The following is a 144,179-nucleotide window of genomic DNA, read 5'->3' as shown; positions in this document are numbered from 1 at the left end:
TCTCTCATGTTGACCTTGGGAGCAAAAGCTGTTCTGGCCTCTAGCTGAGGCAAGGAAGAAGCTGGTGCTCAAAGCAGTGTTACAGAGCTGTATCACCACACCATTATATGGTCCTCAAAACACACCTGCTTGTTAGTGGTGAGGCCCCAGCAACTGCCAGAACCGTATCAGGAAAAATATTGAGAGGTTGTCAATTTCAGGAGTTGACTGGGATTGCTAAATCTGTTGTTTTTAATAGGACTGTTTGTTTATCAGAGCCTTGGCACTTGGGTAAATCCTGTATTTTCTTCCATTTTCAATCTCACGTTAATCAGGTCTCTCCATAAACTTAGCATCACTTGACACTGAGAATGAAAGAAGGTAATTACAGGCAAAAATTGCTAAGAGGTGGTAAATTATGTCTCCTGATTTTACTTTTATACACTGATCCGAGCCTCCTTCACTCCTCCATGTTACCTCTTCTCTGCTGTCACTGTTTTATTTGTTTAGCCTCCAGATTAACCTTCTTGAAAACTTGGGTTTCTTGTGTTGTACATAAAGCTGTAGCAACGCATTTATATAATCTGTCAGTTGAAACAAGGACTGAAAATAGAGACAGTCACACAATGTATTAGTCATCCATAAACAAAAAAATTACACAGCTTTGCACCTAGGGATGGCATAGTATGAGAAGAATTCCCTGGTCTATGGAGGGTTCTGGTGTAGCAGTTTTCCAGTTGCACTTCCCTTGTGGAAAAAGCACTGAGCACAGGTGGGAAGGAGAGCTGCAGAAGCACAGTGGACTCTGTGCTGCCAGGATGGCTGTGCTGGGGCACACAGCAGCTACCTTCCCAGCATCAGCTTGTGCAGTAGACGGTGTCTTTATCCCAACTACATAAATAAACAGGAGACAAAATTACAGCTGTCACAGTTGACACACATTCTACTGTAATCTGACTTTCAAACTATTGTAGGCAGTTTATTTTTCTTCTACGACAGTGCTTCTAAGTCATACAGATTTTACAGATAGATTTTAAGCCATAAAGAATGAAGCAATCTGTACTAGGGTAACTGGAACTATTTAATTTGCCAAGTTTATCAAAAGCCTTTGGTCTGCATAGTTCTGGTAATATTTAGCGAAAGTTAGGAATCTGAGAGGGAGTGGATCTGAATTAGTTTTCTGGTGGTGCATGTGTCTGTTAACTGGAATATTACAGAGACCTTTGCTTGTATTAATTAAATTGTCAGATGAAAACAGGTTAGTTCTGATTCAAATGTATTACTGCTGCAAATTGCATCAGAAGGTGCTGGTGGGGAGCCTTTTGTGGGTCATAAATAAAATGGAAGAACAAGACAAACAACTTCCTGAGACCCTCTCCAAAAAAAAACCCACAACAAACCAGGGCTTATGGGAGAAGGTCAGTTAGAGCCTTAAGTTCATATATTGAAGTTCTTAGGTACCTGAAGTGGAACATTGTTTAAGTTCTTGATTGTAAAGCCAATTTTCTGTTCCAAAATTTCTTGCTCTTCTTATATACAGTTGTCCTGGGTTCAGCAGTGGCAGTCATTTTTCTCCTTCATGGTAGCTGGTGCAGTGCTGTGTTTTGACTTCCAGCCTGGGAACAGTGCTGGTGATACCGATGTTTTTGGTTATTGCTAAGTGATGTTTACTCTGACCAAGGACTTTGTGAGCCTCATGCTCTGCCAGGGAGGAGGGGAAGCCGGGAGGAAGCAGAGAGAGGACACCTGACCCAGACTAGCCAAAGAGGTATTCCATACCACAGCACGTCATGCCCGGGGTAGGGGGTAACTGGGAGTTACCTGGAAGGACACGGGATCTTCTGGGTCAGACTCATTTCTTGGCCAGTGGTATTGTATTCTCTTCCCTTGTAATTTTCTCTTATCATTGTTGTTGATGGTGGTAGCGGTGGTGATTTGTGTTGTACATTGGTTGCTGGACTGTTCTTGTCTCAACCCATAGGAGTTGCACTCTTTCAATTCTCCTCCCCATCCCTCCAGGAGTGGGGAAGGGGAGAGCCCCGGGGGGGGGCCTCGATTGCTCTCAGCCCGGCACCACTCACTGGGAGTGAGTGAACAAGCTGTCTGGCTGGGTTTAAACCACAACAACAGTATATATACAGTATTTATACAGTATATAATAAAGTAGCTGCATTTTGAGCCTCATTTCTAGGGAGTGAGTTAGTTGGTGGACCAGAAATCAGCATTTACACAAATCTGGTAATCATGGTCTGATTGCATCAAAGATGGGTAAAAAGCAGTCCTAACCACCGCTGTCTATGGCGGCTGATTCCAAAGGTCTGCTTTGTCAGGGCTGAATTAAAATCAGGCCAAATACGACTTGTGTGCATATGTGTACACACACAAAAAAAATGTCAAAGAAATCTCAAAGACCTCCAAGATTTTCCCAGGTGGCCAGAAGAGGAATATTCCTTAGCAATGTGAATTGTTAATTTTTTTGGCTAAAAAAATATACTGTTTTGGCTAAAAGTGTATCCTACTTGCAGAAGAGGAGCAGGAAAGATCCAAAATATCACCATCACACTGCAAAAACAGGGAATTTGCTTAATGACATTTCCAAAATATGGAGTAGTTCTCATTTTGTAGAGAAAGGCAAGAAAAATCTCAGGAAAAAAAAAATTCTGACAGAGAGAACTGAAGAACAGGAGTGGAATTAATGTGGCCAGACACAGCTGACTTCAGCCTCTGAGGTAAATTTACTTTCTGACTGAGATGTATATTTTTAGCACTTAGCATTGCAACACCAAACCTGTAAAGTGCATCTTATTGAATGATGAACAGACCAAATGGTAGGTGCATTTCTTAATAATCTGAAAGTAAGCATTAAAAATTGGATAACAAAGTGATTGGTAGAATATGGTGAATATTATGGTGATTGGTAGAATATGGTAGAACATTATGGTGAGCACTTGCCGTATAACCAGGGCCAGGTCTGGGAATTCTGCCCTGGCTGCCCCGGCGGTGGCCAGAGTAGGCACCCAGACAGAGAGGGGAGGCTGCAGTGCAGAGTTCAGAGTGTAGAGAGTGCCTGCACTGGTCTGGTGAGGGGAGGGTGCCCAATGGACAGGGCTGCACTCGGTGCTCCCTGGTGGAGGTCCTCCTGCAGCAGGGGCTGAGCTGCGGGATGCTGTTAATAGACTGCGAGATGTCAGGGAAGCTGAGAGGAAGCAGGAATGCTTGCTCCTGGCCCGAACTGTGCAGGGGCCTCAAGCTTCCCCTCTAGCTTGTGGAGGAAAGAAGGAGGCCGTTAAGTCAGGAAGCTGGGAAACATCAACACCAAAAAAAAAAAACAAGAAGAAAAGGAGGAAGAGGACAATTAAAAGCAAGGTGCCTCCTCCTAAATCTGTTGTCCCCACCCAGAACCGCTTTGTATTTCTGCAGGGGGCTAATGAGGAAACCCACTCACACTATGAACAACCAGCTGATGCACTGCTAAAGATCTCTACTGGTGCTGCTAGGAAAAAGTGGCAGGTCGTAGTAGTAGGGCACTCTACTTTGAAAGGCACAAAAGCACTCATCTGTTGGCTGACCCAGTCTCAAGGGAGGTGTGTTGCCTACCTGGGGCGTGGATCAGGGATGTTGCAGAGGCTGCCTGCTCTAGTAAGGCCCACGGACTATTACCCACTCCTGGTGATACATGTGGGTGCTAGGGATATAGATAGCAGTAGCCTGGAGAACATAAAGAAGGACTACAGAGCCCTGGGGGAGGTGGTTAGGGGCTCTGGAGCTCAAATTGTCTTTTCGTCAATTCTCCAGGATACAGGGGAGGACCCTAAAAAGGCTAGGAGGATTGGCCAGGTTAATAAATGGTTAGAACGGTGGTGTCATAGTCAGAGGTTTGGGTGTCTTGAACACGGGACCCAAGTTTGTAGGCCAGGTCTAGTGGGGGCTGGTGGAGCTGTCTGAGCAGTTTTAGTAGGAGGCTTGCCAGACTGGTCAAGGATGCCTTAAACTAGATGTGTTGGGGGAGGGGGGCATCATTCCATCCCAACACACCCAGTCAGTTGCCAGCACCTATAATAAATGCTTGGAGCAATGTAGAGATGATCCAGCCAATGAGCCGGCTTCATTTGGAGCTCAGCTCAGTTGCCTCTATACAAACGCCCGTGGCATGGGGAACAAACAAGAGGAATTAGAGATGTGTGCACGTCTACGGGGGTATGATATAATAGGCATCACAGAAACATGGTGGGATGGCTCCTATGACTGGAGTGGTGGAATGGAAGGTTACAGGCTCTTTAGGAAAGACAGGCCTGGCAGGCGGGGAGGGGGAGTTGCCCTTTATGTTAGGGATAGGCTGGAAAGTATGGAACTCTGTCTGGGGACAGGTGAGCAGTCTACAGAGAATTTGCGGGTCAGGGTTAAAGGAAGAACAGCGACGGCAGACATTACTGTGGGGATCTGTTACAGACCGCCGGATCAAGAGGAATCTGTGGATGAAGCACTCTACAGGCAAATAGGAACAGCCTCATGCTCGCAGGCCCTTGTTCTCATGGGGGACTTCAACCACCCTGACATCTGTTGGAAGGACGGTATAGCCCGGCACAAGCAATCCAGGAGGTTCCTCGATTGTGTGGAAGACAACTTCCTTCTGCAAGTAATAGAGGAGCCGACAAGGAGAGGTGCCATGCTTGACCTTGTGCTCACCAACAGGGAAGGGCTTGCTGGAAATGTGACACTCCAGGGCAGCCTTGGTTGCAGCGATCATGAGATGGTTGAGTTCAAGATCCTTAGGACAGTGAGAAGAGCGTGCAGCAAGCTCACTGCCCGGTACTTCAAGAGAGCAGACTTTGGTCTCTTCGGGAACCTGCTTAGTAAGGTTCCATGGGATATAGCCCTAGAAGGCAGGGGGCCCAAGACTGTTGGTTGGTATTCAAGGATCACCTGGTACAAGCTCAGGAGTGTTGCATCCCAACTAGAAGGAAGTGCAGCAGGAGGGCCAGGAGACCTCCTTGGATGGATAAGGAGCTGCTGAGGAAAATTCAAAGGAAAAAAGAGGCTTATAATAAGTGGAAGCAAGGACAGGCGGCCTGGGAAGAGTACAGGGATGTTGTCTGGGAAGCTAGGGACCAGGTTAGGAAAGTGTCGTGGTTTAAAACCAGGCAGAGGGCTCGTTCACTCATTCCCCCCTATTCTTGCCCTCCCCCTACTCCCGGAGGGACAGAGAGGAGAATCAAAAAGAATGCAACTCCCACGGGTTGAGATAAGAACAGTTTAGTAACTAAGGTATAACACAAATCACTGCTGCTACCACCAGTGATAATAATGATAAAGGAAATAACAAGGGAAGAGAATACAACACCTCACCACCAGCCGACTGATAACTCTCCCCCCCGAGCCCGACCAAGCACCGACTGATACCTCCTCCAACCCTGCAGTCTCCCAGCCCTTCCGGGTAACTCTCAGTTACCTCCTGGGCATGACGTGCTGTGGTATGGAATACCTCTTTGGTCAGTTTGGGTCAGGTGTCCTGTCTCTGCTTCCTCCTGGCTTCCCCTCCTCCCTGGCAGAGCATGAGGCTCACAAAGTCCTTAGCCAGACCAAAACATCACTGTTATCAGATCTGTTCCCAGGCCGAAAGTCAAAACACTGCACTGCACCAGCTACCAAGGAGGAAAAACATGACTGCTACTGCTGAACCCAGGACAGAAAGCTAAGGCCCAGTTAGAATAAACTTGGCTAGGGATGTTAAGGATAACAGGAACGGATTCTATAGGTACATAGCAAATAAAAAACAGACTAGGGACAGCACAGACCCCCTCAGGAGAACTGGCTACCCTGGATTTGGAGAAGGCTGAGGTTCTGAATGGCTTCTTAACTGGCAAAGGCTCTGACCACACCACCCAGGTCTTGGAAGGTAGATGCAGGGAACTGTGAGAATGAAGACCTTGGGCCCGCTGTAGGAGAGGATCTGGTTCAAGACCATCTTAAAAACCTGAACATGCACAAGTCCATGGGACCTTATGAGATCCATCTGCGGGTTCTGTAGGAGCTGGTAAAAGAAGTTGCTAAGCCACTGTCCATCATATTTAAAAAATCATGGCAGTCAGGTGAAGTTCCCAACAACTGCAAAAAAAAACCATTTTCAAGACGAGGAACGTGGATGACCCAGGGAATTACAGCCCAGTCAGTCTCACCTCTGTGCCTGGCAAAATCTTGGAGCAGATTCTCCTGGATGGCATCCTAGGCACATGAAAATCAACAAGGTGCTTGGTGACAGCCAGCATGGCTTCACTAAGGGGAAATCCTGCCTGCCCAATTTGGTGGCCTTCTATGATGGGGCTACAGAACTGGACAGGGGTAGAGCAGTTGATGTCATCTACCTGGACTTGTGCAAAGCATTCGACACTGTCCCACATGACATCCTTGTCTCTAAATTGGAGAGACATCAATTTGATGGATGGACCACTGGGTGGATAAAGAACTGGCTGGATGGCTGTACACAAAGAGTTGTCAATGGCTCGATGTCCAGCTGGAGACCAGTAATGAGTGGCGTCCCTCAGGGATCAGTGTTGGGACCGGTCTTGTTCAACATCTTCATCGCTGACAGGAACAGTGGGATTGAGCGCGCCCTCAGCAAGTTTGCCGATGACACCAAGCTGTGTGGTTCAGTTGATATGCTGGAGGGAAGGAATGCCATCCAGAGGGACCTCGACACACTTGTGAGGTGGGCTGATGCCAACCTCATGAAGTTTAACCATGCCATGTGCAAGGTCCTACACCTGGGTCAGAGCAATCCCAGGCACAGCTACAGCTTGGGCAGAGAAGAGATTCAGAGCAGCCCTGCAGAGAAGGACTTGGGGGTGTTGGTCAATGAGAAAATGAACATGAGCCAGCTTCAGTCTGCTCTTGCAGCCCAGAAAGCCAGCTGTATCCTGGGCTGCATCAAAAGGAGTGTGACCAGCAGGTCGAAGGAGGTGATCCTGCCCCTCTACTCTGCTCTTGTGAGACCTCACCTGGAGTATTGTGTGCAGTTCTGGTGTCCTCAACATAAAAAGGACATGGAACTGTTGGAACAAGTCCAGAGAAGGGCCACAAGGATCATCAGGGGACTGGAGCACCTCCCGTATGAAGATAGGCTGAGGAAGTTGGGGCTGTTCAGCCTGGAGAAGAGAAGGCTGCGTGGAGACCTCATAGCAGCCTTCCAGTATCTGAAGGGGGCCTATAGGGATGCTGTGGAGGGACTCTTCATTAGAGACTGTAGTGACAGGACAAGAGGTAACAGGTTCAAACTTAAACAGGGGAAGTTTAGTTTGGATATAAGAAGGAAATTCTTTCCTGTTAGGGTGGTGAGGCACTGGAATGGGTTGCCCAGCGAGGTTGTGAATGCTCCATCCCTGGCAGTGTTCAAGACCAGGTTGGATGAGGCCCTGGGTGAGATGGTTTAGTGTGAGGTGTCCCTGCCCATGATGATCTTAAGGTCCTTTCCAAGCTTAACTGTTCTATGATTCTATGATAATACTGAATAACAGGATGAGCAGGGTATCGGAGTTGTCTGAGGTACTTACTAATCTGATTCTTTTTAAGAATGCATCTTTAGTAACAGGGATTGCCAGTTACATGGACAGAAATGGGTGCTTTGCCTATTGCTGAATATGACAGCTGTTTAAGATAAGACAGGACAATTTCATGTCCAACTCCAAGTATGTATTCAGCATTGGGAAAAAAAAACACAAACAGCCACAGATGGCTAAAAGAGGCATAATAAATAGGATCAATTGGGTGATACTGTTTTGTATACCTTCGGTAAGTTGGTATTGGGGAAGATCTGAGCATGATTTAAAATCAAGAGAAAAGCTAAAAAAGTAGCAGCTAGGAAACAGCAGTGTGGTAAGAATTCCCAAACTGGTGCAAGGGCTAGAGATAATGCCTTCTGTAGAGAGGTTTAAGGAGCTCAGTCTTTTTAATTTATCAGGAGGAGGCTCGAGGGGTGACTTGATTACACATATAAATACTTTAATGGGTTCTAATGGGCTCTTGAATCTAGTGGAGGAAGGCATGAGGAGGATCATCAGACATAAGCTGCAGCCAAACCAGTACAAATAGTAAGGTAGGGATGTTTAACAGTAACAGTGCTTTACACTGGAACAAGATATCAAAGAAAATGATACATTCTGTTGAAATATCCCGTTCCTTACTGACTGCTTTTAAATATAGTGTGCTTTAGTCTGACAAAAAGTCACAGGATTCAGTTCTGGAGCCTTTAATAAGCATGTCTGGCTACAAGCTCTGCTTGTTTCTCTTCCATCCTTTCACCTTTATAGAATAGATACACTTGTGTATTGAGTAAAGAACACTAAAACTTCACTATTTGGGTATATTGATGGTCTCTAGCACATTCAGGTACTGTATAAATTGTACTGGCTGGAACATGATTTTATTTTCTTGAAAAACAGAAAAGTTGTAAAATTTGAAACATTTCTGAAGCTTCCTTTAACTATGCTTTTGATAAATTCCTTCTCCTTTTCCTCAGAGCTCTGGTAAAAATGGGGTGTCTTCTGAGAACATAGTCTTTTTTAAAAAGTATTTTCAGAGCAAAGATACTGAAGAGGATTTTGAATGATGTATTGGGGAATCTCAGATAGCTCCTGATGCACAGGTACCATATGGCAAAAGCTATTTGTGGTATATTAATTCTCACATTTCAATTTTGGGATTTGTGTCTTCTTGAAAGGTGCTACATTTTCAACCCCAAAGCCAGCTTACCAAATTCATGTGTGCTTTTGTAGAGCAGCTGCACTGAGTTAGCAATACTGTAGGCTTTCCAGTGTTTCAGTCCTGACCACAATAAACCATCCATTGCAGTGAGACTGCTTTTTGTAGTTCTTGAACTGTTCTCTGTCTACCACAGAAACTGGCAAGGCAGGCAATAATTCATGCTAATTGTGATAAATGTCTGTGTCAATATTTTAAAATAAGTGGTCTTAACCAATGTCCTATATCCTACATAAACCACACATGGTGAATGGAGATTGGGAGCTATACCTTGCTGCAGGCTGGGAGCTCTCTGCTGGTGTTTGCTGGCTCTTCCCTTCCCTGGCTTTGCTTATCTCAGAAACATTACAGCTCTGCAGTGTGTAGGCTTCACAGCACAGTAAATGCTAACTTTTGTTATGTACATTGTGAAATGAGAACGCCTGCCACTATGAACAGTGAACATTATGAACTATGAACTGAAAAATTATTCATCTGAACCAGTAATACTGAGTTAAAAGGTTCCATCTTATTGTCCTGAATTAGCTCACTACAAAATATGTTTGCTAAAGCACACATGTAAATATGGGGAGAGTCAGTCCACAAACTGAAGTCAATCCCAAAGTGAATTTTGGTTTTGTTCAGCCATTCATCTCACCGAAATTTGAAGCCAAAAACTGCCCCTAGATGTGAGCATGCAAACACTGTTCCTGGGTAAATAAGTGTGCAGAGATGAATGTGCCTAAAGGATGAGACATATTTCTTGAGTAGGCTTGGAGTACACTCCTAAAATTTGTTAGTGTTTCATTGCAAGGTTCATTTTGATACAGGTTACCCTGCTTGCAAAGAACAGTACTGAATTTGCTAAGAGTGATTGGGTATTTAAATAAATGAGAATGAATGTACAACTTTATGAAGTTCAACATCATGCAGAATCTTCCTGCTAATAAAATTAATGGAGAGTTGTTAACTTGTGCACAAAAATATATGTTAAAGCAATTATAGGAAATGTATAGTAAATGTTTACAGAGGTTGCAGGAAAAATCTGATGATAATTTCTTGCTCTGCAGAACAGAGATTCATGGTAAAACTGTGTAGCAAAGTGATCTATTTAATCTGATTTAAGAGTACTTTTCTTCTTTAAGAAAAGCAGTCAGACAAACTATAAATATGATTAAAATCAAAATAAATGCCAAAAGGGCAAATATTTTTATGGGCTTCAGCTGTGAAGAGACCAAAACAAACACAATCCAAGAGCCAGAAATCTCTGACTGTATTTAGAACAATAGTTTTAAACAAAATAATCTGATCACTTTATTGTATAAAAGCCCACAGGGTGTATCAGTGCCAACATTTTATGCTTGAAGAGATAGCACGCTTTCAAAGTACTAAATAGTAGAGAGTTTTTCCAAAACATCCTAATAGTGGAAATGAGGACACAGAAGTATCCCTTTGCAGGCAGAGGAACTCAGCAGTATTTATGATGAATTGACCACAGCTGAACTCCAGAAATCGAGCTGCTGTAGCTGTGTTAGTGAATGCAGAAAATGGCTGGCTATGTGCATTAAGCACCTCTTGCATGCAATTGAGTCTTTAGATGAAAGATTTTGAGGATGAGGTAGAGTTTTTTAGGTTTTTTCCATGCACAGTCCTTGGAACACAACTGTGGAGGAAGATGGCATACTATGCAGATAAGTAACTGAGGTGCAACAGAAGTACAAATACTCAAAACAAGAAAGCAGGAAAAACAATTTTGTCAGTAAAGTAGCTAAACATTGCTTTGAACCTAATTGAACCTAAAAAGCTTTTTGAACACCTTTTGACCTATGTTGACTGTTGATTCTTCCATTTTAATCCCCTAAGTTTTTATAGTTAGAATGAGCAAAATACATCATGATAGAGCTACATTTTCAGGTTAGGCTGGTTAGGTAGGGGCTGTCAGTTCCAGGAATCCCTCCCCAGCACGTAAGCCAAAGCTCCTGCCTTGTGAAAGGCACTACAGAGACGTTGGGCTCGTTCGCCCTTACCTGCTGCCCTGACAGCTGCCCCCTGACTCCACAGCTGCCAATTAGCAGCTCCAGATGAGCTCCCTCAGCTTTACACACCTTTCTGATACCTGTTTGTTCTCTTTAAACACTGTGGCATTTCTTTCCTGGGTAATTTCTCAAGGGCTTTGCTATCCTTACTGTTAGAAACATTTTAAGTTTTTCATTTGTAAAGTAATTCCATGATTCTATGATTTGTAAAGTGGTGGGGGATGATAGTGAGTAAAGTAGCTTCTGATATAATTATGCTCTTAGTGTATTTGCAGCTAGTTTGATATGTGAACACAGAATATCATTCTTCAACAGTCTCAGGCCAGCAAAAAAAAGCAGCTTCAGAACAGAAATAAAGCCTATCCTTGGATCACGTTTCTTGTCCTGTCTGAACATTTACAAATCAAAATTCATGTGCTCCTGATGCACAGACACATAATAAGCCACAAAGAGTAACATGCAGGAGTTTTGTTACTATCAGAGAAAAGAAAAAAAAGCCACAATGCCCTCAGTGGTTTTGGACTTCTTTCTTAGTTCTGCCTCACGATAAAGGCCTCATACATTAAAACTGACACATGTTCTGAGATATCTTTCCATCCACAGTTTTCTGCTTGTGGATTATGGCAGCATTTTCAGGCTGAACAGGGATTTCTTGCCAGAAAAGCAGCCAAAGGTAGGCTTAAGCTTTCATGGCTTGTCTGTTCCTATTTTCCACCAGTTGCTTGACACTGAAATAAAAGTACTGACCACCCATCTTGAATATTTCTAGGGCTGGTGTGCCTTTAAAAAATAACACTAAGAGCACTTTAGGTAAACCACAGCATTCAGTAACTGCTGGGTTTTTTTTTCCAACCACAATGTATAAAGCATTTTGACCTCACAATATTGTCTACCAGCATCTGGCTTCATCACTCAAATTATTTCATATTATGTTGGGGAAAAAAAAAGAGGTCATAAACAGACATTTTAAGCACAGGGCTTAAGAGGCCTGGAGTGCCCTAGAGGTAACCTCAGCTCTAAATAATTTCTTTGGGTCTGCTCAAGCTCAGCAGGTTGTAAAGCTTCTTTGGTAGCTTATGCACAACATGGTGCCCCAGGATATACCATTCCATGCAGTACAATAAACCAAGAGCAGGGAGAGGTGCTTCAGAAAAGTCTTACGGTTAGCTGGGTTTCAATGTAGCTTTGAGTAGATGGATTATGTAGCACCAAGGACATCATTGCCTGCCTGGTGGTGAGGATTTATGCACTTTCCTCCCCTTCTCTCTTCCTGAGTGTCTCTAGGAGCTACAGAGCAAGGGGGCTAACATCTGCGCGCACATGCTTTATTCCCCAAGCAGTAAGGTGTGTTCACAAGAAAGTGTTGAGGGTTTATACGTAAAATATCCTGGCAAGTAAAGTGTAAGGTGGTGAGGTTGCTTGGGTGCTCTCTGAGACACCAGTGTGAGTGCTGGGGACAGAGCTGGCAGTGAGAGTGCTGGGAGGACTCCCTACAAGGCTCTTTGTCTTCTGGAGTGGTGTGCCTGTGTGCTGTGAGCTCTCCTGTCCCACCACAAAGAAGGAATTCCAGGCAGAATGGTTAGCTATTGATGTGGTATGACATTAAAGCCTGTATATATTGGTAGCTGAACGGTCCTGTTAACACTGCAGAGCATGTTAAATATCTTTCAAACCCTTCCTGATAAGATATGCTATATAAATGTAGTAGACTGGTGTGGAAAAATTGTTACGTGCTTACTGCATAGGGGCAATTCTTCTTCCTTAGTAAGGTCTCTGGCTCCAGTAGGAGGAGGGTATTTCCTTGTGGTATATAGTGCTCGTGGAATAACACTGCTAAGACCTGCTCTTTTTTTGAAAAAGAATAGTATGTTTTACCTTTGTTCAGTTGTTCTGAGAATCCTTTTGCTTGAATTTAGCAAGGAACAGTAACTGAAACCTCCCAAGTACTGCTGCCTTCATACTAATTTTTGTCCTGGACGTGGACTTGGACATGGCTGCTCCATTCAAACTTGTGCACTGTGACTGTCCTTACACAGCATCTACCAGCTTTTATTTCCCCTTTCTTAGCTATGCGTTTTGTGTATCCTTTTGTCTCTATCCTGTCACAACAACAACACAGAGCTGAGGTCAGATTTTACATCTGAATGCTTTCCTCAAACAACTGGGTACTGTTTTCCCTCCTAATTCCATGAATTGGTACAATAAACTTTATCAAGCACTATATAATGACTCCTTTTAAAATAGCAAAATGTTTTTTCTGGCTCTTGTTTGTGTTACTCCTGGTGACTCGAAGGTCTGTAAAGTCACTTTCCCTGCCAGCCTCACTCTCAGTGGGATGCTTTAGCAGCTTGCAGTTTGGATGCATGCGAACAGACATGTGCTGTTTTCCAAGGCAAGCACCCATTTGTTAGCTTGAGCTGCTCACGCTCTCTTCTCCACGGGAGCTCTTCCCCACTGAACTTTTGAACCACCGGAGCAAATCGAATCGTGTAGCACTACAAAATGGAAAATAGCATTTGGGCTGCATGAAAGAAGTGTTCCGGCTTCAGCGCAATTGCCTGGGGAAGCAAAGACAACAGAGAAACACATTGTTCTAGATAGCTAAAGAACAAGAGCCTGTTTAACAAGTTTTGTCTCTCAACTTTGTACTATCTTTTTTGTGTGATCTCTTAGGCAAGACTGCATATGTAAGATGATAAATTTTTGCAATATTTTTCCTGTTTGACTGTGATTGCTGAAAACTGCAGTACCTGCTAATGGAACTTCCAGGATTGGTGGGATAGTGGGAATTAGTGCTAGGAATAATAGCCCTGAATTTATAAAGGCTATATATACTTTCAGTCTTAGGACAAAGGAATGTACCAGTTCTTACAAATGGAACTCCTCTAAACCTCTCCACTTCCCAGGCTCCCTACGCATCACCTCCTCCAAGGTAACATATGTGCTCTGCCCTGCAAGCCAAGTAGCTCCTCTAGATGCCTCAGGCCATATGTGGGGACATGGCCAGTAGCCACAGAGGGGAGAGGGGGAACTCGGAGCATAAGGCCTGGCACACAGGGCATCCATGGGCTCCCAGGGTAGCTCCTCTCCTCTCCTAGTAGTCCAAGCAGCGGATGTGGCTGAGCAGAAGACAGGAGCAGTTGCAGTCAGTCAGCAAGTCTGGCACTAGTGCTGGCCAGAAGTAGTAAGGAAGGGTTCGTATGACCACGCTTCAGTTGTGACAGGATGAGTGCAGTGAAAAATGGAGTCAGGCAAAATAAAGAAATGGTTTCTTTTTAAGCCTGCAAATAATAATTGAAGAGATTGATTGACCTATTATTATTGAAACAGCATCTTAAAATCATTGCCATGAAACTAGCTACGCTTTGGTGTAGGTTTCAGATCTACCACTTCTAAAATGAGTTTAGAATGACCACACCTGCTCTCAGGAATGCTGTGTAACTGGAGTCAAAGTTCAAAAAGAAATTCTAACCAGAGGCATTTCCACAGCCAAGCAGAATTGTGTGTTAAAGAACACTTCTTAGTTGATCCTCAGTTGATTTCTTTTGCAGTAACACATTAGCTCAAATCTTGTTGCATTTCAAGTCTGTCTTCTTCAGAATAATGTCCTCTAAGCTTGAAAGGACAGCAGTGATTTGAGTGGTCTCATTTGAAATGCCTTCATCTTTCACGCAAAGATGCTTACAAGCTTACACAACAGCAAGGAGTCATTCACATAGGATCATGGTTTTGCTCACATAGCAAAAGTAAAACTGGTATTTTCTGCGCCCAACTCCAAGATTGCTAATATGCAAGACACATGTAATGGATGTGCTTTATGCCCTGGAAAAAATGAATTATTAGTGGGTGATAATACCTCCACAGTGGACAATTGTAGAGTAATTCATAAGTATTAACTCATTTTTCTTATTCCTTTTCCTTGTTTCCAACTGGAAATAAATCTGAACATTATTTCTGTACTCCTTCACCTGGGAGTAGGAAAGGTCAAAGGTGCTAAAAGCCCCCCATACATTAGATCCACTGCAGATGTATGCTTACTCTTTATCCTTAGTACTGTGTTTATTAATCCTGTTAAGGATGACATATGATTTATACAAGCTTTAACAAGTGAGCATCAATCTATCTTCTTGACTGAGAGCATGATTCAGCAAGTCCTTTTTCCATTTGCCTGACTGTGAGAATGTGCTAATCTCACAGAAATTAGATGCCATTCATCGCTGAAATGAGGTATTGGGGCTGGGTCAAACCCATAAAATCAAGCAAAGTTGATTTTAAATAAAATCAGCAGCTTTCACTGCAACCAGGATTTGTGGCTTTATAAATTTCGGCTATCTAGCTGTCTAGGTAGGAGCTGGTCTTTGGAGAGGATCCCAAGATAAGGATGGGGTAGAGTGAGGTGCCTGTCCTACTGTATTAACTGTAGAGTTGTTTAATCTGTAATGTACTGGCATGTCTAAACATGGCCAGTGAGGTGAATTTTAGCTTTTACTTTTATGTTATTTTAAATATCTAGAAATAGCACATCATGTTTAAGTCCAGCAAGTAACCATTTTATAAAACCCTTGAAAGCAAGGACGTGCAGATTCAATATCTTTGCGGGCACTAACTTATTTCGCTGTGTTCAAATAGAGATCTCTACCGACCACAAACTTAAAGACAACATAAATGTGTTGTATGCCAATATATTTGTTTTATTATCTTCCTCGTATTACTCTGGTTTTGTGCTGGATGCCATTTGGATTTACAGGTCTACTGTGCATTATAGCAGATTGACTGCAGACAAAACAGAAAATACGTGTGCTAAAATTTGATACACAAATCAATAACTCGTGCCTCTTTAAATATAATGAAAGCAAAGGTTCATCATTGATCTACATCAACTCTGATGAGAGTTGCACGGTATTCTCTCTTGAAAAAAAAAAGGGCAGAATAGCTGATGATGAGTGAATTGTAGGCATCCAAAATTACATAGCTAGCACTCACTGCAGTCAGGCAGAGGAATCAAAACAAGTAGGGAGTCAAAGGACTTTACTAGCTTCTATAAAATGGTGTCTGAAAGCTGGGTTTACAGTGTATTTTCCATAGCTTAAGTGTCAATTGCAATTTTCATTGGTGAGGAAAAAAGGAAAAACATAGAAGGGAATCCCATCTCTGAGCTGAAGAAATGTTGGCATACTTTGCAGTTTAAGGTTTTGATTTTAAGGAAATTTGCTAAGTACATGATAACAGGGCATATGCTGCCAACATATTCTGAGGAGAAGTAGAATCCTTTCCCAGGTACCATTCATCTTCACTTTTCTATGACACTTAATATTTAAAATAAGGCACCTAAATGCTTTGCACTTACATGCTCTAATTTGCTGAAATGTGCTGCTCTTTTTGACCATACCTGTGCTCAGCAGCCTTCATTCAGCCTTCCATGTGCAAGAGAGACAGCGTAGGTAAGGCAGCCTCCTCCAGCTCAGAAGTTTGTCAAGTGCCAGGATATCCAGAAAGCAGAAAGTCCAAAATCCTCTTTGGTTTCCTTCTAAGCTTGTTAATTCATACTTCATTTTTATTTATGACTTTGGCTTGAACATGATATATATCCAGATTTTCTGGGTTGGGAACACTTTATCATCAAAACCTGCTATTGGCATGACATTATTTTGCCCTTGACTGTAGGTTTGTATTTGACTGTCTTCCCAGGGTTTGGGCAAGGTGGTGTTTGGGGGGTTACAAGGAGGAGAGTGGAACAGGAAAAAGTCAGTTGTCAGACTTGTAGGGCACATAATGTACCAGCCTGTGAAAAGGGTCTGTGGAGCTGGGTTTGCAGGGCAAAGTACAAGCCCTCCCTGTGGGCTCAGAGTGCATGTTTACTGGGAAAATTATGCACTTTTCTCTATCCCAAACAGTCTGCAAACGCCTACATGCATTTTTGCCTCAAAAATGGCTATATTGTATTTGAGACAAGGATAGGAAAAACTTTCAAAAAACAAACAAAAACTTGGTGAGAAAAATGGACAAGACAGTTGTTGAGCAGCATTTTTCTTTTCATTTGCTCTTTCCTCTCACTTTATAAATATTCTGATGTAGAAGGTACAACATTATATGTAGCCCTATAAGGTAGATTCCAGGGGCATCCCATCAACTATTTTACCATTGCATGTTGTTGTGATTACCAGTGTTCCACAGAAATGGAAGACTGTGCCTCTTCCCCCACACCAAACTTCTCCAAATTTAAGACCTTACAAGACAACACTGAACCACTATGTAAGGATGAGACTTGTGAGTAGAAGTACCTGACCCTGAAGAAGTGTTGTTTTCCTCTCGCACTGGATAAATTGCTACAATAAACTTGGCCTCTTCCTTCTTCACCTGTGTGTTTTTGCTCAGGACTTGATCTCACCCCTTCTCTTACTGTAAATTTAGAGAGACAAATAAATAGCTATCATGGGTAGTATCATCACTGCTAAGGCTGTGCCAACAGTCTTACACTCTCTCTCAGCCCTGGTCTGTCAGATAAATTCTTATTCTGTTAGTCATTAGGCAGTATCATAGCTCAGCACAAAGTAAGTGCTGCTTTGGGTTATCTGTGGCGTCACCAGTGCACTAGAAGCTCTAATTTCATGTTACATGTTATCAAAGGATAGAATATAATGCTTTACACACAAGCTTTTCACAAGTTAAATCTCTACATTCTTCAAAAGGCTTATTTCCATGCCAGGCCCCAGCAAAACTGCTTTTCTGAAACAGTGCAAGACTACTGATAAGCATTCGCAAGAATGAAAGCATACGTTGGTATATTTTATTGGAGTACTTGGAGCTTGAAGTGGAGGAGCACGATGAAAGTGGGATGCCAGTGGCTAATGCTCCTGACTGGCATTTTTGGAGAAAACCACTTTGGGATTTTAAATGGGGTGTGCAGGTAGCTCTCTTCTGAGCTGAGGAATGCTGTGCTGTTCATTCACCACATCTTCAGTTATTTCTCATAATCCTCTACCAAATGTGGAAAAATCAGTTAATAAAAGTTGTACTTTGGAAACAGTACATCTTCTTTCACTTATCAGAGGTATGCCATACCTCCAAAAGTACTAGAAAATCTGTGCTTTTTTAATGTCACCCATTCTTTGTGTTTATTATTAATTTATTTTTTTTTTACACTGATTAAGTAGTACTGGCTGCCCACAAAAGATTAAGAATCCATATGGATCACTTATCCAAGCTCAAACCTTGTATACAATTAAAATCCTCCTGCAATTTTAGCTACACTTTGAAACTCAGATAGGTTAAAAGAAAAGCTCCTTAAGGAGATTGCAACTAGTTAGATATTTTATTGTATATAATTGTACATACAAGCTAACAGGCAGATATGCATAATATGATAGTGTAGTTTGCTTTATCAGCATCGTAGGTGGATTTAGACAAGTCCCCAGCTCCAAACTAGCAAAAAACAATGCAGATTCTATCTCTCCATTTCAGATAAGATCTGTATTTTGGCCCTGCTCTTGAAAAATCACAGACACTCAGCGTTAGTTTAAACTCATGTACAAAGGCTATGTTTCATGTCTAATAGCCTTCAGAACAGTACATCAGGGTTAAGAGGTCAAATGCTACTGAAACCCAATAGGAACTGAGCAGCTAGCTCTTTCAGACCCCTTGGAAAATCCCTGTCCAGTTGTGGAGGAACAAGACAGCTGCAGAACAGATTAAACACTTGGAACAACTCTGAATGTGAATTATTTTTAAGGCACTTCCTGTCCCAACTCTTCCCTTCTCATTCAGCACTAAATGCATCCTCAGCTCTGTGGAGCAAGATATTGTGCTTTAAAAGCCATCACATTTTAATGTATAGAAATGTTTTTATTTTCTTTTCCTTAATGGCCCAGGATTGAAACTAAGTTCTTTTGGGTTCTGAGGCAGGGTTAGTTTTCAAGAAGAGGTCTGTATTCCAATGTAGACAGCGAACTGGAAACACCAGCTGTCTGAGCCTGCTCAACAGTATAAAACTTCAGAAAAAGTCCTGAGACAGAATGGTTACTGGCCAGAAAGTAGAAAAGGGAATTAAAGGTGTATAGTAGGTACATTTATAAAATAGCTCTGTGGTTTATCACATAGTTGTACAGTTTATCACAGTAATATCATTTCCAGGCATTCCTGGATGTATGTAAAACATGCGTGCCTAGTCCTGACTTTTTTTGTGGGAAACAGCAACATTTGTAGAAGTCAGAGATCAAAACTGAATGTTATTTCCAAAATACCAGTGATACACAGAGTGCTGTCATGGAAACCTTCCTTACAGAGCCCTTAGCATAACTGGCAACCGTTCCACACTATGCTGCAGAAGTACTCGTGTCCCCACACCAGACTACATAGTCTATAAATTGTAGTCACAATAAAAATACAGATTTTAGTTGCATGATACTGCTTTTCACGGGCAAATGGTGAAGCCTGGTTTCCATGCCTGGATATCTATTTATACATTAAAAAGCTGTGTGGGACCTCACTTGGAGTATTGTGTACAGTTCTGGTGTCCTCAAAATAAAAAAGACATGGAGCTGTTGGAACAAATCTAGAGGAGGGTCACAGGGACTGGAGCACCTCCTGTATGAAGATAGGCTGAGAAAGTTGGGGCTGTTCAGCCTGGAGAAGAGAAGGCTGCGTGGAGACCTCAGAGCAGCCTTCCAGTATCAAGCCTATGAGGATGCTGGGGAGGGACTCTTCATTAGTGACTGTAGTGATAGGACAAGGGGTAACGGGTTAAAACTTAAACAGGGGAAGTTTAGACTGGATATAAGGAGGAAATTCTTTACTGTAAAGGTGGTTAGGCACTGGAATGGGTTGCCCAGGGAGGTTGTGAATGCTCCATCCCTGTAGGTGTTCAAGGCTGGATTGGACAGAGCCTTAAGAAACATGGTTTAGTGGGAGGTGTCCCTGTCCATGGCAGGGGGGTTGGGACTAGATGATCTTAAGATCCTTTCCAACCCTAACTATTCTATGATTCTATGATCAGATGGACTTTGTTTCCTTAAAAAAGAATTTCTTATTTCCTCTGAAACCCATGTTAATATTAAAAGCTACTGTAGTTTAATGAACACTCCTTAGCTTCCTTCTCACTTGGTATACAACTCTTCCTTCATCATGTCCCATCAAAATCAAAATTTCATTGATTTCACATACTAACAGGTGGTTTTGTTTATCCTTCACAAAATTCATGTGGTTATTACTTGTATTTACTGAAGTAATTTTTCCTTTTCCAGACCATAAATAGAAACACCGTATCAAATTTCCACACAATAAGACAAGAGAGCTTCTTTTATTTATCAAGTACAAGCATATACAAAGATATAACAGTGATATTTAAACTGTGGGAAGCAGAAGTAGCAGAGATTTTTGTATTTATGAGTTTAAGATTTGCAATTAGATAGCAGAAGGGTTTATAATGTGTCAGATCCAAGCCACATGCCTCAGAGAATATCCAAATTCTCTAATGAGAGACCACAAATCTATCCAGATAGATAAGTTATGAGAATGCAGGTATCAGCTTCCTTTGGACTTAGTATCATAGAATCATAGAATTGTTAGGGTTGGAAAGGACCTTAAGATCATCTAGTTCCAACCCCCCTGCCATAGGCAGGGACACCTTACGCTAAATCATATCACCCAAGGCTCTGTCCAACCTGGCCTTGAACACTGCCAGGGATGGAGCGTTCACAACCTCCCTGGGCAACCCATTTCAGTGCCTCACCACCCTAACAGGAAAGAATTCCCTTCTTATATCCAACCTAAACTTCCCCTGTTTAAGTTTGAACCTGTTACCTCTTGTCCTGTCACTGCAGTCTCTAATGAAGAGTCCCTCCACAGCATCCCTATAGGCCCCCTTCAGATACTGTAAGGCTGCTCTGAGGTCTCCACGCAGCCTTCTCTTCTCCAGGCTGAACAGCCCCAACTTCCTCACCCTGTCTTCATATGGGAGGTGCTCCAGTCCCCTGATCATCCTCGTGGCCCTTCTCTGGACTTGTTCCAACACTTCCAGGTCCTTTTTATGTTGAGGACACCAGAACTGCACACAATACTCCAGGTGAGGTCTCACGAGAGCAGAGTAGAGGGGCAGGATCACCTCCTTCGACCTGCTGGTCACACTCCTTTTGATGCAGCCCAGGATACAGTTGGCTTTCTGGGCTGCAAGAGCACACTGAAGCTGGCTCATGTTCATTTTCTCATCAGCCAACACCCCCAAGTCCTTCTCCGCAGGGCTGCTTTGAATCTCTTCTCTGCCCAACCTGTAGCTGTGCCTGGGATTGCTCCAACCCAGGTGTGGGACCTTGCAGTTGTCATGGTTAAACTTCATGAGGTTGGCATCAGCCCACTTCACAAGCGTGTCAAGGTCCCTCTGGATGGCATTCCTTCCCTCCAACCTATCAACTGAACCACACAGCTTGGTGTCATTGGCAAACTTGCTGAGGGTGCACTCAATCCCACTGTTCCTGTCAGCTATGAAGATGTTGAACAAGACCGGTCCCAACACCGATCCCTGAGGGACACCACTTGTTACTGGTCTCCAGCTGGACATTGAGCCATTGACCACAACTCTTTGCATTCAGCCAGCCAGCCAGTTCTTTATCCACCAAGTGGTCCATCCATCAAATTGATGTCTCTCCAATTTAGAGACAAGGATGTCGTGTGGGACAGTGACGAATGCTTTGCACAAGTCCAGGTAGATGACGTCAACTGCTCTACCCCTGTCCATCAGTTCTGTAGCCCCATATAGAAGGCCACCAAATTGGGCAGGCAGGATTTCCCCTTAGTGAAGCCATGCTGGCTGTCACCAAGCACCTTGTTGATTTTCATGTGCCTTAGCATGCCATCTAGCAGAATCTGCTCCAAGATTTTGCCAGGCACAGAGGTGAGACTGACTGGTCTGTAATTTCCCGGGTCATCCATTTTCCCCTTCTTAAAAATGGGGGTTATATTTCCCTTTTTCCAGTCGTCATATTTAAGTGAAAGGGGCAATACATTCAGGCATGTGTCACAGTATGGTTTTGGTTGTATCTTCCATTTTCAGGTGGAATAGAAAGGCTGAATCAGGAGTTATCAAAAACATGACAAAAGAAAAATAGAAATATACATGCTCCTCTATGCCCATATAGGCACTGGAGTTAATCTTTGGTCCCCTTATAGGAATTGTATCTTCTGAAAAAGTCACAGGAAATGCTACAAGACAGTCTAACTGAAAACCTTGTTAAGATTGACCATTATTATAGGACTACCTCTAAATAAAAAGCCAAGAAAATGTCAAATACCTCCTTTTTTATGCTACATATTTGCAATCAAGTGTTTGAAATTAAGTCATATAAATTATATAGTTTGGGGTAGAATTTTCCTTTTTCCTAGGTAAATAAAATGACAAGAAAATAATCAAAAGAGCTGCACAAAAACAATGATTATAATATCCTATCGCAAATATAGAGCTGCCCAAAATTAGTTCTCATGAGTTGGGATCCAAAGAATAAAGAGCTAAAAGTAGCAGATAATGGGCTTGGGAAATGTCATAGAAGTTAATGGTACTTGTAGCACTGCCTGGTATCAGCTTTGCTCTGTGGCCTCTTATAAAAGACTGTCAACACTACAGGAGGGAGATGGCATCTATGCATTGTGGGGTAGTGGGGAAAAAAACAAAGTCTACTTTTCACTTTGTCTTTTGGTGTGATAGAGCATTTGTGACTCTCCCTCTTCCCCTCTTTACCAGATCCATTTTTCAAGTGGGTGAATACTACTAAGTTTTATGCTGAAGGTGTTAGAGGATAAATTTCCCTTGTGTTTCTATACAAGTTTGACTAAGAAAATCTTGAGAAAAAGAAAACTAATTTATTTTCAGGCTGAATAGGCATATGTGTTCTGTTCTTACTCCATGCTGTGTCACTTACTCCCCAAGAAAAAACATTTTTGATTACTCAGCTTGAAAGATCTCTCTATACTCACTGGCCACTGACCCCAATCCTCTACTTCTGTTTTATTTATGTCGTGACAGTTGCAACAAAATGAGATTTGGGGGAAAAAAAAATAAAAAATTAGTAAATTGTATGAGTTTCCCCTGCCAGATTTTGGGAGGCTTTCCTCATCATATCAGAGAGAACACTCATACCTACCTGATTTAAAGCTGTACATGGGGTGTACTGGAAAAAGGAAGTCTCTTTCTCTGATCTTTTTTCCACCAAAATAACAGATCCAAAGAGTTTCTGACTTTCTATTAAATATTTAAAACACTTAGAAGCTCCAGTAATTTTTGGAAGACGATATCTGCCTTGTGCTTTCATTTTCTCCCTTTTAATAGGAAAGTCTTTGTTACTGCATCTGAAAGTGAAGTACACTTCATTAAGCCTGCGATTGTTTAGAACTCAGAAGTGTAGATTGATTAGCAAATACTCTACAATAGCTCCTATAATGGAGAGCTTTAAATAAATGGGTTTTAAACTATTCTTACAGTTTCTAGTGCTTTTTATACAGTCTAAAGATGCTGTGTACACTATTCTTTGACTCTGCTGTGTTCCTGGAGGGGAATGAATTGGAATATTCTGAATGCCTTATGTAACGTATTTAGAGAACTTTTTTGTTTGTATCTTTGTTTGAATTTCTTGGACGGAATTAATTAATGGCAAAGTATAAAGGCCAACTTTGAAATCCTAGCTGACTTAGACACTAGAGCTCAATTTGTATTCTACATCAAAGAAATGTTTGGATTTGAAAGAAGGACACCATTATCAAGAAGATTTCTGTAGATGGCTCTGTTCTTCAGAGCACCATCTCTTTGCCACAGAACTGTAGTTTTAGCATTTGGGTAATTCAAAAGGAGATTTATTTTTTGATCAGAATACATATTTAATTCTTTGTTAAAAATTAAAAGAAGAACAGGAAATAGTAACTGATTTAGGATAGGAAAAGGAATTCTAAAGGTTGGATTTGTTTAAAACAATGTGCATTTCAGAGGAAAGGTAGAGAGAATCAAGTCTGTAGCCTGTGCTTTTATGATTCTGTATAAATCTGATGGGATAACAGCTTTTAGGAAAGAGAAAGATTCTTTTTCTTTTAATATCTATATTTGCATTGCAATTTCACAACTGTATTCCTTACTGCAGTAGTACATTAATGCAATAGTATGTAGTTTCTCAGTGGGTGTAAGTTTGTCTAGCTTCATTGAAGACAGTGAAATAAAGACAATATACACTATACTCCAAAGAGTTTGATCAGCTGATCACTGCAGCAATGGGGGAGTCAGCAGGAGAATCCTGCCTTTGTGGAAAAGGGGCTGTTTATGAAATGCCATGTTCTGTTTTACAGACAACTGAAGCACTATCTTACCATATGTTAGCATGTGTGCTTCAGCCCTCTGCTGTCTCTGTTGTGGTACCGGAAAAGGAGAGCAGATGAAGGTCCTGCTTGCACACCTACGCTTTTCTGGATTTCGGGTTCTACATTCAAGAATGGCTTTCCTCGTAGGAACCCTGCCTGATTGATGATACAGGAATGGAAAAAAAAAAATCCCAAACAAAACTAAAACCAAAACCACCACAATTTGAGGTTATAGCACATGCACCAGCTTCTGTTAAAGTTACTGGAATTTTCCCAGAGTATACTGTAGAAGCAACATTAACTCTTGGTCTGTACGTGGTGAGGCCCAACAGAAGTTTGACATCCAGTATTTGCAGAAGACTAGACCAGTACCTGTGTTACAGCTGTAGGAGGCAGAATGCTCAACAATGAAAGCCAGAGGGTTTCAAGTCCATGCATTAAGTTCAGGAAATACAGGGGAAATTTTTCAAGTCTAGAGATCTCAAAGGTTGGAGACGGCCAGCCTTGCTGTTTTTTTCCTGATTTATTTCTTCTGTTCTCAGGCCTTGAAGTTTATGTGGTTAGTCAAATCTGTGCAGAGTCAGCGTAATGCTCTGGTAGCTCATACATAGTTCTTAACAGTAGGGTATTAGGATTTCCAGGTAGATGAAAGACCTTGTCTTTATGTTTTCTAGGATTATTCTCCCTGTCAAAGAGAGATTAGACAGGAGGGAGTAGAATGTTAACATCTTTTATGTTTTTGAACATTTGTAGGGTAGAGAGAGGATTTTTTGAGATGGTCTTTTCTGGTTTTAAAATAATTTTTCTCCTCTCACTAGTAACCCTCTTTTTCTCTTCTCAAACGTTAAGTACTTTCTGCCTCATTTATCTCATTCTGCTACCTCTGTAGCATCCTGGCATGGTCCTGAGAAATGTTAAGCGCTGTCCAGCTTGTGTCTTTACAATGGATTATTAAAGACAATTTTGTAGCATCAGGCTCTGGTAAGAATATTTATCACAGTCCCACCATATTCCCTTTTCTTATTTCTCTGATGCCGGCAAACTTCCATATTCCTACAAGAGACAGGAAATTAGGAAACAGACAGTAGCTGGCGTACAGAGAGTGGCTCAGCCCCAGCCTATTTGATGCTGGTTGATCATGGATTTTCTCCAGAGCTGTTGAGAGCACTGTGGACAAACCCGTGTTTATCCTCCTGCAGTACAATGTGAGCAGTGGCACAGAAATGCTGTTGGGCTCCTGCCAAAGGGCCCCACAAAGGCAGCCTGATCATCTCCCTGCCATGCAAATATGATGACAGTGGCGGCAGGGGAAGCCTGGTTTTGCAGTCACCCTTCCCAGCTCCGGTAACTGGAGAGTATACATACTAAGAGGGAGGTCACCAGGAGTGCTGGTTGTAAATGGGTTTTGGGAGGCAGGCTGCCTTCAGATCATAAAGCTCACACCCACCTGACTTTGGGATGGGACTAGTTGCATTACCCTTCATGTCAGGTGTCCTTCGTGTTTGGGTAGTGTCCAGAGTGGGCAGGACCATTCCCCTCATGGGGCCCCAACACAACTTGCAACAAAACCTCTCTTCTCTGTGCCCAGATGAGAAGACTAGCGGGTGCTGGGGGAGGAGCACCAGGAGGATAGTGCGGCACTCTCTGCAAGGAGAAGAGCCCACGGAGAACTTGCCATCTCCAGTGTGAGTGGGGGTGACTCCTCAATCAAGGATTCCAGCCAGTCACCCAGTGCATGAGGTAGGGCACTCCTCGGGTAGAGGGAGACTGGAAGGAGGGAGGAATGGGAGCTAGCAAAGAGCTGAGCAACTAGGGGAAGCATGTGGCAAATAGAGGAGAGAAACGATGGAAGGGCTTGGAAGAGCATGACCCACTGCTTGCAGGGAAATGAGATTCAGTGAAAAGCTCACATGTGCAGAAAGTAGGGAATAGTGATGCCTTGGGGAGCAGAAGAAGAATTTATTGTGGAATTAAAGGCTTGATACAAAATCATGAGTATTCAATGACTGAGGGATTTGGGTGGGAATACCCACATTATACAGGCAAATCTGATGTGCATTTTTCTTTAAATTTTTTTTTTCTGTTTATATGAAGTATTTGTGTCTGGTTCCCACATGTCTCCAGAGTTAAATAATATAAAATCATATTATTATACATTGCTGATCTTCTTCTAAGCCATGAAAGCTGTCTGAAAACAACTTTCAAAATTAAAAGTTTCCCTTCCTGAAATTAGTAAGTAAGGGATTCACTGCATCTCAGTCCATCAGGTTTCCCATCTGTTCAAAAGGTTATGGCTGCTTCCATGCAAGGCATAAATTTTTGAATTTATTTTTTGAGGAGGGGAATACATGCATGTGATATGGGCATAAGATGTAAGAGATGGCGTCCTCTTCTTAAGAGATGGTTAGAACAGTTCTTTAGCATGTGTCAAAGCTCAAATATGATTTGTTCTCTTGGGTTTGAATGCATTTGGACTCCAGATACTCAAGGCTAAAGGTTTTCTTGTTTGTTTGTTGCTTCTTCTCTGAGTGGAGTTTTATTTATTTATAGATGTCTGGAATGATCTGTTCTACTGAGTGGGATGTCAGACTATTTATTTTAGCACACGGTTTGAGAAATAAGCTCTTTTACTGTACAGCTGAAGGGGTTTTGCTTCAGCAAAACCTAAGTCCCCTTAGGATTATAAAACCCACTGAGCAGTGGTTCACTGCAAAATGAAGAGTACTTGGCTTTATAAATTTCTCAAAACTTTCTACACTCTGTGTCAAATTCACACATATAACCTTCCATTTTCATGAATCACACAGGGGTCAGCATGCTTGGATTGGTTTTTGTTTTAATTTTAGTTCCTGTTGGAAAGCTAGTTACAAATGGCATTAAGTTCCAGCTGCCCTTATTCTGATACAAGATTGTTTACTGACTGATCAAGAAAACTTGTCCAAAATACCACTGCATATATCATGGTGAAGTACTTTCTATATAAAATATTATTTTACAGTATTTCCCTATTGACATTTCTCCTAAGACTTTTTTGGCACTTGGAAGGCACACTGGAGACAGCTGGCCAGTACAGCCGTGGCTTAAGCCTTATTCTGTCATTACCAAATGCACAAAATATACAACTCTGTATACAGGATAAGATCACCGTCTGTGGACTGGCTACGAGCCAGATTTAACTCACTAAGAAGCATGTGCTCAAAGAGAAATCAGAGCTGGCAACAGCAGAAATGGTGATGCATCTCAGCCACCTCTGAGCAATGTGCGAGTGTAAGCATTCAGGCTAATGGGGCGCTCCCATGTCCTTAGGACACCGGAAACCCTAGGAAAGAACAAGTAGTAGATTCATCCCTCAGCTTTTCTATCCAGCCAGGCTGGTGATGGCTGCAGGAGGCTCTTCTAACTTTGGTAAATACCAGTGGGGCAGCTTACAGTACAACCTTGGTCTCCAGCTGGAAGAGAAATGATGGCTTCGCTGGGTGGTCAGGCTCCTCACTCCTCAGTCCTTCATGGGTCTGGCCTGTCCCCATGAGCTCTTCACTCCTCTCAGGCAGTGGGCTGAGAAGAAAAGGTCATACTCACATCTCCCATAATCTTTCTTGCTGCCTGCCGCTGAAATCAGTCTGCTGATACTTCACTTTCTGGAGCAACATTTCAGGATCTTCACTTTAGGTGCAATTTTGTGATTTGTTTTTTGGTGTGAAGGAATTTTCCAGTTTGACATTTCTCTACAGATATAAATTTCAAGCTTTTAGGCTTAAGACATAGGGTGAAAAAATTATCTTCCTTTTTCATGATTGTGACAATAACTGTGAATGCAAACAGCTACATTAATGAGGCTTATTGAAAGTATGTTACTACGGAATGTACAAGTCACTAACTTTTCAGTGAAAAAGTGTAAATGGCCCTTCTTGTATTTGCATGTGAAAATCAAAAACCTATAAGGAAGAAGTTCTTCACTGTGAGAGAGGTGAGACACTGGAACAGGCTGCCCAAAGAAGTAGTAGATGCTCCATCCCTGGCAGTGTTCAGGGCCAGGCTGGACAGAGCCTTGGGCAACATGGTCTACAGTGTCCCTGCCCATGGCAGAGGGGTTGGAACTAGATGATCTTAAGGTCCTTTCCAACCCCAACCATTCTATGATTCTATGATTGTATGCCTATAAGAGCATTTTTGTCCATCATAGTAGCCAAAGCACTTTAGTAAGTCATTTTAGTTTGAAACAGTGCTGTCATTCAGTACTGTCATTTTCTTCTCCACCACCTTATATTCCTAAATTCTTTCCTAAAAGACAGTATATAATTTGTGAATGTAAAAATAAAACCACAGGTGATGTTCCATGTGTAGAATCCTTATTTTGGAAGCTGATTTGGAGAGTGGATAAGAACCATTAATATTGAATGAAAATCTTTCTTTACCTGCATAGCCAGGAAGTTTTACTACTGGCTTGACAAGTCATTTTGTGGCATTTGTTCCAGAATTTTCTGGTGTTAAAAAGCATGTTTCCTCTGCAGTTCATGTACATGCTAGCAGCAAGATACTAGTGGACAGTGTAGGAAGAAATAAGAATGAGGAATTTATTAACTTGGTGAATTTTCATAGGTCTTGAACATAAATAACAATTTACATCAGCTTATTAAATCTAGTGTGTTCATTTTCAATGAAATGGACTAAAGGATCAAGCCAACTGTCATAGTATGTATTTTGAGTTTGCTCCAGTTCTGTGTTTGTTGCTATTTGTGTCTGCAAATCAACCTTTTTGAAACTTCACAGACAAAACTTCTTGAAAATCTCAGTGATTTTGGCTCTTCTAAATGGTGATATTTCAATTGCTGGTGTCATGATACATTTTTATTGTAGAGAACTTTCTTCTAAGGGAACATATCTGGCAGAACTATAGAGCATTGGGCTCTGGGAATTATTCAAAATCAGTAGTTGTTTTAGGGATGAAACTCAGGAGAGTAGCAGTGGTGGACCCAGGCACAGAAAGTGAGGAAGGGCAGGCACATTCCTCACAAAGAGAAATGTTATGGCAAAATGAAAACAGAACATGACTAGAAGACAGAAACCCACCACCAGGTGTTTTTTTTTCCTAATAGAAGAATGTAGTGACTCTTTCTGTAAGGATTGTAAGAGATCCACAGGGGAAAACCTTATAGCAAGAAATACTTGTATAAACATTTCCCACTGAGATCTAGTGCCATTTTTATCTACTATATTGTCTTTGTTGTCTAACTCCAATAGTTACAAAATACATCAAATTCACGTGAAACAGAAACAATTTCTTTGGTCCTAAACCAATAATTTTAACACCATTCCTATTTGTAACAGAAAGAAAAAATGTTGTAAATAAGTGCTTTCTTTCATGGATGCACAAATATATCGCACATAGAAACCAAGTCTCATAGTAACAAAAATTGTCGCATATACTTGACAACAGCAGGCCTATGTGTTTTTCCTTTGGGTTTCAGTCAGCTGAGAATAAGTTCCATGTTGAGCATTACACTGTTTTTCTCTGGATAACTCAATGTGTGAATTATTTCACTATTATGTCACTATTTCACTCTACACTAGATTTCAATAAAGCAATTTTATGTATACAGTATTTAAGCACCTATGAAGGCCTGCTGACATTTGCTGGGATTATATATAAAATCCTGCTGTGGATGCAGAGAATACTCAGTTTCCTCCTCCAAAAGGCTAGTCATATCTTCACATATGATGAGATATTTACTGTGTGCAATGTTAACAGCTACCATATTGCTGTACTCCCACGTTGATGCAAATGTTGGCAAAAGCTACTGTGCCAGCTTCCCACTTACACACCCTAGTGGCACCTTTGCTATTCCTCAAATACACAAATTGCTGTTCGCATCCAATTAATGCTCAAACACTAGTGGGTTTTTTTGCCTCACATATTTAGTAGGCTTCTGTCAGAAAATAAAAGATGGATGCACAGAAGCCTATCAAACCAGACCAAACCCAGCAAAGTAAAGAATTTTTCAATGCTAGAAAATACCCTGGAGTGGTCTGTGGGATATTATGAAAGAGAATCAAGGATTAGTGCAGAGATTGAGGAGATAAAACCTTAATTAAAATAAGCACTTATTTACAATACATATGGCAGACAACTATTCTCATGGCTGTAATAGAACAGAAGTCTTCCTGCAGTTACACAGGAACTCATGCTAGCCAAGGAGTGGCTTTCTGCAGTGGCTGCTGGAGGCCACATTGTTTAGGTTAGTATAGGAATATGCAACTACAGAAGGCTCCCCATGGCATGGTCCTTCTCTGTAACAAGATAAGGTGACTTCCATGATCAACATTTGTATCTAACTGCACACGTGTTTTTTGCCCTCCTGCTCATAGACTGTGCTATCCAGCCCAAGATGGTATGTTTACTAGAAAGCCAAAGCATGGGAGCTGCATTCCCCTCTTGAGTGCACTAAGTGGAGGTGTCAATCATTTCTGATAATTTTTCATCATAAAATGTATTTACCTCCAATCTAAGATGGACTCTGACTGTTGACCTCCAAAATATGCAGAAAGGGCATATTCAAGACTTGAATTTGTGCCCCTTTTTACTTCTAGATATGTTTCATTATTTTTTAATGGAGTTACATTTCTCATGATTAAATAACAGCAACAAAAAAAAATCAATTCAGTGCATGCAGTTTCTCTGGTTATGCAATAATTTTTCTTTGTCTATGAGCCTGTATTTTTATTTTATACTCTATATGCTTGTGATGAACTTGTAAAGATCACACTTCTGGTGGTGTTCATCATCAAATTGCGAGGAAAAAAACCTGCAACTTTTGATTTACATCCTTTCAGAACTTAATGGCCACTTCAATATTTTGAAATAGAAATACAGAATATCAAAATATATCTAAATGACATTCCAATATCTTTCCGAAATGGCTCTTTATATCAAAAGTCAAGAGGGCCTCTTCTGGAGTACCATTCTTTGAATGCTTTCAAAATTCCTGATATTATAATCCATTGTTATCCAATATTTTATTATTCTCAGTAGGACCTTTATTGGAGAGACAAAACATGAGTAGGCATAATTTATTCTTTCAGCAGTTCAAGTTGCGTGAAACTGTTTACTCTTAAGAGAAACATGAAGGGTCTCTACATTGCAATGGTGTTTGCCAATATTTCTTTCTGACCCAGTCTGTGTTTTGGTGTAAAGATAACTGGCTTGTGGTGGCCGAGCGTTCATAGCGACGTCGCTTTTTGATCCTTCGATGTCAGCTCTTCCTATCATTGTGAAGCAGAATTCACCAAGCATTGGATTGTTCACCCACTAATAGGGAACGTGAGCTGGGATTAGACCATCATGAGACAGGTTAGTTTTACCTACTGATGATGCATTGTTGCAATAGTAATCCTGCTCAGTACAAGAGGAACCGCAGGTTCAGACCCCTGGTGCGTGCGCTTGGCTGAGGAGCCACTGGTGTCAGGCTACCATCTGCGGGTTTATGACTGAATGCCTCTAAGTCAGAACCCTGCCTAGACGTAGCGATACCACAGCGTCACCAGCGCCTCGGCAGGCTCGCGATAGCAGTCGCTCAAGATTGACCAAGGAAATGACAGTCTTGCTCAGAATGTGTGGGTTAAAGCCCTTCCTGACTCTTCGTTGGCGATGACAGGCCTGCCTCATAGCAGAAGGAAAACTCCTATCTTCAAACCCAGGCTGATGGAGCTCGTCTAGCCTTGTAAGGTCTTCCATCATAGAGAAGGACACTCTTACAAAACCTACGACCTGCGGACTTTGCTGTCACCATCCTAGCTAGCTAGGCTGTGGCAGTTAAACCTCAGGTGTAAAGGGTGGGACCAGTTCTGCGCAAGCTGCGCCTCACCTAAAAAATCCACTGCGCAGGCTGCAAGGGCTCACTCTCACTTGTCTGCATGGACAGGCGAGGGTCGAAACGGTAGGTGACGAGGTGCATGGGAAGCTGCAGCTCCAACCTTGCATGCGGGCGGACCAGCGCATGGGTAGCTTGAGATTACTCAGGAGATGACAGTCGTGGTTGGACACTCCCTGATTGCCTAAGCTCCCTTTTCCAACCAGATTTGCATATCCCACTTGCCCTTGGTCATCGTGCTTGTAGTAAGCGTGGTTAAAGCCCTTCCCAAATCTTCGCTCGCGAAGCCAAGCCATCATTTTAGGGACATGTTTGATAGTTTAGAAGCAAAGTCTAGAAATAAATTCGTATGTAAATCTCTTCAAGTAGCGGGGCTTCTGATCAGACTCTGATAACTTAATTCTTTTACTTTATTCAAGGGTTGCTGCACATATAAGCATTCCTCCAGATCCTTGCCAAATTACTTGTTCATAGTTTCAGGGCATATTATGTTTAAATTTCCTGAGATAGTGTTATAAGAGGTATAAACTAATTATTCTAATCAACATTGAAATACAGTGCTGTTGAGTTCTAGATGTCATTTTAGAATGTTTTCCTGTGAAAATCCTCCTGTGCTGGCCCACTGAGGCTAACTGGGCTGTATCCTTCTGTGTCAAAGTCAGTGAACTTCCTTATTGCTATCACTCTGAGAAGAAATAACATAATCTCTGTTTTAGGGGACTTCATAACATGTCTTATCCTTACACTTTTCCTTCTCCTCTATTCCTTACTTGGCAATTATATAGATGTTACATATATTTATTAGAGCCACAAAAATGATCAGAGGGATGGAGCACCTCTCCTATGAGAAAAAGCTGAGAGAGCTGCGGTTGTTCAGCCTGGAGAAGACTCCAGGGAGATCTTGTTGCAGCCTTTCAGTTGTTAAAAAGGGCCTAGAAGAAAGATGGGAAAAGACATTTTGGCAGGTCCTGTTCCAACAGAACAAGGGATGATGGTTTTAAACTAAAAAAAGGAGAGATTCAGGCTGGATGCAAGGAAAAAAATTTTTACAATGAGGGTGGTAAAATACTGGAGCAGATTGCCCAGATAGGTGGTAGATGTGCCACCCCTGGAGACATTCAAGGTCAGGCTGGATGTGGTTCTGGGCAACCTGATGTAGTTGAAGGTGTTCCTGCTCATTGCAGGGGGGTTGGACTGGATGATTGTTGAAAGTCCCTTGCAACCCAAACAATTCTATGACTCTATTATTCTATAAATAAAAAAAAAAATTATATTGCATGTGCTATGTTATTAGATGAACGTATTAAAAGGGGAACCTGGCAAAAGACCGTTGAAATGGGAGAGGATGAAAACCATGACTTGAGCACAGAAGAAAAAGCAAAAAATTTGCAGAAGCAGAGAAAAACTCTTCCTCCAGAATTCTAATAACCAGTATTAGTGACTTTAAAAATTATAATGTGTGCTGGGGCATGTACAGAAGAGCACTAAGAAAGCTCAGCTATCTGGTGACTGCCAAATGATACTGAGCTGTAGCCACTGCCTCCAACACAAATAGCTCAACCTCATTTAAGTATCCTTACTGGAGGCAATCAATCATATACAGAACAGAGCCATTTCAAATAAGGTCTGCTGTTCATATACATTCAGCTATTTTTGCAACTAAGCTATATTTGTATCCAAAATAAGTATTTGGATAACCGAATGTCTCCCTCATAGGAGTGGAGGAAAAAAGAGTGCAAATTGTCAGTATAGGTCAAGAAAAATTGAAATTCAGAATTCAGTGCCTTGATGCATTTCATCTTCAGAACCAAAGTGTTGCTACCCTCTGCAACCTTTTGAAAGACATTGATGCCTTAGGCTTAGGTACCTGATGTCACAGTGAATGAAGAGATCCAGACAGCCAGCTTACTGCTTATGATGGAAAACAGCACAGCAAGTGGAAGGAGGAGGAACACTATAAGAATATTATAAAAATTGCAGATATATTTAAAAAAAAAATTGTTAATAGAAAAAATATCTTTGAGCAGACAGTCAGCTTCATGAAATACCCCATGTTTCTGTGTTTCTCAGTGTGACAATAACAAAATGCTTTAAAACAATTGATTTTTTTAATCTTTTTTTCTTTGTGCCTTCCTCAAAAAGAGCACTTGTTTTAGAAATTTCAGTCAAGTATGTATCTGCACACTGTGGGTTACCAGCTCTCCAGAAACGTCTGAAAGAGTCTGTCAAAAGTAGGATGAACTTGGTTGCATATATTGGACCACTGAGACACATAAATAGATTCACTTTCTGGGCTTAGGACAGCAAAGCAGGAAGCTCAGCGCTGGTGTTTGCAACAATAGTACTGAGCAACAGAGCCAGAGAGCTCAGTAGGGCTAACATCAGCCACTGTGGTAAACAGCGCTACTTGCATTCAGTAATTCAGTAATAAACATGGGAAAGTCTCATTTTCTTAAATGACAGAATCTAGTCAGATGATCTACATGTCATTGCTGGTTTTCCCCATTAAACAACATGAAGTATATCTTCCCCTAGTTTGTTTTTTTTCCTCCTTACTTTCCCTCTTTTTGGACACTCTCTCTACCTTGTATTTCCATGCTATTCCGCAGGGCTTAAGAGAAGATAAGTGCAAATGCTGTGTTTGGGTTTGTTCTGTCTGTGGTATTCCATTGTAAATGGAACCAGTGTCAGAAGCGTTAAACTTTTTTTCCTCAAGTTTGGCTTTGATCTTCCTGCAAAGGAAATATGCAAGTTTTTAATAAAATATGCATGCTTAGGCTCTGTTTTCCATTTGAAAGGCTAATAAAGTCCAGCATGAAAAACATTTTAATGCCAATTTCAGAATTACAGATTTTTTTAACAGAAAAACAAACAGATATGAGCCCTTTTGTTTATAACTAGTGTAGTGACAGGGCAGAGGTGAAATTTCCGTAGATATTTCTGTCTTTAAGAATCCAGCCTTTACCAATGCATTATTCCAAATCTTCACTGCATAATTTGCATAATGATTTCAGTTTCTGTGAGTCTTATCACCAGCAAATTTGTTCATTAGAATGTATATGAAGGACAAACATAGAAAGAAGTGAACACAGCTGAAATGAATTCATGAAAAAGTTTGGGCAAATGCTGGTGGATTTTTTTTCTCCAGTGTTTTTCTCAGCTCTCTGCAGAACCGATTCAAATCTCATCTAAAAGCAGTGAAAAATGTCCACCACTTACTGAGTTTTGTAAATCTATGAGCCCTCTGTACCTCATACTCAGAAGTAAAGACAGGACAGACCCTCTCCTGATTTTGACTTTTCCTCTGTAAGTATGAAACATTTTGAGATACTGTCACATTACTACAGGCAGCCTCCACCCATAAGCATTGTTAACCTCTCTGGTATTTTCAGGTCCTGCATGTCCTGGCTTCTTGCCATTTTATCTGAGCACAATGTTCTTATAGCTTCCAGTATGGCACATGATAGAGCAAAGGAAGATAAAGAAGGGAACAGAGCGGACAGTAATAAATATGAATGAAAAGACAGTAATAAATACAAATTCTGTTACTCTTGTTTCTTTTCCCTTCTCTATCTTTTCTTTTACATTTTCCTCTCTTTGCCATCAAGATTTAAAGCATTTTAAGTCATTCCCTCTGACTTTCGCTAGTACAAGCATGAGTTATGAGGAATGAGCAATTAATGAATGAATGTACTCTTCCTCAGGATAACAAGCAAGACACTTCTAGCAGGAGCTGCTGATACAGCACTTGAGGAGACTGAATGGAGTAGCATGGTACAATTTCATAAATCAGCATGCAAAAATTGTCAGACATCATGTGTCACCATGTGGTGGTTGGTTAGGAAAAGCAACCTACCCCAGGAACAACCGATTTGCAATCTCTAGACTCTAGGTTTTGGAGCTTTTCATTCAGTTTTGGTTTAGTTTCACTTTGGATTAAAATTTACTTGCTTAGTAACCTCCTATTTAATTCACTGAACTGCTGGTTAGCTAGTGGATAATCCAGGTAGTGGATTATTGCACAGAATTCTTTGGTGAAATACAACTCTTAAGTTTTTTGTTTATATTTAAAAGAGGGTGAATTTTATTTCCATTAGCTTTATAGTAGCTTTGAATATTCAGAAAAAAACTTTCAAGATGTCAATACCTGTGTTGAGCTCTAGAACCACTGCTATTTTGCTGTTTGAATTCTGCTTTTTACATAGTTTCCTCAGTCCTTACCTAAGGAGATTGCATAAGAGAAGAATGTAATCTCCAAAATAATTTACCATATTAGACAGAAACTACCATCAGTGGATCTTTATCAGCCGCCTGGAGCAGAAAGGAGACACGTGGCTGTACATTTGGAAAACGGTTGTTCACAGTACTCATCAATGCTTGCTGCCAATTGTGGGCAGATGCCATCAACAGTCATTACGCAGTTCTGAAAATAGAATCAAACTTGACCTGGGCAGGTCCTCAAACAATGGATAAACTGCCTCTGAACAAGGGAAATGTGTGGAGTCTATTCTCTCTCCCAGCCTCCTGCTGCTCAGGGATCCTACAGACCCAGAGCTAGGGCAGCATGGGAAGGGGGTACTTACTTGGGGTGTACATGTCAGGTACTCAAGATGTCTCCTCACCCCTAAGAGTTATTGTTTCTCTGTGTGTCCCTGATCTGTCCTTGTGGAAAGGAGCACGACCAGCATGTTTCTGCTAGTCCCTGCAGCAGTGCTGTGTCATCTCTGGAAATGGCAAGTTACATTTGCCCCTTGCTGTTCTTCCTTTTTCTCTTTTCCCCTAGAAACCACTAGTAAGCAGCAACAGCAAGCAGGAGAAAGCACCTGGGGAGGAGAAGGGCAAAGAAGTTTTGAGAGCACCTCTGCCGTATGTGTGCTTCCTTGGCTGTCACAGCCACTGTGCTGTGTCCTGGGAAGGGAAAAAACAGCATCAGAGTGCAAGCGCCTCCCTCTTGTCCACTTTCCGAACCCGTGTGAACTTGGCATGAAGTGCTCCTGTTGTGGCTTTGACAACACTCCTGCAATTACTGTGCTGTGTATAAGAGACCAACCTGCCATGGTCTCTTATTCATGTTTTCCCAAATCTGGCTTCCTCTGCTTAGCCCCATATGAGGATAAAGACTACAGAAAGTGGCTTCCTTTCCCTGACCTCACAAAAGGCTTGAGAGGAACACTGTCTTTTCCTTTTCTTTGAGAAGTGCTGGCGAGCACAAACTGTTACCATCCACTGCATACAGTGCTTGGCATCAGAAGTGGTCAGTTGTTCCCATGCTCCTGTTTGCTTGCTGGTGTGTGGCAGAGAGCATAAGAGAGAGGAAAGCAATGCTATACTTCTGAAATGAGGTATAGCAAGTGTTGTGTGCCCACAGCTCCGGCCCAGCCTGCCAGTGTTTATTCTTTAGTTAGCAGGTAGAACATTAAAAGTGACGTGCACTTAGTTGCTCCCCTGTGCAAACCCCTCTTATCTCCAGCAGGCCTGGAAGACATGATTTAAGGATGTAAGAAAAGTGTTGCTTCATCTTTTTGGAGAGGTACAGCTAGCATTCCTATGGCAATGTTATCTTTGAAATACAAGAGTTCTTTGTAAAGGCTACCAGCCCTGCTAACCTTAATGACAGGAAAAAATAATTTTAAAAATACGTCTCTACAGCCAACAGTCCTCCCGCAACAGAAGAGGGATGGATATCTCTTTGCTATTTGCTTCTCCTCCTTTACACTCACTAGAAAGATGTATGCAAAAAAACTTTTCTGTCTACTTTGCCAAAACAAGGAGGACACCACAGCAATAATCTTCTGATAACAGAAATGTTGGACTGAATCAAAATTTGCTATAAGCTATATAGCAGAAGAAATTGTTACCTTTTACTTGTGCAGGAAGTGATCTCTTTATTTAACGACAGTTCCAACAAAAGAAATGTTTCTGACTATGGTTTGGGGGTGTATGCTTTTCTGAGCATTCTCCTCTCTGTTGGCTGTTCTTGAAAAGTTGTGACATGAGATCAGGAAAGCTTAAGAGCTTATGTGACTTCTTAGCTTGCCATCATTTCAAGATGAATAAGTGTTCATGAAGACAGCCTGCGGGAAGGGAATTGATGTACTATTTGGATGCCCTGACTTTATAATTCATACTAAGCTCTCTTGGTAGGAGTGTGCCCAGTGCTGAAAACTTTGCCTTAGGGTTCAGATGGATCAAGCAGTAATAAGACTCTATGGCTAGCTGAGAGGGAGGAAGAGGAGAAAACAATTTAAAAGCAATGAAAGAAGATACCACTATCATTGTTGAAGCAAAGCTTTTGCTTCCACAGCCTGCGGAACCAGCACATAATAGGCTGGAGAACTGACCCTACTCTCAGTTGCGGGCCTTGCAGCTGCTTGCAGGATTGCAACCTCAGTTTGGGAACTGGCTCAAGGAGTGGCAGCTGGCTGATCTGCTCAGCTGTGTTTTGAGACAAGCAATTTTCTGTTAAGGTCAGTGAGAGTGTGACAGTGTAAGGAGTTCAGACCACCATCGCCAGAAAGGGTGGAGAAATCTAAATTGAGAAAATAGGGATACGGACATATGTGCCTCTCTAAAACTGGTTGCATCATCTATTTCAATCTGAATATATTTGTCGATAAAGTGTTTTTCCCAGCAAGATACAGGAAGGAGATTTTATTCCAAGATGAATTCACAGTTTTCATAAAGCTTGCAAAATATTTCCACTTAGACAGGGCTGTCAGACAGTCATTTTAATGAGTGCTGAAAACCCAAACCAACTGCAGCCTAATCCCACTGCTTGCTCCTATTTCTGTATTGACACTCCTGGCACCTCCCAGTCATTTGCCTTCTGCAACCAAACAGCTGCACATTGGGAGCGAGCATCTTTGTCCAAAATGTCTGCTATTCAATAATGTTTGCTGATAACAACTGTTCTCATAAGTTCTAGATGGCATGGCTTCAAACGCTGAAGTAGTGTGCACCAAAATGAAAACAGGACCCAGATAGCTTCGTTTTCCCTATGTTAAACATCATGTTCACTGAATACTTTGTTAGATCAGTTTTTGCAAGTTTTAACTAAGAATGTAGTTTTGGACTACCTGGTGAAGGGAGTGGGGGGACCAACATCTGCTTTCACAGCTGTATCTTGTTTGTTGGTAGGCATCTCTTACCCCTTCTAAGCATGGAAGAAGACTTGAAAACATGTTGGAGCAGATTCATGTGTTTTCTCCCTGAATTATTTGTTGTTGTGTTTTTATTGGACATCACTGCACCTTGTGCTGGAAGCAGGAAGGCTTGCTTGTAATTCAGGTGAAGGCCAGTTATGTGCATTTTTGGTGGTTTTGATAGCCTTGTTATTAACTCCTGATGGCATAAGACTTAGTGGTCAGGCTATAGATAGCTGATCGGTCTGATAACTGCTAATCTCATTAACCCTCTGACTTAACTTGATTTATACTTCCTTTGCTCCCCCTAGTTTATAGTGATACATATAACTCAACTTCAAGAAAGAACAAAACCACAGGGTAGATGATAAAAAAGTATCACAGAGCATTTTTGCTCAGGTCTCAAAGTCTCTGCAGGGAATGGAGGATTTGGATATAATTTAGCACCATTGACACTAATTTCTATTGCGCTGTTAGGCAAATGTGAATAGTCCTTAGTTGGTGCTACAGAATTTCTATTTTCCATCTCCCTTTAGGCTCAATCTGCCATATCTGCCTTTTCTGAATAACTTTGCTTGAATAAATGTCATGAAGGTAAACACACATGCAGTAACACGTTTCTAGAGTTTTTACTGTAAATGAATATTTGGCTCTGCTCCAGAAATATGCACAGGTTTCAGTACTGTCTTAATACGAGGGCAAATTCATTCCTGGCAGGAGCTGTTTAGTGGTACACAGAATTTAAGGGGGGATTATGCTCAGTTTTTGTATGACATTAGCTGTATCGCTATAGATGTCTGTATAATTAGGCTGGTGCAACCTCTAAATAAATTTGATGGAGCTGCAGCTACAAAATATCTTTAAACGGATAGTGACTTCTAAAATTTAAGGAAATACACTGTAGCAGTGTAGGTATTGCACATGCAAAACGGTGGGACTAATCTAGGTGACTGATATTTAAAGTACAGAACTCTGTATAGCTCCACCTTACACATTTACTTTTGTTGCTCTGCTGCCATTGTAGAAATTTTCTGACACTTATATGCACAAATTCTTATAAATAGAAAAAAATAGTGAAATAATTCTAGTAAATTTGGTAAAAAAGCTCATCCAACATATCAGGTTAGCAGTTAGCATGGAAGGAAAAGAGGAAATTAGAGAAACAGAATTTACTGATGATGGGCTTTTGAAGTGAGTTCAGCAGGTCACAAAAAAACAGTGATCAGACAAGTCTGAAACAGACCCACATTCCATCACACAGGAGCCACTGTCAGACCTCTGTCATTAGGCAACAGCTGTGCCTGTATAAATGACTACTTTTCTGCTTTGCAGCCAGCACTGCTCCTGTGAGCATGTGCAGATTAAGCTCTCTGAACTTTGGACAAGGAGGTGAGGGGCTAGTGATAGCCTAGGAGAGAGAACGTTGCTGTATTTATTTGCTTTCTCATTTCTCATTCCAGAATATATTGCAGGTTATCAGAGATGGCTGTTGCAAACACATATAAGAATAATCTGCAGGGGTATTCACAAAGACTAAGTTTAGCCACAGGATACTTCTGCTCCCAGCTTCCTGCAGAATCAAGAGAAAGCATTTCTTCTGGGGCCACTCAGAGCACCTACAATGAGCTCCCATTGAGACACTCTGCTGAGGATTTTCAACTCCCCGCTGGCTGTAGAAAGATCCTCAGGCAAATAAGCTCCTTAGGCTAAAGCTGGCCTTTGCAAATATCCTCTTGTGCAGCCTGGTTTAAGACCCAGGAGCAGTGGGTGAGTAACTAACAGATTTTGGAGTCAGTTCTATGATTTTCAAGGTTCTTACAGAATGCCACAATTCCTCCGCTGACTTTAAGCCCTCTGAGGCACTGTGTATGTACAGCAACTGGAAATCTGTATGGGTTGCTATAATATCAATAAATAACATACTACTGTGCTGCCATATATTCACAGCACAAGTAGCAGTGATAGGACATCATTCAGAGCAGAACATGGTTTAATTAAAATGTTTGTGTATGTTATTAACAAAATAGTGCTATAAACTAACGGTCACTTTATTGTCTGTAGACTTTATCTAATCTGCATGTATATGGGTGCTAAGTGGGCATACATTTCTACCAGAGTAAAACCCATGGAAAAACCAGCTCCTAAATGCTGTTTCTAACATATTTCCTTGTGAAATTCTAATTGTGGCTCACAGTTTAAATAATCATAGATCTGAAAGACAGTATAGGAGTAAGTGGCTATGAGTCAAGTGAGTGAAATTTAAGACTAGTCTCACTGCATATTCAGGCTCTGAGCCAAGGAGAGGGAATGTCTGGGTGTTCCTCCTCTTACTCATTTAACACAGTTTTCCTTCTGTTTCCTTAGCAGTTGATTAGCTATGTTCATGATAGCAATGGGGAGTAAGATAATAATGTCTTTCCTGTCTTGCCATATCACCTCATTTATATCATATCTTGATGGTACAAAAGCTGGCTACTAGCTCTGTAGTTATAAGAAAACTAGGTAAGTGGATGACATTGAGAAACTAGTCACTTAGACTTTCTTAATTAACTTTATATATTACTGAACCATACCTCTTTCTTGGCTGTCCTTGAGGAGTTTTGACATCATCTAGTGAAAATGTGGTATTATGAGGAAAATCTCATTCACAGGATCAGTCAAGAGAGTTTAAGAAAAGTGCTTTTGGAAAGTCGAAGGGCAGTAAGAAAGACCTGAGAAGATAATGTAATGGAAAGCCAGCAGAAATGTGTCTTGTTCCAATGAACATGGGCAACACTGGAGAGAGAATGAGTCACTGTGGGCTACTTAAGCAAGTAAAAGTAAAATATGAACTGCACTGGAAACAGAAAACTGGAGGGCCACCAAATCAGGCTTCTGTATTCCAAGCTTAGTGCACATGAGAAAAACAGGGACAGCATGAGGATACACTGAAACAGTTGCCAGGATGTTAAAGTTAATACGAAAAGATGGGATTGTATTATAAGTCCTGAAGGCACAATAGCACAAAATGACTTGACCAAGAAAATATTAATTGTAATTAATTTGTAATGAGGAGATAAATTTTGAGACCAGTTCTTATTCCCACGATTGGACTTTTGCCATGAAGCTAATTGGACTTTTGCCATGAAGTTTATTGGAAAGAGGATTAAACTTTGAGTAACGGCTTGGTTAAGAAATCATCAATGTAATTGTGAACTGCTGGGAAAAAGTAACTGAAAATACATAACAAAATATCATCACTTGAACAAAAGCATCAGAGGTGTCCCTTTGAGTATTTAAAGAAATGATGGAACAACTAGTTGCTAAAAAAAAAAACCCATACAGAAAATTGAGGAAGTAGCTGGAGACTAATAAAGTGTCAGCATGCCTCAAGTCTTTTTGAATTAAGAGTAACTATAGAAACTATTGTCTTATGGGCATGGCTCCAAACTGAAATATTAGAAGGGGAAAATGTATGTATATGAAGGTGAATAGTATAATGAGACCCTGACATGACACAGGTGTACTACAGTAAACTAAGCCAGACAAATTAGAACTTTTATCCCTCCACTTCTTTTTAAGATTAAGCCAGCAGCAGAGTACAGAGTGGCACCAAGACTTTGCAAAGGCATTTGAGGTTCTGCCACATAATGTCTTAAGGGAGTTACTGAAACCAGTCAGCGTGGGCTAAAATTCACTTAAAGGTATCACATGCTGGCCACTGAACTGTAGACAGAAAGTAAATCTGAATAGCAGTCAGCATTGTCAAGGATAGGTGACTGCTAGTATCCCTTAAAGGTCAAGATATGTTCCAATATCTGGAGGATAAAGCAGTAATTAAATGTGAAAACGATTACTTATGTAGGAAGAATGATTAACGGCACAGGAGAGAGGAAACACAGAAGGTTCTAGTTATTCTCCAAGGATATTACGGATCTAATAAAGCAAGGCTAAACTTAAAAGCAAATTAATAAACAAGCATTAGCAGTACTTTGTGCCCATTAGGCAACAAATAAATTTTATGAAGCTTCAAATACATATTTTTTTTCTATGAAAGACATTTTCTTTCTTAAATACTTATTCAGGCTTTATAAATCTGATCAGAAAAATTAAATTCAGAAAGCAGCACCATGAACAGCATTAATAAAATGATAATTTGCTTGATATCTTTCTGTTTATCTAAGAGGAACATTTCCTTTTAATTGTTTACATTGCTCAGAGGAAGTTGGGAGTTGCACACCAGCTGGTACAAGTGGAGGGCTCCATAATCTGAAGTGTTGATTATGAATGAAGACAGTGTGATTGTGGGTTGAGGAATGAAGGCTTACATACCAGGATATTTTCTCAATTCTGCTGGGTTAGAACAAAGACCTGCCTAGGCCAGTATAATCTCTTAGCAGCGGCTGAAAATCATAAAATCATTGAATAGTTTGGGTTGGAAGGGACCTTAAAGATCATCTAGTTCCAAAACCCTTGCTGTGTTTACAGAAGATGAAGAGCAGGACAAGTGTATATAACAGCTTTAACTTTTCACCAGAGTTCCTAATAATTTTCAGCTTAGGGACTCTGAATCACTTGTGGCTTGAGTAACTCTAAAGGATTTCTTTTCCCTTAACTTTTCCAGCCTCTCCTTGAACCAAAGAAAAATTTTAGCTCTGACACTGTTCTCTGGCCTTACAACTTGAACCTAAATTGCACATCTTCTATTTGTTGAAGCTTGTTACTATTAATTGCAATTGACACTCACTAATTCTTATACTGGGAGACTTGGCAAACAGTCAAGCTTTGGCTACCCTGTTTGTCCTATTTGTGCTTTAGTGAATCTCTATCACATACCCCCTTGGTTGCCATTTTCACAGACCAATTATCTTTTTATCTGAGAAGCAGACTAGCTTTTCCCCATACAGAAGCCATTTCCACATCATACTTCACAAAAACCTACAGATTTGTGAGTAGGTCCCCTAGCACCAGAAGTCACAAGATTACCTCAGAATTATCACAGAATCACATAGCTTGGATTGTAAGGGACTGTCAAAGATCATCTAGTGCAACCCCCTCTGCAATGAGCAGGGACATCTTCAACTAGATCAATTTGCTCAGTATCACATCCATTCTGGCCTTGAATGTCTTCAGGGATGGCACACCTATCACGTCTCTGGGCTACCTGCTCCAATGTTTCACCCACCTTTATTGTAAAAAATATATTGTATCTTTGATGTTTTAAAACATGCTTAAAGGCCTTGCAAGAAAAGCCTGAATGCTACTGCTGAAATGAAGTCTTCCTAACAGGGAAGGCCAGACTTTTTGAGATGTATGAAATACTGCATACATCTCACTGGAGTATTATCAGATACAGCAAGGGCTTCCCATCACTGTGAGCAGCATCAAAACAGAAAACAGCAGACGGACCCCTTTCCAAGAGAGCTACAGCCTCAGCACTGGACTTAAGAGTCAGGGTGCCTGGCTGTGTTTGTTTTCTTTGCAGAGACAGGGAGGAAGAGGGACAGACTCACTCCAGAGCTAAAACTGAGCACTGCTGCTCTGCCTTGGATTTTGCTAGAGAAAAAAGGGGGACCTGTGCTGTCATCCTCCTTGTTTAAGTATTTGAGGAGGTTCCTGCTTTGCTATCTGAGTTAAAAACAGAGTTTCCCTGTGAGATACCATGCCTAGTTCTCCAAGTTGTAATACATCACAGTATGTCTCCACGTAGAAAAGAAAGCTGTGTCACACTGTACATTAGCTATACATAGTCAGGGCTTTCACTCAGGGTCTTAAATATTCTTTTGTCTTTCTGACACCAGTGTGTGGATTTTACTTCAGTTTCCACACAGCCCTTTGAAAGTATGTGCCTTAGCATGCTTGAAACACTTGGCATGTCCACTGAAGACAAAGTATGACTGCGGAATTGCAAAGAATTTTTTTCCATGAAATTTCAGGAGTTGGTTGCTAAGCTTAGCCAATGTTCCTTTTAGCACTGACCCAAAATGCTGAATACTGGTTTTGATCCTTCTGTTTATCTGTCCTTTAATATTTTGCTTTTCTCCTCAAAAGTGACGTATTAATAGGAGGAAAAAAAAAAAATGAGGCTGGCTTTATTCCCTCCTTTTTCTTTCCTGAAAACTGTCTGTAGCCTTTCTGCCTTCTGCTTGCACAGTCCACTGAGCAATAACACAAGTGTTTTTTATTCCCAAGTGGGAAGGAAGAGCTGGAACTGAGTCTTGCTGAAGTCTGAGAAAGGAGGTTTCTTTTATAACTTGCAAATAAAAACCTGCTACTGTGAAATAAAAGAGTGTTTTCAAATAGGAAGAATGGGGTTGCCTTACAGCTCTGTGCTGTATTCTGCTGCTGCTGTGGAGCAGTTTTCCCAAAATGGAGTGCAACAAAGGCAGGACAGAACTTTGTAATGGTGTGTAGGCTAGTTTGTGAGGAGAACAGGAGCACTCAGCACCTTTACCTCTCGCTTTATGGCTTGAATGAGGTTGTAGCTTGTAGGCAAGAAGCCACACACCTCTCCAGCTGGCTAGCAGCCTCTCTACCTGTCTGTTGTAAAATGGTAGCTCTGCAGCAAAATCTTGGTGACCTACCTGGGAGGCTGCGAATGCCAGGCTAAGGCACAAGAGCTGAGATTGTTGAACCTAGACAGGCAAGATGTGTGTGTCACAGCTCATGTTTCCTGGTATGTGTACAGTGATGGAAAATGCTGCTTCTCTCCCCTTATGTGGGGTTGCAGTAATAACAGAGACACTCTTATTAAACTATAGAAATTGGTTGTGTATTTATCTAAATGTTGAAAGTGTGAAAGGTCGCTGTTCTGGCAAATTCTTTGCAAGCTTTTGCAGCTCTAAACACATGACACTGCTGTCTCTAATGTTGTCCTGCCTTTGGCAGACTTCCCATTACATAATGTTGACCTGTACTTGTTATATGTGGCATTTTTTGCTAAACACTGTCAGGGATAATCTGTCACATAACAAACTTTCTGATTATACGTTAAGACTCTGTCATCCTTTAGCACAAATGCAACTTGTGCCTCAGACATTGCCATTTCTTGTTAAGACAAGCAGAGTACAGTTCTTTCAGGTAAGAAAAACACCAAGAGAGTATCGTGTGGTTTGAGACTGAAATACCTAGGACTAAATTCACTGCTGAGTGATTGCATGGAATCACATCTGGAAGTAATTTGAGCTTTAAAAAATGTTGAGCCCTAGCCCAGGTGATGGGAGTAGTGATTGGCTGAAGGAAGCATGAAGTCTGAAGTGTGACTCTGCAAAATGCTGTCACAGGCAGGTCCAGCTTGCTTCTTGCTTTGGAAACATGGAGCTGTGGAAAAGGTTTCTCTCCTTTACTCTTCCACTGAAGTCTGACAATGTTTGTAGACTGAACCAGTCTTTTCTTAAAAAAAAAAAAAAAATTGAAAAAAAGAAAGGATACTGGTGTGCAGAGATAAATAGATATAGCTCATCCAGGGGTTCTTGCTATAAGGCAGCTGAGAAGGGAGAGGCCTTAGAGGAACAGAAACACCCCCAAAACTGCCTGCTTTCAAAGAGCAATGCAAAATCCATTAGTTCCTAAAAACCTGATTTCAGTTGCATAGAATAAAAAGCAGAGGAGAGAAAGGTGTATAGAATAGAGACAGAGAGAATAAAATGGGAATTGTCTCAGTATTCAAGAATATGGTCTGCTTTAAATGGACTTCATATAATGTTATAGTAAAAAAGTAACAAGATTGTGTGAGCTGCTGAAACGTCTGCCACATTGTGGGGAGGAATGAATGTGGAACATAAGACTGAGAGACTAAATACACTGTCTTCAGAGAAAGAAATTTTCCAGCCTGACGTAGGAGATGACTGTGTGCTAAGAACAGTTGCGATATCGAGGAGAAAGGTTTTGGTTCTATGCAAGGAATGAATGCTTCTCAGAGCCAAAATTAAAACCTGATGAATGCAATCTCACCTGCTTTCATTTCTTCTCTCTCAAGATTCTACATTTGTCCTCATTCTGTCTGTGCGTTCATTCATACATTCCTCTCCCCTCCCACCTCCCCATTGACTCACACGCTCCCTCCCTGTTTGTTATCGCTTCCTTTTAATTTTCTCTTCCTTTAGTTTTCCTTCCCACTCATTCCATTTCTCCTCTGCCTGATCTCTCTGCACACATTTTCCTTCATGGTGAAAAAATAGCAGAGACACAAAGAGAAGGAAAAAGAGAAGATGAGTGAGGATGGAAAGGGGCAAAGAGCAGACAGTGCAGGAAGGGTGCTCAGTGTTGCACTTTCTCCCCATGCTGAACCACAGATTTTTGAAGGTGTCATAGGAGTCAGGGCTCTTAAAACCTGTTTTTTTCTCTCAGGCAGCAGCACTTGGCAGTGGCTTTGTGAAAGGTAAGGCCAGAGCTCATTTCCTCAGATTAGCATCCCTAGAAACCATCATAAAGAACAGAATAATCCTAAAGTCCAGTGGAAAGCCATCTTTGAGTGACAAACATCTGGCAGTGCACGGAGCTAGCTGCCATATCAGACTGGGAGGAGACTGGGTGGTCTTCAGACTCTAAAATAGGAAATGGTAGCTTTAAGACTCTGGACTTGCTGGCAGGCAGTGCTGACTGAGAATCATCACAGCCCCAAGCTTGTCATGGACCTGTGCGCAATGAGATGGTGTTTCCTAAAGCAGCCAGTGCTGGTGTCTCAAAATCAATGGCCAAACGGTCCTGATTTTGGTTTAGTGAAACAACAGAGAGGTACCAGGAATGCTTATTGTAACACGTGGTAGGAAATGGGTTGAAACCACTTTATCTGTAGAGCAGTGATACCATCCCAGCACAATGAGCTGGATCCCAAAGTTAGTCTGTAACCTGGAGAAAGCACTGTGCTCCTGCAGCACCCAAAGCCGAGGCTACTCCTTCGTCCAGCCTGCAGACCTGTGGGAGGAGGAGAGCTGAGCTGTCACACACTGATGGTGCAGTGCCACACAAGTTTCGGCTTATTCTCCTGTTACTCTTTATTTTTATTCCTTCTCTAGCCCTGTTCTTGTTCCTGAAACTGCAAACCAAGATTGGATTGTTTCTCCCTGACTGAAAAAAAAAAACAAAGCTTACTTTTCTTCAAAGCTTGGTACATACAGCACCATACACTGCGGGTTATTTCTCCTTCCCACAAAAGGAGCAGGAGGGAAGTGTGCGGGGCACCTAGCCAGAAATTACTCGTTCCTTTACTCTGTCCTGCCACCTATAACCTTCTGTCAGCTTTTCGTATCAATTTAACATCGGCTACCCTGTCCGCCTCCAACTTCTTGCATACATGAAGGATCAAAGTGGATGCTGGCAGCCTTTGCAGTTTAGTGTGAATTATGTGCAGCGGTGGCGGAGGGCTGCGTGCTCGGGGAAGGGCAATTTGTGGCCGCGGGTCGTGGGGCTTTTGCCTTAATGCGACTCTCCTCGGGTTATGGGGTAGCCTGGAACCAAAGCATCCGGCGGCGCCCGCTCCGCGCAGCACAGGTGCGGGCAGCCGTGCCCAGAGCCCGCCGGGTGAACCGGAGGGGTTTGGCCCCCGGGACCTTCGGTGCACCCCGCGCGGGCCCCGGCCGGGGCAGCGCTGCGCCCCGGGAGACACTCGGTATCGGCTGGGGAGCCGTTAATAACGGTCGCCGCGTTCCCGGGCACTGCGGGCTGTGAGGGGGGGGGAAGGGACGCGCAGGCGATCGCGGCGCTGCTCCTCGCCGCCGCCGCCGTTACATAAGGAGGAGTGGGGGCAGGGAGCGCTTTGACGCGGCGCGGCCCCTTTAAACGCGGAGCCTGGGGCTCGCTGAGCGCGCCTCGCTGCTGCCCCCTCCCCGCCTCGCTGCAGAGACAAATCCGCTCCCCGCCCGCCTCCCCGAGCCCAGCCGAGCCGGGCGGCGCCGGGAAGCGCTCCCGCGCGGCTCTGCACCGCCCGCCCGCCCGCCGCGGAGCAGGCAGCCTTAGCTCTAGACCCGGCGGCGCGACAGCAGGGAGCGGTGAGGGGCGCGATGGAGGCTCCGCGCCTGGCGCACACCATGAACAGCCCTACTAGCCCCTGCGAAGAGGTGATCAAGAACCTGAGCCTGGAGGCGATTCAGCTCTGCGATAGGGACGGTAAGTCCAGGCTCGGCGAGGCTAATCCCTGCAGACGCAAGATGCTGCTGCCCTCATGGATGCTAATGCAGATTAATCCTCGCGGCGTATGGCCCTTTGTTATCCCCCATGTATTTGTAGGTTCAAGTGTTCTCCACCCTTACCACCGCCGCCACCACCCTCTTGCCACTGAGAACAAAAGAAAAAGCGAAGGTTGCACCTTGCTGGAGGGAAGGGAGGGAAAGCCGCCGCTCCCTAAGCCATCCCTCGTGTTGCAGTGCGTTTACCCCTGGGCGAGCCTGCTGCACAGCCCTGCCCCTGACAGGAATGGACGCTGGGGTTTATTCTGGGAGAGGCCATGAGAGCTAGAGCAGGCGCTGCCGTGAGCCCTGGTCTAGAGACGGGGTGATGGCCCTGGTGGGCTCCAAACTCCTTTGTATCGTGGGACAGTTCCTGTGCTTAAAATCCGCGAACGAATCCACTGGCTGGTGGGGGATAACGGCGAAACTTGTTACCTGTCGCTTGTGCCACCGATAAAGCGGGGAGAGGACCGATACTGGGGGTTGCAAGATGGGGCTCGTGGGGAGACAGAGCGGGAGGCGGCGGGTCCGGTGGGCCCCGCGTTTCAGCACCGCGGACAGCGCTACGGCGCGCGGTGCCGTGCCGTGCCGTGCCAGGCGGCCGCACAACCGGGGGACCGCAGTGCCCTAGAGCCAGCGGCAGCCCTTCTGGGAGGCACAGCTACACCGCAAACAGGTGAAGTTTGGGGTTAGAGTTGCAGGTGCGGATATTAAAGATTATCTGTGTCGAAGCAACCAGATAAATGTAAGGTGGTGGTGTGGGATAGACAAAACAAATTTACATGCTTAAAGCACGCTGAGAGCTGACTATGATGGAATAGAGTAATATTGTTTATGCACAACTATGACTGACAAACTGGACAGAGAAACTCATAGTCAAGCAATGAAAAAATATTTTCTTGTAGAGTGGCATATATTTTATGTTCATATACCAGATTATTCTCATCTTCTCATTTGATGTTGAATTATCAAAAATAACTCCTAATGTTTTAGTGCAAAATATGCTTTGGGTGTGGAATGTATGTTACCTGTTAAATATACCAAGGAATGGATTTACCGTGTTGGTGAATGGCACAACTGAGTAAATGAAGCTATTTCCTTGTTGTGAGTGTATTCTTGGAGCATAACTAGTATAGGTGATGATTTAGAAACCGTCCAGCTTTCTCAGTCATTCTTTCACAAATTAGTTGTGATTGAATATTTTGCTTTTTTTTGACTGAGGCAGATTCAATATTTTAAATGCTGGATTTTTGTAGGAACTTTATTTTTCTTGAAACATTCAAGAAATCGAGAAGACATTAAAAATGTCTTTTCAGTAATAATTTTCATAGCTGCATTGCAAGTTCTTTGATTTTTCTGTTGTTTGAATTATAATATAATACACACTTGGATCTATTCATGCCTAACTCACTGCCCAGAGAAACTGAACTATGTTTATAGTAGTGGAGTCTAGACTGTTCTTTAGTTAAAACACCTTTTCATGTTTGTTTATTGTACTAATAGAGATAAATAATGCAATCCTCCTTGTTTGTCTACCTCAAATAATTGTTAACTCCATGTTAATCATTACAGATTCTGTGTGGTTCCGCATACTGTAGTTAAGGACTGCTCAATTTCTATGGAACAGTGTCATACAGACAAGCAAATGGAAAAATGTAGTCTTTTTAGTTTTAATTCCCTTTTGAATAGGCTTTACTGCAAAACAACTTTCCTGTAGATCTGGCTTTACAAACTAATCTTTGTCAAGTAAGCCACTATCATACAGAGTCACTGTTTCCTACAATACATGGTTGAATTTCTGAAGGAGGCATCTATATTGGGCATGTCAGATGTGGAACTCAGTGCCTCATTTGGCACAAGACTGCACTTGAGCATACTTTGCTATTTCCTACAGGTGGCACTTACGTACCAAAAAAGCTCATTTTAATGGGAACATAAAAACAAGCAAGTAAAGGTTAAGGTATTAATCTTTCTAGGTAAGCATGTAAATGTATATGTAACATGCTTAGATTCCTAATTATGTACATGGGTTTAGTTAGTTTATTATATTACAAATATTTACATTTTATTTTAGAGTATCTTTGTTGTAAAAGATGTGGTTCTTAAGGTGATATGTTGGCATCATTGGGATTAATTAAAGTTTTGTGATAAATATCAGTAGTTTACCCACAGTGAAATAAAAATGTGCTAGATTTTAATATTCTGAAAATGCCCTCAATCTCTGAGCTGTAGTAACTGTAAAGGCAACAGATTAAATGATAACATTACATACCCAACCATGATAAATTCTGCAGCACACTTAATTTGGCATTTCAGACAATGCTGCACTATAAACATAAGCAATAATTGAATTTCTATGCAGATAACAAAATATTTTTCTTGTTTTATGAGATGAGGGAATTAATATTGAAACACTTTGTATTAAAAAAATGGGTTATACCTCCTTTGGAGGTATATGCAAGAACCAGAAATCCAGGAACTGGAGTGAGCAATTAATAACATCACAACAATTAATATCTTTGTAGATTTTGGGTTTTATGATTTTTTTTCCCAAGTACCATCATCTTTCTTAATGAATCAAGACCATTTAGAAAACTTACAAATGCCAAATAAAAGAAAACAAATGTATGCATTTTGGAGATTATTCTTTTTTTAAATAAACACACCTGCTCAGATTTGGTTTAAAGCAAATGCAACATTCTAAAGCAGATTATCAGCTCTTATTTTCAACATTCTATGTTATTTACAAATCTATCTTGCATTATTTTTCTTATTATTTAAGGTCTACTAGCACAGCTTAATATTAGTCTCTTACACAGTCTAATATGTAGTTCCTTAGAACTCTGCTGAACTCCCTTTCTATATAGGAAAAAGTGTATCATCTGTTATTTTCCTTTGCCATATTTTGAACACCACAGCTATATTTCTGTAAACTTAGGTCAGGAAAGAATGTTTAATCTCTGCTAATAATTCCAGTGACTTTTTTATAAAATTTGTGTTAGCTCTACCCAGGGATTAATCCTTTAGTAGATGGATGGCCTTTGTGTCATGAGCAGGCCAATTCTATGGAAATATATCTAACTTCAGAAAATCATACACTTTGAAAATACTGTGCTTTTTTACAGACTTGGTAGAACCATCTTGGATTTTAGCAGCTGAATTTCCAGAAACTCCACATTGTGGTTGTGCAGCACTCCCCCTATAGATACTGCACTTTGACTGCTGGAGTCCTGCTAGAGTAAGAACAGTGATGGTGTCATCTGCTTCCCATGGTTTTACAGTTGGCATAGGCAGGTGGAAAGCAGCAGACACCTGTCAAAATACAGAAACGAGGAAAGCAGAGTGTCGTGGTTTAAGCCCAGTTGGCAACTCAGCCACACAGCCCTCGCTCACTCCACCCCCCTTCCTCCCCCAGCTACTGGAGGGATGAGGAGGAGAATCAAAAGAATGTAACTCCCCTGGGTTGAGATAAGAACAGTCCAGTAACTAAGGTATAACACAAACCACTACTGCTACCACCAATAATAATGATAAGGGAAATAAGGGAAGACAATACAATCACTCGTCACCTGCTGACCAATACCCAGCCTGACTGAGCAGTGGTCTAACCCTTCTGGGTAACTGCCCCCTGTTCTACATCCTGGGCATAACGTGCTGTGGTATGGAATACCTCTTTGGCTAGTGTGGGTCAGGTGTCCTGTCTCTGCTTCCTCCCGGCTTTCCCTCCTTCCTGGTAGAGCATGAGACTCAGAAAGTCTTTGGTCAGATTAAACATTACTTAGCAACAACTAAAAACATCGGTGTTATCAACACTGTTCCCAGGCTGAAAGTCAAAAACACAGCACTGCACCAGCTACTAAGGAGAAAAATGACTACTACTGCTGAACCCGGGACACAGAGCAACAAACATTCAACAAGGATGCTGGAATTTCAGAGACATGGACTGGAGAAAAGAGCAAGAAATCTGGTCTAGAGAACACTAATAGAGACTTGGGAGTGGCTTTTCAAGGGTGGAAAAACAGGAAAGATGTGAAAACTGGGTATGTTTGTGAGAATTAGGTTATATGGGAAGGCAGAAATAGGAAAAATGACCCTGAATGAGAACAGGAGAGGAAGATGAAGGAGCAAGTAAGGTAATCCAACTTCAGCCAGGGTGCCCAGTGAAGTAAAACTGGGAAAAAAAGGTGAGGGGCCATTCATCCAGATCAGATGAATTGGATGACTGAGGATGGAATGAGAACTGGGAACCTGTGAAGAGTAAACCTGGAGATCTGTCTGCAAAGAAGAGACAAAGTACAAGAATAAGAAGGAGAGAATTGTACACAGAGGTTAGAAGTAAAGGAATGGAGCTAAGACTCGCTGAGCAAAGAGGCTGGGACTGAAAGGAAAGCCTTAGTAATAAAGAGCAGGACTTTTGATGTGTGACTGGGGAGTAGAAGAAGGGGTGGGACAGGGAAAAGTTCAAGGGACAGGGCAGAACTGGCCATGTTTTGGTGTGACAGCCAAAGAAAGGTCAATGTGTATCAGCACATGTCATCTTCCAAAGCTGCTCATGGCTTCAGGATGCCAAATTCTCGTACATTTGCCAGCAAAGAATGGTACCATGGTATCAGGGCTTCAGGGATATTGAGAGTCAACAGCTGCAACTGACTTCAGCAAGAATAGGACTTTGCAAATACAAAGCACACTACTAAATGCTTGGAGAAAGAGATGTTAACCACCTTAAATAGGCAGTGAAAGTTATTAACCATGTTTTACTTGTCTGTGCCTCAGTTTTCCATGTGTAAAATGGAAGTGGTATTATTGCTTTGCCTCATAGAGATATTTTCAGAATAAACTAATAAATGTTTGTTAAGCAGCCAGGCACTGTAGTAGCCTAGAAAACCCATGAGGTGCATGGAAAAACCTATGATGAATGATGAAATCCATTTTTGTCTTCAGAGCAGAATATGAATAATGTGTAGCAAGTAAGTCCTGGAACTACACACTGAACAGCAGCGAATAGCTGTTACAAGAAAAATAGTTCATTATGTATGCAGTATTCATTATGTATGCTGAATGAGTCAGAATTTATGTGGAAAAATAGTATGTAATCATGCAGTTAAAGACTGTATCATAATCTGAACATACAAAGGGGCCTATTTAAAGTTATTCAAGTATGCTTCATTCTGGTATTTTCTAACTGTTGATGGCATGAACTACACAATCTCACTAACGTGCTTTTAATGTGTTCACTACATATACTTAAAGATAACATTTGGGTATCAGGATCAGAACTGGAATTGGTGTCTTGGCCAGTTTCAGTTGCATAAGTCAATTTCATCGCCTTCCAAACACTTGACACCATCAAAATTGTTGTTCAGTCTAACAAGCTTGTATAAAACCATTACATCATACAAACTAAGATGTCATTTCTGTTTTATGTTAGCAGCTTGCATCTTTGTCTTACCATGTTATTTGAGCACATCTCATGTTTTCTTATTTATTTCAGAAGTTTATTAGTATGCTGAAAGGTATTTCTAGAGTTTGTAAACAGGAGTTTTTATGGCCATATAATGTACACATTTGCCTTTAAAAGAGAAGGGATAAAGTGGCATCATCCAGTCTCTGGATGCATTCTTCAAATCCCTTTTTTGGCATTGTGGAGCAGTATCACTGCTATTTCTGAAATGTTATACTTTAAGTCTCAGAGACAGGGAAAAATTGAATTTCTAGGTAGACTTCTACATGAAGGACAACTGTGAGATTCAAATTTTACAGTAATACTTAGAGTCTTGTATGGATGGTCTTGCATAATTGTTTAGGTTTTCTCCAACTATGGGAATTCTGAGCACAGGAATAAACAATTCATATTTTTGTAGTCAGCATAATAGAGAGCTGTTTGTAACTGTGATATTTTGATAGGAAACAAAATTCAGAGGCATGTTTATTGTTGTTCTTATTCCTCTCCCCAGCTGCACGTTTGGAGATGTAAATTCACTTTAAATAATACAAACTGTATCGCTTTTGAATGATAGTATGGCTGACTAGGAAATATATTTCTTCCATTTTATGGAATTTTATTTCATCTAACCTGGCTGAACTTAAAAATGGCATGGGTGAGGTTTGGGGTTTTGTGTGTGTGTGTGTGTTGGGGTTTTTTGTTTGTTCTGTGGTTTTGTTGATTTTGTGGCAAGCAATAACACTGCTTCAGGTAGGAGCTAAAAATCTAGTATATAGCTTTGAAAGCTGTCTTGTTGCAAAGAAAAATCTGTATTATGCTTTTAATTTTACATTCTTACTAGAGACTAAGATTTTCACATGTAATAGTCCTGACTGTTAGGACACAGAAAAATACTAAATGGAGCCAAGCAACAATTTTAAAGGCTTCATAAATGGTCTTTATAATTGTAGAAGAGAAGAAAACTGATGATTTGCCTCTATCTTTCACTTCAGGCCACCATTGCAAGTATTTTATCCTGTCTTGGTTTATATCATAAGCAATGATGCCACTAATAACTAGCAAGGCTTTGACTATCCAACATCCCTGTGTCAAGAAACATAATCATCCCCATTTTTCCTTTATATTCTTTAATTTTTAGAGTTATTTTCCTTCCTTCTTCCTCACTCCTCATCTCTTTTTAGAGCTTTATGCCACTCAAATCTGTGTAATTCATTACTAACTGATTTGTCTGGCAATGACCAAGTTATATATTATTAGGTACTTAAATCTTGCCTGGTATTCTATTTGTGCCCTATTGATTTAATTATTCTTCACTGAAAATTTTCTAGACCCTTTATAAAGCAACTGAAATGCCTGATGTGTAATTGTGCCAGACTCACATACAGAAGCACTGTGATATACGCTGATATTGCTAGGTTGAAACTCAAATATGCAGTGTCGGTCTTCTTGTTAATCTCTATTCATTGTTATAATTAAGGCTTTTTAAACATTACTGTCTCCCATGTATGTCCCTTCTTCTCTGCGCTTGTTTCAGATTATAGTTCCCAGATGCATTCATTTATTCTGCCACTGAATCCATTTTATCATTTTCTGCCTATGTTTCTAAGCCATCTTGTGCTTGCAGCTCCTTCTATTTTAATATCGTCTGCAATACAGAAATTTGATCTCCCTTTCCAGATGGTTCATAAAGATGCCTATTTAGCCTGGAACTAGTCACAGGCCCTATGGTAGCCCATTAGACACCTGAACTCTTCAGCTGTATCACTCATCTGTCAGCCAGTGTTCAGCCCTGCAGATCAGTATCTCTTAATAAGTACAGTGGCAGGAGGAATCATTTAGGGAAGAGAAATTCTATTCCCTCCAGCATCTGAGAAGCAAGAATGCCAAGCCAACCCCTCACTTTAAATTTCATTTATGTTCTGCAAATCTCAAAGATAAACCTCTTTTTCTTCAGTAAGAGTTAAGCCATTAATATCTTCTTCATCTGCTTCATCTTCCTTCTTAAACTTGACGTAGCGGTTTTCTTCTCAGCCTACTTAATCTGATGGCTCTGCCACCTTGGTAAGATGTGTTCCAAGTTTACACCTTCGAATTCACTATTTACTCTGCAGTTATGCCTGTATAATCTAGATCAGAGTTCGCCCTTCAGGCCACTTCAGCTTTTACAGCAGCTTTCCAGTGAGGTCCCTGCTCCCAGAGCCATAGCTTTTAGAACAAGCAGAATATCACTTTTGTCACGTAAGGTGGGGGGAGGAGAGACTACATCACATTCTTATTTAGAGTCCTCTGGTATTTCATCATCCATTTCTGAATGGGTTCCAGTCAGACATTATGATGTTTGATTGTCTCCAAAGGCATGCTGAAGCTTACCTTCCTGACCTTGGTTTTCCTTCTGGGGCTTCTCTGCCTCACTGATTTTTGCCTTTTTTTTTTTTTTTCCCCCAGAATCTAGAAGGATCTTCTCCTTTACCCATTCCTTGTAATTTCCTCACCTTTTGTTATTCCCAGCCTCCTTAGTGAAGGTTTGGAGGCCCCAACTTTCTGAACGAAGTAGTTTTCAGTTCCCCTTGTGCTGCTGAAGCAGTGCCAGCATTTTTAACCACAATCGAGGAGGTAATATTTAAAAATACTTGCAGTCTGGGTTTGTTTTTCTTAGTCCACTTTTTACAGTAGGTACATCTGCCATGCCGCAAGTACGCATGGCCTTTTGCGCTTTATGTGACCTGGAAGGCTATATTCAATTCTGGCTGAACACAGCCCAGAATCATCCATTCTGTTTTCTTTCTTTCAACAGAAGTTTTAAGCATTTTGCTTGCAGACTACTTCCTTCAAAAATTTATAAACATGTAGAAAAAAATACTACTTACATTGCCAATACATGATACACATGTATAAAACATGTCACTGCTATAGGAAAGTATGAACAAATACAATGTTTATGATGTTGGAATTCAGGACAGCTCTGCTCTGGGATCACTTCCTGTGGTTTCCACACTAGGTTTTGTTACATGATGGATCTTCCTTTATTTGACCTTGAAAATGTTTCCTTTTGCAGAGACAGTTTGGTTAGAATTTGTTGTCTTGTTTGTAGCTGGATCAATTTTCACAGCAGTGTTTGTAGGTGAATCATTAATCATTTTTATTTTATTGTTTTCACAGAATGTTCTTGTTTTATTTATGCTTGAATGATCCTCAAAACAAGTTTGGTGTTACTCTTTCATTCCTGCAGAATGACAGAAAGTATTATCAGAGTTGCACTCTTTCTTAGTTCCAAGGACAGAATGTCATCTGGAGTTTATTCCTCCAATAGTGCTAAGTCCGACACAGCTGGTAGCACTAGAAGAAGCATAGTTTGAGGGACTCCCTTATTAAGCTTTGTATATCAATGCACTCTCATTAGAAGAATTCTGCAATTCGCAATTGTCAGAAGCATCCCATAAATTTATTCCCTGAGCCTTTCCATTGGCTTCAGTAAGACTTCATGTAAAAACACATTTGTGTTTGTAACACAGCATGATTCAGAATTTACAACTACTGTACTTTCCTAAATTTTGTTGTATGTATTCTACTTTACTTCATACAGATAGACATCTAATTTGGAATTTCTCTCTTGAAGTTTGTTTAGATTTCATCTTTACTTTTTGGCTAGAAATAATATTTTCAAAAAATTATTCTGTTTTTTTTTTTTTGTGGTTCATTTCTATGTGTACTCATAGTCGAAAACACACAGACTTCAAAATCACCAGGATAAAAAGATGTTAAAAGGCTCGCTCAGTCTTGGCTCGCCATAAGTACTAGTATACAGTATCAGTGGAGTGATTCATGCTGTCGTTAGTCCTTGTAATCCAACTTATGTAAAGGGAAATTATCCATGAGTTTATATAAACTAAGGGATAAAATTAACAACAAAGTATGCAGCAGATTGTATTTTAAATGCTGCTAAGATGCATCTCATGACATAAAGTAAATATTATGCACTTATGATGGAATTTATACTGGTAATTTAATATAAATGCTCAGTAGTAAATGTGTGGCTTTCAGAGCACTAATGTTTCTGACAAATTTCTAGCCTTTACACTTTCACTATAATTTCTAGGCATATCTCTAATCACAGGAATTAAAATTCCCCAAGCCTATCTTCTCACTGAATCCATTGCATCATAGAAAAGCTCTGTCCCTCTGGTGTGAACTATACAGGAATTTTAGCCAGTGTCACCTTTGCACTCATGATACAGCTACCACCTTACTCTTCATAAAAGGACAGGTTTGAGCAGTAAGACTTCATGCACATTTTACTGGTATTGTTTCACCTCTGCCCATGTGTAGAGGTTACTTTCCCTTCCCCCCTAGATGGAGGCAACTGAAACTACTGGTACATTTCTTTGTTTCCTCTCTCTGTGAACTACTTTGTACCATGCTTTGGAACCTCAACCCATTGAATGTGTTGCTTCTGTACTTCACTTTGTCACTCTGTTTAGGTAGCATGGAGTTCTTAAATTGTATTTGATTTACAGGGATCTGAGTACAACAGCCTTTCTAGAGTATGAGAGTTTAATTTCAAGTTCCATGACACATCAGGTAGCAAGGTGCCCCAGCATGGCCCGCGTAGTGGGAACATGTCTATGGCCGGTACTCTGCTTTCTCATAGCCATACAGGTGCAGGGCAAACAGAATCCCATATGTGAAAATAAAATACTGATTCTCCTCCTTCTATTTTTATATATTCCCTAATGCTTAGCTGGTTTCTGTATTGCTTTCTTGAGCAAACCTTCAGCAAACCGAGAGGGCTGTCTAGTGAGGCTGTCAGCCCTAATGCAAGTCTGCAGTGCTTGAGATGGAAGCCATACAGTGAAACTAAATTCTTTGATGTATCTCACTACGCTTGTTATATTTAGCTCTTGTAGCAGGGAGTATGAGTTGGAAAGCACTACTTGAGATGCTTTTAAATGCTATAAATCCAAAAGATGAAAAATTAATCTAAATACAAATTCTTTTTAAGTAACATACCCAAGGGGACTTGGTTCAGTTAGTGAATTTGCAGTAGGTTGTGCAGCTGTTCCTATATAGGTAGTAATCCAGTTTTGTATTACCCCGATCACAGTTGATCACTTATTATGATCCAATGATTGTTTGATGGTCTGAATGATAAGACTACAGAAGACTTTGTAACAGAAACTATTTAAAGTATTCAACTGAACTCTGTGCTTTTTTAAAAAAAAAAATAACAACTATTGAGGACCATGGCATTCCAATGGGTTTGGATGTGATGGTTCAGAATTGTTTCTTTTCTCTTAATTACATTGGAACTTCAGTTTGAGTTTTCTCCATTCGACAATCTTCACTGAAGAATCTACATGAGAGATCTCTTATGAATGACAGCAGGACAGAAAAATTATGAGCGGGAGTCAAGTCTTGTAATAAACCCACACAATCTATACGTTATACCATGTCTGAGTGAGGGGTGAATTCTGATGCAGTGGTAACTCTGCTTAAAGATTTCTTTTCACTGCTGTATTCATAGCTGTATATTTGTATATTCTAGTATCTGTGAAAAGTTGAGCTCATTGTAGCCTTCCCCTGGGTAGGGAATATTTAATGGGTTGTCTCTCATTTCTGCGTGCTTGCCTACCTTAATGAAACTGTCAGCAACCTAAGTTATCTAGGAGCTCTCTGCTCTTGTCAGAGGTTCTAAAGTTGGTAACAGTCACCCAATGGCAGACCTACATTCAAAGACCTTGACTATGTTTGGTTGCCCTAGGAAACCAACCGAAAATGAAACAAAACAGAACAACTCCACTCCTGCCAACAAAAGCATCTCAAAACCCCTATGTCCTTTATTTGTTGGCCTGAGAGACAGTCTGATACCTGCATAAAAAATAGATTTTAAAGAATAGTGCAAGTTACATAGTAGAATCTCCTTAACTATTGTGAATGTGTAACACATTTCAAAACACACACAGTTAAAAAGCACAAAGTGGTGTAAAACAGAGCCAAAGCCTATTCCTTACAAGAGATCTGTGTGAAAAGCACACAGCAATTAATTGCCAGTGTGCTGAAGTGAAGAAATGCTCATTCATGCTGCAGACTGCTAGGGTATCCAGTGAGTTACAAAAGCCCGCTTATACAAAGCACCCTACTTTCTCAAGCAAAACACATCACAAAATTGTGTTCCCCAGCCTTGAGTTCTCTCTGCTGCCCTCCAAGTGATGAGTTTTGTCTTTCTCTCTGGGCTTCCCTTTGCTTGAAAGAAAAGTGGGTCTTAAATGAGAATCCTGTGTTATTTATCAAGGCATTTGCAGTTTTCACACAAGCTGGCAGGTCAAATTAAAACTCATGTGAATACAAGGCTGCCTCTCCTTGCTAGATTTGAACTCACATGACTTAACTTGAAGTAGAGGATGTATTTTCAGTTTTGATCAAGACACAGCTGCAATAAATGGCATGAGTTGTTGCCAGCCAAATAAGAATGAGGTAAACAAGTATAAGCCTGAGGTTCATAGTAATGAACTAAAATAAAAGTGTTTGTCTCTCTCTTTTGTTTAGTGATATGTGAAAATGCAGATTGTGAAAGGCCACTTCTCTAATACACAGCTAATATTAAAAGAAATAGAAGATTAAGGCCAATGCTTTGTCCTCAGTTACTGTTTTAGATGAAGAGCATTGGAGCAATTAGGCCAGTGACCCAGGGCAGTGTAACTTGGATTGGAATCTGGCCCCAAGCAACTTGTTCAGGGTCATACAGTCAGTGCTTTCATCTCTGAGGTCTGTTTTCTTTCATTGCTTGCCTTGGAGACATAGGCAATTCCACAGTCCCAGAAGCAGCTCTACTTGTTCATTCATCAGGAGAGAAAATCCTCATGCCATAAGAAGCTCCAGTTCCCTTCCTGCTCTGAAATCTGCCCTTTAGTAATCAATAGGGTGGAAGTCTGCTGAAAAATGTCACTTCCCTGTTTTCCAGCAAAATAGTACTAAGATAGCAGCCCTCCAAAAATACAGTACGAGTCTGAGCGCAGTCTGAAGTATGGCCAGGATTTCATAAGGAGGCATAGACACCTGACAAGATAGGCTTCTCCTGCCAATTGAATAAAGTACATGTGATAAACTGATCTGCTTTTATAGTAGTCTTTTTGATGTAGTTACTTGCTTTCAAAATCTGAAATTCCATGTAACTGAAGGTATGCATTATATGCAAATTATAGTATACATAAGTGGCTGTAAAGTTCATTTTAATTTTTAAATGACTTTTAAATTAAGCTAGAAGATGGCTTAGAGCTTTTTGCATCCCTTATTACCTTCTTTCCATTTCAGCATCTGAGAAATACTCATTTTAATTAAAATCTGTTTTTAAAATGCATCTTGTAGTCAACCCATGCTGAGAAGAGCCACTTACCACCCATGCACTATAAGCTTGCTGTGCTGAACAAAATGGGAGTATTACTTTAATTAGTAGTAAATATTGTCATGGCTTAGTGTTTGTGGTCTACTATAATGTCCTGTTTGATTTCAAGAAGGTAGAATTGCAGTAGCCTAGCTTAAGTGATCAGAGGCATAAAAAGTGATGGTGTGCCAGTAGGAGTTGCAGTGCAGCTGTAGCTATTTTTGTCATGCTGCAATTCTCGTTCCACAGAAGGTTGCAGAGAAGCTTGTTTAGATTCAGTGTGATGAGGGATAGTAAAAAAAAATAAACCCACATCTTTAGTGTAAGCAGCCTAAGAGAACTTCAGTGGGAACAGTATATCAATATCAATGTTTTTGCATATATGAGTCACTCAGCAGACAGGATGAGGAGCAAGGTGCTCATGTTTGGTGGTGGTATTCATTCTCTGTTTCAGTTTATCTGGCCAATTCAGTTTACTTGGTTTTGATATCCATGGGTCATAAAAGGAGTTCCCACCGCTTCTCCTCAGTTGTCTACCACAAAGATTTGGTCAGGCCTTAGAGCATGTTAGGATCAGTAGATCTGCATATCTTAGATAAGGGAAAAAGTAGGCATGATGGCATGTCAGTTGAACCTTCTGGGCTAGGTGTTTTTTTAGCATCTTTCCCGGTCCTTAATGACGAAATGTGTACCTACATCACAACCTTCCAGCTGCACACTTTTACCTGATAATGTTATTCTTAATTTTTCATAATTTTCCCATGCATTTTTTTAACACAGTGAAAATTAAATTCTGTGTGCACGCATTTGTTTAGCTTAGCATTTTACTGAGAAAACACTCCTCAACTTATGAGTAATAAACATGTGCAAAGGAAAGAGGAAACACTGGGTAATAGGGGCTCAGCCTTGTGGAACACTGAGTACTTTACAGAAGCATAGGGACAACCAGTTTTCAGAAAAATGTTCTTTAAAAAATATCCACCAAGAGTAAGGGAAACTCTAAAAAGGTATGATTGTATCAACAAAAGCTTGCATCTGTTTCCATTTTAGTACTCAGTCTATCTGAAAGTCTAGGGTTTTGGCTGCTATTGACATTCTGAAAATGTGGTTTAGTTTTGAAAGAGTAAAGTATAAACACTAAATACTTCTAAGACATCAGGATATGCAATAATAATGTAATCTTAGTGAAAGAATAAGGTCAGCCTTGCCATATTAGCCTTGGACCAGATTTTTAGTCAGGTTTTGTCCTACGCTTTGGGTTTGTGGAGATCATGTGTGCCTCCACTTTCAGCCATAGGTATGAATTGTTAGATATTTACAGTCAAGTTTTCAGAACCTCTCAAGTAACTCATCTTAAATCCTGTTGATTTCAGTAAGACTCTTCTAAATCATTTAGGTACTTCTGAAGATGTTACCAAGTGTTACTTAAATTTTTGCTTCAAGTAAAGAGGAGTCAAAAATCAAAGGAAGAATTAACACTAAATTGGAGCAATTGGCTGACAACAACAGAGGGCAACTCACAGTGATATAACTGAACTTTCTTTATAGTAATAAGAGGAAACAATTATTTTGAGAAGTTAGTTTAATGATGCAATGTAATGCATTATTTATTTTTAATTAAAATTAATCAAAATACAGTTATTGAATAACTTACCTTTAACTGCAGTTAGCAAGATAGAAATCCATCCACATTCAAGATTAAATGGTCCTGAGATGTTTGATCCTATTAGTGCTTTCAGAAATAATAACGTGGGAATAAGTGAAAAACTCTGAAGTATATGCAGAGAAATTATTCTGGAAAGTTGATACCTTTGAAAGTATCAGTCTAGAGGGTATTTATGAGTCAGATGTAGATTTTTTTTTACTTTAGGAGTTCAAAAACTAGCTGCAGTGTCATACTTAATTTTTCCCGCATGTTCTTTTCCTTGTTTCTCTCTAGCAGGAATCTTTCAAATTATCAGAGGTTGCTGCTGCATCATCTGAATCATCAGAAATGATGAACGTAATTTTGGAAATAATTAGAAAGGGTGGCTTCTGCTAGCTCTTAACTTCTATGACCTCCCTCCCCAGCCTCTGAAAAGAATTTAGACTCATCCAGAGCAAAGTTAAATGTGAGAGCTAACTGCAGGTACTCAGATTATCTGGTTTAGGACACTGTCTTTCTTCACTGAGTGGTAAGTGAGCCTGAGGATTCTCACTGCCTAAAGCTGACGTTGGTCTTTGTTATTATTTTCTTTGTTCTTAGCATAGTAAGAGTATTGTGGTTTCCACAGCAGTATATCATATCAGTGTTGCAGAGGAACATTGTTGCAAGTCATATATATAAAAAATCTTTTGGAAAGTAGCCTTTGCTTTTGAATTAGAGGATGCATGTTTTGTACAAAATTTATTCCAGGTATAATTTCACAGACATCTGTGTTCTTATCTCAGGACAGAATGTTGTTCCTGCTTTCTTCTTGTTACTGTATTTATTGTCATTTTTAAGAAGCAAAGAAATGTTTGGGGTTTATTATCTTTAAAACAGTGCATACAGTCCACTCTTGGGAATTTTGTATCTAAGCCAAAATTTATATTCCACAGAAATATTATAACAGGATTATTTGGTGTCTCCTTACTAATTATAGTAAACTTTCCTCTGCAGGTACACTTGATTTCCTGTTGAACCTAATGTTGCATTCAATGTCCACTAAGAGAATGCTTGAGCTGTAAACCAAAGCCCTACAATTCTGATGGCATAATCATGTTCCAAAATATTCCAGTGTAACTCTTTATTTGCTGCTACTAGCTGCCAGGTTTGCCACACTTGCATTGTACATTCCTATTGGTGTTAGTTTGAGAAAACTTAGACCCTGAAGTCCCATCTGCACAAGATTGCAGAATACATGATAGTCAACTGCTTTTTCTAAGGGCAAATGAGTATCTCAGTTGAGTTAGTATTCAAGCAAATGGTGAAACTTGACTGTGCTGCATGCTTTTCCTTCATTATGCACTGTCCTTCAGTTGCTATACTACATGTCCTGTCAGGTAGCAACTGAGCCTCAGAGACATATTTGTGAAATGGGAGGCTGCTTGAAAAACAAGGTTTCAGTCCTGTAGCCGGCAGCAGGCAGTGAGAAATGAGGTTTGGAACAGAGTGGGGCGCTGCTCGGTGGGAGCTAAGAACCTGCACATTCTTTGCTGTCAGCAGCAGGATTGAGATATTGGGCTGCTCCTGATTTGAATCATGGGACCATTTGTAGAGTACATTTGTTCTCCATGTGAGATGGAGGAATAATTGAGTGCAAAACTAGATAATCTGGAGACTGATCAGTACTTTACATAGGCATAATTTTGGGTACCCTCTCTGATAAAGAAATGGCTGTAGTAAAGGCAAAATTGTGCTCACAGACAACAGTTGTGTTCTCTTTGTTTTGCAATGTGGAATATTCCTGCTGAAGTCAATGGTAGATTAGTAGGAAACAGCTAAATTAAGTCTTGAGTTAAAATCAAGTAACAAGTGAATCTGAACGTATATGAACGTTTCAGAAACACTCAGTAAATACAGATATATGTATTATAGTTGTACATTGGTCAGAGTGCACAGTATCTTACTAGGAAATGCACAACAGTAGTATCAGACACGGGGAAGAAATGGGGAGAAGATTTAGATTTAGAGGGGTTTATCCCTCTAAAGGGATTTATAGAGACAGGCATTTTCTCTTTATCTGATGTAGGAATTGGTTTTGCAAGGACATTTATTTAGAAATTATTCTTGAATGTGCTTTTAAAAATATAAAAATCTGTATTGGGAGTTAGTGTACCATGATTGTGGGGGAGAGGAGAGAGACATTTAAAAGTCTGAAACTATTCAGTCTCTTATTTGTACATGAAAAAAAGCACAAAGTGTGAATGTTACTTAAGTGGTTATGGATAGCAAGTTGAACTTTGAAATAGAATAGCTATCCTGGAGCTATTTGTTATGTGGCCTAACAAATAACACCCTTTCTTTGATAGTTTTGCAATTGTTATTGTATTTGTATTTCCTCTGTGTGATCAGTCTCTTTTGAACAAGGTGTTGTGGTGAACATTGAAATTCTTTATATTCAGGTTAATTATTTGCTTGGTAGGGACATATTGTCCTTGTCCTGTAAAACCGTTTTATGTAGCTAGCAATTGGACAGGGACCAGTTCATTCCAAAGCTTAGTTATTTTTACTTAGTTATATTTAAAGTATGAAGCTCATATGTAATTTCCTGTCATTTTCAATGGCTATACAGAAAGAAGAATTCTCCTTTCTATCGATTTTTTTCAGGAAATACAATGCCTCCACAGTAAGTTGGAGAGCTTAGTCTGAATTACAGCACTCAAATATTGTTAGTCTGTATAAGTTTTATGGAATTACAAACTTAATATTTCACCTCTGTAGAGCTGATATATGACCAACTAGCTGAATTATCAAGACAAGGCAAGGCAGAAATTTCCATTTCAGAAGGTGTAAAGATGTCTCTGTTCCTTTCATGGGAGTTACTGTTTCTAAATCAGTTGTTTTCAATTGTTATATCTGTATCTAGTAAGAGGATTTCTTATGTCATATCTATATGATCTTTGTGAAGTTGATCCCCCTTTATCAAACGTATCTACTTCAAAAGGTCATAGCTAATGTCTCTCATTTGACATACATGTCTCTCATGTATTGAAAAAGTTAACTTGAGGAAAATGCTTTCTTTTACCTAATGTATATATTTTAAGATCTCCAAAAGGAGACATTTCAAAAAAAAGTGATTTGTATCACAAGGTTTTGTTCGGCTTCTAGTGTGTTTGTTAAATGTGCTATTTATATCTGTGTATAAGGTAAACCTGATCTTTTGGGGTCTCAAAAATTGCTTCACCTTACAGTTTATTGCTTTATGCCTCTCAAGCTTATGTACATATCTTTTGATTTTCAGATACCTTCCCAGAATGTGTTAAGGATCCAATGTTAGCTTCTAATATTGTGCTATCTGGGTACAGTTTCACCTTGCTTATTTTCTGTCTCACAAACCCTAGTCACATTTCCCTTATCAAACTCCTAGGTTTTCATGGAGCTGACATTTGACAGAAATAACTGCAGGGGTTAATATCTTGCGTGTCTCTCTACAGACAGTACAGGGCAGCACTTTGCACTATGTTGTGCATGACAACAGCCCAGATAAACACCAAACTACATGCACCAGATGAGTGAAATTACATCAGTGTGGGAGAATATTGCAGTGACATAGAAGTGGCATAATGACTGTTCCACTGGCTTTCCTTTTCCAGTTGATGGTTGTGGGATATCACAAAGGCTTCCTTGTGCTTTTGGCATTCCCAGTTAGTTCAGTAACTTCCAGGTATCTCACCTCCCATAAAAAATTGCAGCAACCTAAAGGCTTCCAGGAAGTCCTTTAGCACCAACAGCCAGAGTTTGGATGAATGGAACAATTACAACTGAATCTAGTTGTCAGGTCACAGATCAGTGTTAGAGGTGGAGATTCTTCAGAAGCTTGGCATAATACACAGGCTTAGTGTTCTATATTGCCTGTATAGATAGTACCCCTGAAATAGAATCATAGAATCATAGAACAGTTAGGGTTGGAAAGGACCTTAAGATCATCTAGTTCCAACCCCCCTGTCACAGGCAGGGAAACCTCAGACTAAACCATGTCACCCAAGCTCTGTCCAACGTGGCCTTGAACAACACCAGGGATGGAGCATTCACAACCTCCCTGGGCAACCTATTCCAGTGCCTCACCACCCTAACAGGAAAGAATTTCTTCCTTATATCCAACCTAAACTTCCCCCATTTAAGTTTTAACCCCTTACCCCTTGTCCTGTCACTGCAGTCCCTAATGAAGAGTCCTTCCCCAGCATCCCTATAGGCCCCCTTCAGATACTGGAAGGCTGCTATGAGGTCTCCACACAGCCTTCTCTTCTCCAGGCTGAACAGCCCCAACTTTCCAGCCTGTCTTCATATGGGAGTTGCTCCAGTCCCCTGATCATCCTTGTGGCCCTTCTCTGGACTTGTTCCAACAGTTCCATGTCCTTTTTATGTTGAGGACACCAGAACTGCACACAATACTCCAGGCGAGGTCTCACAAGAGCAGAGTAGAGGGGCAGGATCACCTCCTTCAACCTGCTGGTCACGCTCCTTTTGATGCAGCCCAGGATACAGTTGGCTTTCTGGGCTGCGAGCGCACACTGAAGCTGGCTCATTGACCAACACCCCCAAGCCCTTCTCTACACTACAGGACTGCTCTGAATCTCTTCTCTGCCCAACCTGTAGCTGTGCCTGGGATTGCTCCGACCCAGGTGTAGGACCTTGCACTTGTCATGGTTAAACTTCATAAGGTTGGCATCAGCCCACCTCACAAGTGTGTCAAGGTCCCTCTGGATGGCATTCCTTCCCTCCAGCGTATCAACTGAACCACACAGCTTGGTGTCATCGGCAAACTTGCTGAGGGCACACTCAATCCCACTGTCCATGTCAGCGATGAAGATGTTGAACAAGACCGGTCCCAACACTGATCCCTGAGGGACACCACTCGTTACTGGTCTCCAGCTGGACATTGAGCCATTGACCACAACTCTTTGTGTGCGGCCATCCAGCCAGTTCTTTATCCACCAAGTGGTCCATCCATCAAGTTGATGTCTGATTGAAATACGTGCTTGGTATCACATAGGTTTCCATATTTCCCCCCCCCCCCCCCATCACAAAGCCATTTTTGATCATACAAATGTCAAAAGATCTCATTTTTTGAAAGTGTGTTGAACTGTTTTTCTTTCATGTTCTGCTAGTGGTATATTCAGAGAACAGCCGGTCTTCAGACAGACTTTGAGTAGGACCTCTTATTTACTTTAACTTTTGTCTAGCAAGTTTTAATTAAGCTTTAAATAAGTGCCTTGACTTTAAAAGTATTGACATTTCTGTATCTTAATTAGATTCTTGGGAATTATTAGATTACATGACTTTTAACACTATGTTTATTTGAAATCTCTAAATACAGGCATGTCTTCCTGAAAATTAAACTGAGTTTTTTAACAGTTGGTTTTTTTGCAAATCATTGTGAAGTCGAAGTTTAAGAAACTGCTGTCCTCAAGTATTTGTTGTCACCTCGTCAGCTGAAAATGTGGTAGCTAAACTAGTGAGCTCTTAGAATGTTTCATTGTAACTTACAGCCATCACTACCAAGCATTCCACTGTTTGCGTTGTGTTTTGTTTTAAATCTAGACTGTGTTAAGTGCAAAGAGTTCTATCCTCAGATAAAGAAACTTCTTAATAGCAACCATTTCAGATGCAAGGACAAGCGTGAGATTTACAAATTGACAGTCTAAAATGCCTTCATGGTTTTATGAATCCTTCGAGAATGTGTTTTCTCGAATGTGTTTTCATCCATGGCAATGGTTTGGCAGCTCAGGAGAGGCATAATAGTGATTTTTGAATGTCTGCCCCAGGAGGATCAGAAGTTCATGTTTCCCACAACATGACGCTAAAGACACTGAAGTTTCATTCCTGAGTACAAAAAAAAGGAACCAAATGATTTGTCTTGGTCCATACAACTGAAGATGCCCAATGAGTCAAGCCTATTTATACATGTTGAGGAAGGTTCATAATGTGTTTAAATTTTAAATGTTAAGTTACACTTCATTAAGCTGATGCAATTTGCATCTTGAGGGACAGAAGGACAAAGCGTTAGCAGGAAACACAACTGACAAGAGATTTTAAATTATGCAAGGAAAAGCTGTTTTACTGTTTCTTCTCCTTTCTGTTGGTTGTTCTCTTGGCGTGTTTGGGCTCAGTAAGATAAAGCACATTTACATCACTTCAGAGGTGGGCAACTTTCCACCACTACTTAGGACAGCTCTGATTTTGGTGGCATGAGGGTTCAAACAGACCCCCTTTCTCCCCATTTATTCCAAATCTGGTTAGATATTTACATTTTTTTTCCACATACAAATTGAGTAAATTATTTTTGTCCAGATTTAGGGCACATAGCTGATTTGGTTGAATCTAGACCCCATGAAGGGGAAATAGCTATCTGAAAAGCCTTCATATATTACCTTGGCCATTTCCCCTAGTATTCAAGTCTAAATTGCAAAAAAAAAGGGTACTATTTTACAGCTATATTTTGTCATCCAGGATTACTGAAGGGATGCTTTCACAGCTCCAGCAGAGAGAAAAGGATCTTACCTGGCACTGCCTTCTAATTTCTCCAGATTTGATGGACATCACTGCAGTTGAATGAATATTTCACAAGTTTATTTCACACTGAGTAGAAGCAATCACGCTTATTACGGCTGAAATATCTGTAGTTTTTCCTCTGATGATGGATGGCTATTATGTCATTGTATTCAGTCATTGCAGGTTCTGTATTCTGTGAATTTGTTTCTTGACTGCTGGATAATTTTTCATGCTTGCATAGTTCAGCAAGCTACATGGTTAAAGCTGCGAAAGGTGATGTATTAGTGTTATGGATGGAGTTAGGAAATAGGGTGTGATTTTATTGCTGAATACAAATTGCATGAGTTCTGAATACTTAGGAGTTCTTGAGTTCTACTGCAGTGTGTCTGGTATACAACCTTTCAGCATGAGACCGTATTTCTAATGTTTCCAACTAAATAATAACATTTGAACTATGGGATGTCTGTATAGGGATTGTGTATTTTCATTAAATGCATATCATACTGCTGCAGTTAATTTTTTTCCATTGTTAATGCTCAATAGCGGGAATGTGTTTGCCAAGGTAATATGAATCAAAACTTCTATAAGCAAGGTCAGAGGAACCCAGAAATGTATTATTTTATCGACCTGGTTTCATAAAACTCACTTCTGTGAGCTGTGAGTATGCTTAGAGGGTAGATTACAGACTAGCCCTTTCAGTATTCCTTTTGTGGATAACTAAGAGTTTGTATATGAAATTAAAAATCAGTAGGCACATACTCCCTTGCCTTGCTGTGAAGTTGTGTGGTTTTAGAACTAAGGGATAAACAATGAACAAGTATTCTAAACTGATAAAAATTTGTGATTGCGAATACCCAGTAAGTACCAATCAGAGGGTGTGTTAAGGTTCTTTTCACCATCCTTCCACTGCTGCAGATGTAAGGGTTCAACTTGTTTTGAGTGATGAGGCAAACTAAAAAAACCCCATCATCCTTTTCCAGATCTTTTCAGTGTGGACTTAACAAATTCCAAGTCATCGTTTGTCTCCAGTAGTGACAGATGAAAGCCATGAATTTTCAATGGGAATTTTCTGCCTTTTTTCCCCCCCCATTCAGAGATAATTTATGTAAGCAGAAGTTATAATGCGGATACTAAATTAAGTGTGTCTGTGTGTATATAAATAAAATTGGTTTGCTATCCATTTGCCAGCATTTTGGCTCAGCTGCAGCAGTGAGTATCATAACTGCTTTAAAATTGATTAGACAATTTAACTTGAAATTTAACTCTGGATATGGCAGAGAGAGATAAGCCTGTGAATAGGAGCATAAAACATTAATCCTGCAGTTCTCCAGCTGATCTCAATAAAGCTGGCATGTTGTATTTATTCTTTGGCTTTCAAGAAATTTAAAGTCTTTTGCTTCCAGTGTGACCTATGCACACGTGAGTGGTCTTTGTCTTCCTATTACACAGGTCAAGAATCATTGGACCCTTTCACTTGTTCTAAAGGTGAACTGTTTTGTGTTTTTTTTGTTAAATTAGAGGTGTTTCTGCAGCACACAGGGGTGACATGCCTAGGATTTTTGGCATGGGAGACCAGGTTTGTCTGACTAGTAGTTCTATAAGCTTCTGCCCAAGAGACCTGAAAACAGTGACTCTATACAGTCCCACTGTGGCTTCCAGTGTTAAAGCAACATGAATGTGCACAATGAAATGGCCATTTTAACTGGACACTATTTTATTTTGATATGCAGCTGTTCAGAGCAGCATTTTCTACACCACTTTCATGTTCAGTTTTTGTCTGTGTTGTGATGCTTCATCAAAGAAAGATCAATTTAGCCTCAGTGAAGTGGCAAAGTGATGAACATGAAAGCAGCCAGATCTAAGTCCTTCTCCACCTATTTTCACATCCATATCAGCTGGAGTTTTTGAGTGCTTTAGGGAAAGTATATGCTGGTTTCGAGTAAGTTCAGCTGCTCTTTCTGTTTTCAGTAGAGATCCTGTTTCCTGGTGTTGATCTATTCTTTAAGTTGATCCTGGTATAAAGAAGTGTCTTGAAGTGGATATGCTTTCCGGTATGAAAACCAGTTCAAAATGCTCACCAAACCACAAGCGGAAAAAAAGGCAAGGTACAAATGTGTTATCTTTTAGTCAGTTATATCTGTCAGGTTTTGATCTCCATGACACTTACAGTACTTTTACAACACCCTTGAAGTCTCCAGTTTTAACTAGCAGGTAGTCTGCTAAGCAGTGTTTTGCAGCAACCAGCATTTTTAAGTAGTTTGGATGACAATACTATCACACCCTAACTGAACCCCCACTTGAACACCAGACAGTATTTTCTTGAACACCTGACTTCCAAGTTTAGCTCAAAGTTACCCTTGTGCTATTGAAAATTCTGCCTGTTCTTACTATTTTGACTTATAATATGTAACTGTGTATTGTAGTAGTTGTGATGCTTTTATAATATTGATAAACTCTAATGGAAATATTCAGCATTATGTGCTTGTTATAAATGTTGTACATATATTATCAGACTGGATAGGATATTCTTATTCTCTGTGCTATCCTGTCATCTTAATTAGGGTGCAGTGATATTAAGCCCTCTATTTCACATTTTTATGTCATATTGCATTACATCTCAGGACAGAATGCTGTTCCTAACATTGGAAAGCACTAGTTTTTTCAGAGCCCACATTCCAGTTAGAGCTTATGCTCTACAAGAGAATGCTTCTTCAAAACTTCTTGGTGGTCTGAGTGCTGGGGTGTCTGCTGCATGGGCAAAGCTGATCACTGTATGTTTGGTTCCCAGGATCAGTCAAATCTAAGAAAGGAGGAGCATACTCTGTCCTTTTTTATCTTGTTCCCATGCAATGGTATACCGGTTGGTATTCAAAAGTCACCGTTACCAATGCTCACTGAATCATCCTCCTCCTTATTAGTACTATGTATCATTATCAGGTTCCTATTACTGCATGTCAACTTAACGGATTCTGACATGCAGGACAACACAAATATGTATCAAAATAGAAGTATGCATTACAAATATCACAGATATTTCGTATTTTGATAGAAGGGAAACCTTGCTGGTGATGATTGTGTTGTATTTTACTTTCTTGTTTAATATTTTGTTTATATTCTGTTTGTATTTAGAAATGTGTGAAATTATTTTTTTCACTCTCAAAGAGCTTTAAATGCTTCAGGGAAGTGTTTAACTTGGATTTTGTTCCACCGTAAAGAAAAGGATATCTTAGCACTTAGTGATGCGAGTGGTTTCATTTTCTTAGACTGATATTAAAATGTTGCTAAGGATTACCCAAAGATTTTCTGCTAGACATTTACTTAAACTATTATTCATTTCTTAAGCAACAAAATTAAAAGGATCAGGGGTGCAGACATCTAAAGGTGTATGCCAGCCATCAATTCCAATAAATGTACAGAAGACAATACCTATTTACAGAAGCGCTTTTGCTCCTGAAAAAAAGTCTTTTTTCATATCTGTTACTTGTTGTCAATGGTTATTTCTGCTTTGCAAATGTGTCCTGAAGCTTAAACTACTGTGGCTCTGTGTAACTTGACTAAGGCCCATAGGTATGGAGTACAGAAGGTCACTTTTGGGGAAAAGAAGTTGCGCATTAACACATGGTGGATATATGTGGCTTGGATTTCCTAACTGCATGCCTGTTCAGTTACTTGGTGTTCTGGGATCCAAGTCTGTCCAGCTCTCCAGGTCTGAGAACTGCAGCAGCATCACTCCGTTCTCTGCTTAAGCACAGACCCTTGCTCCTAGGCAAGTGATCATATGTAACCCTTTCAGTGTACTTAGTAGAGGTTTGAGTCATTTTTCAAATAAAAAATGCTTATAAAAGAAAGCAGTGCCATTTTCTCCCTGCTGGCTTCCTGAAGTCTCACATTGGGAAAAGCATTTACTATGTATTTCATATGAACAGGAAGCTTTCAGTAATGACTGCTGTTTCTGCATCTACAGCAGCCAGTCCAGCTGTTGATAATGTCATTGTGGATGGCACAAATAGGGTAGGATTTTAGCAAGACTGTGCACTCTCTGACTTTGATGTTAGTTAAGAAGTAAAGAAAAAAAAAAGGTGATAGGATGTGTAAAAAATAGGTAACCTGTTGGACGTAAAGGCACAAAATAGAACAGGATACAGAGAAGTGTTATTTTTGGTTCTTGAAATCATCAGTAAAATTACTTTCTTCAGAATACTAGCTGCAAATCTGTGGATTTTGCAAACTCTATGATTGAATTTCACATGTCCATGAGAATTTTGAACGAGGCTAACGTTAATATTCCTGCATTGAGGCGTTGGTGTAATTCTTTGACAGAGCATGTTGGGAGGTTGAAATGTCCCTAATGTTTCCAAGTCCAATTTTTATATTATTAGTGACCAGATTCACCTTCTGTGTCCAGGTTTTCATCAGTTATGGTGGAAATATAAATAGTATGTTTTTCTGTAATTAGATGTGACTAAAAACAATCCTGACAGTGTGTTGCCTCACGTCTCTGCATGAGCTTCCTGTCTTCCTCATCCAGACAGATTTTGGAACCTTTCTTTCTAACACAGGCTTTAGTCTTGTTTTTCTCCTTTGTTTCTTTATAATCTTATCTATGTTTGACTTTTTATTCTTTTTTTATGCTGTGTTTCTTTACCCCTTCTCTTACATCATCTTCGGTATTTTTTTCCTTTTTACCCACTCATTTTTCTCATATTTTTCCTTTTTTTTTAAATTGTTTATTCACTTTTGACTTGTGGCTTATGTAGTACAATATCACCTAATGTTTCTGAAGTTTAATGTTCATGGAATGCTCTACTACAAGGTAGCCTTGGGAACTAAGGGAAAACCTAGTTTTAGAACCTGTGATGCTTTTTGGAGTCAATGGTTATTTGTTCATCTGCCATATACCTTTAGAAAATTAGAAAAAAAATCCCAAGAACACTGCAGGATCTCAACTGGGCAAACAGAATAGAAAGAATAGACCAGAAAATGAAACGGGTGTGTATGTCCCTTTTAATGTGATCAACAAGGTGAACACCGTTAATTGTTTCATTGTGAAGGATACAGTAATTTATGTATATGTGTACGTACATATGCCGTCTATAAATCTTGAAGAGATTGGGTTTACTTTGTTCTTGAAAAATAGGTTTAGGATTAATATGATTTCTATTTGTATTTATCTCACTGACAGGTACAGATAGGGCCATTATATGAACTGTGGATGTTGCTGCCGTCTTAATAAAATGCTGTAGGACCAGATAGCTTCAAATGTTTTTTATTCTCAAACTGCAGCTGCACACAGTTGTGATATTAACCAGTCTCTGCAGCCTGCTTAAATGTTATTAGTGCTTATTCATGTGAGGAATTTCATCCCTTTCCAGCATTTCCCATCACTGACATGGACGCTTGCATAATTGTAACTCATAGTTGCTTCTGAGTGCCACCTATGAGCCTTTGTTGAAGGCTGCTCAGAAATGGGATTGTATCGGAACACAGAAAACATATACCTAATAGTTCTTTAAATGAACAAATTGTGCTCATTTTTTTATGCAGGGAATAAATCACAAGATAGTGGGATTGCAGAGATGGAGGAACTTCCAGTACCACACAACATCAAAATAAGTAACATCACATGTGATTCCTTCAAGATTTCTTGGGACATGGATTCTAAATCCAAGGACCGTATTACTCATTACTTCATTGATCTCAACAAGAAAGAAAACAAGAATTCCAACAAATTTAAACACAAGGTAATTTTCATTTTAAAATCTCGAGTTTAAATAGCTGAATCTCAGTGTTTTATTAACCTTTCAAAGGCAAACCATGAGAGACACGTATTGGACATCCAGCAAAGGTGGGTTTTGACAATCTGATCGACTGTTTACTTTTTACTCTGAATATCTTCTCCATCTCTACCCTGTGTACACACAGATGCATTTATTTCAAATAAAACTGAATGTTACCTTTCCCTTCTTCATTTGAAAACAGTTTTTGTGACTGTACAATGTATTACAAGACAGATATTTTTATTCCTGACTAGTTCTTAATCAGTATTTAAACAATTTATGTGTTTTGTGCCTGTCCTTGTTCAGCGACAGACTCATGAAAGCAACACATCTTTTCAACAGAAGAGTCACAAATTCTAATGCACTTCTAGAAGGCTTCCAGCAATTTTAGGTTGTAGCATTCAGCACTGTGACCTGAATATTCATCTGTCCTCTTTCCTCAAGCCACTGATGCAGGGACATACTGAATGCACTGCAGAATCTGTACTTATCAAGCCCAGCAAAATTTGCTTTGACCTCAGAATAGTTGAAATGCTGACATATCCATGGAAACATGGAATGAGATAGATAGAAGATTAAACAACACAATCATCTGCAAATTTAAAAACTATTTTGGCAATATCTCTAAAAGATAAGGTTTGCCAAGGCACAAATGCCTTTCATTTTATTAACCTACATGGGTTTTTCTAATTCATGTGCAAACTGGTGTAAAGTTGTAAAATTTGGTTTTGTATAAAGTGGAGCCACCTTGGCAGATCAAAACCTGTATACACTTCAAAACTTGTATCACAGCGATGAGACTAGTATTAAAATGTTTGCAAATATATAAAGTATATTCAGCATACTCAGAGTATGCACAGTTTTATTATTTAAGACTATTGTTGTATCTGTGAAGGAGGAGGTTTCTCTTGGTAGTAGTGTGCAAAGACTAAAATTTTAATAAGGCTTTGTCTTTTTCTCAATGCAGTTTGCATACCTCCTCTCTTTTTTTAAGACATGGAAGTATGATTCTTCCCATGTAATAGGAAATGAGATATTCAGGTATTCAGCAAAACTAGGACTAGAACCTGGGTGTGCTGAGTTCCCAAAATGTGTCCTGAGAGCAGACTTGGAAAAGAGAAGGGTAAGATGAAATGGGAGAAAGTCAAAGCTGAAAAATAAAAGCTGCTGCTTTGGCAATGAAAAGGAACTGCAAAGCAGGCATCTTTTCCCAAAGAGGAGAAGAGGTTGTGTGACTTGTGTATTAGTTACTCAGTGCTTGCAGGTTGTTCTTATTGCCATCTAGGTACTTTCAGAGTTGTCTGGTGGGTGCTGGTGATGGAGAAGCCATTTGCTGCACCAGAATCCCTGCTGCCCTTGAGCTGGCATGTGACCTCCTCTGCACTTCTTTGGGGGCTCAGCCAGGAATGAGAGCTGAGCAAAAAAGAGATGAAGAAATGGAGAATCCCCAGAGGAATTCCAACATGAACATTTGAACATTTTTTTCTGAGGTCAGGGACCTGAAAAAAAATAAAATTAAATAAAGTGTTTGCTTAGAAAAAGAGCAACAAATTAAGAGTTTTGAGAAGCATCATATCTGCCCATCCTCCACAGCTGTGCAAGAGATAAAACCCTCTGCCCTCTGTTTAATATGGGGTTAAGTAGTCAGCCCCTTTTTTGGTACATTTGAAGAATTTCCTGATACACAGCTCAAAGGTAAGGCTTTGATGCATGGGGGCAATGAGGCTTTTAACATTACATAAAAACTGGTGAAATTTATGGGGGTAAAAGCCATCACCAGTGTGTGGGCACAGAGACCTGACCCTATTGGAGGCAGTTTTTAACATAGCCAAAGAAAAGATGACAAGAAGACTCATGATTTTCACTGTCACAGCTGTTGACAGAATTAGCAGTAGCAAATTCAGTCCAGTGGGATGCCTTTGCAAGGCAGTTCCAGGGTGGCAGCTTTAAATGTCATTTGGGAGTTCTTTTATTTTCCCTTGTAATTTTTCCCAACTGTTATTTGATTTAAATAAGAATTAGCAAAAAAGAAATCAGGACAGCAAAATGTTACCCTTGATTATCAGTCAGTCACATTTCAGTTCTTGTTACATCACAAGCTGCTAATTTTACACTTTGTTAATACAGAAACCAAAGAATATTTTTTGCTGACAGAAAAACAATGAAAGAAAGATATTTTGCCATAATAGAAGACAAGTACAAAAAAAAAAAAAATGGTTTAGGTCTTGCTTACAGATCATGAACAGAAAATGTCTCTTTTCTATTTCTTTTTTCCTTAAGGGACTATTGTGCTGGTATTTATATGATGACTGTGGACTAGTATTTATAGGTGGAGAGCTATGGATGTTATCTAAAATTCCTGCTTCTCACAAGGCAGCCATCTTATTATTCTGTGATTACTGATACATCCAAGAGTATATCTCTATCTGTCTATACCTCTCTCGATCACGGCTCCTCGGGTACACTGTGCAGAGAATCATTCGACTTCACTGAGTGTCCTTTCACCCACAGTTCTAGCATAAACTGCCCAGTTCTTCAATTGTTTTCTTCCCCTTTGTGGTCTGTGCTACAGCCTTTGATGTTGTGAAGATGAGGAATTTCAACAACAAGCAGCTATTCTTTGTTGCACTGTAGTGCGATACAATGGAAGAGCAAAAGAGTATCAATCTGAAATGGTGACTGGGTGGGAAGCAAGAGGTGCAATGGCAGGCGCAAACTGTCTAGCTGGATGGCTTGCTCTATCCCTTCCTCTACGTAAGGGTATTTTGATACATGTGAACCACACAACGTTACTTTTGCTATGTGTTTAATTTTATCTGTTAAGATTTGGTTTGGAAGATATCAACAGCAATAGAGGTGGACAGATTGACAGCAGAAGGAATTTTGTTTGAAAGAAAACTATGGCAATGAGAGCACAAGAAGCTCTTAAAGATATCCTTGTGCTCAGTAGCATGTCTTAGGCCCTAGTCTGAATTATATGTTTGGGTTATATATAACAGTATCAGTCTATAGTCACTTGGAACCAATAATATACATACAAGTTATCAGCATAGCTCTTTTACAGCAGACTGTAGACCACTGTCCTCTGCCACTGATATTTTTTATTATATTTATTTTTATTATTAATTTTCTTTGTATAATTTTCATTGCTGCAGCAATCAACTGTGAGACATAACTAAGGTTTGTGCAAGAGAGACAGGGGTTGGGAATTACATTGCAAAAACAATGGGTTGTGAATTGATTTGGTTGCATGCTGACTTGTGTATTGCTTTGTCTTTTTATTTCTGTCAGGATGTCCCTACGAAATTGGTGGCCAAAGCTGTTCCTTTGCCTATGACAGTCCGCGGGCACTGGTTCTTGAGCCCAAGAACAGAATACTCAGTAGCAGTGCAGACAGCTTCAAAGCAAGTTGATGGTGATTACGTTGTTTCTGAGTGGAGTGAAATCATCGAGTTTTGCACAGCAGGTAATATTGCTGAGGAAACATGCACCACAGGATGTATGCAATTAACATTTGTTGTGCTGCCTGAGTGGGTCAGCCATCTACCAGTGCCAGCTAGGCTGGTAGAGTTAGAACAGTCACACTTGGAAACTAGAATTGTAACTTCAGGCTTTGCATGTGCTCAGGTTTGGTGCTTTAATGAGAGGCAGCTGGGCTGCCCCTTTGTTTTGCAGCAGTGTAGCTGCCCCAGAGTGTTGTGCCTGGCACCACTGCTTGTGCCAGGGTAGGAAAGCAGGCTAGTGAACCAAAGGGGAGCAGGGCCATTTGTATGCCTGCTGCTGGCTACTAGCACCAGTGGAGAAAATAGTGTGGCATCTCCCTAGCAGGTAGCTTGCTAAAGGCTGCTACTGCTCGCCCTCCTCTGGATGCTGCAAAGCCTGAGTACCACCAACACCTTGTCTCGATGATTAGTTTAGCCTGTCATTGATTTATAAGTAAGTCTTCCTTTGGATGTTTGTCGCCTAGTGCCGATGTGCTTACCTGTGTGAAAGCTGAGTGCTGAAGGGAGCTCTCTGAATCCCGTCTTGGCTGTGATACTGTTTAGACTGGGTCCTAAGCAAGCTATTTTTATTTTTATTTTAATTATTATTGTCTCACAACTGTGCACATTGTAGCAAACAGTTGATCAAATGGCATGAGCCAGAGAGGGCAATTCTCACCTCCTCTGCAGTCCCAAATACAAGGAAACCAGCTCTAACCAGCACAGGAAATTCTGAGCTGAAAGTTAGTGTAGGCTTGCAGAGTATTTTCAGGGAAAGGAGTGGGGAGAATCAAACATGGGTGTTCCAGCCATTTGTCTGTTGCCACCACTGGAAACTGATGCTGCTGCGTGATGTGAGGTATGTTACTGAGGCTGTGTTCCCTGCTGCACATCTGTGTAGCTTTTGGAGAGTCATGTGGGTTTTCCTGCCCCCTGTACTAGCAGATTGTCTTTTCTTTCCAGATTATTCAAAAGTTCACCTAACGCAGCTACTGGAAAAAGCTGAAGTTATTGCAGGCCGTATGCTTAAACTGTCTGTTTTTTATCGGAATCAGCACAAAGAATATTTTGATTATGTCAGGTAAGGAAGTAAACACATGCAACATTGTTTGTCAAATTAAGGGAGTAATGAAAATAAGAAAATGGAGGCAGCTGTACTAAAGCTGGTGCACAATGTCTGTATGCTTTATTTGCCAATTCAGAAGAAGGGAAGAAAAATATATAACTCATTTCTTCCACCTTGCTTAACTCAGCACTTCCATTAGGCAAAAGTTTGTGTTTTGAAGCAGAAACTGAAGAACGCACAGGGTCTCCAGCCTGATTAAAGTGTCTGTTGTCATAGTGGAGTGTTTAGTAGCCAAATACTCCCAGTGTACTGAGAAATTCAGAGTGAGATGTCTAATGGTAGGAGGGCACAACAGTGTGCGTAAGGCATTTGCCTGCATATAAGAGTTCCATCTCAAATATTTCCCTTTCACATGCAACCACCCACTTCTATTTCCAGATGTAGTAAGTGGGGCTCTGCAATCTGAATGTTAATTTACAGCTCAAGTGGGGAAGGAGAGGGGGTGATATTTAGACAATTCTACAACACTGCTTCAGCTGGAATGGATAAATGGTATAGCTGGAGGTAGGTTCCTTATTCCTGTTGGAGACCCAGTGTGCCTTTGTACATACATCTGGAAGCATCATTACAACAGAAAAAGAAGACTTTTCTGTAGAAGGAGTCACGGCTCACGCACTGACTGAGCAGGAGCAGCCACCATGCAGAGGTAACCTTCCACCATTAGAAGGATGTGGTTGAGAGGTGAGCAGTGTGTGGAAAGCTGTTTCAGCACTGTGTCAGAAGGGCAGCAGCACTGACTGCTTCTCTGAGAGATGGGGCTGCTGCTGTGCCACATAATTCCAGTTTCCTGTGGGTGTCACACTAGCACCTGTCTAGAGCTGGAAGGCTTTTAAAACTGGTGAAGAAACAAAATAGTCAAGGGAGTCCAACTCCAAAGGGCAGAGTCCACCACTCTTGGAAATGTCCCCATGTTGTAGTCATGAGTATCTGCTTAGTTCCAGAAGTTTTGTGTATATTACAGAGCATGGAGTTTGCTTTTTCCCTCTGTGTTTTGGAAGAATTATTTTATTGCACATAGTGACAAAGCTGCAAATCTCAATGGAGGCAGAAAACTAATTGCAGTTGTTGAGGCTCTTTGAGGACTTTATAAATCTCTGCTGCCATCCTGGACTAGATACCACAGAAGGGAAAACCCCGTGGTAGCTCTGATTTTCATATAGCTTTGTTTTCAGCTATGTGACCATAGTCACCTGCCTTTGTATTCATAGAGCTTTGAAGATTGCTATGGAAGTGCATTTGTAGCTGTGCGTTTGGCCTTATTCAGCCAAATGTGAATCTGATTACATGGTATCTTTTCCCCTCCCTCCTATTATGTTCTCTCTTGAGTCACTACAAATAGAGACAAGTTTGTTTTCCTTTGTGTTAGTGAGTTATAGAGACCAAAAGCTGTGTTTCATCAGGTCAATATGCACTAATATGGTCACAAAGGCCAGTCCTTCTACAATACACCATTCCACATGTTAGGTTAAAAACCCTAACCACATGCTTCCTTTTATGAAAAATTCCTTGTCATACCATGCCTGTCAATGGCTTCTGTGGTGTCATAACTAGTAAACAATCTTGGAAAAGCTTATAGAGCAGTTCTAGTACACTGCCAAACAAGCAACTGTCACGGTGCTAAGACAGCAACCCATAAATGCAGGGTTTAAAGTGTGAGCTTGTAAGTAGTGTTCATGTCACTCTGCTGCTTGCCTCAGCCGGGAGCATCATGAAGCAGCTCAGATTCCCGGGAAGCGTGACCTATAATTAGCCTAATTGGCCACTGGATGTCAGTATCTTGCCATAGAAATGGCACTGCAAGAAGCCTGGATTTTCAAGTTGCAGAAACCGGGGTTATTCAAGATGGTTTTGTTGGTTTTCTTTTTATCTGTAGTAATAGCTTCAGTCATAAAATAGTAATTGTACCCCTATACACGTGCCCCCCAGTCAACGTCTTGTGAAAAAGGGCTTGAGACAACTGTAGCTTTGAATGGGCAGAAAACTTTTGTAATAATTTATTTTAGAATTAAATGAAGATATGCTGCTGCGGAGATTAGAAATAATGACAAAACCGCAGTTGGAGACATTACTGAGTTGATTTAGAGTTGATTTGTGTATGTACACCTGAATCGGTTTGCTTTGACTCCTACCTCCACTTTAACCAAGTAAAACCTTCTCCCACACAGCATCATTTACCTGGTGCTTTTACAAGTTAAAACCAGCGCAAGGGAGGGGACAGACTTTCTTGGCTAGTTTCCTCTCTCTTCAAAGGAAAAAAAAAAGTAAAGCAAGAGATGGATGAAAGACTCTCCAGCCCCGCAGCCTCATGCATTTTTGATCTGTCATTGTGTATAATGGCGCTTTCATAGGGTGCCTAGTAAACATGCTGTGTTGCAGGACTTACGAAAGGGGATGTTTCCCTTTCTGGTATGTCTTGGGTGCAGAGCATGCCAAAACTCTCACTATGGCATTTCCAGAGAGGTGTTGGGCACACATTCTAGGAAACATCCTGCTAGACACAAAATCTCAGGTGCTAAGCAGGATTAGATGAGGTGTTTTGGACTATTCTCCTGAATTCAAAGGCCTAATGCTGCTCAGTGCAATTTGGGATTTAGGGTTTTAAAAATTCACTTGTTGCACTGAATGTTTCTTTTCACGGGAACCAAACTGAGCTAAGCTTACAAAAAGAAAAAGGAGTTAGTCCTGTACATGTTTTCCCCTTAGGACCGGTGACTGCAGGAGCTGGATACCAACAAAGTGGAAAAAAACAATATTCTGTGCCCAGCTCTGCTCTGATTAAAGTCAGCAGTAGAGAAACTAGACCTGAAATTACCATTTGGGGAAAAAAAAAAACAACAATGGCAGACAGTAAATTTGTTCCTATAAGCTCTCTGAAAAGCATTATTTAGAAACAACTTTCGCCGGCAGTTTTCTATGTTAAATATATACTGCCTATGCTAAATATACATGGTAACATACAGTATGTTCAGCATATTGAGACTGACTTGCAATTTTCAACATGTGATTAAATTAATATGTGTTTATTGTTAGAACTGTAGTGGAAGGCTGAACAAATCAACTAATTAAAGATATTGGTGGTTTGGGAGCTTTTTTGTTTGTGCTATTCTTTGCCTGCACATAACACCCACACAGCTCACAGCTGACAGAGAAGCAGACTGGAAAATCAAGTTTTCCCCTTCAGCAGGAGTTTTTCTAGCTCTTCCTGAGTCTAGCATCACTTGGTTTCCTTGCTTCTGAAATCATGACACTAACCACACTTCTCAGCTTAAGGGTTTTGCTTTATGTCCCTTTCGTACATTACCAAAGAGCATGAGGACCGAACTTTCCACTTTTTCTTTAACATGTGTTACAAAATAAACAATGCCAGTCATTCATTTGTAGAGAGCATCATGGGAATGCTATGCAGCCCTCTGTTAAGGATAACAGTGGCAGCCACGGCTCTCCGATCAGTGGGAAGCTGGAAGGCATCTTCTTTAGCTGCAACACTGAGTTTAACACTGGGAAGCCACCACAAGATTCACCTTATGGAAGATACAGGTTTGAGATTGCAGCTGAAAAACTCTTCAACCCAAACACTAACTTGTACTTTGGAGACTTCTACTGCATGTACACAGCCTACCACTATGTCATTCTCGTTGTCGCCCCTGTTGGATCACCAGGAGATGAATTCTGTAAGCAGCGCCTTCCTCAACTAAATATAAAAGATAATAAATTTCTAACCTGCGATGAAGAAGACGGTGTTATGGTTTACCATCATGCCCAGGATGTTATTTTGGAAGTAATTTACACTGATCCTGTGGATCTCTCCCTCGGCACAGTTGCAGAAATTACCGGTCACCAACTAATGAGCTTGTCTACTGCAAATGCAAAGAAAGATCCCAGCTGCAAAACCTGCAACATCAGTGTTGGACGTTAAAACTTCCCTCGTTACTTAGGAGCCTTCAAACCTCTGTTGCCCAATTCCATAGTCAGACATTTCTGTCGGAAGCATGCACATGCCGCTGTCACCAAAAGCAAATACGAGTCTTCAGAATCTCCAATAGAGTTTTTAGTATTTCTTCTCTCCCGCTTTCCCTTCTGTTTCCCTAATGCTTTAAATGATTAGAAGTCCTGGATTTCTTTCCGGCAACCATTTATAACTAGATGCTGCAAAAATTGTTTTCTGTTTCTTGCCAAATGTAACAAAATCCTATATAAACTGCTTTAGCAAAATAAAAATAACGGCTTATAAATGGTGTTTAAATATGCATTCATTTTAACTACTGAACAAATACTGGGATAATTCCAAACAGCATGAAAGGTTGTAATTGCAGCATGATTTGAATTTCAGAGCCTAGAAATGTCAGCACTTCCAACGTGTCGTTTGACAGTGTTATTTATGTTATTTATATTAGCTAACTGAAAACAGAAACTGTGTCTCAACATAATAAATATAATAGAAAAATATTTTATTTGTACTGTTGTATAAAATATTATACAATCATATAGAATATATAGATTACATTTTAATATCAATTGTATACATATGTCGTGAAATCATTTTCCCTTATCAAAGATGTAGTTTGTAAACTTCAAATAGCTCTGTATCTGTTCCTGTTGCTCTAGATGACTTTAATTAAAACAGATTTATGAAGGAGACCATTTCTGATTCATAAATGTTATAAATTAAGTCACTCCACTCAAACAAACAACAAACCTCTGAGAAATAAAAAAAAAAAAAATCCTTCTTTAGTATTCATACTTTTTCCTCCAAACTACTTCAAGATGTGTATGTCTTCAAAATCATGCCAAGCCATTACATACAATGTAAATACAAACATGAGTGGTACATAATAGCCTTTATAAAATGAAAATCTTCTTACAAGATAGAAAAGAGGTTGCTTGTATGACAGGGGCAGTACAAAATGACAGTTAAAGCAAAATACCAAATGTGATTTAACTTATTCAAGTCCCTTTTCTTTTTTTTTGTGAAATACTTCCTTCCTTTATGTCTGGGGTAGCTATTTCCTAGAATCCCTGCTTTTCATTTCTAGTATAAAAGCCATTGATAATCCTTCTGTTAATAGTCCACATTTCACACAAATGGTCTATCACAAATAGTGAAAAAATCTTAATATTAGAAAGTGTGGTGCTCTGAAAGTTAAGAAAGACACATAATTCCAATGGAAAAATAACCTTATATAATCTCATTTTTTAGTAAACAAGAAGTCTAGCATTCCTCATCAGATAACTGTAACAATTATATACCATGTACTTCATCTATCCAAAATATCTTAGCATAATGCAATTATCTAGCCTTTTTAATACATATATATATATACGTAGCAATCTGTAACACAAGAAATACTTTGACATTTTACAAAGTGCATGCATCTAAACGAGCTTTGGTACTTAGAAAAGCAAATATTTGTTATAGCATCAGGCAAAATAAAGTGCAAAGTTTAATACAGAAATTAAAATTAGCATGTAGTTGATCTATTTACTGAATTTTAAGTATAGTGAGCCAGGTTGTGTGAACTGTACTGAAAAGGACAGCAGCCAGTACATTTGTTTTATCTCTTCCCAGTAAACTGTATCTATTTTCTTTTGTCAAAGTCTTTCTCTTATTTCTGAAAAAACAATAGTTTTATTTGGCAGTCACATTCCATCCATTCTTCCTTTTTTTTTTAAATTTTATTTGCATAGGCAGCATAGCTTTATTTTACTCCCAGAATTTTAGACCAAATCCTGGTTCTTTGAATGCACCTTTCTTTGAAGCTACTGTAATTGAATGGCACCTCTGTCTCGAAAGATTATAGTCATGATTTTTTCCTTCATTTGTTTTATGCTCTTGTTTCTTTTAATCTAGTGAATTACACATTGAGAAGCAACATTAATAGTTAATTATGGTGCAAGTTAATTCTGGTAAGAAATGTGTGGTACGTTACCGTGTACTACGAAAGATGTACTAAAAACCTGCAGAGTATTTCCTCGCACCTTTTTAAACTAAGAGCAGGTCAAACTGAGGCTCTACATTACATCAGTGTACTTTTAATTTCTAACATTCTCACAGTGCATTTCAAGGCTTTTTTCAAAAGGAAAAAAAATATATACTATAGTCCACTCACCTGTGCTTAATATTCCTGCATATTGCTGTCCTCCCTCATCCCAGCTAGTATAACTGGTAAAGTGCATCAGAAAATCTCAGTGTTAAACAATTGTGCAGTGGACCAAGACCTGTAAAATTGCTTCCTCTTTTTCATTACTTGTTTGCTTGTGTTTTTTTGTTTCTTTTTTGCTACAGGACAATACCACAGCATTACATTCACTTCAAATCGTTTTGGAAATATCATGCTTACTGATGAGAACCTCCAAGAGCCTAATTTTGGCTTTTGTGTGCTTGTACTCAGTGTATTCCTCAGCCATTGGTGCCCGATCTTCTTTTTGAGGACTTCTAGGAAAAACAAATGAAAGTGCCATCACTTTTACGAGTATGAGGAGAAACAGTCTTTAATTCAGCAACAGCTAGTGAGGATTGGGTTGGGGTTTGTTTTTTCTCCCTTTACTGTGGGTCTCTAAAGATAATTTGACAGGGCCAAAAAGCTCTAATGGGCAGAAATGAAATAAGAGTATTTAAAATATTGACTTTTCATATACCAAGTAGTTTTCTTTCTTGTCAGCTATGCAAGCTTAACTACTTCATTTTGAAATATGCAGAGAAGACACCACATAGTGCTTTGAAAACTGTTACCAGGATACTACATGCCCATATCTTCCATTTTCACCAAACAAATTTGCTAAATGAAAGGAGGAGGAGGATAAGCAAAGAGTGAAATGTAACCAATATTTCGCTTTGGGTGAAAGAAACAGTGGCTTCTGGTTTGAAAACTGGCCTTTTAGAAATGACCCAACTGCCAAGTGTAATCTCTGCAGATTGACATCCTCAGAAAGAGTCTTTAGGAGCCTCCCTTCAGCCCAGGAAAGATCCTGTGCTGAGGTAGGATTTATACCCACTGCAGACATGTCCTGGAACATCCTCAGGTATAGACCCTCCTCAGGGATGCCCACATCCCAGAGGAACTAAGCACAGAAATGGACATCTCCACAGAGACCAAACACCTCCATGGTATCTTCAAGTCTCTAGCTGCAGCTTTCTTGTCCTGCTCACCTAAGAGTAGCTACCCTAGCAGAACCCAACACACCTGCATAGGAGCTCAGTGAGAAGGAGAGGGTTTTTGTTGAGCTGGTTATTTACCTTCCTGTCTGTTTATAGAATTGTTCCTCAAACTCTCTCAGAGCTTTACGAAGCCTTTTCTTATCTGCTCTTGTTTCTCTGAGATGTTCAAGCAGGACGGGCCTGTAAAACGGAGACAAGAACATGGAACCCTTGTGTTTGGAAGTATTGTAAACACTGCAGCTTTGGGTAATAAGCAGCCTGCTGCTATGGGCCACAGCAGGTGCTGCTCTCAGTGCCCCAAGGCATTCCACCACATCCCTCCCAACTACAGATATAACTAGCTGTACCATCACATGTGATAAACAGTTGTGCTGTGCACCTTCCCTTACACTACCATTCCCACCCTTCCAGTAAAGTGAAGACAGAGACTCTGTGGACAACATGGGAGGAAAAGTTTTCAGGATTGAGTCTTGCTTGTGGTCTTGATTCTGTGTGGAATTAATGGAGTTTACAGGGCTCGGCATCTCACAGGAAATGTGCATCTCTGTAACTGATTTAATAACGTCAACATCCAAGCCCTACTCCTGAAAACAGCTGTTACTAGACATTACTGTGATGCAGTGGAAATGCTAGTGGTATCAAGAATCAACATTTTTGGAGGCCATGTCAGCTGGTGTAAGCAGAGAAAAAATTGTCATGATATATGCAGCTGGTATTTTTTTTTCCATAATAACAAACATCACAGAAATATCTCCACAGCATTTGCGACCAAACTGTTACATACATAGTTGAGTTACTTAGAAAATCAAGGTATTTTTATTTACTCAATTTTGGTAGAGCCCAGTCAACTTCATTTATGCACCTAAGAGCTCCCAATCAAAAAAAAAACCAAAAAAAAAAAAACAAAAAAAAACCAAAAACCCAAGAAAAAGATAGTATCCATAAACTTTCTGTTCTATCATAAGCTACAGCAACATGACAGTTCTGTCATAAGAGCATCTGTTTCTGGAAGGCATATTCCCCAGCAAGTTGCAGGGCTGAGTGATAAAAGCCCATGTGCATCTTGAGATTTGTTGTGTCATGCAACCAGAAATTCTTAACTACAAATCAGAAGGTTTTGAGTTTTATAATGGAAGATAGGAGGGTGGTGCTAAGTGTTCTGGGCATCCAGACACTAATAACTATTCTTATGCAAGGAAGAAATTGATTTTACACACATTCAGTGGCCCCCCACATGACTGATCCCTCATTCAGTTCACCTGTGGCTGTTTGTATGCCTCATGTCTCTGGCCTTTTTGCATCACTCACCCTGTCAGTCCCAGCACGTGAGAGCAGACTACCCTGCTTGGCCAAACTGTGATTTGTTTTATGACTGCTTTGTAAGAACATAAGTAACTAGGTATCTAAAAATTTTGCAGTGATTATCTGGTAATAACAGGTCTGAATAATAGGTCTACATATCTTTACTATGTCATTGTGTTGTACCTACCACTCTGTATATGTAGTTATTTCTCCTACCTGCTTACATTCCTCCACCTTTCTCTTCATGGACTTGGCACAAAACTTTGAATAAGTTGCTCAAACCATAGGTAGCTGCCCAAATAACAAATATCCTCTGCCTCTTTTCTCCAGTAAGAAAACACCGAATCACTTGTTTGGTATAGAGTATTCCCATGCAATAAGTATGGATCATGTTTAAATTACAAAGTCTACATGAAATATTTTAAAATATTTGGGGGGAAAAAAAAAAAGAACTTACATTGTTGCCTCATGTAAATTGGACATAGACAAGGCTGTTTGCCTGAAAACCTTCTTTTCATCCAGAGGTGAAACGTATGCAGGCTCACTTTCCTCCTGAGAGTAACACAGGTGCTCGTCAACAGGAAGGCAAGATATTGGACCAAATGACAACTCATGGCTGCTTTGAGAATGGTCTTCATCTGAGTCTTCCTCCTCCTGCTTGTAAGATGTAAAGCATTATTAAATGGGTTTACATTACAATACTAACAATGAATAGGATGACAATGTAAAGAATTAGGATCTAACTTCCTGGATGTATTCATTGAAATAGATTACACATATTGAAAGCTTCACCCTGGTCTGCCCAAGATTGTTCATAAGAGCTCTCCCAGGGCCCCCTGAGTTACTGTGTATTGTCCACTGAGGCTAAAAACCACAGAGTTTGCCCTGCTTCTGACTATCTCCAGCCAGCAATTTATTTCTGTTTACTCAAAAGCCTGCTGGAACTTGTAGTCCTCTTATATGCCATCCACTGTCTGTATTATGCCCAGAAATTCTGCCTGTAACAAGAGTTGGAGGTAGAGATTCCAGTTTCATAGCTACAAACGTTAACTAGCAAAATAGAGTGATGTTCACTGCCTTCTTCATGTTCCCTCATCCTCAGAAGAAAAGTTGAGCTTTTGAAACTAAAGGTTAAACATAAAAACTCCATGGAGCAAAGCTCCTAAGAAGTAACACAAGGGAACTTCAGTCAAATTTTTAAATAAAATGTCCATGTGTACACAGGTCTACACTGGGATTTTTCAAATAAATCTAAAGCTCCACTGTCATCTAACAAGACAATAGTTCATAATTTTTAAAATCAACCCCTCCCCAGTTACTATTAGATTAGTATTTTTGGTAGGCATGCTAATTAACTTCCAACCAGCCAGATTCCATTACCTCTACGCAAAGTAAGACCAGCACCGTTACATTACATTGATATTAAAGTACTATTAATTATATTCATGTGCTACATGATTGATAAAAACAAAATATAGAACATAGAGTGACGCCATAGTTCTTCATGGACACAGGTAGGTTTCTTTCTGTGTTGCATGTGTTAGCCTTAATGGAAAACTAACACCAGCCTTTGACCTCTTACCCAGTCGCTTGAAGTGATTGCCTCAGAAACCACTGCCACACATTGCAACCTCTGGCATGCTTAGACGTTGAGTTTTGCAGAGCACTTGCTCTGTGTGAAGCACCCTGCTTTAACCAATGAGCAGAGTCTTCACATATCAGTAGATCTATTGCTGCCAAACTCCCATGCAGGTACAAACCAAACACAGCTTTTAGCATGTTTTATTGACAATGGATATAAATTCTTTCCAACTTACAATTGTTGTGATCAAAGATGGAGTTACAAGAAGTTTCTTGATAATTCTGTATCTGTCATAAAGAGGTTTCATGAGATTCTTTTCTTGCTTAGTTACCTAAAGAGAAATCATAACAAAATATACTCCTCCAAAATAAAAAAATACAGAAATTTTGCTCCTGTAAAGCTAAGAAAGATGTTAGAAGAATATGACCTGGTGTGTATTTTGCAGATACTTCATGGGAACTGTAATTTAATCCATAAAATTTCTAAAAAGGAAAATGACAATCTGTTTTCCAATGGAAATACCCAATGTGGTTTCCTCACTTCCTTGAGCCACATGGCCTAGGCAGAGGGTAAACTATTCTCTGTCTCTTTCTGAAGATGCTAATAGAGTAATAAAGGTTAAGATATGCTTCTACTGTGCCACTGGTATCTCAATTAACTCTAATAATGGCAGCAGGCTAGCTACAGCAATGTGACAGTCTACCTGGGACAATATACTCAGGAGCCCAGGGGGACAGCTGCCAGTGCAGCTTTACAGCCTCAGCGAGTGAGCTGGCTCCATGCAGAATTGCTGTGTGCATCCCTTGCTGGAACTGCCTTCCACAATAGGGATTAACTGTCTATTCATTTTGTTTGGGCTTTTATGAGCACTAGGAGCATGGATTTGGAGGAGAATATTATTTTAGAGCAGGTATTAAGAGACTTATCTAGCCACAAATGTTTGTAAGTATAAAAAAAAAACTTATGGAAACTAGCTGCGCAGTAGACCAAGTTACTGTGTTTAGGAAAAAAAAGAGCAAATCCCACAGGAAGAAACAAACAAACAGAAAACCAACATGTTCTCCAGTGAGTAAATGCCAAAACAATCATTTGCAAACTAGTCCACTCTCAGCCCCTGTTCCTCAACTCACATGCCTGTCAGCACACATGGTACAATTTCACTGTCTTTTGACACTGCAGTGCTGCATTGAAGCCCAGCTACACACGCTCAGATGAGTGAACAAACAGCAGGTCTGAAGAGACAGACTGGCTGACAGTATGAACAATAGTTCAGAGCTGTGCAAAAACAAATATCTGATCAGCAGGAGCAAGGGTGACAGCAGACAAATGCAGGTTGGTGACACTGCATATTTCTGGCTGAGTGAATAGTTAGGAACTATTCCTAGAGCCATGTTTCACCAGGGAATGTCAGGGCTTGCTTAGGCAGCCAAGTCCACCTCTTTTCCCCAGTCTTCATGTTCCATTTGATTGCAACACACAAGAGCACCGGGAAATGCCAAACAAGCCAGAACAGATAATTCTTTGTTTAAAACCTTATGAGTGCCCTCTCCATCTGACTTTGCTTAGATAAGTCCGGATAAAGATGGTGTTCAGCCACGCTACATATCAACAGGACAAACATCATCACCAGTACTCTCCACTGTTTCCAGGCTGCTGTAGTCAGAATACTCAGAACATGCAGTAGCTTGATAATTTTTTCTGGTGGGTTCTCTTTTTGTACTTCCAAAGAAAGTTTCTACAATAACTGTGACATTGTCTAGGAATTTTGCTTTTTGTTTGCTGAAAAAAAAAAAAACAGCAAAACCAAAACAAAACAAAAACTGCAGCAAACCACCAATGTTTTTGCATAATTGGCTAAATTTTTGATAATTGTCATGGAAATCCAGTACGCTCCATTCAAATTAACTTTTTGATAATGCTATGGTGTGATATTTGTTAAATGACAGGGCATGTCAGGGGTTCCTAGGTCAAACATCTTAAGTAGGGAATGTTGAGTTGTCATGGTTTAAGCCTAGCTGGTAACTCAGAATCACACAGCCGCTCGCTTACTCCCCACCTTCCCGCCCCTGCTCCCAGAGAGATGGGGAGGAGAATCGAAAGAGTGTAACTCTCACGGGTTGAGATAAGAGCAGTCCAGTAACTAAGGTATAACACAGATCACTGCTGCTACCACCAATAATAATAATGATAAGGGAAATAACAAGGGGAGAGAACACAACTGCTCATCACCTGCTGACCAATACCCAGCCTGACCTAAGCAGTGATCTAACCCTTCCGGGTAACTGCCCCCAGTTTATATACTGGGCATGACGTGCTATGGTGTGGAATACCCCTTTGGCTAGTCTGGGTCAGGTGTCCTGTCTCTGCGTCCTCCCGGCTTCCCATGGCCCTCCTCACTCAAAGAGCATGAGAGACTGAAAAGTCTTTGGTCAGACTAAACATTACTTAGCAGCAACTAAAAACATCAGTCTGTTATCAACATTGTTCTCAGGCTAAAGTTGAAAACACAGCACTGCACCAGCTACTAAGGAGAGAAATAGCTGTTACAGCTGAAGCCAGGACAGGAGACCTCAGCAGTCAATATTCCAGTATTGTGAAAATCCATTTTCTGCACTGGCAAACCTCTTTGGTAGTAGAGAGGCATCTGGTTTGTGAGCTAATGTCACTGGAGTTCTGCTACCTGTGCACTCATCAATTTGCCCTCTCCAAGTCATCACCCCCTGGCTTTTACAGCCTGTGCAGGTTTCCCTAGGAGGTACCTCTTGGGCCCCTCCAGCTCTGAACTGTGTACAAGGCCTGCGCTGGCCACGGAGTGCAGGCCTCGCTGGCCTCACTCTCCAGCTGTGCTTGGTGCCCAGGATGCAGACTCCTTCCCTCAGGAAAATACAATCATATAGATACAAAGGTTAAAATTTGCTTCTCTAAGACACATGATTATTTAAGCGTGCAACCTTGTGTGGAACATCTCCAGATAGCTTGTTCATTTTCAACAACAAAAAAAGAGATGTAAAAATGTTGCCTAACTTCAGTTTCCTTGCTTAAAATTCTTTCGTGTCCCTGATCTTTGTGTGACCTCAAGTCAGAGCTGTTCGGCAGACCTAAGGCTCCCTCATGACAGCTTAGTATCACTGATCACCTCTTTCCTTATGCAGTTAGCATCCTCTTGCTTAGCTGGTTATTCACCTCCTTAAATCTTGAGAAGAAACAGACTCTCTGAACCCCATGCTGCAAAGTCCGTCCTATTATTTTCTTTGCATCTTCAAATCTCTTTTACCTCTATATGGCACTAATAACTCAATTTCTGTTTTGTTCTTCTTCATAGGAAATACAATTTCTTCATACACTTCCTAGGTATTCTCTCTCTCCCTCAGCTCTCTTTCCAAGCCCAAAGAAGATGGACAAAAATTATTTTATCCAGGATGCAGAGAGATCAGACACAGATCACAATAATATTAACAGCTGGCATATTTTTGGACACTTGCTGGTGCCGTTTCCCTTTTCCTCTACCGCAACAATTACAGGTCAAAAACAGAGACAGTCATAAGAATATAGACATCAAACAGGAGTTACTCAGTTGTGTGTAGACAAATTTTCAACTCATCATCTCACCAATGGTGGCAATTCTTTGTTTTGTACCTGCATTCAGCAATGAAGTCTCTTGAAAGGATTTTAATTAATAGTTATAAGTGCTGCTGTGAAATAAAGGAAAACACAGATGACAGGTCTTGTCATTCATGTCTCGGCCGGTGCCCTATAAGCCTTTCACCACTGCTATGCATTCTAACCTTTCATATGCCACAGCAGAGTTACCGTATGCATGAGCAAAGTCTGTTGTGGATATATAATCATCCACGTTTATCACAAAAACCTGCAACTTCCAATCATAAAGAGAGATACAGGGTCGCTAGGAACTTGCCTTTTTAATTTATTTTTTTTAAATAAAAACCAAATTCATCACTATCCAGCAATCACATTTATATCTGAAGATTAGTTTGAAATAATTAAAATTAATTATGTTAATTGTGTAAAATTCATCTAAATATATTTAATATATGAGTCAAAAAAATTTGTTAGAGAAGTTAGATAATTTTTAATTTACCTATCTTTCCATGGTATACTTACAGATTGTCCATGAATAGTCTCAAAATATAGTAGACATTTCTGAAGACTGATTTTTTCCAAAGCCATTTGTTTTTTTGTCATATCCTATTTAAAAAAGTTATTTATAAGATTATGAGTCAGGATTTCATGACAAGGTTACAGGTACGTATCTGCTCAATAATCTTTTCTCCCCAGATAAACATTAATAATGAATTTTGCTTCTGTCTGCACTGAGGTCATGGGGACTTGGCATTAACTTAGCAAGAGCAGAGTCCAAATTTACATGACTGAAGTTTCAAGTTAATCAAAGTATATGTTACCCCCTGAAAGCCTAATGCAAAGCTGATGAGAGCTGTGGAGATACTTTACTGATTAAAGTAGGCTTTAGGTTAGGCCTTTCCCAGCAGAAAACACACTGTATTTACTTTGCCTGGCCAAAGTGGACTCCTTGAGGTCTGAACTTGTGCTCTTTCTTCTGAAGAAAGAGGCATGAATAAAAATCTACTGAAAGGCTGGAACCTTACTTTTCTTAACTGTCATTATACAGAAATGTAGTACTTGATTGCCTTGATTTCTTTCAAAGTCACTTTTCTATGAAAGCAATTTAACAAGCTGAAAGTCAGGAAGCAGTATTAGGCTGCTGATAGAACACTTCATCCTGAGCTGGAAAGTTTCCAAAGGTACAAACTATGGTCTCAGTCAATAAGGCAAGAAGCTTTGTGTGTCACTCAATCAGAGCGTGCATCTGAAAACTGTTTCTGGGAATACTGGTTGACAGAAAATCTGAACAAGCAGAGGTTTTTGCTTCAATATTGTAGCCAAATTGCATGCACATGAGGTATATCTCATCGATTGCATTTTGGAAAGGCTGGCTCACAAAAGACCACTGCAGCACGTGAGTAGAAGGTTGCATAGATTTAAGTGCAGTACTTTCCTAGAACATTTTCCAATGTTTAGGTAACATTTATGAGTAATCACTGTAACAGTCTCATCCATCCTAGGGAGAAATTAATTAATGAGATCTGTATGTTGGTAACTTCTACTTGCCAAGTCAGTTCACAAATCATAGATATCATTCCCTGTTATATATTAAATATGATTTAGTTGTAATAAATGAGAACAACCACCATTCTAGACAAAATCATAGAAACTTGCAAAAACAGAGAGGACATAATTCAACTTTTTAATTTTTCATTGAGAAAGATTGAGATTTGCCTTGGCTTGTAAGGGATTAAGAACAGAAAGTTTCAGCTATGCAAACACATAACATTTACAGAGTGGAATGATAGATTCACAATGAAATCTGTAAATATCCAACCATCGTGATATACTACGTGAATAACCCATAAATGCTGAGCCTACTAGAAAAAGGTGCTATCTCTAAAATGAAATGGAAGAATAATCTGATCAGCCAGCAGGAAATTGAAACTGAAGTGTACATACACATCTGAAGAACTGCTATGGGGAAGCTGCAGAAAGTGCAGCCCTTTAATAATATTGGGAATGAGGGCAGGCTTTCTTTCTGTTGCCTCACAGTTTTTGCTCTGCTGAAGACCTAACACTGCAGTTGATTCCTGTTGATTTCTGTTCAAAAGTAACAATATGATACACTGCTACCAGAAAAAAAGAATGTTTGTTTTTCATCAGTGCAGTTTGTCAGTTGGTGATTTATTAGTATATATACAGATGACCATATTAGTATATGTGCCGGGAGCACACAATTTAACTGGTATTTCTCTCCTCTCTCCTTTCCCCTTATTCCCCAAAAGATCTGCTCCTAGCACTTGCATGTTTTCATCTGGGTTGGAACAGCAAGAAGCACGTGAAACTAATGTCCTTTTCCACAGTCTCTGCCAGGCATGACAGATCTGTATAAATGAGGGCCAAGTGTTTGGAGGTTTGGAGGAGCGCTCATCCACCGCAATGAAGTAATGTGAAGAAAAGTGGCACTGGGGGCTGGGGGAGAACACAGTGCCTTTCTGCAGTCATGGCCTGATGACTAGGTCATTGTATTGACAACTTGCAGAAGCATTTTTAATAATTAGCCTCTACTTTTTAAAAACAGAGCAAGTGCAGAAGAAGGAATGCTTTTCTGATATCAAAGGAGTGCCTTGCTATTAACTTCAGCAGGAGCAAAACCTTTTTTGCTTGTTGCCAAAATGCAAAACCAGTGAAGAACCACTAATCACATTTTGCCTTGAAGGTCTGTATGAGTTAATCACTCCAAAACTCTGTCATTCACGTAAAGAGAAGAACTGCTAGCTAGAATGCAAGAGTATTATAAAGTAGCTAATTTGTTTATTTATAATTAATACAAGGTTAATTCTTTCAAAACCTATTAAGCCTGGAGCAGCTGCATGGTTAGGAGGAAATGGGATGATCATTAGTATTGATTTTACACATGAGAAACAATCTCAAGAGGGTTTAACATTTGGGCCTATTTCATTAGCTCATTTTATTAGCAATCTCAAGACAGTTTATATTCAGCTAAGTTTGAAAGGGATAATAATTTCAAAATCAGAGAAGGCAGGCAGAATCTCAAACTACGGAATTATCTGAGACATCTTAGGACTGTAGGCTGCATACAACAGCACAAACTTCAATGCTAATTAAATAAAAACACTGCTTCATAGCCAAGGAGAAGATGAACTGAAGCAGATCAATAATGAGAGGACAGATACATAAAGGCAGCCAGAGTGAGAAAAGCCTTGGGGGACAGACTGCAAATGCTCAAACTAAACATAAGGCAGAAGTTATTTGCTGCATATAAAGAAAAAAGGTACAGACACATGCAAATAAAGTTCAGGTTGTAGTTTGGACAAGGGCACACAAAATATTGTTTGAAGTTGTCTTCCTCACTAGATAGTTCCCTGAATGATTATGCCTTTTAAACTCACTGCTATTTTCCCAGGCAGAAAATACAAACTCTGGGGACAGGCAGTATGATAGTGGGGACTGGTCCTGGGTGAGGCCTTTCGCTCTCAGAGGCAGCATTTGGTTTCCATGCAGGCACAAAGTCTGGGTTCCCAAGGCCTGCTATGTCTGACACATGGTTGTGTGGTAGCAGCTTCTAACCCAAAAGCAGTAAGAAAAATTTTAAGGAAGGCAAGTGACATGATACATCCACAGAACAATGCCCCTTTCCTTCAGCTGAAGATCAAGCCAAGTCTGACTGCAGCCCCACTGTGAAAGGCCATGTTTGCTGGTGAACCACAGTGGAGCACCGCAGGGCTGCTGCCCCTCCTTGGTGTGACTGAGGCACCAATTACATCCCCGGCCATTAAACATTCAGATTGGCTTAAAAATCAGGAGATGGGCTTTGAATTTGGAGTCTGGGGATTTGGTGGGGTCTTTTTAATAGTATAATTCAAATTAAGTCAATTTGCCTTTTGGCTCCTGAACAGGATCCTACGTCCATGATCTGAATTTATTTTCTCTTTCCTGAAGTCTTGTACCTAAAAATGCGGTGAACTGTTAAGATAAATTGCCAGCTCCCAGCACAAGGAGCTAGTGACACAAACAGCAACAGGTGCCTATCCCTTTTTGGGTTACTGAATCACTCACAGGTTAACCCCAATTTTCTCTACGTCTTCTCATTCAATAAATTTACTCACAGGCTTTTTTGTGAGAGGGGTGTTTTGTCCTTAAAACCACATTGTGCTATTTCATATTCAGATCTTGTGGTTTGTCCTTTTTAAACATACTGGCTGGTTCAGGGTTTTACTCTGTGCCTCTCTCAAGGACACACATTCTCTCATTTTTGTTTCAGCAGGGCCTTAGAGGTTTTCTACAGCTGAACTCTGGGGAAGAACTTGGCAGGCTTTTATGGAAACACTATCCTTGACCAAAATAACTAAATCTTAAACCTTGAAAGAAGAAACATGTAACTCCTATTAGTTTATTATTAATCTAACTCAGATTCTGGTGCAGCATCTAAATGCTATATACAAAATAAAATGTTGCACATAAAAAGTATCTACAGTAGCACTAAAGTTGCCTATAGCTGAAATGAAGACTTTGATCTGCTGTAACCTGCAGATATCCTTGATTCGTTTCACCTCCTTAGTGCTACAAAATTCATTCTCCTCCAATTCATAACTAAAAGCCAATCTTTTTTAATGTTATAAAGACCGACTAAAATATATAATTGTGAAATAGATAGTTTTGACTTCATATTATTCATTTTCAAGCCTCTATTCCATAACAGTTACCTAGAACTATTACCAAATGCCTCTGCTAACAGGTAGCTCTCTCAAAGCAAGTTCTTTCCACAAGAATACAAGAAGAAAATAAATAGGATCTTAAAAAATATTTGAAAATATTAACTGTGCAAACATTTAATTTGCATTTACAGAATTCTCTGTGAATATTTCAAGCCAGCACTGCCACTGCACAGATTTAGGAGGTCCTCTTTTAGAAAATCAGAAGTGTAATTAACCAAAAAAATGAGTGGGACAGAGACCCACACCCAACTTATAAGAGATTTTTCCTGGCCAGGTTTTCCTCATGGCATCTGTTTTGCTGTCATCTCACCTCACTCCTTGCATAATTAAAATAAAAAATGAAAATAGGATAGTACAGTCTGCACTGTTGGGATTTTCGGACTACATACAGAACAGCTTGGGTTTGTTGTCATCCTTCATTTTCTTATGAAACACTTTTTCCATCTCAGGTTTTCAAAATCAGTAGTTTATAAAAAGAAATTATTAAAAAATCAGTCATGTATGCAGAGCTCAAGATCCTCAGAAGCACACATCATTATACACAGTTTTATATAGTAACTGGCTGTTTAAGAACAAACAATAGAAGAAAGCAAACCAAACCAACCAAGCAACCAAACTAACAAAACAAAGACTTATCTGCTGGGTATTTTTTGCTACTGAAATCCACCCAGGATCAATTCATTGCCTTGCTCAGCTGTATATCATCAGTAATAGCAGCATCATTTGACAGCAAAAATAGCAAAAAAAGTAGCATTCCTATGAGCAGTATGTCTTGCAGAACAGCTTTTGGCAGACTATAACATGCCAGGGGTGTGAAGGTACAGCAGGATTTTCAATATGTACTAATTTCAAAACAAAAATAAATTGCCACCCAAGCAAGCATGTTTCATGGAATATTGCTCCTACATTTAGAACAATAATTGAGAATGTGGAAGAGCAGAAGCAGTATCAGATCAGAAGGGCAAAGCAGTCTGGATGGTTCTGTTATCCACATGATCCTAGTGCAGTGCTATCTATTGACTGGAGAGAGGCTTTCAGCATTTCTCAGGGGAGAGGGGAACTTCAGGAATGTTTTTACTCACACAGTTTCTGTGGACTCAAACTAGGAATGCTTTTGCTGATGTTACCTTCAATACACTGGAATACACACTTAACTGCACACACAACCTCAAGTAGGTAGGTTTCAGCAGTGCCTGGCAAACAGCTTTATACATGCACCTCTGAGCAAAAAGCATTTAGCACTATATGAAAACCCCTTTTGCACCTCTTTTTCTGTGCAACTCTTGACAGAAAAGTAGACTTCAGAAAACTGCACTAGAGTTCCCATCTTGAGAGAAAATGCACTGCAGTGCCAGAAGTCATAGGATGCACATGCACCAGCATACCCTGAGACAGCTACACTCTAAATAATATCTGCCTCAGATGATAATGCTCTGAAAGAAACAGCCATAACTTCTTAAATACCTTAATAGTCTCAGGAAGATTGAAGTGCTGTCTTTTCTCCTTTAATCTTCTCAATACACTGTCCATGGTTTCTTCTACTGAGGGAGCTGGTTCCATGCTTGTGGCCTCCTGTGTCCCAGCCTCTTTAGAGGTCCCAGTGCTTTCACTATGATCATTTCTTTGGGGTGCTCTAGAGGTACAGTTTTGCTCTTCTGACATTCTTAGTTTCAGCTCTGAAAGGAAAATTACTTGGTAAGTAAATTGATTAGAAATATTTGCAAAGAAGTTTCTTCCAATACTACAAGAAAAAGAAAATCCTATTTCTTGCACACAATTATGTATTTTTCTTTTCCCTCGCAGTCCATCTTTGACATAAAAGGTGAGGACTGAGGAGACACAGGGTTAAAAAGTGGGCCTGGGTAGGAGAATCAATGCAGACTTTCTGTGGGAGTGAGATTAGGAAAGGGGCTTAAAAAGACAAACAGCCCTTAAGAATATTTGTGGGAGGTTTGAGGGGGAAGAAGAGGGGATGTGGAAGCAGAGCTCTCTCTCCCCCTCTTCCTCTCACCAAACCCATGCACTCTCAATTGATTTGATTTCTGGATGAGTAAAAACATGTCCATGCATGCTGTGGGGATTGTTGTCTAAGGATGCAATCCTTCCTGGACACCTTCCTGGACAAGAGGTAGCATTTCCGCAGGCACCTGCCATGCTCTCACTCCAGCTGTGCTTGCCTGCTCTCCTGTGCTGCTGTGCAAGTGAGGAGAGTGAAAGCCCTCACCTGAGCATGGCTGGGGAGCCCAAACTGTGTCACAGAGCCCTCCATGCCAGCTGCCAGGCTTCTGAAGCCATGTACTCCAGGTCTGCATAACCAGTCCAGCTCTTCTCTAGGGCAATTCAAACCATAACGCTCCCTTTCAGAGGCTGCATTGCTATCCCAGCCAGGCTGCTGAGCTGGTCCTTACATGGAGAACCAGACACTGTTTCAATGACTTCCCTTGGCAGAAGAGTACCTGAGCAACCAAGCAGAAGACGTAGAGGTTACAGCTTGGCCTAGCTTCCCAGTCAGCAACCTGCCTGGATGCAGTAAAGGTGTACGTATACTAGCCTGATACCAAGTCAAAGACCATGGAGCTCTAGAGACCTGCACAGAGCAACAGGGAAATTGACTTAAGGCTGGAATTAGTGCACACAAACTCAGGCTTTGTACCTATCAGTCGTATGACTGGCTGGAGAGGGACAGTGTGCAAGGCAGGAGACTGATGGCTCCAAATATGTTAGATTAATTGAAATCTGCACAGAGACAGAAATTTTTTTTTCAGCTGTCACAGTCTGAGGACACAGGTCAGGTTTGTAGGGGAAAACAATAAACTCAGAGAGCTAAGAAGGATGGACAAAGCCTTACTTTGACTTGAGTCAAAGCCTTACAAAGACTTGAATGACCTACAAGCACTTGAGTGTTTTTCTTTTTTAGTTGTACTTGTTTCATGAACATTGTGAATCTTGCTTCACTTAAAAGCAGGATAAAAAACTCAAGGGTGTTCACAGGATTGAGGCATTTTGGGTGTGAAGGTGAGGCTGATCTATGAAAGCTAGGCTCCTTGGCTAGTTGAAGGAACGGTTTAGTTGGAGAGATAATTTTCAGAAAGTTAACTATTTCCTCTCATTTGCCCTTCCTGGATTTGCAGCAAAGTTCAAAGGGGAAAAAAATTCAGATCTAGTAATCATGCAGCATAGTATTTAAGAGAGATTTTTCCAGAAGAAATTTACAGAGTGATGAGTTTCTAATTCTTTATTTACTACAGTCACACCTTCTATAGCTACACTCTTAACAATATCAAAACCAAAGATGAAAGATAATACTACAATTTAATTAGTAGTGAGGATCCATTTATAATGGAAAAATAGATAAATTATAAATAGCCTTTAAAAAAAATAAAAAAAATCAATCACTCTTGTCTACACTCTCCCTGAAGGCAAGTGTGTGACACACCCACAGACGTTAGTGGGGTGGTACACAGACAGTCAAGGGCAAAATTTGACCCTGAAGACCAAATCTAATATCAGGGAAAGATCTGGTTTTATGATCAAAAAAGTAAAAACTTTAAAATTGCATAACCTCAGTCCTAAAGGAACATTTTGCACTACATTTGAGCTATTACAAGGACACTTTCAACTTTGTAGTTCTGTATTTCAGACACATATAAAAATATCCAGAATTGCCTTTCACATGAATGTTTATAGTGATGAGGGAGAGGTGACATCTTTTTCCTCTTTCCCTTTTTAGCCTTGTTATGAGGATTGAACTGGCTTACATTTATCCCTGATTTCAGGAATCAAGGCAAATCATACCCTCTAATAAACTTTGTTGTCATTGAGAGAATTATTGCCATGCATTGTGAAAAATAAGCACAACATAGAGGTTAGAAAATTAGCTCTCAAATATTCCAGATACACTGATGCTTCCAAAAGCTTTGGCAAAAAGTGAAGTGACATGCTATATGTACCTTTGAGCTGCTTACGACCTTTGGCCAAATCATTCATCCATTTCAGAACTTCAGGATTGGAAGTCTTGTCACCATGAGAAGGCTGAAAATAAAGAATAAAGGGAAGAATAAAACAAAGGAACTGGTGGTTATACAAGCAAACAGATAAAAACTTATCCACACACAGTGTGCTGAAAAATGTCCACAGTTCCAACCGCACTATATCATAGTGTCACGAAGAGCATTTGGCTTGATCATGATACAAATTTGTCATGACTTGTCTCTCCCCATTGTGACACAGTGCTACATGGGTCTGAGTATTTTGGCTCTGATCCTAAAAAAAAACCAAATTTTTAAGTCCTTAACTAACTGGGTAAGTAATTTCAGTGACTTCAAAGTACTGATCAAATACATAATGTTGGTCAAGTTCGTAAGTATCTTCCAGCTTGGTAACGCAAGCATTCTTTCCCTTACAAGGATAAGCTCTTAATGCTTTAAGACAGGGATTCTCTTGTGAAACTGCATTTAAAAAATTTCAACTGAACTCCTGAATTAATCAAAAAGTCCCGTGCAACAGAGGATGAACCACAGAATCTTTGCATATCAGTCCTTTCTTTGTATTTAGAAATTGCCTCCAAATTAAAAACAATTTACACTGGATCTTCAACACTCAGACATTTAAAATGGCAAACCAGTTTTGCAAAATTAAACCTCTGAAATAATTTTTTTTTCTGGTCACAGTGCCAGAAATGACTGTTCAGGTATGAAATTTTACTCCTAAACATATATAATGACCATAAGGCAGTACAATTCACAAATGTATGATTAAGTTTGCAGACATTGATGAAATTACAAGGTAATATATAATTTGCTTTATTTTCATTTTAACGTAGTCATAAGGTATCACAAAATTCCCTGTTTCATACTGTACATAACATGACAGATGTTTTGTTACGTTTATACTGCACAATTCACCTTAACACAAATTAACTTGATATGAGCAATGATCTTGCGTCTACCGCATAAAGCATACCATTGACCTCAAACAACCACCTCCCCCCAGCAACACATCCTAATTCTTATTTCTCTGATTTCTGCCAGTAGCTTCTATTGAGCTGTACGCTTTGAATGCTTACAGAAGTCTGCCCAAATGAAGGAATGTTCATTGAGAAGCAACAGTTTACAAGCAAATGACTTCTACAAAGTAAATAAGTAGCTTTCCATCTTTTGGATCCTTTCAGTTCAAAAGCAGTCAGCTATGCTTCACTGACTCACACCTCTCACACATCTAGAAGATGGGTATTTTGCAGCAAAGGTAATTCAAAGAAAATGTGAATTAGAGTCTCAGAACTACTGCATACCCTGAAAGATAATAAAAACATATTCCCTCATTGATGATTATCCTATTTCATTTTACCAAAAATACCCTTTCTGTTATTTTTTCTGCAGAAGTTTTAATACACTGAGATTCTTGCCTGCCTCTTGCAGTGTTTCCCTTTATCTTTTCAGTTATTATCTTACCAAGTATTTTCTTTCTTGCTCAAATTTTTCTTCATACTTCCTAATTTTTCTCTTGAGACTCTGAAGATGCTTGGTAAGTTGTGCTACTGTGTGTGGTTCTTTGCAGTCTTCACAGTTACATCTAGAAGAACTTCTTGGCCTGCAAAAGTCGAAAGCAGAGTAGCTGGATCAAAAAAGTGGCTATAATGGACCATGCCTTGTTTCAGGCACATTTAATGCTCTCCTAGCACTCCAGAATACATATTTAAGTTCTTTCACCTAGAGGCAGTTTAGTCTTACAAAGCGAAACTAAAATAATTTCTTTTGCTTGAAGATACCCCTAGAATATACTACTGGGTTCACCATATTTCTTTTACCCTTTCTTTTTTTTTTTTTTCGTTAATTGTGGAATTTTTTAATATTTTTCAAAAGTTTAATCTAGTGGGTCACAACCTGGTCCAGCATTTACATCTTATTTCACAAATCTTCCAACTGTAATGGGAGACTGTAACACCATGATTTGTCAAAGTAAGCTCAGGGAGATTTTTATTACCAGAAATAAACATTTTCATTTTGAAGGCTCTTCAATTTGTGATTTTTTAGAATTTCAAATAATAGGTCTGATTAGTGTTCATATGCAACTGAAAGCTATATACATAAGATTTTAAGAAAGTTTGGTTTCTGTCTGAAATGCACAGTTTGGTTTCTGGAGATTACATATATAGGCTGTTCATATGTTCTTTGACGTTCATGTCTAGTGAATGATGGGAGCTATTGTCTTATTACAGCTGAAATTTTTTACCTTGATAGCCCTCTCTACGTTCACTCTTCAGAATAATCACTAACTTTTAAAACTGTTTCTTGCTAACTATAATTAACAAAGATGACAAACAATAGCCTGCTGTGTTATCAGTGAAAAAATGCTAGATCTTGTTTCTCATATCGCAAATTAACCATGTCAAATTATGCTACACTATGAAAAAACTGTAGCTGAAGTATGTAAGAAAAAAAATAGCTGAAAAAAAACCTGAAGAGTCAAAGACAGCCTTCCAATATCTGAAGGGGGCCTACAGTTATGTCAGAGAGGGACTCTTCATCAGGGACTGTAGCAATAAGACAAGGGGTAATGGGTTCAAATTTGAACAGGGGAAGTTCAGGTTAGATATAAGGAAGTTCTTTACTGTGAGGGTGGTGAGGCACTGGAACAGGTTGCCCAAAGAAGTGGTAAATGCCCCATCACTGGCAGTGTTCAAGGCCAGGCTGGACAGAGCCTTGGGTTACATGGTCTAGCGTGAGGTGTCCCTGCCCATGGCAGGGGGGTTTGAACTAGATGATCTTATGTCCTTTCCACATCAAACCATTCTATGATTCTATGATGATATGATTCTATGACTGTAGATTGTATAAAAATTATTTAACATATATAAGAATTAAAATATAATTTCTTACATCATGAAAGGTTGAGCACTTGGTGGAGAAGGGGCAGACTCTGTGTCTAGATTAAATCTCTGGCTTTGGCTAAAGATAGAGCAGCGTGGTGACAAAAGAGGATTGTCGCCATCTGTAATGTGATACAGCAGTCGACTGGTCCCTAGGGAGTGATGTTCTTGAGGGCTGCTGTCCATGTCATTCTGACAGTCTCTGTGAGCTGGCACAGGCTCTAGAAAGAAAGCATAAGCCAATACGGACTGAGGGTCACACACAGGATATTTAGCTACCTAGATAAATACATATCTATACTTACAGAAGTATTCAAAGCATAAATATTCAAAGTAAACAGCAAATAGCTCAGCAAAGTATCACATGCAGGATGAATGTACTACAAAGGATAAGAAAATAGAAAGGATGGTTACTACCTTAGCATAAAGCAATTTTGAGTTCCAGGAGAGAAGGTAGGTAGGTATGTTTGGAAGCTATAATGTAAAGTATAATACAAAGATGGAGAGTTTTCCAGAATTGCAGCATTAATTACATTTTCATATATATGTTTGCTTTTGAAAGCCACAAAAGAAGTTTATTTTCTGATGTAGCATTTAGTCCTTTGGTCAAGAGAAAGGCAGGTCAAAAATACAACATGTCCTGATGCTAAGAGCCTCCAGTGTTGCTTGCTATATCCTGCAGAATTTCAGTAATGTTTGAAGTTGCATACCCATGGGTCTAAAAAACACAATATGTGAAAATAAAAAAAAAAAAAAAAAGTAACGTTCAAGGTAGTTATTCAAGGTAGTGTGTAGTCACTGCTACTTGGAAGTCATGCTTACAGTACTATGTTAATATTGTCTTGGGCTATACAGGGAAGCCTCGCCTTGGGTGCCTCAAAAGGTAAAAGATGGCCAAGCTAGAAGTCAGAATGACTCATTCTGGGCTGGAAAAGTAGGAATTGGTGAACCTCATTGCACTGTTTATGGACAACATGGAAAATAATGGGCGCATTACAGAGCCTACCTCCAGGGAATACCAAGAGTTCATCTTCCCTTTGCTGTACCTGGTTATGCTCACGGAAAGAACTAGTAAATGTTCCCCACCCTCTGTGGGTGAAATGGGTGAGGATGATCTAGCCTAATCAATTTTTTGCCATCAGATGATTGTGCTTTAAAGCAGATTATACTTTCAGAAAGAAAATCCATGATCTCATAAAAGCTCCCCCTCCAAAAAAAAGAGTTAGTATATGTTAAAACAAAGAATGAGCTCTGTCTCAGGTTCCCCTATATCAGTTTCCATACTGCATAATATTTTTACACCAGCTACATTATATTTTTTCTTTTAAAACCATGTATTTTCAGGCAGCATGCATGTTATTTCTAATCAGTATTATACCTGTAGTCTAGCATGCATTCTAATACATTTCACAGAAACTGCTTTTTCAATGGAAGTCTAAAACTGCACAGAAAAACTGTACATGGATTTATTCACAAAAGAGCAGTCAGATTTAGAAAAGTTCTTTCATCTTCTCTTTCTTTCCATTTTCTCCTTTGTACATGGTACAGGACATTCCCATAGCGAGTTGGTATTTCTTTCTGGATTTTAACTGAACCTTTGCAGTAGCTTTTATTTGACCTCTGCCCAAGAGATATGGAAGCTACAAATCCCTATTGCTGCACTGGGACAGTGGGAACAAAACAGCTCTGAATGCCACCCTTGATAGAACCATTGCCTGCATAGAACGCAACTATTGAATTAAAAAATAATAGTTGTAATGGTCTAAAATATCACTTTATTAGGCACTATCCAACTCTTTTTGCTTTACAGACAACAAAAAATCTAACTTTATACTACATAATCACAATTTAGTGTGTCATGCAAAGCCTACACAACTTTTGTATCTCTAAGTTCATCTTACTCTAACAATGCCATCAATTATAAATATGTTAAGCATTTCCACAATGAGACAATGTATTTGGTTATTGATCCTTTCCTCTAAGTACTTCATACCCTGTGAGTCAAATTCAATTCTCCAAGGCACCATAGCAACACCCTAAACTTCAAAATTGTATATGAGATTCAAATCCACACATTGAGACATCCAGAAACGCATGTGGGAAAAGCAAGTGTAGAGATTGTACCAGTCATGGGAAATTATGTACACAGACAACAGACAGTGATAAATGTTCTTCTACAAATAAAAGTATTGTTTCTTTATGGTAAGTAATCCTTCCTTAGCCCGTAAGACATAAAGAAATTAATAGCTTTGTTTGAGTTTTGATTTGTTGGGTTTTGGTTTGTTTGGGATTTTCTTTTACTTCTGAAAAACAATACTGTCAATGAGAAGAAACTGGATTCCTTCCTTTTATTTGACCATCTTTGAACTTCAAGAAAACCACAGTGAAGCAGGGTGACTAAGAATAGTTTCACTATTTCTCAAACACTAAAAGTAATACTTTTTTTTTTCATCATATTAAGTAGCAGTCTCCATATTATGAAACAAAAACAATGTCATAAAAAAAAAAATGAAGCCAGTCTGTGTGTGGTCAGTGTAGTAAAAGTTTCCAGCATTTGTACTCTCATTTTCTGTGGACCTAGAAGTACTTGTCTTGCAGGAGACAGCCTGTACTGCTGATAACCTACATAGTTACAGGTATTTGCTGCTTTTCACATCTACAACCAGGCAATTTTATTAGCCCCAACCAAGACTCAAAAATGGAAGAAAAGCACACATTCAAGACTAAACACTCCTAGAAGATAAATGCAAAGGACAAGTAGTGGCTGGAACAGCTTAGGTATAAAAGCAAACACACTTAGCTGCAGAGAATTCAAGGAGGTTTTTTTATTCAGTTAGCAAAGAAAGGGAGACAACCTGTGTTCCAGGTGAATTTCAGAATTTTCCCAAAGGCCAGGGATCTTCAATTTCCTTGGCACCAGGGCTTCCTGACAGCATTGCTCCACTAAAGCTTGCAAATTGGTGCAATTTTGGTATGGCTCCAAGAAAGGTTTTAGTTCCAACGCTGCTACAGATGCATTAAATCATTATCTAATGTCCAGAAGTGGTCAGCAAGTCGTCCAGACTTATTCATTTACACAGCCTGATTACTATAATAGAGGAACATCTCTGGATGGTAAGTTGTAACCAGACCCATTTTTAATTAAAACTTTGTGCTATCATCCTTATTCCAGTTCTGCACAGATCCTAAAAAAGACTCTAAGCATTATCCTGGGAGTAGCCCATGTATGGACCAAACATCTGCCTGTCTTCAAGTGTCTGATTTTAGCCTCTATCTTTGCCAAAAATGTGAACTAAAGCCATCTTTAGCTAAGCCAGTAAGTTACCCTTTGGCCTGTATTTACGCCATCTCATTTACTCAGCCCACCTTAGGACTGGCAAGATCTTACCACAGGAGTTAAAGCCGAGACCTGGTATCTTATAATATGCAGCATACTTCATAATGTGGACTTGGATCATATGACAAGTCATTTGGTATAAGTCTGTATTTCTTTTTCTGAAGTAAACCAATAATACACTGAAATCTGTTGTATCTAAAACGGTTATGCAGATGTAATGTGTGTATTTTTATGTTTGTGAATGCCAGTATCAGTATTTATAACTTAAAGGACATTTAGAACACCTTGTAGTCAAGTTCATCTGCTCACTGCTCAAGTCACATAATCAATTTATACTCATATTAAAAAGCTATAGAAATTACTCAAGCTCTGCTCTTCTTTTTTTTCCCTTAAAAAAACCTTGCAATACTTCATACCCTCTTGTGATTCTTCATGGTCTCACTTCTGGTCTAATTCAAGTATTTACATACATAAAAGTAAACTGGAATTTTCTGACTTTGCTCAGAGATAAGAACTCCTGTTCATTTCTTAAAATTTGCATTCTGAAATACCTAAAATAATGTATTTTTTGTAATTTTTCTTGACTGGAATGTGAAACAAAATAAATTAAATAGACTACAGAATCATGTTTATTTTAAAAATAATGTATTTATACATTCTTAATATTAAAATTTTCATTGTCTAATTCACTGAGCAAAGGCTAATAACTAGAGATGTAGTATATATGGTACATCCTCTAACTGTGTTCTTTGCCCAGGAAAACTCTCTGGACTTCTATCCAAGTTTAAGCTGAAATAGCCAACAGTCCCAAGTGACAACTGTACCTAACTCAATGTATCAGAAGATTTTGGTAGTAATTTAAGAGACAGAATTAGGACTAGCTCTCTCAATGCAAAATGGCAAGTTATTATATAAAAACCACAAACCACAAAGCAGATGCTAGCAGGAATGGAAGTATGTTGAAATGCATTAAATAGGTAAGATTTAACTAAAGCACAAGTTTGAACTGCTAGAGTGACAAAGTATGCTCTGAACTGTGTGAGAGAAATGCTACATCATCCAGTATTTGCCTGTGTACCCATAGACAGGCAAATAGGAGCTAGAGAGGGTAGCAGAAGTCACTACCAGTATGGATTAAAAGAAAATCCAGTCAAAACAGCATAAATAAGAAAAGGAAACAGTTATGAACCATCCTAACAATGAATTGAGAAATTACCAGAACAAAATAGTTCAGTAAACTACTGGAAGAGGAGGAAAACCCCACCCTGACATAAAGGAAAAGAGTCAGTGCAGATTTTCTACGGGCTACAAAATGTCTCTGCCTGTGCAGCATAGATATGAGACCTGTCTCTGCCTCAGATCCATGCTGAGGGACTAGCACCAGTGCAAGTTTTATAAGGTATCAAGGTTTGGTTTTTTTTTACCTAACCCCCAGGTTATTTAGTATTTTTTACATTTAAAATTTTCCTTAATTGTGCAATGCAAACCTCATACTCTAAAATTTCCTAAGTAGATCACTATCATTTGTGATTTTTTTTTTGTAAATAATTTATTTCTTGCTGAAAATTCTGAGCAAACAGCTTCTAAATATGTTCTTCTACATCCTGTCTTTATTCTGACATATAACATCAGTTGCAAACGGGTTACTGACCTATCTGCTTTAATTTGAACCATACATGGCAAATGACTTAAGTATTTGTGTATTCATGTCACTTGTCTGTGAGATGTGTTAGTCATATTGCCTTTGACCTATTTTTCACAAACAGTGATTCCTCTTCTACTGAGCATCACGACTCTGTCAGCCCTGTGACTACAAGCTATGAATTGACAAAAATAGCACTGAGCCTTAGGGCTATTCATTTCCATATTGAGGAAAGAAAGAGTGATAACACACCACAGATTGCCCAGACGGGTAATAATACAGGTTCGTGAATGATTAAAATCCATGTGCTGTAAAACTCACTTTCACTATTTCTCTGCTGATGCATTGAATTAAAATCAACAATAGGAGAAGTGAAGTGATATTGCTCTGACAAAAAGAATGACAATAATAGAATTACATGGTATGGCAGGTGATCTCACACAATACAGAAATAGTAACAGCATAAAATTACTTGAACAAAAAGAAAACAAACTGAAAATAAAAGAATGAGGATTCTTAAAACCTGTCTGAAAAGCAAGACTCCCTCTCCGAAAATCAGAATGCTATACCACTTTTAAGAGGTATCCCCCCTTTTTACGTTACACAGCATTTGCCTCATGAAATGGTTCTTAGCATTAGCTCTGCATTGCTTCCCAGAGGACTGCAAATCTGATATTAAACTGCAAGTCACAAGTCTTTTTTATAATTGCAAATGAGAACACATCACGACATGATCAGTTACCTCCACAGCTGGCTCCATCAGCTTGAACACTGGTTTGGGCTGATGAAGGGGCTGGATCCTTGGATGCCGGCAGCTGAGGTGTTTCTTCCTGGGTTGGCAGAAATGCAGAGCACAGATCGGTTTCAAGGGCTTGTAGCTTCAATAAAGAATTCTGCAGACAAAAGCAGAACATTGGGCTAGATTGAGAACAACAGAACACAGCGATAGCTCTTCAACTCAGCCCATTAGCAGCTCCTGTAAAGGGGTGTTTCACTAACAGCTCTGCGAGGACGTGCAAGGGAACAAACGTGCACTATTCTGCCAGTTTCTTGACTTCTGGTTATTTAAATCCCAATTCACATGGATTATTCATGACACGTGGGAAAGATGACTTCGTCAGCAAAAGATGATTTATTCTAGGAAGCCAAGCTGAGGTGGTGTCCCTTTTCCTGGTCTCAAAGCAATACATTAAGCAAGTATTTTATTCATTGGACTGACATCACGATCTGATGACATTCTGTCCCTCCCCACTTACCATTCATAAAAAAACAAGTCTCCCTCTTCCAGCCACTGAGTGCCATACACAGCAGTGAACAAAGAGTTACTGAGAACGCACTCCCTCATGGGATTCTTGGAAGAAATATTTTTTAATTGGCTTTTTTAGACATACTTCTTTATGTAGATGTAGCTTTCATGTAGGCAGCAGCTGCTGCTACAGGGCAATCAGATCATTTCCTATCCGTTGGAAAGGCAAAATTAACAGATCATTGTCACTTGCTGAAGATAAATCAATGAAGACAATGCTCGTTATCTATAACATCACAATATAACATCAGCTACTGTGTCGTGCTTGGTCCATTTCTCATTTTAATCTTTAATGCTGCATGCAATATTCAGCTGTACAATCTGACACAAGCATCTTGCTGTGATGTAAATGCTGTGAAAGCCCTTATCACCATCTGACTGGGCAAAATGAGTCGCTACCAATACCTCATGCACTCAGTTCCCCTCTTTCAAGGGAAACACATCTTGTCACATAAACAAAATCACACAAGGCTGCATTAATAATCACACAGCTGGCACAAACAGAATATACGTGAAATGTTAAGTCACTGAAATGGTACATATTTTTAGAGCATTTTCTTGGGGGGGGGGGAGGGGGCAAGGGGGGGGGAGAAAGGGGAAACAAAAAAACAAACCCCACCAAATGACAACCAACAAACAAATAAAGAAGACAAAAAAAAAACACAAAAAAATCAACCCACCACAAAAAACACCACCCAAAAAAAAACATGAGTTGCAATAGAAAAAAAGATCCTCAAAAGCCTCTTTCCCCACTATGTCAAAGACATGAAATCAATTTACTGATTCATTTAATGAAATAACAGATTTATTGGAAACATTTCCTTTGTGTAAGTTTCTCACCTATGTAGTGAGTAGTTTAATGTCTTTGCATTATTTTAATTGTAACACAGCTCTTTTATAAACCTTGAGATGCCAGTGGTTTTAGGTTAAAAAATAAAGAAGGAACCTGATTTGGCTGAAAACAGTGGGGAAGACTTTCAGCCTTGATCCTTTCATTCCTTTTATAGAATTCAGGTGGTGAAACAGGAGCAGAAAGTAGTGCTTTCTAGGAGATACCTCAAAATAGGGAAGTTTCAAAAAAACACAAGATCACCATAACTAGATCCCATGACCCCCTATGTCAGGAGTGCTTCAAAATTTGTATCCTGTTCCACAAAACAGATCAGGTTGCAAACACCTGGACCTTGGCCTCAGCTTAGGCCAAAAGGGAAATCCAGAAAAACTTCCTTCTTCTGGTCCCAGAGCAAACAGGAGTTCTGACCATTCCTATCAGAAGCAGCTTAATTAGAGACATGTGAGCAAAGAAATGGCTTGTGTTATACATTTTAGGACTAAGTTCCTCTCATCTGTTGTCAAGATATATTTTGACATATCCTCCTATAATACCAGAAAGAAGTGATTGCAAGATCAAGCACTACTGTTCTTTAAAAATATGGCATGATCTAGAGCTGGTTTCTATAATATAAGGCAGAAGGTACCCTTACTATTGACAGGCATAAGTTGCATTAACAACCTAGCATCCTCTCTTCCTGTTGCTATTTGTAAGGATAATTTATCCATCTTGGCCAGCAGTGCCTCAAGTTCCTTGTCACTTACTGACACTGTTTGGTCCAATATTTTACATATTATTTCAAATTGATCTGTCTCCTTTGACCTGTCTACTAGAAAGAGTGTGCCAGGTATGCAAATGTCCTGAACATGGTCTTTGTAAGTGAAGACCAATATAATAAATTCACTCAGCTTCTCTGTTTACAGCCATATCACCTAGTGATATGAAATTAGTACCCATTTTATGTGTCATCCAGCAGTCATAGTGACCCCTACCTAGATTCCTGCTTTTGATGTATTTAGTAGAGTTCTTATGATCAATTTGAGCATCTTTTATGATCTACTTTCAAAGTCTTCTTTAATCCTCTACAGGGCTTTCTTCAATTAGAGACAGAACGATGGAAACCACCTCACCTTCAACAGCTTTCAACTAGCAGTGAATTTTCCTTGTGAAGGGGAGGATGCTGACTTGAATCATACCCATGACACTGTTCTGGGGAGGGATTCCATAATATGACAGGCCTCATTTTCCACTTCCTGTCATCCCAGCTAGGCCCCAACGAAGTGGCTGTGTAATTATCACAGCAGATGGGCTGTGTTTTATAGTCAGTAATATTATCTAGCAAAAGATGATTATACCAGTTACACACCAGTGAAGACTGATCCCAGACCAGACCTTTTCCAGAAGAACTGCTGATGGCAATAAGGAGAACATAGGCAAACATACCAGAACATACCAATAAGGAGAGCATAGGGTAATAACTGACAAAAATACCTAACCATCATAGGCTGTTACTTCAAGCATTTGAAAAACAAAAAATATTCCATATCAAGAAAATATGTCCCTTTGCATCACTATTTCTTATGATACATTAATATTTATGGAAAATTCAGCATAAAAGCATTCACACAGACTACATTGTTAAACATTGTATTTTGGCAATGCTTAGGCTGTAATTCACCAGCTGGTTTATATTCAGTTGCTCCAAATGATATTTTTCATCCATCTTTGGAAGGTGGATAGACGGCAAATTTACAGTCACTGCCAAATACTAAAAAAAAAATAATCATATAATAATAACAATAACAACAACAACAGGAAAACCTTACAGAATTTCGTGATTGTGTCCTTGACAGGGGTTTGATGTAGGGAGAAAAGGGGTAAGTAGCTGTGATCACTTTGATGTTACCAGGGAGACGATGAATCTGGAGTATGCCATCAACCTCATCTTACTCCTGAAACACAGCTGAGTACTATGGTACTGCCAGAGCACACTATAAATGAAAAACCATCACACATTTATGGGAACACATGTAAGGAGACATAGCTTTAGCAAAGGCCAAACACAATGCTGCTCACTTCACTAACTCATTAGCAACAGCAGCATCCTAGAAAATGCTAGGGATGACGCTGCTGCCTGTCCTGCCGCATGGCCTGTCCTGCCCCCTTCAGGGCTGCTTGCAGCACTAACAATGCCAGACCAGCTGGACTGGATCCTGCCAGCCTCAAACCTCTTTCTCTCTGGCAGCAGTGTAGCTGCAGCCCAACCACAGAAAGAAGGTGCTCTGCGAGAGGACATGGCCATATATCAGCAACCTGCAGCAGGTTCTCTATCCTTGGGCTCACAGGGGGCTGGCTAACATGCTACCAACTGTTGGCAAATAGAAGGCAAGAAGAGAGATGTCTTCATCTTCTAAACCCTTTCAGGTTAATTTTAAATATTGCTCACCACTTCCAACTTCCCCCTAGTTCTCCAATGCTTTCCAGTACCTGTACAGCTCTGATGTGACTGTAGGCATCCTGCCACAATAGTGGGGATGTGTACTCTTCTGTCCTGCCCACACTCAGCAATACATCTGATCTGAAGATGAACCAGCCTGTGCACATGTTACTTAAAATTCTGCCATGGTCCAGACTTGTCCCTGGGCCCAACTGGGCCATCTTTGCTCTTGGCTGTTTAAAAGAAGTTGCAAAACATGTCAGAAGCAAACACAAACAGCTAAAATACATAGAGAGGGAAATGTTAGGTCATGTTGAGTGCCATCACAAATTTTAGTAAGCTCTTCTATGGAAAACCAATATCACTGAAGTAATTTAAGATATGGCATATTATATCAGCTAATTATCTAAGTTAAAATATTTCAGAACTGATATTCATTCCAGTTTTACTCTAGTAAACACTAGTGTTTCTGATGCAGTAATTCCTGATCCGTGCTAATGCAAATGAAAGGACATTATAATATTTTAGATGGGTCCTTAAATTTCTTTGGAAAAATAACAAAATTGTTGCCTCTTAAGAACAGCATTTTGCAAGTTTGAAAAGGAAGCAATTATAATTGTCTTGGAGAAAAGTTTCTTGTATTTTCTTCTGTCCTCTTAAAGTAACTGACAATTCAGAGAACTTGAGCTATGCCAATTCCACTAGAAGAGAAAACATCTTGCATTATTCCAGTTCAAAGATAATGGAAAAATAGACATTTACAGGAAGTCTGAGGAAAACAGAAAGAGAGAAGTTTATTTATTAATTTTGCTAATGCTTTAAGAAAATATATGCATAAAGGAATCATATTCTCACCTGCTGGAGAACACACAGTACAAAAGGATTACCATTTGAAGAGGAAGCTTAGCCTGCAGTTGATAAACTGACTTTACAAACAGGTAAGGCACTGACTGTCATTCCTTCCATCTACAAGAGCTGAGGCCTTAGGACAAGGAATTATTGTGATGATAGATAACCTGTTACATCTAAATATCACACACCTACACTCACACTGTTAAATGCCTCTGGAGAATGGAACAATGAATGATCAAATTCTTCCAAGTCATCACCAAAATGCTTTGGCAATGAGTGAGAGTCCCCTGAAAGGGCATCAACCTTTTCTTGGTAAGTGCCATCAGTAACTGCCTCTCCAGCTGGATGGGGCCCACAGGATCAGTGCCATGTGACTTGTCAGCATGTCCAAGGGACCACAGACTGGTGGGAAACAGCATGCCAAATTAAGCCTCATCAGCGTCCTTTGTTTCAGCTTTGCGGACATCCTAAAGACTGGTAAATTTAATAACTGAGGGAAGAGGGAAAGAAAATATATCTGCCAACCCATAGATGCTGCTCTGTCTCAGTCTGAAGGCTGATGGGCAGAAGGGAGGAGGAGCAAAGCCCAAACTTAGTGCTTTCTGCCTAAAATGAAAACACCCTGCCCCACACACACCGTTACTGAATATTAAGCATGCTTGCACCCTATCCCTGGGCCTGCTCCTGCCTCTCCAGGACAGCAAGACAGCTATTCTATCTAGTTTATTGATGGATTTACTGGATTTATGAAATCAGTTGGGGCAGAGAAGGAGAATAATCCAACCCTTCAGCATTTAATAGCCTTTGAAATGATTCATATAGAAAAGAAACTGAGCAAATATCAACCTGTTCAATTCCTTCACTCTAAGGAAATAAAGGCTTTTATATGTCACATTAGAACAGTGATGTATAACAGCATGTTCTTGCTTTTTAATCTGAGAGTTCAGGTTAAGACAAAATAGGCATATTTTTTGTGAACATAAATAAATCTCTGTGGTATCTGTTATGGCAATATTTGTGTCTTGAGGCATATGACATTTCCAATTCAGAGCTTCCTTTATGGGAAACAAGCAAGCAACAGTAAGATAGAACAAGATATGCCCTGGGTCTGTATAATGCCACGGATGAGCAGTGAAGAGAGACACTGCTTTCTCTAAACCAAGAAGAGAATTTATTTTCTTACAACCCATGTTCATTTGGGTTTTCAGTAGACCTGAGACACCAAAAAATCTAAAATTTTGCAGAAGAAACCATCAGAAGGTAACCCTTCCTCATTCCTCATAAATTACTGGGAGTTTGCTTTAATGTCTAATTATCTGTTTTAATATCTTACACTGATTTTATTTATTACATTTAATCTTAACCTTTAAGGAATCCTTTGCAAGGATTTTAAATGGAAGCTGTCAGATGGAAGCTTTGGTGATTATTTGCACTGGGGCTTCTCAAAAGAAACAATAACTTGATTTCTTCCGGAGCCTTAACTGGCTAGGCAGAGGCTGAGCATAATCCCTTGTATTGGTCATGGGATGTGCCTCACTAGTTAGCATCACAATTTTCAACAGTGAACTGCACAACAACGTCACAAATACACAGGAGATAATTCGTTGTAAGGAGAAGATTAAGTCTGAATTCCTTTAAAAGGACACATTGTGGTTTTCTCCTAATGAAAGGCAGGCATCTATTAATAGACATACATGTTCTCTGGCTGATTATGGAAACAAAGCTGTCTTTTCCATGTTTTGAAAGGAATGGGATTCCCTTCCCTCCCAACTCTTTTTTTCCACTGCTTCTGATGTTCTGTTGTCTTGGTCTACACTTAGAAATATTACCTGCTCTGTGTTTAAGTCCAGTATTGTTCATTGCCTTGCCATGTGTAAGCATACTCTATGCTAGTATGCAGATACCCTTGTTTATGGTAGATGCTTTATAAGGTTTCTCACTTTGAATAATTGCAAAACTTGGATTTGACTTCCAGCATTTTGCTGATTTCGAGAATATAGCTTGGGCTCATCTATTTTTTGACATGATCACACAAACAACTTCTTTGTGCTCTACTCTCTCACCATCCTCCTAGTATAATCCATTTGAGAACAGCTCGTTTCAAATGTCACAGGTGCTAGTGGACTTTCCTTACTTTCTCTCTTCACTCCAACTCTCTTTTCTTCCCACCTTGCAACCAAAGTACCTTTTAGATCACATTGTACTGTTCATAGATTATTTATGTAGGATGTAGAAATCTTGAGAACTCATTTTTAAACAAAATATAATTGATAGCTGAACACTTTTAAGCTCTAATATGAGGAAAAAAAATAAAATGTTCTAGAAAGATGTCATTTCACTCAGTCAATATTGAATGTTTAATTCTTTTCTGAGCACAAAAAGAAAGCTGGCTTAATCTCTTGCCTCTGGCATTTAAACTATTATAGCAGTCCTGTATCACATTTTTAAGCTTTTCTCCAAAAACATGACTAGGATGATTTAGTAAAAAGCTAACCTTAAATTCTCAAGAAATTACATTGTTCCAAAACCTTAAAATTAACAAAAACAAAAAACAAACAAACAAAAAAAAACACCAAACAAACAAACAAACAAACATCTAAGTCCAAAGCTGTAACATCATATTTCAACTTTTGGTTAAGCTTACCTCATTTAAGCTGTTAAATTGCTCAGTTGCTTCTTTTGGTGAAATGCATGTGTTCTGATCTATTCTACAAAACAAAACAAGAATGTTCACTCAATAGATTGCTTATCTGTGATGCAAATATTTAAAACCTTCCATCATGTCTGCACATAAATTACAAGTTATGGGATAAAGTTGTTTTATTTAAAAAATAACATTTTTATCAAAGTTACATCTGTATTTTATGCCTCATTCAAAACAACAGTGATTTTACTGGAATCCTAAATAATGTATTTAAACTGTGAATAAGGTCCTGGAAACTATGACATTAGAATCTGGCTCGCTCTGCCACAGAGAAAAAGTTCTACAGAAGTATGATCAGCTCCCAATATCTTTGTGAGCTAATGGAATTAAAGCCAAGAGAAAGCTCTAGCATATGTTTAGATCGAAGCACAGTTTGTCCCCCATGCTTTAAGTCAGGAACAAGAGTTTTCCTGTATCAGAGCCATGGAGAATGCTTCTTTCCATATTTAAATTTGATAGTATTTCGGGCTCCCAATCTTCAACTTTCTGCTTAAGTTCTGTTTTGCAAATTTCACAAAGACCCGAAGGACTCTTATGTGGAGCTGGAAATCCTTTGACTAAGAAAGATTTTCTAGTTTCACTTTGCAGCCATTGGATATGTCCCTACCTTTGTTTTTCCCTCAGTGTATCACTGCTTCTCCACATGGAAAAAGGAAAGGAAGGTCCTGAACTGGCAAGGGGAAAATCTTTTCCCTCAGACTACAGCTAGAGTCAACTGTGCCCCATCCAGGCAGATGTGGTCATGACCTAAGACTCCACACACCTACCAGCTTCAGGATTAGTTAGTCACAAATTAACTTTACCAGTGAATGAAATTGAAGCCTAAAAAAAAGCCTTCCCATGGATTAGGTGAGAAACCTGTATAGGCTCATACCACAGCATTGTCCTTCCCCAAAGCAAACGGATTTCCCCAGTCAGCTTCAAAGCCTGACATGGGTATATCACAAGAAAGCAAGAAAGCTGAAGAAAGAAAACTATTGCTGCCTCAGAGAATGAGATTTCACATTGCTGAAAAGGTATCAATGTTTGCTGGCCCCTGTGAGACTCACATGACCAAAAGTAACACAAAATCCAGATTCCTTTGGCCAAATTTATTAATATTTTTCAGCCTATTGTGCTCAGAGTCTTCTAAGCAAAACCAAATGGTTTTAAAAGTCTAGAAACCTCAAAAACAGTGCAGACAGATGCACAGGCCTTTGTTGTAGTTCTTCGTATTTATGAGACATTTAAAGACTGAAATGATGGATATGCCACTTTGTTTACCAGAATAGACATATTAGATATCTACACGAGGGTAAACACTTGACTCCAAACAGGATACAAGGTGTGCAATTCACACTGAAACAAAAAATGAGTCATTTAGGTGGTATACATCTAGCACCAGAATGGGAAGTCTCACAGACCAGCCAGCTTTAACCCCCTTCAAGATGCACATGATCAGAAGCGAGTGATTTCTGGAGACACTTTACCAGCAAGGTGCCTTGACTGACTGTTGTGCAAGCACTTATCTAGATCTCTGTGTAGCTCTCTACATACATATGCTTTCTGCCATTTCACCTGAAAATGAATAGCAAATGTCACCATAATGTGAAGAGAACAGAAAGAAAATGGAACTACAGAAGCAAAAATATTAATGCCAAACAACTAGCTTCTAGCTTTTAGGAATGAGAGAGAACTGTAGGAGACTGCAGAAGAGGGTTAAAAAAAACTAAGAAAAAGCATAGGGAGAACAAAAGGGGTAATTTAATAGAAAAAAAAATGAAATATTCATAGTTTGGTTTAATAACATGTAAAAAAGGACCAGCAAGGCTACAAACAGCTGGAGAATTAATTCAGTAGTGAAAAAAAAACAAAAACTTAGAGTGATTTATTTCACTGAACTAGAGCTAGACATAAAAAAAAAAAAGAAGAAAAGGACACATGCCAGATTTGTACACTTCTCATTTGGATGACTCCTTTCAAGGTCATAACACACAGTAAATGTGAACTCTCCTTAGAAAAAAAAAAAACAAAAAACTAAATGCTAGCAGCAGTTCTTACATGTGCAATACGATGTTCTACATAATTCAGAGCTGTATCACTCACACAGTCTTGAGATTAAAAAGTTCAGAACATCCCTGAAGTACCACCTCTCTCCCATTCAGGCTGATGATCTTGTCTGATTTTTTAGAATAAGTCTTTTAGCAGAAGTCTTGCATTTTGCTGCTTCCTTTAAACTGAAAATACTGGAGTAAGATGCTTTTTGTTTGCATTTTTTTTGATCCTGGATATATTGAAATCATGAAGGTGAATAACCATTTCTGGGAGAAGACCATTTACATAACAGTATGCTGAACTGATCTTACTCGATATAGAAAATTTTGGGGTCTGTTTTTTTGTTTTCACCAAGATAACCTGCATTTGCCTAGCAGAGCAGTTAATCTGATTGTCACCAGGCAACAAGGGGCTTGCAATTTAATAACTATGGGTTGGATCCTACTCACATTAAAAGTCAATCACAAAATATCCATTAACTTCAAAAGCAGCAGGAGCAAGCCCTAATTTTCCATCTGTGCTGAGTACATTAAACGTATTTTAAGACTTAGCTGAAATTTTGAATAATTGTAGGCAACCCTTATTTTGTATAATTTTCATAATGTAAAATAATGAAAATGGAATGCTTTCCATGGCTACCACTCAAATATATGTTATACCATATGCTTTCTAAAATATGAAAGGCCTGATCTCCCACTCTCCCTATAGACTCTGGTTTTGGCAGAATTACCCTCTTCTATATGGCACGGATGAGAAAGATGCAGCTCAGTAACGTGTACATTTGAAGCTTGTGGACATCACAAAACAAAATCCAAATACTAATTATCATAACAGAGCTCCAACCAAACTGCAAAGGGAAGATCAATTTGCATGAGCAGTACGCTGTTTAAAAAACCAACCAGAACATGTAAATTATTGAATTATGCATATCACTTCTAAACTTGCATAAAATTCAAATAAAACCACATAATTTAAAAAACTAAAAAGAATGTTTAAACATAACCTAAGAAAATTCACTTCCTATTTCCCAGACTAAACCCATAAAGGAGCATTACATTCTGTAATTTGCAAGCCCTAATCCAGTCCAACCCTGGGTTACACTAACTCTATCCTCAGGAGGCTTATGTGTCTATGAACCACAATGCCACACTTGCTCCATATCTTGGCCCAATTAATGCATTACTGGTGCCAAGATAAATTCTGGCAAACAAACTGCACACTATGCTGTGGGATGAACCCCCTTTTTCCAGATTCAAACTATCCTGACCCAGTATTCCTTCCCTGTCTCTAGTCTAGTAATCCCAGCATAGGAGTGACCCACCAGGTTAACAGCTCAGAAAGGGTAGCCTCAGTACCACATCAGAGGACTGATCCAGCCTATCCAGGGGTTACATTACACAACTTCACAGAAGAACAGAACCTGCAACCAACACACCTCAGTGCCAGGAAAACACAAAGGTCTTTTCTGAGACCTCCACAACTGGCAAAAAGTGTTATGAAGTTCATAGTCACCACCCTAATACAGGGCTGCAGATGAATACTTCAAAAACAGGCCTATGAGTCCTTACAAAGCAATACAGAACTGCAACAGGCCTCCGGATGAAGTGCACATTTGCAATGAAAGAAACAACACCATTAAGGGCCCAAGGCTGTTTGGATACATCCTAGGCTACTCCTTGGTCAGTCCCTGATTGCTGGAATAAGCAACCAGCCAGAGAGCTAGCATACCAGTGCGTGTTTCATCAATCACAGCACTTACATAAAGGCTGGCTGTGGGCAGCTGGACAGCCACACTTGTTTTTCATCTTATGAGCACCTCTCCCAGTCACCAGGCACAATCCTTACTTGGGCTACAGTAAGATGGCTTTTTTTTTTTTGGTCTCTCTGCCTTTTTCCCTTTTTTCTTTCTTTTTTTTTTTGGGGGGGGGGGGGGTGTTTTTTTTTTTTTTCCTTAAGTGTATTGCAACCCAAGAGCTTGCTCAGGGATTTTCCATGTCTTGATACAGGAATTATCACAGAACCAATATTTTAATATGAAGATTCCTGAAGAAACTGTTCTTAGGAACTGTTCAGTCATTTCCCAGCAAATCAGTGTTTCATCAGCAAATCCTGGTTTGCTGACAGAGAGCTATTCACAAACACATACTGGTTTTGATGAATTTTTGCCAGGTCTGAGGCAAGACTCAGAGGGAATCCAGCCAAGTTCTCCCCCTGCTCACCTGGCTGCCTGTGTGGGAACACAGCCTCGCAAGCTCTGCCTCACTGTGCAGGTCTGCCATATGGCATGAGGACATCAGCAGTTCTGCAGCTTCCCTACTTCTTCCCACACATCCCTCAGTTGTAGGTACTCAGCAGAAAGCATGGAAAATACAAGAGTCCCCACCTGAACTGCACTCTCAAAAGCTACTTGCCTTGAAAGCTTAAATACTAAAAGCCTCACTAGAGCTTAGTTTCCCACAGGGGAGCACAGAAACTGTCTGAGTCCAAGATCCAGGGCAGCCTGTTCCTGGCATTCCCAGTTTTCCTGAAGAACAGTCATAGGTCTAACAGAAACTGCCACCCTATAGCCTCTGTAGAAATTAGGCACCAATCAAGGGACCAGCTGATTCCTACTAAATTAAACCACTCCACTCCCACTTTATTTGGGGAATGGGGAAGAGGGGGAACTTTCAAAGACTTTGGCACAAAATTTAACCCCAAAGTGTAATTCTGACACTGACTTGGAATGCAACCTTCTGTGAAACACTGATATCCCCATTGACCAGGAGTCCCATGTTTCAGCTCCCTCTCTGTGTACAGGCATCAAGAAAACACCATCCTCTATTCGGGTAACTGCATACACAGCTCTGCAACCCACATCAGCTTTGCTGATTGCCTTTGAGAAGGCAATCGGTAAAAGCAGCTTTTTGTAATCATCTGTACTGTTCCACACTGGCTTTCCTATTCTCTGTTTAAAAAAAGGAAATTCTTTTTATTTGTTCCTGGGGCCTGCATATAACTTTTACCTCCCAAAGGTGCAGATTATATTACAGTCATACCCAAACCCAACTACACACAATGTCTAGAGCAATATTCAATGTAATCACTTGAAATAGTATTAGAAATTCATGTTCTTGTAATAAAATGTAAATGTTTCCTTCCTGCAGATGGTATTTCATATTCTAAATTGATGCTGATTTTCATAAATCATGCATGATACATACCTCTTAAAATTAAAATTCTTGATTTACAGGTCATGTATAGTTTAGCCAAGAAAAAGACAGTATTCCCTCATTCTTCTGACTGTAGTCTTTTCATAAAGTATTTTTCCATTTCCCTCAAATCCTACTAAAACTTTTCTTTCACTGTTTCAGTGGTTATCATATAATGAAAGTAAATACACACACTCCCCCCCAAAAAACCCACAATCAACATATATACTTCTAAGTTGTATTTTTGTAGATTGTTTCTCTTATATTGCCTGTTTTTTCTGTCACATACCTGTTTATGAATATCCCTTGTTAGGTTACCCTGAATTTAGACTGCTCTGCTTAACAGGGACTATACTGAAAAGTTTTCATATCTCAGCAGTTTTTGATCCATATTTAGCCAATTAAAACTATCCTGGTTTTAGCTGCTCCATACTCACTAGAACAGATCTTTTAAAAACTCTGTACAGTTCAGAGGTATTTACCTGAAATTCCAGTAAGACTAGTGACAGAGCTACAGAAGTCTGCAGAAAATGAATTAGAGCAGAAGTAACAAGCCACACTAGAAACAATTGACATTGCTTCTTAGTATGAGACAAATAAATCCTACCCTCCACACAGACATCTAGGACTGTATCAAGTGGCACACTTGTAGCAGTGTGGCCATCTCCTGTTCTCCAAAAGACCATTCAGCTTTTGGTCTATGACTTAGGGATCCTATGCAGATGTAGTGTTCCAAAGCACTGCTAATTTTAGCAGTAACCTTGCAAAAAAAAAAAAAGGTGGAAGATGGTAAAACTCGAGTTTTGTGAGGCTAGCAGATGTGTTCTGTCAAAATCTAGCTATGGTTGTTGTCTGCTGCCAAGGTTGAATACTTAACCTTTGCCATGTCCTAGAGCAGAAAAGGCAGAAAACAAGGCAAGATGTCACACTCTGGCAGCTATATTTCACAGCCTGTTCATGAGCCAGTTCTGTTCTTCTGATGTAGCAGCCAGAGACGTACATGAGCTGAGATATGGGCATGTAATTGCTCAGGCCCTATCAAAGCTGATTGACAGCAGATGTTTGGGGCAAGCTGCTGGCGACCCTTCAAAAGAGCCACCAGACACAGTAACCCTCAAACTGAAGTACTAACTTCAACATATGTGACTCAAAGTTCTTTGCCCCACCTGGGTGGTGGGAATGTTTTTTCCAAGGACACTTAAGGCAGTTAAAGTAAACAAAGAGTGTGTGTAAGGCAAAGGACTATCCATTAATGCTTTTCTACTCCAAGTTCCTTATTTAAGAGTAAAACCTCCTCTGTTTTGTTGTAATATAAACAAATAAAGACATGGGCAGAGTTGAGATTTGATCATTATGCCTTCACAGCTCTTAGCATGGTTAACTTCAGGTACCATTATTTAACAGGTTTAGCACTTGTGGACAGCAGGCTTCCTAAGGAGCTACCCTGATGTTAAATGGGAATGAATGGCATAATGAACAATGGTTTAATACCAAGCAATCTAAAAAGGCCAAACTGTTGAAATGGAGTGGGAAACTTTGCTGTGGCTTGTTTTATTCGGGCATACTCTACTCCTTATCTTTAAAGTCCATATTTATTTAATCATGTTCCTTTCATCAATCAAAATTAACCAATGTTATTTCATTACCTACCCATACACAGACCTCCTACCAGCAAAGCCCTTAGATAGGTCTAACTCTCTGATATCAAACTCACTTTGCCCCTTTGTACAAGAAATCCATGTGATATTTTCCTACCATTAAAAATGCCAGAAAAAGAGAAGTCAGGTTTCCTTGGCTGGGTCTAATTAGAAACACTCAGAGATGCAGTGTTTCAACTGCACATACAAGCACTGTAGGGTGGAAAGGTTCTTTGTGAAAGCTAATTAAATGTTTGGTCATTGTGCTAAAACTTCCTTTGGGAGCATAAATTAATATCATTTACCACATCGCCTACTAAAAGCTGTAGTGAAGGCAACCAGTTCATTTCATATGAAGCACTAAACTGCCATTGGATGGCAACTGTCACTGCTAACCTAGAGCTTGAACAGGCCTTGGAGGCAACAAATTCTGCATGTCAGCTAGTTGTGCCTGTAGGCACTGAGCATCCCTGGGATATACAGCTGCTGCTCCAGGGCCCCCAAAGCGAGCCAGAGCCCCTGCCACACAGCAGCAAATCTGTCACGCACCTCAAAACAGAGAGCAAAGAGCACAGACCTGGCTCACCTTCCTGAAACTTTATGTGCACGTCAAAGCAGGGTCAAAACAGCACCTGAGCATGGGAAATGGGTAAAATAGTGCCCTGAAAACTGATGGCTGTGAACAGCATGATCTCATGCTCTGTGAAGAGCATGATCACAGGCACACCTACAGGTTGGGCAGAGAAGAGATTCAGAGCAGGTCTACAGAGAAGGAATTGGGGGTGCTGGTCAATGAGAAAATGAACATGAGCCAGCTTCAGTGTGCATTCGCAGCCCAGAAAGCCAACCGTATCCCAAGCTGCATCAAAAGGAGTGTGACCAGCAGGTCGAAGGAGGTGATCCTGCCCCTCTACTCTGCTCTCGTGAGACCTCACCTGGAGTATTGTGTGCAGTTCTGGTGTCCTCAACATACAAAGGACATGGAACTGTTGGAACAAGTCCAGAGAAGGGCCATGAGGATGATCAGGGGGCTGGAGCACCTCCTATATGAAGACAGGCTGAGAAAGTTGGGGCTGTTCAGCCTGGAGAAGAGAAGGCTGCGTGGAGACCTCATAGCGGCCTTCCAGTATCTGAAGGGGGCCTATAAGGATGCTGTGGAGGGACTCTTCACTAGGGACTGTAGTGATAGGACAAGGGGTAACAGGTTGAAACTTAAATGGGGAAAGTTTGTATTTGATATAAGGAGGAAATTCTTTCCTTTAAGGGTGGTGAGGCACTGGAATGGGCTGCCCAGGGAGGTTGTGAATGCTCCATCCCTGGCAGTGTTCAAGGCCAGGTTGGACAGAGCCCTGGGTGAGATGGTTTAGTGTGAGGTGTCCCTGCCCATGGCAGGGGGGTTGGACTAGATGATCTTAAGGTCCTTTCCAATCCTAACTATTTTATGATTCTATGATTTGCACAGTCCAAGCCTGAAATAAGAGCTAAATTTTATCTTTAAGACACACCTTGACTGATAGATTGGGTCAGTTGGTTGTGTTGAAACACCATTTTTAGCCTTTTGCACAGCCATGAAGGATGAGAGAACTATGACTTCCAGCAGTCACTACAGCTGAGTTACCTGCCATCAAGACTCAACTAATGCCTAACTTGCACCCTTCAACTGAGTACAGTTGCCATAGCACCTGGAGTCTAAACTACACATAAATGAATACCTTGCTAAAATCAGGTTTGCTGATTCCCATTTTTCAGTGAGAATACAGCTCTGAAAAGCAAATCAGCATTTGGGGGAAAGGAAAAGAAGTTCCAAGATATTTTTGAAACTTGGCACAGAGGAATTGAAGTTTCTGAACTGAGGATGTTCTTCCAGCTTAAAATGTAAGGGGTTTAAAGAATGATGAAATTTGCATTCTTATCTTCATCCCTTTCACTTTCTCCAACCAGTTCTAGTCATATAAATACAGATTACACCTGTCAATGAGAGCCAGGAGTCTGAATATTTTATACAAAAGGCAGCAAATTAATTAGCCTTTCCTACAGTTAATCAGAAGTGAAATGTGCTGTCTTATGCCAAGGCTTACCTTGGTTGAAATCTCACGACTGCTTCCTGGCATCTTAAAGCTACATTCTGTGCATAGTCATCAGCTGAGGATCCAGCCTTCCCCTGCCACTCTGGGAGTCCTGGCAATGCACTTTCCAGCTCCTGCACAAAGAAAAGAAATGTTGAATGCCCTGTCAGCACTAATCAGGCTCAGCTGAATATTTTGTTTTAAGAAAAAAAGAGCTCCATGAGACCAGATGCTGATTGTGTTTCTCTCTTATTTTTTTGGTAATTATCTAGAAACAACTGGAAAATACAGACTAGAAAAGGTTCTAAACAGAGTAATATCTTCTTTCACTGTAAAACGTTTTATGAAACCAAAGCAGACTGTAACCCATTTTCTGTTTATTAGTTAGATAAGAGATGTCAGCTTCTGAGCTAAGAGGTACTAATACACAGAATTTAACATTGTTTTGCTTATATATACACTCACATTTAATTTGAAATTATTTACTCATATGTCAGTAATATTTTATTACTTGGCCACTATCAGAAAAATTTTGGCTGACAAAAGCAAATGCTTAAGTAAGATTTGCAAGGTTTAACCAGTTTCCTTTTTAATTTTGCTCTTTCCCTTCCCTAGCATATGCATAGCTTTACGAATAGAGCATTACTGCAGAAGGAGTGAAAGGCAGGGAGGAAAAAAGAAATCACTTTAACCAACCTGCCACACAGAAAATAAAAACGCCAATTTATTCCAACAAATTGAGGGAGTAGGAAATAGAAAACTATGCATTTTACTTGAAGCTTTTGAAAACCAGTTGCATGACTGTGACAAGACATGTTCAGCTCACCTTAATTTCTTTACCTATAAAGTGGGTTATAATATTTCCCTTGCATTCAAAGAGGCAAGTTAATGAAGTTCTTTGAAAATGCTATAATAAAAGTGTGACTTTTTCCTACGTCTTTATTAGCTTTTATCATCCAGTATTTTATTCTAATAGTTTATAAAATTAAAATACAACATGCTTTGCAAAACAATAGTGTTCACTTCCTCTGGTAAAGCAATATATCTGGAAAATGGAGGTCAGAAGTTTGGATAGGACTGTTCGAATGGGAACATGGAGGGCTAAGGTCATTCTACATTTAGATATGCTTAGTTTTAGATGTTGACAGCAAAAGCTGTTAATACAGTTTATAAGAAAACTTTGGGTGCTATGTAAATGAGTGAAACAAGCGCATTTCAAATTAAGCAACTGTTCCTTATGGCTGAAGATTTAGTGTTGTACTACTTAAGCAAAGTCAGTCCAGCTAAGGTGCAAAACCAAACCTGCATTACAGTAGTAAACTTACTTCAGCAGAAGCATCTTCTGCAACATATAACCCTCTCCAATATCAGAAGAGAGGACATAGCAATACAAGATACTTTCCGCTAGATGGAAAGCTGAGGACAAGAATATATGCTGGTCATAAGTGCTCACTTGCAGGCTTGATGTTTGAGGACATAGGTGGGTTTTGCTTTGGTGTTTTTTTTTTTCCTTTTCTTTACTTCTTTCCCTTTGTTGTTGCTCATCAACAATGTGATTAAGGTAATCTCTAAGGAAACACCCTTGATGTCTCTGTTTCTTGAGAGCAATGAAATCCATTCCTCATGTGTCAAAGGCATTCAACAGTATAGTGCTGTCTTGTATTTTACTTCCTTCTTAACTATGGAGTGAAGCTTGTACAACGAGGTTGCATCTGGTAAGAAGTCTGTGAAGAAGGAAATCTCCAACAAGTCTTAGTGCTGCATAATCACTGATACTTGCCATGATACCTGCTTTATATACTAAATAATATGTGGGTTAAAAAGCAGACAAAAATTAAAGCTTCTGCTTCACAAGCTATCTTTTTTTAATCTATTTCCCTCAAAAAAGCCACAGCATGTCATAACCCATCTCTGTCAGAGCATCTGAATTATAGTACAGGCATACAAACTTTTGCTGTGTTTATGGAGTAGCTTCATCTGCTCTTGGACTCCAGAAAGTGCCTTGAATCCTTTATATGCTTTACGCAAAACACAAACACTTCCATCTCTCTTCAAATGCAAAGACCATGCAAACATTGTACTGGCATTTTGGACCCCAGCCCTGGCGTACCTCATGGCGCTGTGTCAGTTAGAAAATAGCCAGAACTGAAGTCCTGAGCAGAAGTGCCTCCTACCCCTCCTGAAAATGCCAGTTCATACAAGAAAATAAGTAGGTACAGTGAATGGACAGTGAATTGAACAGATTTAATCCATGATGGAGGTCCTGTTTAGACATAAACAGAGTGTAACTAAAAACTGAAGTGGAACTTGCAGACTGCCTGACATTTACGTGTTTATATAGCTAACGCGTTACCACCAGCTCTGTGGTTTTTAATTTGAAATCCGTGCAATTTGCCCACATAATTTATACTCAGAATATAATATTTCACACAGCAGTTTTCAACATTCCTGTCCTGGCACTGGTTGTCAAGCCACTATTTAAATTTATAGTCATTTACCTTAATAATAAAACTGAATTTTTGCAGTCTCTACCTGCTAGCTAGCATGTTTAGTGTCATTTTATAAGTATGTCTCAGTATCAATAAGGAATTTGAGGATGACTCATTTAATAATCTATATTTATGACTGCATCAAAGGTGAGTGACAGGAGAAAGGATTAGGTAAGGAAAGCAGACTTTCCATTCCTAACAACCTGTTCTTACACTGACTGTCTGGTGTATGTTCTGAGCATATGCTTTCTCACCCCCTGAAGACAAATAAATCCTAATTAATTTGGTTTCCTATAGATTAACATTGCAGAATTGCTAAAGAAGTTCATGAAACCATAGGAAAGATGAAACTAAGTAGCTGGAGTACAGAGGTGTAATCACATTCCAGCAGCCTGCCTCTCTTTCCATACTTTGGAAAGGCTCCAACTGCCCCCCATACCCAGCTCCTGCCCCCGAATAAATAACTCTAGTGACATTTTATCAGCCTATGAGTGGTCAAGTGAAGTTATTTGGTACTGCACTTTTATTAAACTTGATCCTCTTAATTATCTGTAGATGTAGTAACCTTTTCTTCATTAAGACCTAGGTTACATGACCACAATACTACAACTGTGTCCAAAAAAATCAGGATACAGGTATCACACTTCAGCAGGCTGTGAAGCATAAAATCCCCAAGACAGCCATCTCTTGTCTACTTGAACACAGCGGACTGTTCCCTCCCACTGACCTTTCTACAACGGAAACCCCTTGAATTCTCACCAGTAGAAAGGCATGCAAAATTGGCTCCCATACAAATCGACTTTAATCCTTTCAACACACAGAGCAAACTTATTTATTTCACAATAACCCACTGATTTTAAATGGACAATTTTCTGAAAAAGCAACTCGTGGGCTTATAACACATAGGAGCAAATAGCAAATATTTCCTTGGCTTATCAGAGCAATGCCTTTGAAAGAGATACTGTCAGTGCAATATTGTCACTGATGCTTCAGAGAAGTCAGATTGGGGAATTGAGGAGACTGTTGAAAGAGCGCTCTATCAATAAACTCAGGAAAATGAGGATGAAGTTTGAACACCATGTGCAGTGCATCATGCTTTTTTTTTCTTAAGTGCATGTACTCAGATATTGCTGTTTGTCAGCTCAACCTCAGCTGCTTCTAAGTACATCACCTGTTTCACTGAGTGACTTGGTGGCAAGGTGTTTCACAAAAAGAATTTATATGGAGTTGCACAGTATTTCAAAGCATCAGCCTGGCTCACTTTTCCGGGTAATAACAACCTGCCATGTACATATGTAATTGTAGGGACTAATGAATTGTAAATAAACTGATTCTATTTATCTAGCAGCTACTAGAAACAACACAGGAGCACCTTGCTTTCAGTTTCAAAATGGAGAGAAGCAATTGCTATCAGTTCACAACTAGGGCTGCTAACACAGACAGCTGCAATAGGATTTGAGAGGTCATAACATACTGAAGATCCCAATGAGAATCCACATACAGAAACAAACCCTTTGCAGAAGTCTTCTGCAAGCAGAGCCTTGTTTTCATGGGTGTTGCCACCAAAGCCAGGAGCCAGGTGCTGGCTTCTTTAAGAAGAAAAGCCCTTGTGGTAGCTGAAGATGCAGAAAGGCAAGCACTCACGGTCAAGGAGCATGCACACCCTTACTAATGAATATGAAGGCTGTGCAAAATGAAAGGCTTTGTAGATGTGTTCTCCAAAACAGCTTCCTTCTGCAAACTATTCCAAGAGGCAAGCTCTTTCCTCTACAGCAAGCACAACTGAAATCAGGGTGGATACAAGATACCTATCGAAAAGTCTTTCAGTACTAGGATACAATTCCTTGTATGAACGACTGGAGTTCCTATTATGGAGCAATGTTTGCTTTGTGTTTGTGTTGTATATTATACTCAAAGCTCTACATGAGCTCTCATCCCTCAAGTGAGATGAAATGGTACCTAAACATCTCACCTCTTCCAGTATGCCAGAAATGGGAACAATGAGTTCTGTAGGGTCCCAGGACCACTTTGGTCTTTCCTAATTCAGGCCTTTGAGTCATGTGAAAATTATCTGCCTGACACTGTTTTTACTTCCAGAGGCTGCACGTCTAAGTTTCACTGGTATCTTATGGCAGTCTAATTATATGCTTAAAAAGTTTCCCATGAAAGAATATCAACATTTTCAGTTAACCACTTCAAGCCACATAAAATACTATAGAGCAGTAAATCTGTGCTGTTAGCTTTCATTGGATGAAAGATATATGCATGGCATATGCAGGGAGCAGGCAGACAGACTCAGAAGTGGTTGAAAGAGCAACAGATGATCTATGATACATCCCTGTTCATGACTTCTTCATGACTCTTCTTCCTGATATGCCTCTACTTGCCCTTTATATGGCAAAATTTCCTCATTTTTCTTATCTGCCGATAAACATGCACATCTCGCCTCCCTGCAGCCTCAATAATATTTCCTAGTAAAGCAATACAGTTGCAAAAGATCAGAAGTTAGCACTTCACCTCAGGGGTGAACTCCAGAAAAGCATGCAAGAAGAGTAGGACAAGAGCGGAAATTAATACTCTGAAAGAGACCGTGATAATACCATTTGGATGCCATTTGCTTTTACTTTTTCTTCTGGAATTCAAAAGGATATTCCTCACTTAGAGGGTAAAACATGCAGTCCAAAATTATGAATTCCCTAAGTTTGAAAAACTGAACCAAAATAATTCCTGGTCTATGATGGGTTCAAAGCATTTTAGAAAGCGCTCTGCAAATTTCTAACCACAAACAAGAAGAGACAGTAAATGACCAAATAATTATGCATCAAAGAAGAGATGTAAATGCAAACATCTGTATTTAACAATGTCAGGTCTTGTGCCAAATACAGTCCAACAATCCACCAACACATTAACATCAACTCTCTTGGTTATGAAAATATTTCCAGCTGAGGGGTTAAACCTGGACCAGAACTCTAGCCCTTAGACCTCACATAAGACATGACTCAGGAAGCACCAGAGAGAATAGAGGCACTTCCAGCAGCTGCTGGGAAGTCGTAACTCTGGAGTCTACATAGCAATGTACCACCACAGACAGCAGCAGAAGCTTCTTCATTTCTAGTCTTCTTTTATAGCCTTTAGAAAAGTTACAGTTCTGCTCCCCTCAGCTCAACCTGGGAAGCCTGTGGGAAAGAGTGCTGGTACCAAAATCTCGACTGGAATAGATTATTATTTTAAAATTAAAAACAAACAAACAAACAAACAAACAAAGCAAACCACAAACAAACAAAACCAGAAAGTCAGATAAAATATGAAAGCTCTCTGTTGGCAGCCAAAATACCAGCGTAAGAGATCCTCAGTGAAATAAAACAGAAAAAGCCTTGTCAAAAAATGAGGGTAGATTACTGTGGGATCTCAGTTACATCATGGATTACCAGGGAGTCCCACTTTGCATTTCAAAAAGTGTATTTGCTCAGACACTGTGGCATAAACCTACCCTTGATAAGTTTAGTTCTTTACCTGACTTTCCTCATGGCTTTTTCCATTTTCTAGCTTTGCAATGGGCTTAGGTTTTCTCAGCTTCAAGTTACCCATTTCAGGCTTTAGAGCATAGTCAGTTACAGCCTGCTGCTTGTGATGCTGAGTATCTTGCAAAGGCAGCTGCCTTTCTTCTAAGACAGCAGTGTTGTCTGGATAATTTTCTTTGTTATCATCATCTCTGTAAGAAAATAAAATTGAAATGTATCAGGTAGGACTTCAGACACCTGTCAAAACATTATGAAGGAAAAACAGCTATAAGTTCTTAACTCTTCATGGCATTTTAATTTTACGAAGTTGAGTAGTCTACATCTCAAACACTGCATATGTTAGTAACATGCACCTGAGAGGCTACTGTTTACTGTAAAATCACAAGTTAAACTACTGTTAGTATTATTACACATTCAACTGTGAAGCCATTTAAATAAGACTAGTTTTAAAGGCACTTTCTGGTTTCAGCCCTATAGTTCATATACCCCAAATAAAACCTGAAACTGTCTTTTTCATGCAGGAGACCTTTCCCCATCTAGGTTATAATGTCACAAAAATGTCATCACATCCAGTAATTCCTCCCCATTTATATAGTCACACTTCCCTTCTGACAGTCTGACAGTCTGCTTTTGAGGGCTTTTGGACAAAGTGAGGGAGGCAGGCATATGAAGTAGGGTTTGGACAGCCAGAGGTGTGTTTGGGTGGAAGGGACAAGCACCATGTACTCCCAGTTTGGAGCAAAGGTCCTCCTGTGTAACAGCACATATGGTGGTTTAAACTGACACTGTTGCTCATGGATGCTCAGGTAATCACTGAATCTGATATTTTCAATCTCCGCCTAGCCTACAGACCTAGCCATCAATCTGCAGCCTGTTCTAAGACCCTGCTAGCCTTATCCACACCCTGTCAATCCACACTTAGACTGGTGTAATGCCTTTCACTGGGAGCATTGCCCTGGTACCATTAAGAAAGCTACCGCAACGCACAATGCAATGCTGCCTGCTTAGTTGGCAGGGTAAGCAGATTGGCATTACTGCTCCCTGGCTGTTGCACAGTTTGCAGGTGAAATTCCAGATGTTAGTTTCAGCTGGTAAAATCCTAATGGTTAGCTGAGAGACGACCTCTCTCCTGGTGTGGAACTTCCATAACTGAGGGGTTCAAGAACTATTAAATTAATGCCCCTGAGATTTTTTTTTAGCAAGCATAACTTGTTAATTCGATGTTTTTTCCTAAGGATTCTGAGCTGCCAAACTCACTTTCCATGTGTGGCCCATCAGCATCCAGATGGATGTTTGCAGGGTGCCTATGAGTTAAACACCATTGCTGCCCAAGGCTTATGCAAGTGTGCTCAAAAGACAGTTGTTATAGTTACAGGGTAGGGTGCTTTATATCCTAGGGCATTTCAACAATGTGCAGAAGTGTTGCTAATTTTAAGGTAACATCTGATTTAAAGCTTTAAATTCTTTCTGACAGGTTAAGTTGCATCCTCTAACAATCAACATAAACTAACATAGCCATGAGAAATACATGCCTCAAGAATACTTCAGTTGAATTACAATTTGAATTATGCTTTTTTCACAGAGATACTCATCAATGAGTATATCAGCATATCCTTATAGAGTTGCAAAACTCCACATACTAGTACGTTGTACTACCTGCTATACAGCAAAATTAGCATCAGTGGTGCATCTGAATGGAAGCAATTTGATGTGAAGTTAAGAACACAGACCATAATAAATTTACTTACATAATAACAACTTAAATTAATATCTTTTACACAAAAATATACAAGACAAATATGCATTTCCCAGAAATACTAATAGCATTAGCAGTTAATACCCTAGAAATTCTGCATTCCCTTAACAGTTTCTTTCTAATGGTTTACAGAAGCATTCTGACAGCTTTATTTGTTGCCAGTGATTTCAGACAAAATTTGCAGTAGAATACCTGGGGCTGGAACTGCCTGCTTGATCTTGATGTACAGAGTCTGAATCACCGTCACACCTTGAAAATGGAGAGGAGATAACTGATGATTTTCTGCCAGCTGCAGAAATTTAGCTTTTAATAATATGACAATGCAGCTCAAAGCATAAACACATTTCTCCTTCTCTCACATTAGCCATTGTCATTTAATTCCATAGCTGCTCCATGATAGTCTGAATCTCAGAGGAAGAAAAGGATGTGAGATTTTAAGTGTACATGATTTGGTATGTCATCTTCAGCCAGATGGAAATAATGATGAAGAAGAATTCAAATGTTACATAAAAAATACAGGAAACTTACTGTGTTTTAATTGCTTATATGTGCTTCACATTAAAAAAGAAAAATAGAAACAATTAGCAAAGGGTGTTTTTCTCCAAGACTCTCAAAAATATTAACTATATTAGAGCAGTCATTCTTTGTACAGCAGGAAAATAAATCCCCGAATACAATAGAAAGTCTTAAAAAGTGAAGTAGCAGATTTTTTTTAAGATACAAGAAGAATCATAATCAATTACATCCCCTATGTTAGAAACATAAGGCTGCCTAATCAAAAGAGAAATCTGGATAAATATGCTAACCACTCAGTGCTGAACACTATATTGTGTAGATTGGCTAAACTTTGTAGAATAACTGCAAAGGCTATGAGCAGTCTTTCCTCAAATAATATACATGCATATGTTTACATACGCTTCTAAAATTAGGCATACATCCTTTCAAGGTATTATTTGGGGGCAAAAGTTGGGGCCCTCCTGTCACCCCTGTGTTCATACTCACAGAGCACAGACACTAAGCAGGCCTGGATCACTTGAAGTTTCCTGGCAGAGGAATCTCTTCATTATGGGGGAAGCAGCCTGTACTTCCGCTGACTTGTTAAATTTTCAGAAGAGCTTAAGGACAGAGCACATTGAGTGATAACAGCTCTGTGCTGCAATTTGATAGCAAGGTTTTAAATATATTCCTCTTTCCCACCAGTCCTCTGCTAGTATCTTTATCAAAAGCCAGACTGCAGCAGAAAGTATTTAAAGGGACACTCAAGTGTTTACACTTCCTGAATACATCAGCATACGGATGAAAGCATTTGCTGCTCACAACTGGAACACATAACTACAGTTGCATATCCCCCCTAATCACACAATATTCCTTCAATGAGTGCAATTTTCCCCACAAGGCAAAGTGGGGTGACAGATGGAAGACAGAGGCTGATGTACAAAATGAATAAATTCACTGTAGAAATCTAGTTGCCTTTACCTCCAAGATGCCAGTCACACCTTCCCTTCTGGTCTATCACTAATTACCTTATGAACACCAGCAAGGTATAAGGATAGGACATACTGGGGGTATGAAGAAGGAAGCCCAAATACTCCCCAAAGGGACAACCTTTCTGTCCTGTATGTGCCACAGGAAGAGGAGGTAGGAGGAAGCAGCTCTGCTACCAATTTCATCCACCTCCTTCTCTCACCAGCCACCACACTTGGCAATCTTCAGTCCTGAAAGACCAGTCTGGTAACTGGGAACGCTCACTGGAGGGACAATGGATGATTGAGCACAAGTCTATCAGCCAAGTCTATGTGCACATACTTATGTGCATGCTCCCTAATTTGGGAAAGTTCCCTGGGGGTTGATTTCCCTAAGCTGACTGTAATAAGATGATCTTGAAGAAGTAGAGATCCTAACTTAGCATCCATCAACTGATTAAAATCGTAAAGCAAGACAGAACTTATAAACAACACAAGTGAGCATGACAAAATGTATTTGAATAACCAGATAGCACTAGATAAGAAAGATAAGCAATAATGAATCAGAGAAGACTGTGGCCATCATGTAATAAAAGATTGCAAGGAAGTTCAGAAGCAACACACTGAAATTGTTAACAGAAATTTTTCTCCTCATAAAAATAAATACTAACCAAGACAGCTTATTCACACAGACTGTGCTTGAGGCTAAGACCATAGCAGGACCTTTAAAAAGACGAATTCCTGATATAATGCATATATCCATTACTAAAGCACAGTGTTTTTACCTTGGCTTCTTTAAGAAATGTAATTTACATGTTCATGCCACCTGTCTGCACATATCAACACAGACATGCACGCATACTTCTCACCAGCAACTTGTAAATCTTGCTGTCCAACTTTAGCTATATTTAACAGATAAAGGGATAGGCAAGAGTTTGATCAGTTTTGAATAGCTTGTGGCTACATGAGAGTTCCCACCAATCCAAAAACTATAGCAGCATCTCATGCATTCCTAAAACATCTGACAACATGCCAGAACTGCCTCAAGATATAAATCCATATGGGTTGAAGCTTACATTGAGCAGGAAGCATGTCTTCTGACCAAAACAGTGATGTGAATCATTTTCCTTCAGTGGCCAATCTACCTACTGATTGATGGATATGTCTCTCAGGAGTAAGGACATCCTCTCAGCAGTAAATACATCTCATGTCATGAGCCAGTCAGGTCAGAAATGGGATCCCAGTCTAAATGGACTGCTGCTCATACTTTTTATAGTACTGCCTCTTATGATTCTTCCAAGGATTTATGGTTTAACAGGATTAACTTTTTTAACTTTCTTCCATTTTCACCTTTCCATAGGAGCCATTTCAGTACCACTTGAAAACTGCTCCCTTTTGCTGACTTGACCTTTAAGATGTTCACCTGAACTACTCAACCAGGCTGCACCCATGGCTTGCTTAGCAGCCCCAGGCACTCGCATTGTCTGGAGAAATGTTCCTGAAAGTATTGTATCACCGATTTTATACCATTCAGGAGCATTTAATTTTGAATTCACCACAAACAGAGACAGAAAATGTCAAACAAGGATGTCTAAAGTTGCATGGCAAGCTCTCTATTCTGCTAAACAAAAGTAACCTATTTTTAGATCTGACCAGCACAAGCAACTAGAGCTGAAATCAGTAAGAACTGCAGCTCTTAAAAACAGGCTGGGAGGAGGGGGTTGTGGGATGGAAGGAGGCTCTAACCAAGAATTAGAGAAGTCAACTCTGGAAACCAAGTTTATTTATTTGTACAACACATTTCAGATGTCATAGCTCACTTGCTTTATTTTCTAAAAACATGTTTCTACTTCCGTGTTTGTAAAGATAAGATTAAAAATCAAAGCCTCTGAAACAAAACCGAAAGCAGCTTAAATGAGGGAGATTCATCCTTCAGGCAATGCCGGGCCCAGTCTCGGCTCAGCCACGCTGCTGCCTTGCGGCGCAGCAGCGCACAACACAGCACTGTCTGCACCCTTCTGCCCTTTCCCCAGGGGCAGTGCTGACACTATGCAGCCAACTTTCATGCCAACCTGGCCCTTGCCATAATGGTCACACATAGTACTACAGAGAAAGGCATCACCTTCAGGTCCCAGAAACCTTAAGGGTGAGGGGAGCACAGGGACTGCTCCAAGGAAATCTCTGTGGGAAACAATGGATGCACTCAGGGAGAGAGAAAAGGGAAAGAGGAAAAAAAAAAAAAGTTAATGAAAACTGTACTATCTGTAATGTGGTTATTCTTTTGCGAAGGGGGAGCATCCCAGAATTTTACAGACCACAATTCAGCACTTAACTAATAGGGACATGAGAAAATAATTAAGAAATTTCTTAACAATTTATTATCTTTTGTTAAATCTTCCCATATCTGCCACAGTCACACAAAAAGCGTAACTAAGTTAATATGTTAAATAAAGCAAGACATTGTAAACAAATAAAGCACAACAATGTAAGAGAGGGAAATTACTTGAATCCCTATGAAATGTTACTTTCCCTGTAGGGATTTTAGCAACACTTGGGGATGGCTCAAACAATTACAATGCGGCCTGCTTTCAGAATGTATCCTGTCCCCACAACTCTTAGGAAAACAGCTCACTGCCCAGCTAGTGTGTTTGGAATTTTGAGTAATTTTCCAGTGCAAAACTCACCTAATACACAAATAAATCTATAAATCATTTCCTTCCTGAGAAACTGCTTGGCACATTACTGCTGAAGAATATTCCCAAGAAGCTTTTGAAACAATCAAAAGCATGTAAGGTAATAACATAGAGAACGCCAAAACTGAAGTGGTTTAGACTGAAATAAAACAAAGATGATTTCATTGGTAATAGTTCCTTAAAACCTTTGCCTTTCTAACTTCTTAATGTTCTCTCTTGTCCTGCTGTCTCTTTAAGACAGAAAAAAAAAAAAAAATCAACACATTTATGTGTTGTTATGCTCATTATATATATGAAAGGGCTTTTAATGAGTTTATGGAATTGATTATAAAGAGATGACATATTTGGTACTTGGTATGTCTAAATAATATACAAGGGTTTTTTTCACAATATTTGCAATTTTTTTTTCTAATAATGCTTGCAGGAAGTACAGACCATGTGTTCTTAGAAAACTGACATACTTGGGTTTGTCAAGTACCATAAATAAACAATATTTTCACGGAAGTTTTATCCTTCACTGAAAATCATGCATTTAAACACGTGTGATGTGCAGCAAACATACATTCTCCCAGAAAAATATTTCACTGGTAAATGGTCACAGAGCATGTAAAGGCAGCTGTTTCATGCAATCTTTCCCATACAGTTAATAATATACTTAGATTACAGAAGACTGAATTAAAATATATGGAAGATAGCTCTGTAATTCTACATACTACTTACAATTATTCTCTACAGTAATTAAACTCATCATTCTTATTTAGAAATAAGGACATCTTTAAAGTGTTCACTTACTCTGCTAAAGCTGTTGAGTTGAAGGATTTATCCTGAATGCTAAAACAGAAACAAGAAAACATCAGATAAGTCAGCAAGGCAGGCAGGCTCCCTGAATCCTCCTCAGTTGTGGGAGCACATGCACAAACACGGCATTGCAAGGCAAGCCTCTGTGTGTTAGCTCTACATGCACGACTGTACCTTCGGCTGCTCTGCACATGCTCATAATCAAGGAACCATAGGGATTAGTCCTACAACACTCACAAAGCCCATCCAGCAGCGCTTTGAATTACTACAGGGATCCAGGTAGTCTGTGAGGCTCAGAAAGGGATCATATTCTTCCATAACTGTAACAGTGCTGCTAATAAAGGCTTGGGTTAACAAACAAGTGTCTGCCATTCCATCCTTTAAACATTTGTTCTATGCAATTAGCTCAAACACAATTGTTTTTATTACTTAAATAGGGTTGCTCAGCTAAGATCTCTGGAGGTTTTTTCTTCTTGTTTAGTGGTCCCTTACACACTCAGCGCATGGACAAACCCCAGGGGAACCTATGAAAAAATAATCTGGCAGAAAGGATAGTAAAAGGTTATTAAGCTAGCAGCAAGCAATAGGTGAAACCATTCCTGTGAAAGGCATAGGCTGATGTGCTCCTGTCACAAAACATTTCAGACCTTATGAAATACATTCAGTAGGGGTCAACTCAGGATACCTTAAACTGCAAGTTTAGAGGCAGCTGTGGAATCCCCCCTTAAACACCACCTCTCAAATATAGTAAATAAATACACTGTTAGAGCATCCTGAAATTTTATAGCAGCAGGAAGAAAAAAAAGGAAAAAAAAAAAAGAGAAAAAAGAAAGAAAGAAAAGAAAAGATAATATCTCATTGCTACAGATTTATTTTTTTTTTGCTTGGGTGGGGAAGGAGAAGGCAGTGGAGACAACATCATCTTATGAGCTTTGCTGTTTGTGACAATGACGACAGCACCAAGCAGAGCAGGGGTACAGAGGAGTGCAGCGTCCTCCCTGCAGCAGCTTGTGCCACTGCCTGGTGTTGACACTCATCACAGGCAGCAGCAGCCAGGAGCCACAGCTGTGACAATTTCCCTTCCTTCACCAGCAGCGCTAACAGTGTATCTTATCTTCATCTCTTCCCAGCCTTCCTACCTGCTTGCACACACTATTTAGCTCTTTTCTTTGCCGTATTTGTATATATACCACAATTTATGCAGTAGCACAAATTACCTGGGGTTTGGAGTATCACAGAGAGTGTATAGGGATTTCTGCCCTAGAGATCAGCAGGTTTCATGAGAGAAGGGTGAAAAGCTAAATTTAATGGTTAGCATATTAATCCTACCTTAGACCTAAAATTTCCATTCTTTTTCTCCTCCTATTTCCAGGTTTTTGGGTCTGAGCATACAAATATGATTTTTTGTTTGTTTGTTTTAATATTTGCAGTAGAGCACCTGAACAAAAGATACACTTCTAGCTGTTGTGGCAATCAAAACCACAATTTACATGCTAAAAAAGTAGATGACCACTAAAAAAACCCAATATTATTTTAAATAAATATATTCCAGAATACTTAAGTGCTTGACTTTTTTTTTTAATGCTTAGGCTAGGATTACAGCTATCATTTCAGGTGTGTAATGGAGGAATCACAAACTTTTAATCACAAAATCACATTGATAAACATCATAGCTTGGTTAGAGCAGAGCGTAAAGAGATTGTGTGTTTATCCCCTCTTCCCTACATATACCCCACAGGAAAGGAAGCTAACACAAAATGCTCTTGTAAATGTGTAGTACTGTAAAACATCACACTTCAACATACTGCTGCTTTGTTGTATCATCAAAAGACAATTTTTCTGCTAAAAAAACTTCCAATTTTATACCCAGTTTTGTTCTTACCCTCTTTTGCTAAATGTTGATCAAGCCAACATAAATATCACATGACAGTTCTCAGCTGACAACAAAAATCTTGGAGAGCTCCAAAGCAAACATCTACATATATTTTGGGGATACCAGAATTCAGGAACACATTGCTCTTCTTCTGAAAATTTGACTAATATATTTCCTATTTACGGCTGACAATAGGTTGGCATCAAAATTCTATCCTTTGGTTTGTGTCATCAAGAAAATTACTGCTAAGACAGGAGAAAGATTAAAATAGGAATCAGCCTCCAGCTCAGTTTTGCACATAGTAGAGACACATGCTCAACATAAATGATGTTCATAAGTTCAGAACAGCATTAGTTGGCACTATAAGCACATGCCAAGCAATGAATGCATTACAGAGACGATATGGTCTAGTTGCAGAATACTGCAAAAGAGAGAGGTAAGTGAGACAGAAGCAGGCAGTAGTTCTAGCTTCAGGAGAATAGGAGACAGTGCAATAATCAAGATCAAAAGGTCAGAAAAAAAGGAGGAACAGTAAAGGTTGCCAAGCTATAGTTGTCTAAATGGTCACAAACACACACCCCGCACCACTGCAGAAACAGTGGCAGCTTGGTTTCACCTGCAGAACAGAACCTTTGCCTCAATTTCCAGAATTTGCTCATCTCTGTAAATTTTCTCTGTGTTTTCTTAAGGGCATTTCTGACTCAGGTAAATGATGAGGCCTTTCAGCCATAAAGATGAAATAATGAAGAATTTCTATTAGGAAATAAACTGTATGTTTAGAGGGAGTAATACATATTTAAAAAGAACTCTAAACTCTCTGAGGCTCTGGAAAAGTTAGTATTTCTGCACTTAATATCCACTATCTAATGACAAGTTCAGTGCAATCCTACAGGGTATGATTAGCATTTATTGCAAGACTATTTTCTTTATTATTATTTGTTATTCCACAGAGCCCAAAGAGCTTGGGCTGAAATTGCTGCATCAGAGGCAATTACATTTTGCATTATGGTTAGGCCATACAAGGGATCTGCACAAGATGTTGTGGAGGGACACAAGAGATGCGGTATGACACACTGTGCATGACAAGGAGCCCAAGGCAACTCTCACAGCTCTGGGAAGAAGTTACTCATGTTCCACTACCTAAATAAAGGGAAAGTTGGAATGATCTCCCCTCCTACTGACTCGCTGGATGAAGTCAAGTCATCCCTGCCAGAACCAGCTGAGCTCAGAGATTCATTAAAGCATTGAGCAAATCTGTTTGCCTTGAAGTATGTGTGTTCTTGCCAAGTAGCAATACCCTGAAGTGCTCCCCCTCAAATTGTACCAACAAGGAGATGCATTCACTCCTACCTGTATACAGACACAGCATGTGCTTTCATGGATAAAATACATCCAACTCCACCAAAGAGCAGATTAAATATGCTTGCCTGTCAGGTCACACTGCTACTTCTGAGGTCATGCTCTGGCAGAACACTTCTATTTAAGCAGAAAACAAACTGAGGGATTGTTTTGCCTTCAGCAAGTCCATTCCCTTCCAGTATGCAGGGCTTTCTTATGGGCTGAGTGCGGATCATTCTGCAGCAAAATGGTAGCTGTCTGGATCGCTTCAGTGCCTTGCCGTTTCTTCAGAAGTGATTCTGCAGATACTTCTGCTATTTTCCAATCAGTAAGGCATAAACCAGGGAGCTGCCATGTGAGAGAG

The 144,179-nt window shown here is 39.9% G+C and overlaps 2 protein-coding genes across 8 annotated transcripts; one reads left to right on the top strand and one right to left on the bottom strand.

Annotated features, from left to right (window-relative positions):
* The first annotated feature begins 25,664 nt into the window (after window positions 1-25,664).
* Window positions 25,665-85,248, top strand: PHYHIPL (phytanoyl-CoA 2-hydroxylase interacting protein like). 2 transcript variants are annotated; one of them, XM_062634038.1, is made up of 5 exons: window positions 25,665-25,817; window positions 75,774-75,970; window positions 79,298-79,472; window positions 80,452-80,569; window positions 83,996-85,248. In XM_062634038.1, the coding sequence occupies exons 2-5, from the start codon at window positions 75,806-75,808 to the stop codon at window positions 84,528-84,530; spliced, it is 993 nt and encodes a 330-aa protein (XP_062490022.1). In that variant the 5' UTR covers window positions 25,665-25,817; window positions 75,774-75,805; the 3' UTR covers window positions 84,531-85,248. The 2 variants fall into 2 exon arrangements, with proteins under 2 accessions (XP_062490022.1, XP_062490021.1); XM_062634037.1 differs by lacking the exon at window positions 25,665-25,817 and adding an exon at window positions 48,835-49,173.
* FAM13C (family with sequence similarity 13 member C) lies at window positions 85,046-140,761 on the bottom strand. 6 transcript variants are annotated; one of them, XM_062634036.1, is made up of 15 exons: window positions 140,599-140,761; window positions 135,843-135,899; window positions 133,887-134,085; window positions 127,897-128,018; window positions 118,897-118,960; window positions 111,568-111,718; window positions 105,857-106,067; window positions 104,429-104,567; window positions 102,929-103,010; window positions 100,443-100,654; window positions 94,777-94,860; window positions 90,890-90,985; window positions 89,530-89,726; window positions 87,849-87,950; window positions 85,046-87,047 (listed from the first exon to the last, which is right to left on the bottom strand). In XM_062634036.1, the coding sequence occupies exons 1-15, from the start codon at window positions 140,658-140,660 to the stop codon at window positions 86,924-86,926; spliced, it is 1,902 nt and encodes a 633-aa protein (XP_062490020.1). In that variant the 5' UTR covers window positions 140,661-140,761; the 3' UTR covers window positions 85,046-86,923. The 6 variants fall into 6 exon arrangements, with proteins under 6 accessions (XP_062490020.1, XP_062490015.1, XP_062490017.1 ...); XM_062634031.1 differs by having other exon boundaries at window positions 89,530-89,729; window positions 140,599-140,760; XM_062634033.1 differs by lacking the exon at window positions 140,599-140,761 and adding an exon at window positions 137,927-138,015 and having other exon boundaries at window positions 89,530-89,729.
* Window positions 140,762-144,179: the final 3,418 nt, after the last annotated feature.

This window comes from Pezoporus occidentalis, unplaced genomic scaffold (genome assembly GCF_034315485.1).
Source record: "Pezoporus occidentalis ecotype Australia unplaced genomic scaffold, CSIRO_AGI_Poc_V1 ctg41, whole genome shotgun sequence".
Lineage (NCBI taxonomy): Eukaryota > Metazoa > Chordata > Aves > Psittaciformes > Psittacidae > Pezoporus > Pezoporus occidentalis.
This window is presented reverse-complemented; position numbering and strand designations above follow the sequence as displayed.

Excerpts from the sequence above, each read along its gene's own strand:
- PHYHIPL (XM_062634037.1), top strand. The coding sequence starts at position 49,068 with ATGGAGGCTCCGCGCCTGGCGCACACCATGAACAGCCCTACTAGCCCC. Across the intron at positions 79,473-80,451 it reads CATCGAGTTTTGCACAGCAG|ATTATTCAAAAGTTCACCTA; the intron begins GTAATATTGCTG and ends TTTTCTTTCCAG. Across the intron at positions 80,570-83,995 it reads GAATATTTTGATTATGTCAG|AGAGCATCATGGGAATGCTA; the intron begins GTAAGGAAGTAA and ends ATTCATTTGTAG.
- FAM13C (XM_062634031.1), bottom strand. The coding sequence starts at position 140,660 with ATGTTTTCTTGTTTCTGTTTTAGCATTCAGGATAAATCCTTCAACTCA. Across the intron at positions 106,068-111,567 it reads TGATGGAGCCAGCTGTGGAG|AGCCTGTGCCAGCTCACAGA; the intron begins GTAACTGATCAT and ends CTTTCTTTCTAG. Across the intron at positions 103,011-104,428 it reads AGCAAGAAAGAAAATACTTG|CCTTCTCATGGTGACAAGAC; the intron begins GTAAGATAATAA and ends CTTTATTTTCAG.